Source organism: Durio zibethinus, chromosome 22 (assembly GCF_047325235.1).
Source record: "Durio zibethinus cultivar Kanyao isolate XHJ-2024 chromosome 22, ASM4732523v1, whole genome shotgun sequence".
In the NCBI taxonomy this organism is placed as follows: domain Eukaryota; kingdom Viridiplantae; phylum Streptophyta; class Magnoliopsida; order Malvales; family Malvaceae; genus Durio; species Durio zibethinus.
In genome coordinates this window covers 19,921,165-20,048,291 of record NC_143183.1, presented here as the reverse complement: position 1 = coordinate 20,048,291, position 127,127 = coordinate 19,921,165, and the positions used below count along the sequence as shown (strand labels likewise).

General features: G+C 28.1%; 7 protein-coding genes and 1 pseudogene across 9 annotated transcripts; 4 read left to right on the top strand and 4 right to left on the bottom strand.

Moving 5' to 3' along the window:
• Positions 1–217: 217 nt before the first annotated feature.
• LOC111307440 (protein DMP2 pseudogene) lies at positions 218–1,379 on the top strand (annotated as a pseudogene).
• Positions 1,380–18,551: 17,172 nt separating this feature from the next.
• LOC111307158 (uncharacterized) lies at positions 18,552–21,309 on the bottom strand. Of its 2 annotated transcripts, none has more exons than XM_089751793.1 (4): positions 19,726–21,309; positions 19,436–19,643; positions 19,075–19,222; positions 18,552–18,984 (listed from the first exon to the last, which is right to left on the bottom strand). In XM_089751793.1, exons 1-4 carry the CDS (start codon positions 20,652–20,654, stop codon positions 18,722–18,724), a joined length of 1,548 nt encoding a protein of 515 aa, XP_089607919.1. In that variant the 5' UTR covers positions 20,655–21,309; the 3' UTR covers positions 18,552–18,721. The 2 variants fall into 2 exon arrangements, with proteins under 2 accessions (XP_089607919.1, XP_022760911.2); XM_022905176.2 differs by having other exon boundaries at positions 18,554–18,984; positions 19,075–19,204.
• A 297-nt stretch (positions 21,310–21,606) lies between these two features.
• Positions 21,607–23,595, bottom strand: LOC111307439 (tRNA/rRNA methyltransferase (SpoU) family protein). Its single transcript, XM_022905457.2, has 4 exons — positions 23,334–23,595; positions 23,119–23,220; positions 22,904–23,030; positions 21,607–22,176 (listed from the first exon to the last, which is right to left on the bottom strand). Exons 1-4 carry the CDS (start codon positions 23,538–23,540, stop codon positions 21,956–21,958), a joined length of 657 nt encoding a protein of 218 aa, XP_022761192.1. The 5' UTR covers positions 23,541–23,595; the 3' UTR covers positions 21,607–21,955.
• A 745-nt stretch (positions 23,596–24,340) lies between these two features.
• On the bottom strand, positions 24,341–31,427 carry LOC111307438 (pyruvate, phosphate dikinase, chloroplastic-like). The gene is made up of 20 exons (XM_022905456.2): positions 31,155–31,427; positions 30,884–30,946; positions 29,281–29,514; positions 29,061–29,198; positions 28,699–28,861; positions 28,334–28,569; positions 28,114–28,242; positions 27,799–27,978; positions 27,515–27,652; positions 27,205–27,369; positions 26,948–27,109; positions 26,774–26,863; positions 26,289–26,427; positions 25,993–26,170; positions 25,703–25,832; positions 25,485–25,613; positions 25,145–25,282; positions 24,944–25,021; positions 24,770–24,861; positions 24,341–24,686 (listed from the first exon to the last, which is right to left on the bottom strand). The coding sequence occupies exons 1-20, from the start codon at positions 31,164–31,166 to the stop codon at positions 24,644–24,646; spliced, it is 2,637 nt and encodes an 878-aa protein (XP_022761191.2). The 5' UTR covers positions 31,167–31,427; the 3' UTR covers positions 24,341–24,643.
• A 1,138-nt stretch (positions 31,428–32,565) lies between these two features.
• Positions 32,566–41,487, bottom strand: LOC111307157 (pyruvate, phosphate dikinase, chloroplastic-like). Its single transcript, XM_089751712.1, has 21 exons — positions 41,376–41,487; positions 40,946–41,267; positions 39,167–39,223; positions 38,765–38,998; positions 38,442–38,579; positions 37,986–38,148; positions 37,594–37,829; positions 37,347–37,475; positions 36,955–37,134; positions 36,521–36,658; positions 36,118–36,282; positions 35,871–36,032; positions 35,686–35,775; positions 35,131–35,269; positions 34,760–34,937; positions 34,290–34,419; positions 33,990–34,118; positions 33,620–33,757; positions 33,430–33,507; positions 33,095–33,186; positions 32,566–32,993 (listed from the first exon to the last, which is right to left on the bottom strand). Exons 2-21 carry the CDS (start codon positions 41,258–41,260, stop codon positions 32,951–32,953), a joined length of 2,934 nt encoding a protein of 977 aa, XP_089607838.1. The 5' UTR covers positions 41,261–41,267; positions 41,376–41,487; the 3' UTR covers positions 32,566–32,950.
• A 17,378-nt stretch (positions 41,488–58,865) lies between these two features.
• Positions 58,866–61,132, top strand: LOC149512674 ((R,S)-reticuline 7-O-methyltransferase-like). The gene is made up of 2 exons (XM_089751618.1): positions 58,866–59,745; positions 60,559–61,132. The coding sequence occupies exons 1-2, from the start codon at positions 58,987–58,989 to the stop codon at positions 60,868–60,870; spliced, it is 1,071 nt and encodes a 356-aa protein (XP_089607744.1). The 5' UTR covers positions 58,866–58,986; the 3' UTR covers positions 60,871–61,132.
• Positions 61,133–98,378: 37,246 nt separating this feature from the next.
• Positions 98,379–101,806, top strand: LOC111307437 ((R,S)-reticuline 7-O-methyltransferase-like). 2 transcript variants are annotated; one of them, XM_089751384.1, is made up of 2 exons: positions 98,379–99,321; positions 101,285–101,500. In XM_089751384.1, exons 1-2 carry the CDS (start codon positions 98,563–98,565, stop codon positions 101,348–101,350), a joined length of 825 nt encoding a protein of 274 aa, XP_089607510.1. In that variant the 5' UTR covers positions 98,379–98,562; the 3' UTR covers positions 101,351–101,500. The 2 variants fall into 2 exon arrangements, with proteins under 2 accessions (XP_089607510.1, XP_022761190.1); XM_022905455.2 differs by having other exon boundaries at positions 98,380–99,321; positions 101,229–101,806.
• Positions 101,807–117,494: 15,688 nt separating this feature from the next.
• Positions 117,495–119,100, top strand: LOC111307156 ((R,S)-reticuline 7-O-methyltransferase-like). Its single transcript, XM_089751385.1, has 2 exons — positions 117,495–117,963; positions 118,762–119,100. The coding sequence occupies exons 1-2, from the start codon at positions 117,574–117,576 to the stop codon at positions 118,852–118,854; spliced, it is 483 nt and encodes a 160-aa protein (XP_089607511.1). The 5' UTR covers positions 117,495–117,573; the 3' UTR covers positions 118,855–119,100.
• The last annotated feature ends 8,027 nt before the right edge of the window (positions 119,101–127,127 follow it).

Sequence of the window (127,127 nt, the reverse complement as noted above, 5' to 3'; positions counted from 1 at the left end):
TCAATATTTATTACTATAAAAAAATTTTGAGATTGTTAACAAATAGAAAATAAATCGTTAACAAAAAATTGAGATTCTTTTCTTTTTCCCTGAGAAAATTTCAGATTTAAGCTCAACGCAAAATGTTAGGTTTCTAGCTATTATCCTCCCATCATTTGTCCCTGTACGCATCTCTTTAAATATCTCATTGAATTTTATGTGAGAGGCAATCCTTTGTGTATTCTTTATCCAATCCTTTCAGTTACTCATATTTCCCCTATAAAAACAGACAAGAGCAAGCTCATATGACATTGCAAATCCTGAAAAACTTCATAGTTCTTCAAAGCAAAACAGGCCAACATGGCATTTGATTTAATCTCAAAATTGGGCAACCTCATCAGGTTCCTTCCGACAGGAACTGTCTTTGTTTTCCAATTCCTAAACCCTGTTTTCACTGACTATGGCAACTGCAAATCACTTAACAAGTATTTGTCCAGCATTCTCATTGCCCTCTGCGGCTTCTCTTGCTGTTTCGGTTGCTTCACTGACAGTTACAAAGGCAGTGATGGCAAAACTCACTATGGGATAGCAACTTTTAAGGGTCTTTGGCCGTCTGTCGAGTCAGATTCAGTGAACTTGTCGAGATATAAGATTCGTTTTAGCGACTTCATCCATGCTTTTTTTTCATTAATTGTGTTTGCTGTCTTAGTCCTGGTTGAACCTAACACTGTGCAGTGTTTTTATCCATCTTTAGCAACAAGTTCCAAGGCTTTACTCTACCTGATTTTGCTGCCTCCGATTACGTTTATAGTTTCCTTGGCCTTCATGTTTTTCCCCAACAAGCGCCATGGCATTGGGTATCCTTCGAGTCAACAATCTTCAAATAAGACCAATCTGCTTCTTCCATAAACAAGTTTCTTGATCCTTGACCTTTTATTACGGTTCCATTCTAGTCTCTAATCTCTGAATCATTCCATTTGCGTCCTTAACTTTTGAAATTCCATTTTGATCTTTCATCAGATCGTTCCATTAAAATGAACGTATTGTTCATGTAGTGGATTACATGAAAAGACTAAAATGAAATTACTTTAAAAGATAAAAGATCCAAATGGAACAATTTCAGAGGTTAGAGACTAAAGTGAAATTAGAATAAATAATTCAAGATCACGGATGACATTTATCCGATTAGATTAAAAAAAAAGTTTGTAATGTTAATCAAGTTTTGTACTCCAGAGTTTGTGCATTTAATTTAAGAAGAAATTAATGGAAGGATGGATGTGCCTGCCAGTATCATCCTCTTGAATTAGTATGTATGTTTTACTACAATGGTGGAGTCTGAGTTAATGGTGTCTTTCTTTTTATGGTTAATAATTTATTTCAATTGCAAAATGGCAAATAAAAGGGTTTACTCTATGTAGTTATATGTTTATGATTTAGTTTGATTTTTCTTTGATTGGATCATATGATGGAACTGAATTTCAATTACTATTCCTTTACCAAAAGATAAATTTAAAATTGGTGTGGACTTTGATAACTTGTAAAAAGAAGCATTTAGTTTAAAATTTTAAAATTTCAAGTTAATATTCAAGAGTAAATTTAATCTAATTTTTAATCTAGTTACATGTTGAATATCTTATATTTAAATTTTTTTTTAATTCTTGACAACTAAAATAATCATTCATATTATAGACATCGATTTTGTTTGGGTCTACTGTCTTCATTTTCAGTTTAATATTAATAATAATTTTAATAATAATAATAATAATAATAATAATTAAAAAAAGAAGAAGAAGAGAAAGGCAAAAAAAAAAAAAAGGGCTGGAAAATGGTGGCGCCGTCAACCCTAGCAACCCCATTTAGCTACCAGACTAGTCCCATCAAACCAACCATGCTTATGACCTTCGTCACCCCTACAACCACGCTCTACAAACACCTACAGTCACACCTATAGACTCTTAGACCACCTTCCCGAACATACGTCCGATTCTATAAAGACCCTAGCTTCTTTCCTTTTCAAAGAAGGATCCATTTACAAAAAAAACCTCAGCTCATTTCGTAAAAAAAAAACCTCTCAGACACAAAGAAGCTAAAAACGCAAACAACCCAACACCAAAATAGAAAAACATAATCCCAAAAAAAAAAAAAAACCCTGGTAATGGGGATCTCAATGCCAAAAAACACAAAAGAAAATTTTTTTTTCATTTTAACCAAAATTTTAGACCTTGATCTACATTGTTTGAAGCTGTTTCTCACAAAACGAAGATTGGATTTGAGTTCACGGGGTTGAAAATAATTTTTTAGGTATTTTTTGAAATTTTTTTGACACACTTACCGGTAACTGACGATGGCACCGGTGACCGACGATGGCATCCGGTGGTAACTGGATCGTCGGAAACTGCGAAGGAGAAAGAAGAAGAATTTTGGAAGAGAGAGAAAAAAAGAAGAGAGAAGGAGAAGAAAGGAAAAATGAAGGAGAATGGGTGTTTTGGGGGATTATTTATAGTGAAATCAAAACGACGTCGTTTTGATTAAGTGGTAGCCAAGCCACCAAGCCGGGCCATATACCCAAAGCCAAGCCGATTAAGCCATTGACTATAGGTCCAAGCCGGTTGACCGAGCCGTTTAAGCAGCCTTTGAATTTTGACTGTGTTGACAAGGGGTATTTTAGGTATTTTCTTCATAACTTTTTATTTCTTTTATTTTTTTTGCTCAAAATATATATATATATCTATTATTTAATTAATGATTTTTTTGTTATTTTTATTTTATTTTTGTATAAACTTTTCATATAAAATAAAATAAATGATAGAAAATATAAAATAGTTTTAATTTAATTAATTTAAAATAATTACTAAACATAAACTTATCAAAATTTTAATGAACTAGAATAAAGAAAAATATACAATAATTGATAAAAATTAATTAATAAAAAAGTAATAAAAAATGTAAGAAAAGGAAATTTTATTCAATGATGAGATTTAAAGGTATTTCGAATAGTGATGCCTACGAAATCTCTAGGTGAGAAGATTTTTTTTTAAATACTACCAGTGTATTGGAGTATTTATAAAAAAAATTTTCAATACAATAAAATTTTCTTTTTTTTTGATAAAAAATAAAATTAATTAATTTATTAAAATAATAATATAAATAAGGAAAAATGAAATTTTATCCAATGACGGGATTACAAAAGTATTCCGAGTAGAGATGCTTTACGAAATCCCTAGGTGAGAAGTTTTTTTAAAATATTACCAGTGTATTAGAATATTTATAGAAAACTTCAATACAATAAAAAAATTTTTTTCTCTAAAATTAAAAATAAAAAAATAATAAAACAATTAATAAAATTTTTGAAAAAAGAAAATAAAATGTGTGCATCAATATGTTATTATTTGCATTGCATACATGACATAATTTTTTATGAAAAGTAAATTTGAATATCCAAAGATGAGATTCTAAAGTATTCCGAGAAATGATGCTTAAGAAAATCTCTATGTAAGAAAGAGTTCTTCTAATGTTACCAACGTACTGGAACATTTTAAGAATAATTTCAATAAAAAGGTTCTAATTTATTTTTCTCGAATAATATTTGAATATAAAAAACAATAAATAATAAACAAAAGAAATTAAAGAAAATTATTTTTCAAACACCGAAAATAAGATTTTTTTTATCAAAATCAAAGGATAACATGTAGTTAATTGGTACCGTTTTAAATGAGTGCTGTGGGGGTGCTAATCCTTCCCCATACGTAACTGACTTCCGAACTCAGACTGTTGTGCAGACCCTAAAATAATCTTTTTAATAAATTTTAATTAATTTTAAGATTTCATTAAAAGGATATGTTTTAATAGGTGGCCAATCGCACGTAGCCATAAAAAGATTGGTGGCGACTCCGTTATTTTTTTATTTCGTTTTCAAATTCGTTGGGTGGACACAAAACCGTTATGACAGCTTGGCGACTCCACTGGGGATAGCCATTTGTTTTTAAGAGTCAGGCAAAAAATAACTACGTGTTATCCTCAAATTTTGATTTAAACAGTCCTAATTGATTTCTTAGATTTTTATTTTTCATTTTCAACAAAAAAAAATCAAAAAACAAAAAAGTTCACACACATTTCTTTTACTATGCCTTTTTTTTACTTTATTTTTTTGTATATATTACCTTCAATAAATTTGGATACATTTGCACATACAATGACACGTTGCATCTCATACATAAGCTCTATACCCGGGCTCTATCCCTTGTAAGAGGAAGTAAAGTACCCATGCCCTCGTGAGGTGATAACTTCCGCAATGGCAAGTGAAATACTTCCATTCAAATTGAACCCTTTTCGTTCATAACCTGTAATGGGTGAGGATCGGGGTCCCTTACTAGTCTAGCATAGATGACAGTGAGAAATAATTTAGGAACCTTTGGACACGTGTCAATCTAAACCCAGCATGTAATAAGCCTAGAAAACCAATCTTAGGTACAACCTTGTCTACGTTCTTGTAGGAAATACCTAAGAATAAAAATTGTGTGTAATACAAAACAAAACAAAAAAATCTTAAAACAAATTATTTTCAAACCTCATCCTCACACTAACTCAATTTTATTTTTTTTGTTTTTACATAAATCATATCATTCAGTTCTGCATTGAGATATTTGCTCTAGGACATATTTCTCCTCAAGAAGTTTTCATGGATCCCGTAGAACTTCAGATTTGCTCATCCTCAGTCAGTGTCCCATGTGAGCCGTATAATGAAGTATATGTTTGGTCAAAAGAAGCCCAACAAAATAATGAAGATTGCTTGCCTATTGACTATGTGTCAAAGTTGCCCGAGAAGGTGCATTTGGATCTCACACAGAATGATTTAGAAGATTTAGCTACTATCTGAGGATAATTAAATAAAGAAAAAAAAGAAAGCTTTTGTAAGAAGTATGGGTAGATTGCATCCCTCATTTTAGTAGTGATCGATAAGCAATTGATAAGGGCAGTTATACAATTTTAAGATCCATCCTATAAATGCTTCACATTTAATCGAAAAGATTTGATGCCAACTATTGAAGAGTATTTGATTTTACTCGGGATAAAGTTACAGTGTCCAGATAAAGTATTCACTCAAAAGCTAAAATCAGGTTATCGTAAAAAGTTAGCCAAGCTTATAGGGGTTAAAGTGAAAACTATTGATTCTTTTGCGAAGCCTAAAGGTGAATATCTCGGTATTCATTGTGACTTTCTCTGAAACTTTATTTAGGAGTACTTAAATGATGACAAAGGCATGGCTATGTTTGCTTTATCATTGTATGGTATGATAATCTTTCCAAAGACTTTGGGTTACATTAAGATAACTGTGGTAGATTTTTTCGAGCAAATTGAAACCCAAATAATTAATCCCGCACCAGCAGTCTTAATAGAAATCATTCGATCATTGAATTTCTGTCGATGAAATGGAAAGGGACGGTTCATAGGATGTGCACCTCTATTATATGTGTAGGTTAGAAGTTATTTTAAATATAAAAAGAGTGCATTTTCAAAGCCATATCTACGAAACAAATCACCAATAGAAGAGTTCTGCAAGAGTCAATGGCCAACATTGAAAATTAAGAAAGAATGAGTCTTTTTCTTATGAAAGATTACCGATGATGAAATTCAATGGAGGCACCTTGGATGCCTCGAGTGCCTTTGTTGTATCATGAAGAAAATGAGCCATGGATACCGTTGTTAGGATTATGGGGTATTGTAAGTTACACTCCGTTGATAGTGCTTAGGCAATTTGGTGCAAAACAATTTGTTCTTGCCACTCATGGCTTAGCCAAAGTAGAGTTCATTTATGGAGAATTAAATTCACTAAAAAACTCAAAGCAGTTAATCCAAGCATGGAAGAAAACATGAAGAATGAGATTAGGGCCTCTCATCGATAAAGTCACTCATGATTACCAGATTTAGAAAGCAAGATGACCTAGAGACATAGTACTCTCTCCTGATGATAGCTCACACCAATCAGTTAATCTTTCAACAGTAGTTCAATTATCAAAAGTTGAGCTTGTGAATAAAAAATTAGAAACTGAAAAAAAAGAAATGAAAAGAGAAAATTTGAGACTTTGTGAGAAGGTGAGACAACTAAAGTGTGAAGCAGAGATACAAAGGAGTAGATTAGAAAAAACCATAAAAGAACTTGATGTAGCTAATAGTGATTTGAAAGATCTACACTAGGAAAATAAGAGATTACAAATCTAATTCAAAACTAAAAAAATCATTAAGTCTTACCTTAGTCAGTAACATGAAGTGGATGAGCTCCAACAAGAAATAAACCAATGAAAAGGCAAAGTTCAAGAAAAGTAAGAGGAGACCACTAGAATTTCTCAAGAATGCCAGAATTGGAAGCCGTTTTACTCTACAACCTCAGCAAGATTGGTGGAATGCCAAAAAGAAAAGGAAAGATTGAAAGCCATGCTTGCAAAAGAGAAAAGAAAGCACTTTGAAGTATTAAATAAGAAAGAATCACTTCATCGAATAATCTGAGGGTTGGAGCTACAATTACAAGATCACAAGAACCATATTTCAGTAATGATAGATGAGTGGCACAGAAGGAAAAAAGATTGGATCTTCACATGTGATTCAGAAAGAGATACTCGTATGATGTGAAAAGTAAAAAGTTTAGGGAGGCAACAGTATATAGAGCACATAATCAGTCAAGTTTGTAAGATAGTAAAAAAAGCATGAGAGATGGTTGAAAAGGTAGAAGCATTAAGACAAGAAGTCAATTCTGTAGGAGATTATGGACATCGCCTAGTAAACTTTCTAGATGAGGTAAAAGACCATTATGAGCAAGTCAAAGCTTCTATGGATATAATTCTAGGATGATAAATCTCATGTAATCAAAATTGTATGGAATCAATGAAAATTTTTAATATTGAAATATGTCCAGGAGCAAATATTTTTTCACTTGCATTCATGCATCATTTGTACCATTTTTTTTTAAATTTCAAAAAAATAAAAATTTTGACACATGACATTCTGATTTTTTTAAAAATTTTATGGTAATAGAGGTTCAAGAATCGCTTGCCCTTCAAAAATTTTGACTCAACCAACTCGCCATTCATACAACACCAGGGCTCAAACAATAATTATGGTACAAAAATAAACTAATTGATTTGGGAAAATCGAGAAAACTCAAGAAGAACTAAGAGGAAATCTTAGTACAATAATGGATATGCTCAGAAAACTTGATAAAGAAAAAGCGGTGGAAGAAAATCTCAGCTCTCAAGAGTAATCGTCAGACATGGTGGATCCTGTTTACCCTCCAGGGTTTGAGTCACAACCGACTCAACCTTCTCAAGGAACTAGAGTATAAATTCTTATTCCCGATGGATATCCCAATCCTTATCCAGGAATGACATCCACACTGCTATGGGATAATTTCAAAACTTTGTTAATCTTGTCATGATGGAAGAACCACCCGAGCCAATCCTAATTCCTGATTTGGTTAATTTCAAAGAAAGAAAAAAGCTAGAGATAAAGATATCTAAAAAAGTGAAAGATAATAGTGCCCAGAAAAAGATGAAGTTATTAGAAGAAAGGCTTAGAGCAGTGGAAGGAATGAATTTTTATGGTTTCACAGATGTAACCAAGCTTTGTTTAATCCTTGATATGGTCATTCTGCCTAAATTCAAGGTCCCTGAATTTGAAAAATACAATGACACAAAATGCATGATGACCCATATCACCATGTATTATCGAAAGATGACAGCACATGCTCGTGATGAGAAGTTGTTAATGCACATATTTTAAGATAGTCTTACGAGTTCTGCAGCTAGATGGTATGTTCAATTAGATAGGACTTTATTCGTTCTTGGTAAGAGCTTAGAAAGGCATTCCTTACATAATATCGATATGTCACGGATCTGGTTTTAGATCGTCTATCTCTTCAAAGTATGAAAATGAAAGTAACTGAAACTTGAAAGAGTATGCACAAAGATGGAGAGACGTGGCTACACAAGTTCAACCTCCTCTCACCGAGAAAGAGACAACTATTTTATTTGTGAATACTCTGAAAGCATCATACTATGAAAGATTGATAGGCAATGCAACCAAAAACTTTACAGATATAGTGATATTGGGTGAGATTATCGAAAGTGCTAAAAAGAATGGCAAGCTCGATACAGGAGAGATAAGTGAAGTAAAAAAAGGTGGAGCTCCTAAAAAGAAAGAGAATGAAGCATAAGCAGTAAACTATGTAGGGCAACAGTTCAAAGGTTTCACGCCCTACTCTGTACCAGTCTACCAAACCCATTACCTTTTCATAAATAATGTTACATCCATCCTTCATCTATGTCAACCATACCAATCACTACAACCACCAGCTTATCCATCCTATTTTCAGTCATCTTTTCAAACATTCACCTATTCCTATAACCGTCTTGTTGTACCTACAAGACCAGAATGAAGACCTAATAGTGGTCCAAAAGCCCTAAAAAATACCTAAAAAAAACTCACTTTCGATCTCATTCTCATGACATACACAGATTTATATCCCTGACTTGTTAAGAAATATTTACTTGCTTTCGTTATTGTTAAACCTTTGAAACCTCTGTTTTTCAAATGGTATGACCCCAATTCGCATTGTGATTATCATTATGAGAATCCAGGTCATTCCATTAAGAACTATACTACTTTGAAGTATAAAGTACAAGGGTTAATCAATGAAGAGGTGTTAAACTTTGATACCAACCAACAAAGAACTCTAAATGTTAATAAGAACCCTCTATCGAATCATACTAGGCCATCAATAAATGCTTTGATTGATGGGCAAACAAGCTATGTGAAAAGAAGAATAAAAGAGGTCAAAACTCCTATGGCTAAAGTATTTGAAGCCTTTGTCAAAGCTGACATGTTGAAGTCAATAGAACCTCAAAATTACTCTGAAGCGATTAACCTAACTGAAAGCTATAATTATCACAGAGGTGTTCTAGGTCATTCTATAGAGAATTGTTACCAATTTCATCAAGAAGTGCAAAAGTTAATGGATATGGGTCGAATAGAGTTTTACCAAGAGACAAAAGAGTTGACGAAAGCTGAAGTGTCTACCATTGATTCAAAGAATAAGTTTGTGCATAGACCGGTAATTATCTATTATGATGAAAAGTTGACATTAAAGCTAAAAAAGCTTGTCTCTTGACTAGTGGTGATAATTAAAGTTTTTGATCTTTTTTCATATCAGAATGATAAAGCAGTACCGTGGAAGTATAATTATAATGTCATAACCAATCTAGATATTGTAAACATAACGAGCGTAAGAGGCATGACTCAAAGTGGGAGATGTTATACTTTAGAAGATTTAGAGAAAGCCAAAAAAAAAAAAAAGCAAAGGTAAGAGAATAAGAGAAAAGTCAGAATAATCTTGTCACAGCCTCAGAAAAAGAATTTCAGAAGTTAGTCTCTGAGAGTGAAGCTTGTGAATTCTTAAAGCTAATAAAACATAGTGAGTATAGCATAGTAGAACAGTTGAACAATATGCTAGCTAGAATTTCGCTATTATCGTTATTGTTCAGCTCAAAGTCACACCGTAATGCTCTATTGAAAGTACTAAATCAGACATATGTGTCTCACAATGCTTCTATTAAATATGTGAAATAGCTTATTGGCAATCTAACAATTACAAACTATATCTCTTTTAGTGATGAAGAGATTTCTCTCGAAGGTCGTGAAAATACCAAGGCTCTTCACATTACTGTTAAATGTAAGAGTCATATAATGGCTAAAGTTTTGATTGATAATGGCTCATCCATCAATGTTATACCTATGACTGCTCTAGCAAAGCTCCATGTTGATGAATCTTATATGAAACCTAGTCATATGATAGTTTGAGCCTTCGATGAAACCCAAAGATAGGTATTGAGAGACATAAAAATACCATTATAGATTGGTCCGTGCACTTTCAATGTGAAATTCCAAGTTGTGGATATTTTTCCTTCATATAGTTACTTATTGGGTAGACCATGGATCCATATGGTAGGTGTTGTTCCATCTTCATTACATCAAAAAGTCAAATTCATTGTTGATGGGAAATTGATATGTGTAGTAAGAGAAGCAGATTTTTTGGTCACCCAACCAGTAAATACTTTTTATGTAAAAGTAACAGATGAAGCCCTAGAATGCTCATATAGATCTTTCGAGATTGCTAACGCAGCATATGTGGTTAAGAGATCTAAACTATATTCATCACACTTGTCTACGATAACTGAAATGATTGTCAAACAGCTTACCAAGATGGGATGGCGACCTGGAGTTGGACTTGGAAAGAACCTGCAAAGAATCACAAAGCCATTGGTCATACATGACAAGAAAGACAGATTTGGCTTAGGGTATAAGCCAACAAGAGAGGATAAAGTAAGAATGGTAAATGAAAAAAAAAAGAGGATGGCTAATCGTGGGGATATAAGCCAAAGTCAGAGCCTATGGTCATTCCATACCTCTATGATTTTTTTCGTTCGAGAGGATATATTTACCCAGATCTACCTACAGCCCTAAATGCAAGATTTATGGAAAAGTTTTCTGAGCTAACCATTCAAATGGTGGATGATAAAAAAAAGAAAAGTCGAGATGAAGAGTTGTTCATACACCCTTGTCCTACAAATTTCGAGCTAAATAACTGGATAGTAGTAGAGCTGTCTGTTGTCTTTAAAACTTCTAAAAAGTAATGTTAAACTTTAAATCTCTAATTGCTTTTATAAGCATTGGGTGATCTTTTGTGGTATCTTTATGTTTGTCATTTTAATAAAAGACTTAGAAGATACATCCGTATTTCTTCTATTGTTTTCATCTTTATTTTACTTTCCATTTGCTTTTTCCATCATTTTCTTGCCATTCCATTTTTGTGTGCCAATATTCTCTTCATCTTACCCTTTTGCAGGGTCTCAAATAATGAACATGAAGATAATCATGACAATAATCTTGGATTTGATTTTGAAAACTTAATTCATGTTGATGAACTTGATAATGAGAAAGATTCAGATAATTATACACTGCCTCCTGATTTGTTAAAATTAATGGAACATGAAGATAAGGTAATTGAATCCCATCAAGAAATTATCGAATCAATAAATTTAAGAGATAGTGAAAATAAAAGAGAGGTAAAAGTTGATACATCCCTTTTTACCAGCTGAAAGACAGAAGCTAGAAGAGTTATTCTGAAAATATGTGAATGTATTTGCATGATCTTACCAGGATATGCCAGGACTCAGTACTGAATTATAGAACATAAATTACCTTTGAAACCAAAATTTAAACCAGTACAGCAAAAGCTAAGGCGCATAAAACTAGAGATGCTGCTAAAAATTAAAGAGAAAGTGAAGAAACAATTTGATGCTAAATTTTTAAAGGTGGTAAAATATCTTGAATGGGTAGCCAACATAGTACCAGTTCTCAAGAATGATGAAAAAGTGAGAATGTGTGTCGATTATTGAGACCTAAATAGGGCAAGTCCCAAAGATAACTTTTCTCTACCTCATATCGATATTCTAGTAGATAATACTGTTAGGCATTCCATATTTTCCTTTATGGATGATTTTTCAGGCTATAATTAGATCAAGATGGCTCAAGATGATATGAAAAAAACCATATTTGTGACCATGTGAGGGATATTCTATTACAAAGTTATGCTTTTTAGATTAAAAAATGCTGGTGCTACTTATCAAAGAGTAATTATGACTCTCTTTCATGACATGATGCATAAAGAGATAGAAGTGTATATGGATGATATGATCGTAAAATCTCGTGAAAGAAAAAATCATGTAGGCAATCTTAAAAAATTATTTGACAGGTTGAAAAGATTTCAGTTGAAGTTAAATCCTACCAAATGTACATTTAGAGTCAAATCAAGAAAATTATTGGGCTTTGTAGTCAGTGAAAAAAGAATCGAAATTGATCCAGAGAAGATACAAGCTATCCAAAACTTATCTCATTTTCATACCTCAAAAGAAGTGCGAGGTTTCTTAGGGAGATTAAACTATATTGCTCACTTCATCTCTCAACTCACTTATAAGTGTGATCCTATTTTCAAGCTTATCAGAAAACATGATCCTGGAGAATAGAATGATGAATGCCAAGAAGCTTTTGATAAGATCAAAGAATACTTGTCAAATCTACTTGTGTTGGTGCCACCAATGCCAGGAAAACCTTTGATTTTGTACTTGACAGTGCATGAAAATTCAATGAGATGTGTGTTGGGACAATGAGATGAAACTGATAAGAAAGAACGAGCAATTTACTACTTAAGTAAAAAATTCACTGATTATGAGTCCAAATATTCACCATTAGAGAAGATATGTTGTGCATTAATCTGGACAGCTTAAAGGCTTAGACAATACATGCTTTATCACACTACTTAGCTCATAGCAAAGCTGGATCTTATTAAGTATATATTCGAAAAGCCTTCATTGACAGGAAGAATAGCACGATAGCAAGTTATGCTTTCAGAATATGATATCATTTATATGACTCAAAAGGTTATTAAATGGAGTGCAATAACTAAATTCCTTGCTAATCGTGCAGTCGAAGATTATGAGTAAATGAAATTAGATTTTCCTGATGAGGATGTGATGACCATCGAAGAAAATGAACCTGTTGAAAAATCATGGATGATGTATTTTGATGGAGCTGCTAATGTTTTGGGTCATGGTATTGGGGTAATTTTGATATCTCCTAATGGGCATTATTACCCATCACAGCTAGGTTAAATTTTAATTGCACAAACAATATGGCTGAATATGAAGCCTGTGTTATGGGTCTACAAGCAGCAATTGAAAAGAAGATCAAAGTGTTAGATGTGTTTGGAGATTCAGCTTTAGTTATTTATCAATTGCGAGGTGAATGGGAGACAAGAGACTCTAAGTTGATCCGATACCATAAATACATCTCTGAGTTGATCAAGCAATTTAAAAAAGTTCAGTTTGAACATCTACCCAAAGAGAAAAACCAAATTGCTGATGCACTGGCTACTCTAGCTATAATGATTAAAATAGATGCAAATATTGAAATCCAACCCATCAAGTTGGATGTGAAAAATGTACCAGCACATTGCTCAGGTGTCGAAAAAGAAGTTGATGGGAGGCCATGGTATTATGATATCATGCAATACATTAAAAGCCAGCAATACCCAGAACATGCAACAGAAAATGATAAAAGGACTATCAAAAGATTGGCTATAAGTTTCTTCATTGATGGAGATATCTTTTACAAAAGAGATTGAGATCAAGTGCTCTTAAGATGTGTAAATATAGCTGAAGCAAAGAAGATTATTGAAGAAATGCATGATGAAATTTGTGGGGCACATGTAAATGGTCATATGATGGTTAGACAAATTATGAGGGCTGACTATTATTGGTTGACAATAGAAGGCGATTGTATTGATTATGCTAGGAGATGTCATAAATGTCAGATTTATGCTGACAAAATTCATGCTTCACCATCAACATTACATGTTCTGGCTCCTCCGTGGCCATTCTCTATGTGGGGCATGGATGTCATTGGTCCTATCACTCCAAAAGCTTCGAATGGGCATAGATTTATTTTTGTGATGATTGATTACTTTATCAAATAGGTAAAAGCTGTATCATATGCTAGCGTGATCCGATCTGTGGTATGTAAGTTCATAAAAAAAGAGATAATATGCAGATATGAGCTTTCAAAGATAATTATTTCTGATAATACAAAAAACTTGAACAACAAAATGATGAATAAAGTATGCACTTAGTTCAAGATCTGTCATTGTAATTCAACACCGTATCGTCCGAAAATGAATAGGACAGTGGAGGCTGCGAATAAGAATATCAAAAGAATTATGAAGAAAATGACTGATACTTACAAAGATTGACATGAGAAGTTACCTTTTACTTTACATGCTTATAGAACATCGGTCTGAACATCTACTAGGGCCACCCCGTTCTCTTTGGTATATGGAATGAAAGTTGTGCTACTGGTCGAAGTGAAAATTCCCTCACTGAGAGTCCTGATGAAGGTAAAGTTAGAGGAAGCAAAATGGGTTCGAAATCGCTACGAGCAGTTAAACCTCATTGAAGAAAAAAGACTGTCAGCACTTTATCATGGTCAATTATATCAAAAGAGGATGATGAGAGCACATGACAAGAAAATTCATCCTCGTTGCTTTAAGGAATGAGACTTAGTGCTAAAAAGAATCCTTCCAAATCAACATGATAATCGAAGAAAATGGACACCAAATTGGGAAGGCCCGTATATGGTGAAAAAGGCCTTTCTGGTGAGGCATTGATTTTGACAAAAATAGACAGATGTGATTTGCCTACCCCAATAAATTCAGATGTTGTGAAGAAATATTTTGCTTTAAAAAAAAAAAAAGAGAAAAAATGATGACTTATTTAAGTTGAAAACCTGAAAAGACGGCTTGAATGTGAAGCAAAAGCATCATCAGAAGAAGATCTCATAACACAGGGGCAAGTATAGTTTGATGAACTTTGAAGAATTAAAGAAGTCATCTGATTTAGTTTTAAAAAAAAATCTGGGAATATTTTGTTCATGATTATCTTTTGATCATTATTTGGGCACCTTTGTTTCAACTCAAACACTTTGCCATGCACTTGTTATCAGCTTAATGAAATACACCTATCATTTTCTTTATCCTTATTTGATATTTTTGTTCATTGTACAAGTGAATAAGAGAAATGTGTGATTGCATTTTATTTGTCTTGAACTTAAAATGATGAAAAGAAAAAAAAACATGAAAGATCTCAGCATTACTTTTAAAGTTGACAAAGGCAAATGAAAAAGGATGAAAAAAACATGACAAGACATTGATGTTGCAGACTTTTGAAGAAGAAAAATATTGTGGTCGGATGTTAAGAACAGATTGGTCATATAAGAATTCTGATAAAAGAAGCCAAAAATGAGAGTTTCGAAAACCTTTTTACTACAATGAATAATTTTGATTGCATTACATGCATTGCATTTAGAACACTCAGTACATGCATCCATGATAAGTTGTAACAAAGATAGAAATTTTCCATTTCTTAATGAAAAACAAGATTTTGGTAAAGACAATGATCAAACAAAAGAATTTAAAAGAGAGAAATTTACTTGTTCAAAGATAAGAACTCAAATTTGAAAATAGATGAAAATTTTTTAAAGTTGTTGAGCCTCTACTGAGAGGAGCTTTTTCAAGAGAATTTTAAAGTTGTTGAGCCTCTGTTGAGAGGAGCTTTTCCAAGATGAGAATTTTAAAGTTATTAAACATCTGTTGAGAGGAGCTCTTTCAAGATGAGAATTTTAAAATTGTTGAGCCTCTATTGAGAAGAGCTTTTCAAAAATAAAAAAATAATAAAAAATAAAAATAACAAAAAAAAAGAAAGAAAAACTTTTAAGAAGTCCACGATATTATTTCTAGACAAAATCATTGTGTTTGTCTTTGCCTTATTCCTGATTCTAAAAAATAGGTAAAGAAGGGCAGCTGTAGACACTGATTTTGTCTGGGTCTACTATCTTCATTTTCAGTTTAATATTAATAATAATTTTAATAATAATATTAATAATAATAATTAAAAAAAGAAGAAAAAGAGAAAGACAAAAAAAAAGAGAGCTAGAAAATGGTGGCGTCGTCGGCCCCAATAGCCCCATTTAGCCACCAGACCAGTCCCATCAAACCAGCCACGCTTATGACTTTCGTCACCCCAACAATCACGCTCTACAGACACTTACAGCCACACCTATAGACTCCTAGACTACCTTCCCGAACATACGTCCGGTTTTATAAAGACCTTAGCTTCCTTCCTTTTCAAAGGAGGATCCATTAAAAAAAAAAACCCTAGCTCATTTCATAAAAAAAAAAACCTCTCAAACACAGAAGCTAAAAATGCAAACAGCCCAACACTAAAACAGAAAAACATAATCCAAAAAAAAAAAAAAAAACAATCTCAGCGCCAAAAACATAATTTTTTTTTTTTAACCAAAACTTTGGGCTTCGATCTACATCGTTCGAAGCCGTTTCTCACAAAAAAAAGGTTGGATTTGAGTTCACGAGGTCGAAAATAATTTTTTAGGTATTTTTTGAAAAATTTTTGACACACTTACTAGTAACCGACGACGATTACCAACGATGGCACTGGTGACCGACGATGGCATCTGGCGGTAACTGGATCGCCAAAAACTGGAAAGGAGAAAGAAGAAGAATTTTGGAAGAGAGAGAAAAAAAGAAGAGAAAAGGAGAAGAAAGGAAAAATGAAGGAGATGTGATGTTTTGGGGTTTATAGTGAAATCAAAATGACGTCGTTTTGATTAAATGGTAGCCAAGCCACCAAGCTGAGCCATATACCCAAAGCCAAGCCGATTAAGCCGTTGACTATAGGTCCAAGCTGGTTGACTGAGCCGTTTAAGCAGCCTTTGAATTTTAACCGTGTTGACCAAGGGCATTTTAGGTTTTTCATCATAACTTTTTATTTCTTTTATTTTTTTTGCTCAAAATTTTTATATATATCTATTATTTAATTTATGATGTTTTGTTATTTTTATTTAATTTTTTTATAAACTTTTCATATAAATAAAATAAATGATAGAAAATATAAAATAGTTTTAATTTAATTAATTTAAAATAATTACTAAACATAAACTTAGCGAAATTTTAATGAACTAGAATAAAAAAAAAATATACAACAACTGATAAAAATTAATTAATAAAAAAGTAATAAAAAATGTAAGAAAAGGAAATTTTATCAAATGATGAGATTTAAAGGTATTTCGAGTAGTGATGCCTACGAAATCTCTAGGTGAGAAGATTTTTTTTAAAATACTACCCGTATATTAGAGTATTTATAAAAAAAATTTTCAATACAATAAAATTTTCTTTTTTTTGATAAAAAATAAAATTAATTAATTTATTAAAATAATAATATAAATAAGAAAAAATGAAATTTTATCTAATGACGGGATTACAAAAGTATTCCGAGTAGAGATACTTTACGAAATTCCTAGGTGAGAAGTTTTTTTTAAAATATTACCAGTGTATTGGAATATTTATAAAAAACTTCAATACAATAAAAAAAATTTCTCCAAAATTAAAAATAAAAAATTTAATAAATCAATTAATAAAATTTTTGAAAAAAGAGAATAAAATGTGTGCATCAACATGTTATTATTTGCATTGCATATATGACATAATTTTTTACGAAAAGTAAATTTGGACCTCCAAAGATGAGATTCTAAGGTATTCCGAGAAGTGATGCCTAAAAAAATCTTTAGATGAGAAATAGTTCTTCTAATGTTACTAACGTACTGAAATATTTTAAGAATAATTTCAATAAAAATGTTCTAATTTATTTTTCTTAAATAATATTTGAATATAAAAGACAAAAAATAATAAACAAAAAAAATCAAAGAAAATTATTTTTCAAATACCGAAAATAGGACTGTTTTTTATCAAAATCAAAAGATAACACGTAGTTATTTGGTACCGTTTTAAACGAGCGCTGTGAAGGTGCGAATCCTTCCTCATACGTAACCGACTCCGAACCCAGACTGTTGTGCAGACCTTAAAATAATTTTTTTAATAATTTTAATTAATTTAAAGATTTTATTAAAATGGTATGTTTTAATAGGTGGTCAATCACACCTAACTAAAAAAAAATTGGTGACGATTTCGTTATTTTTTTATTTTATTTTTAAATTCGTCGGACGGATATAAAATCGTTATGACACATATGATTACCCAACATTACGGTATAGGTGTTTATGAGCCGAATTGAACTCAATTGACACTTCTAAAACTTTGTCTTTTGATATTTTAAATATATTTTGAGATTACAATTAAATTAAAATAATATTTCATTTCTAGTTAAGTTGAAATCAAATTATATTCAAAGTTCAATTCAAATTGAAAGGAGCCCGTGGGCCTAGCCGGCTACCATGCCCATGTAAAAGGTTTACACTACAAGAACGGCAAACTCAGCATCATGCTTTTATGGCAGAAATTTTTTTAATAGTCAACAAACTTGTTAGATTAGCAGCTTGCAGCTGAAATTTTCAATGGCTTAGAAAGCTGGCATGCTTTTCATAATTTCATTATTTTAATTACCCAGTTTTCTCTGAGAAAATGATCTTTCATTTTCAATAAGCAAACTTGAAATTAAAATTTATCATGTTCTGATAAAGTATTAGTCATAATAGTTACGGAAATATTTTATATCTTTAGTATTTTAATTAATTGATTTGTTGCTTGTTATTATTATTTTTTTTAAAGAAAATGACTCGTGAGGTTTGCTTAAGAATTTTTTTTTTTTTTAACAAAAGAAAGTGCAGTCGGGAGATAGAGTAAGGAATTATATATATTGAAATTTGAATAACAAATTTATTATATATCACTTTTTGATTGTATAAATTAATTAAATTAAGCTATCATTCTATTTAAGCCTTTTGAAAACTGTGCTTTCATATTCTGCATGTTTAACTCCTGCCTTTTGGCTTATGGTGGTTTACCAACCAATGACCTAGCAAACTGCTAGCAAATTTGATACTCAAATTTTACAGTTTTAGCACCAAAAAAAAAAAAAAAAGAAGAAATCCCAATAACTACCCATAGAAAGAGAATGAGTGAAATTTCATTGTAACATACAAGCTCAATCTATATATCTTACGTTGATTTCTGTGAAATTATGTGTCAAAATCAGAAACAGATATTGATATACATGCTTTTATTTGTTCAATACCCAATATTAACAATAAATTAGAAGGGAAAAAAATTTCATGCATTTATTTTCCATATGCCTCCAGAGCAGCTTGAGTTTGTGACTCGTATAATCTTTGGGGTAGATTTTCTGTGTCTTTTGATGACATTTTGCTGAGATTTTTCACTTCCTTTCACAATATCAACCTTAACAATATGGTGATCTGATGTACCTTTCGATGAAATGACAGAGTATGATCCAGGAACAAAGTTGTATGAAGAGTTTGATGATGCTAAAATGTAATCGACTCGTGTTCCATACTTGCATGTCCCTTGAACATCTGCATTATCAGAACTCATATTTATCAGAATTAGAACATCTAAAAAGGAAAAAAAAAGGGGCAAAGTGTATAATGAGATGTGTCATGTACTTTGGCCTTTGGCTATGATGACTACTGGTTCACATTCCCCGGCGAAGTCTTTTGCATCTGTGTATTCTTTTCCCCTGAGCAACTTCATTACTTCAGTTCTTGGTCTAGGCTTGCCTATGTCCTCATAGTACTGCAATATTGGTATTGCCTTAGAAGAGTTAAAATGAAAATTTAGTCTTTTATGAACCTGAGCTTAACTCGATTCATGCAACTACTCTTAAGAGGTGACATTCAATAATCTGAAGTTCAAATTTCAACATCTACAATCTTTTCTGATATCTCATGCTGCGGTTTTTTATGTATAAAAAAAATTTAGTCTTTTATACAGCTCTAGAGTGTTTGAAACTATAAGAAATATGACCTTGACTATGTCGGTCCATCTTTCTGATGAGTAATCTGGTCCATTCAGGGAGTTCAAACCACCTAGTAATAAGTGGGGAGAGTAGTTTGATTCAGTTATTGCTTTTATTTGCTTCATTCTCCAATTCTCATCTAAATGGTCAAGTTGGGTGCAATAGAAGTTCAGTTCTTCTGCCCATGGTACATCAATTGTGGCCTCAAGCACATTCCTGATAACAGTCTAACATTAAGTTAGTACGAATCATGGCTTTCCAAAAGTTGATTGTTCTTCAGAAATCTAGAAATGCTCACCTGAAATCGTCATCATCGGCTATCTTTTGTACTGTCCATCTCTTGATTGGCCATTTCGACAGGATAGCGTTTCCATACTCTGGAGCCCAACTTTCAGCAAAAACATACTTCATCCCGAGGGCTGCAGCTAATTCGGATAAAGGCTTCATGCCTTTTTCTTCCTGTGCCTTCACATCTTGCAGAGCCAAGATATCAGCATCCACCTCTCTAAGCACTTGTGCAATGCTTCTACCACTTTTCAAGCTCCCTTCATTCCAGAAGTTAATCATACTTGAAGGCAAACAAACAGGGGACCTCATAATACCATTGCCCTTATTGATTCGGCTGTTGGTCATGTCTGATGAGCCCCCTTTTACGTCTTCGACAAAGCCAAGCAGTTTACTCTGTGCCAATGAAATCTCATTGTCAGGAAGGTTGATTGAAACCTTGAGTTTCGATCTCGAGAGCTTCTTTTGCTTAGAGAGACCTTCAGGACTACTATGGGAATTATGCAAGGGAGATTGCTTTAGTATACTCTTTGGATAACAATTTGGAGACTTTGTGTGAAGGTTGAACTCGAGTGGACTTTTCAATCCCATAAAATCCTCCTCCCCATAACTAAATAGACCTGCTTCCTCAGCTTCTGAAATGGCAGGTGCAAGAGAGAACATGGCGACATTAAATGTAGCAATTCTTATTGGCCTTTTAGGATTAGAAAAACCCAAGTTTCCATATAAATGAATGTTGGAATTCTTGGTGCCAACATCTCCTTTTCGTTGACCTTTAGAGTTCAACCTCCCCAACCTCCTGATGATAACTTTCGGCCTTGGTCGCTTCCTTATCAGCCACCTTATTCTCGAGCAAAGCTGCCAGAGTTTTCTTCTAACAATACTCAACATGTAAGATGCTTGATTACTGCAAAACAACTCTTGGATCTTTCTGGTCTGCATTGGAAGTTTTAGCCCTCGATCGCCTATCAATTCGCAAGAAACTGTTGTAGTTTCATCTAGAGAGTCAAGGAAGCTCTAATTGACAGACAGATCTAGCGGGCAAGACAGGGTTATAGGAGAAAATTGGAAATGTGGTTGCAAATTACAATGACTTAAAAGTAGTTAAAAAGACAAATGATCCCCAACTGCTCCCCAAGTAGCGTGGCGGGAGTTGACAATGGTGCTAAGATTGTTGAGCTCCTTTAACAACACGCCAAAGCTACACTAACTACTACCAATGAAACCAAGGTTCTTGCTTCTATTTTTTTTTCAATAGACCTACTCTATACAGGAAATTGGAAAGTATAAATAACATCCAAAATTTTGTATACTCATTTATTTATTTCATATTTAAGACATATAAAATACAAAAATTATTACATTCACATGTTAAACTCATTTTCAGTTTTTATTAAAATTTTAAATCGTGTTATTTATATATATTTTTATATATTTTCATATCATATTATATTTAAAATTTTTGGATTCAGTATAAGTACAAAACAAAACAACTATTATTATGCCAGTGATCAAAATGTCAATGGATCGAGCTACAGCTGTAATCTAAATTTTTACTCAAAGATTTGACCAAAAAACTAATGAGGTTTACCAAGACTATTAAGATTCTAGATCTAAGAAAGAGCAAGCATTAGAGTAGACGACCCTCTGGATTCATCTAACTTTGACCTATGACAAGGAATGGATGCTTAAAAGCAAATAACAGTCGTCAATATCAGAACAAAGGCCCGCACAATGAGTCCATCAAGTTGCATGTGTTACACATGGTCATGCCTGGTTTAAATTGTATTATGTCCACTGAAAATGAACATTCCCCATAGGTTTTAGTGGAAGCTTGTTGCATCCTTTGGGGAAGCTTGTTGACATTTTATGTCAAACACAACACCCCATAAGGAGAGAGAGAAAGGTAATTATTATAAAATACAAAACAATAACGTGATCCTTGACATGAACATTACAATTACAGAAGATGCTAATCAGACAAAATTCAATTATTGTCCTCAGTCATTTGCTTGCGGCACACTGGTTCTGAAAGCAGTCCCTCGCAAGCTTTCCATCAATGGATTCCCAGACGGCAGTTTCCTATAATAATCGGGTTTTCTTCAGTCCATGGTTAGGTAGAAGCTGTTTGCCACATGTTTCAACAGTTGTCAATAAGGTGGATCATTGAACCATATTAATATCAACATTCAGTGGCAAAATTTGTATCATCCACAGAAAAATTCAATCTCTTATTCTCTCAATCACTCATCAGGAAACAGTGAATCCAATAAGTTAGCGGAAGCTACACCATTGTTTCTGTCGTCGAAGAATCCATTGGAAGCACTTTCCCTTCTTGACCTTCTCTCCTCAATTATACAATCATCTGTTTCCGTGCAGTATTTTCGGCTCACCTGTTTTAAAGGTCTCTCAGCCACAACAAACTTGTTTCCATCACGAATTCTCTCAGGAAAACCAGCCCAAACTGCATGAGGCAATGTACAAGAAAATTGACAGACAGGTTGCATAAGGAACTTGAGAGAAATAACATAAATTCTAGTATCCACTTCAAGTCAAATTAAACATGTTCACCAGCTTAAACAACATACAGTAAGGACCAGAAGTTGCACATAAGCAACAAAATATAGACACAAGTCAAGAAACACTATGGAGGGGTAAACTCTAGTTAAAGTTTCACTTAGCATGATGGATGATAGGAGCTACAAATCCACACATAAAGGGCGCTGATGACCAATTGATTACAATAAAAGAACCAAGTTCAATAGCCTAGACATATACAATGTGCATATGAATATACACCCATCAACTTATTCCAGTAACCAGATAACAAATCCAATGGGAAATAATAAACAAATACTTATAAAAACTTTAGGATTTTAATGGTTAATGATCTTGACTGGTTTTTCTCTAAAATTTAAGGCAAGCATAGCAATCCTTTTCTACCTCACAAGAAACTATGGAAAATTTTCACTTTTCTCCATTATCAAGTGGATTCCAAGAGGTAAAACTTCAATTCTAAGAAACTATCTACTCCAACGGAAAATTAACAACCACAAAAAAAGTCATGAAATGAAGCAATTCAACCACCAGGATTCTGTTATTGTTATACTTAATACACCTAGAAAAGGTCATTAAAATCGGCAAGCTAACAGTTACAGGCATTTATAAAGTAAGACAGAGATTGGCAATACCTCCAAAATGATGCAAAACAATAGAAGCAGCAACAGTGACATTCAAAGAGGCAGTGCCACCTCCATACTGAGGAATGTAAACAAAGAAATCACATATCTCACATTCCTTAGCAGAAAGCCCTGTTCCCTGTAAAACATTAAAAAAAACAGAAGCTGTTGAATAAAAAAAGCCCAAATATTAGAAAATTAAGCTAAATTTAGCAAAAGGTTTTTACCTCATTACCAAGAAGAAAAGCAGTGCTTTTCTTGAAAGGATGATCAGTCACTGAAACGGCATTTTCTGTGATCTCAATCCCACAAATATCACAATCTTTCTCCTTAAAAGAAAAATACAGTCAACAATTAACAAAAAAATGGAATCCAAATAAAAGGTTAAAAAAGAAGGGACTTTGAGACATGGGTTTGTTAGGGAGAGGAAAAGGATGTTTACTTTGAGGAAAAGGCGGGCGTCGGTGAGGGAATGGAAGTGGCGGAAACGGAGGTGGGAGGTGGAGCCGTGGCTGCCAAAGGCGTTGAAGTCACGGCGGCCAACTAGGATTAGTTCGCTGACTCCGAAGGCGGTTGCGCTTCTTGCTAGCGTTCCGACGTTGTGCCTCTTCGCTATGTTGTGGACAACCACGTAGCTCTCTATCGCCATTTTCTTCCTTCTCTTTTGATCTGCTAAAAGAAAATGCTTGGTACGGCCATAGGGTTTTTCTAGGGTTTTTTTTTTTAAAGTAAATTCTTCCTCTAAGTTTTTGGGCCCAAGGCCCACTTTCCTTTACTATAATTTTGTTTTGAGAAGGTTAAAATTTCAAAATTTTTTATAAATAAAATTATTTAATTATTTTTTTTACAAATTTTTAAAAATTTATAATTTTTCAAAAAATTATATATTTTTCCAAAATAAAATTTTAAAACTTTATAAACCTTTTCGAAAATAAATTTTAAAAAAATCATATGATTTTTCAAAAATCTATTTTTACGAAATAGAATAATGAAAATTTTATTTAAAATGTTTTTTAAATTTGCACAATTGTATCTCTTATAAATGAATTTTCAACAAAGTTTATGATTTTTTAAAAATTTATTTTTGAAAAGATTTATAATTTTTTAAAAATTCATTTTCAAAAATTTATGTGAGAGAGAAAGGATAATTAAATAATTTTACTAAAAAATTTTTGAAAAAAATTAAAGGTGCAAAGAGAAAAAGACTAGGACGCATTTAACACCACTCCTTCATTTTAATCTTCTATTTTCTAAAAAATATTTATTTTCTTGTATGTTTTAATGAATGTCAATTGTAAATATTCAATCATTGATGCAATCAAGTAATAATTTTTTAATCATAATTGTTTTAATTAAAAAAAAAAAAAAAAACTAGTGTCAAACACTTGAACTAAAATCATCATTTGAACTTTAATTCATCAACCATTCACCATGTAAATACATCAAAAATAGGTGACAAAATAAGTTATTTAGCTTTTTGTTTTTGTACAAAAAAATATTTACATGTTGAAATGAGATTCCAAATTAATGCTGTTGTACACAACTTTCACTACATGGGTATATCTCCATTAACAAAGAGTGAGTGATTTTTACATATCATTGTGGTAAAAGTTACTTACAACACAACCACAAGCATGGCAGATCTCTATTATTTTTGCAAAACTCTGGATGATTTCTTAGTACTATTATTTTTACACAATATCATCCATGGCTGATCTCTATTTACAAAGTGGAAGGAGTTGAGATTGATATTCATAGAGCCACTTGAGCTGCTGCTAGCCTTGCAATGGGGACCCTGACAAGAGAAAGTCCATTTTTTTTTTTAGGATTTCTGAAATTTTAAGGAAACCAACTTTCTAGTGAGAGAAGATCACAAACCTGAATGGAGAACATGAAACATAGTCAAATCCAGCCTTTGCAAAGAATGCTATTGAAGAAGGCTCCCCACCATGTTCCCCACATATTCCAACCTGTTCATGAACATTGCATAAATTTGGTATCAAAACAAGAGAAAAGAAGAGAAAATCATGGGAAGGAAGCTCGTGTTCTTGCCTCTAGGCCAGGCCTGGCTTGCCGGCCTTTCTCCACTGCAATCTTAATAAGATGACCTACACCTTTTTTATCAAGTACCTGTATGTGTCACGAGCTGAGACTTAAACTTTGGCTGTCACGATCTATGCACGAGTCCAAGCCCAAATGGATCGTGTGGCGGCAACAATGATAGATACAAAGGAAGAAATGATGAAAACTAACCTCAAATGGATCACTTTGTAAGATGCCTTCTGATAGGTACAAAGGAAGAAATTTACCCACATCATCTCTGCTAAACCCAAATGTCATTTGTGTCAGATCGTTGGTCCCAAAGGAGAAGAATTCTGCTTCCTTGGCAATCTATCATAATCAGATACATATATTAGTTTTCCAACATGCATTTAGGAATTGCATGAGTCTTTAAACATCTTTCCACGAATCGAAGCAGAGAGGCGATTGATTATTGTGCAACATGTTGAAGTGTGAAAGGAATGTATTTTGTTATTGATCATGGCTAGTACAATTTCAAAGAAATGATAGGTGGAGAATCTATTTAGCATACTTCATCAGCAACCAGGACAGCTCTGGGAATCTCAATCATTGTCCCAACTTTATAGCTTAAAGAGGAACCCATCTCAGAGAAGACTTCCTTTGCAACACCGCGAATTAGACTGACTTGATGTCCTAGTTCCTGCATTTCAAAGTATCAGCCATCCAAAATAACAAACTAATGGAATGCGGAAAATGAATAGAAACACACAAGGCAGAAGAGAATCATACCTCAGGTGTTCCAACTAGTGGAACCATTATCTCTGGAAATACTTTAACTCCTTGGTTGCTCACCGAGAGTGCAGCCTGAAAGATTGCCCGCACTTGCATCTGAGTAAGCTCGGGAGACGATATCCCTAACCTGTTGAGACGAAGACAAATCATCAAAACCACATAATGCATATTGGAGTTTTGAGAATTGATCTCTATTCTCTGATGTAGAGCAGAATAAAAATAGAAGCATTTGGATCTTTCTTTTGCTATAAATATTTAGTAGGCTGATATATCAGAAGTAACCTGACCTGCAGCCCCTCAAACCAAGCATGGGATTAACTTCTAATAGCTTCTGAATTTTTGAGTGAACTTCTTCTTTGCTTAAGCCAGTCTCTGAAGCTAAATCACATACTATTTTTTCTCTGTCACCCTCTGGAAGAAACTCATGAAGTGGAGGGTCCAACAATCGAATTGTTACAGGAAGGCCTAAATTGGAAAAATTAATGTCAAATAATTAAAAAAACAAATCGAAACGAAAGTGATAAACACAATTAATTCTTCAATCCTGAAAACTAAGAAAATAAATCAAGAAAGAGGGAATTACCATCCATTGCCTTGAAAATCCCCTCAAAATCATATCTTTGATAAGGAAGTAAAAGGTCTAGCTCTGCTTTCCTTTGTTCAGGTGTTACTGCCATAATCATCATTCTTACGGCCTTTATCCTCTCTTCTGAAGCAAAGAACTGAAGTTTCGAAAATCAGTCATGAGACCAAGTTTGATTCTTAAGGCTTCATTTGGGATCTCCATTGCAGGGCTCCCATCACACCCGAGGGTACATTTTATGGCGGTGTAGTCATAAAACGCATCCTCCAGTGCGGTGGGAGCCCGATTAGCGGACAGAAAATCAATAGTTTCCAGATAACAAAAGTTCCAGCATAATAATAAATAAAGAAAAGTCATTTGTCTTCCTTTTTCTCTCTTCATTTCCCACAATTCTCTCCTTTGCTAATCTTCGATGGATTATTAACAGACGACAATTCAAATAGCTGATAAATCAGAATGATAATGGTGTAAAAGAAAAAAATTACCATATGTTCTGTCCTACAAAGACCAATCCCCTGGGCACCATTCTTTCTTGCTGTCAATGCATCTTCAGGTGTGTCAACATTTGCCATAACCTATACCAGTATGTTCACCATGATTCTTTTCAATCTACTGAAGTAAAAGAAAAGAACAACATAATAGCAGGTAATTGTACAAACCTTAAGATGCCTAATTTCATCAGCCCATGACATAAATGTTTCCAAATCACGACTTAATAGCGGAGGCGAGAGTGGTTGTTTTCCCAGGATCACTTCACCTGTAGTTCCATTGAGAGAGAGCCATTCTCCTTCTTTAAGCATCATGTTCCCAATCACAAGAACCTGATATATCGAGAAGGTAACATTATAATATCCCCTTTGGTGAAACTGGCACAGGTATGACTCAAATATGAAAAGGAAAATGAATTAAGCTGTACCTTTTCAAGGTCATTTACATGTATATCAGAACAGCCAGCAACACAACACTTTCCCCATCCACGTGCTACAACAGCTGCATGAGATGTCATGCCACCTCTAGCTGTCAAGATCCCAGCAGCTGCATGCATGCCTCCAACATCCTCTGCACTTGTCTCTGTCCTTACCTTCAACCGCAAACAACAATAAAAAGATTCAGCTAGCAGAATCAATAAAACTTTGATTATATGAAACTCAAGAACGCAGACAATGACAAGTACTATTTTCCCGTTTCCCACACTATATATTTTTTAGGCTAATTCATGAGCATACCAAGATGACAGTCTTTCCTTCAGCATTCCATTGTTCAGCATCCTCAGCATTGAATACAATCTGCCCCACTGCTGCTCCAGGAGAAGCCGGCAAGCCCACAGCAACCACTTTGTCTTTGTAAGCAGATGGATCTTCGAACTAAATTCAGTAGATCCATTATTTCCAATACACACAAAAGTTAATATAACAAACAAGCAAAGCATGTGAAGAGAAGAGAGAAATTGACCGAAACGAAATATGCTTGTAATGTGTGGTTTGCTTCTACTGTTATGAGGAAATATTACCCATGGATGAAGAAGTTGGTCAAGATGGTGTGGCTCCACCATCTTAATTGCAGTTCGAGTGTCAACAAGCCCTTCATGAACCATGTCTACAGCCATCTTCACTGCACCTTTACCAGTACGCTTCCCTGATCGACATTGTAACATCCATAACCTATTTTCTTGTACTGTGAATTCAATATCCTACATTTGCAGGAGAAAGAAAAAAGCCAGTTGGTTAATATCATCCATACTTCATGTTACCGAAAGGCACTAAAATTGGGAAGCAATAACATAAGAGCCAAAGAATTGGATTCCTGTTTGAATTGGAAAATTTACCATCATATCTTTGTAATGTTCCTCAAGAATTTTGCAGTTCATAACAAGTTCTTTGTAAGGTTCTGGCATGTGACTTTTCATGGAATCCAAGTCTTCCGGCGTTCTATTTCCTGAAACCACATCCTCTCCCTACACAATAGTAATTGCTTAGCCTTAATCACAAATACAAAGAGAAGCCGGGGATTTGTAGTCAGATAGATATAATTCCAGAATGTATAACCTGTGCATTAACTAAAAATTCCCCATAAAGCTTCTTTTCACCAGTGCTTGGATTTCTAGTGAACAGAACACCAGTCCCTGAAGTGTCTCCCATGTTTCCAAACACCATACATTGGATGTTTACTGCTGTTCCTTTCAACCCAGTTATTTTATTAATGCTCCGATATTTAATGGCCCTTAGGCTATCCCAAGAATTAAAAACTGCTTCAACGGCCAAACTTAACTGCTTCCTTGGATCTGCAAATTGATGCCAATAAAAGAATGTAGTCTTAAGTTTCATATATATGCCTCTAGGAAAAATATCAACCATAACCTTCTTGGAACTCCATATTTGATAATATGTTCCTAGTAGGATCAAATATATACCTGAAGGAAACTCTTCACCCTTGACTTTGAGATAGACATTCTTGTACTGCTCCACAAGCTCCTTGAGATCAGATGCAGTTAGCTCAGTGTCAAGTTCAACGCCTCTCAATTGCTTCATCCTTGCTATCTTCTCCTCAAATGATGAGTGTGGAATGCCCATAACCTCAAATTCCAGAATAAGAGGTTTTAACATATTCAGAAATGAGGTACAAGAGTACGAGAATAAAATGATCCATCAGAAACCAACATCGCAATAGATTTCGTTCATTTTAGGGAGAGCTAGAGATTTGGCAGAGCACATTGACTAAATTAATAGGCATTGAGAGTTGAAAGTTGAGACATGTTCCAGAAGAAACACTTACAACATCCCCAAACATGTCTAGAAATCGTCGGTAAGAATCATAAGCAAAACGCTCTCCGCTTTTTGCAGCCAAACCGGTAACCACATCATCGTTTAGTCCAAGATTCAGGACAGTATCCATCATTCCAGGCATTGAAATCTAGACATATGAAGCACAACTTAGTCCACATACAAGATCCTCTTACATGCAAAGTAATGAGTAGCTTATGCCCATATCTTACCGCTGCACCAGAGCGGACAGAAAGGAGAAGTGGCTTCGAAGGGTCACCAAGAAAAGCCCCCATGTCTTCCTCTACAGTTTTCAACCCTTCCAGTACCTCCTCCCATAGTCCACTTGGTATTCTTTTTGCATTCTGCTGATACTCTTGGCATGATTCAGTTGATATCGTAAATCCAGGGGGCACTGATAGCCCAATGCTGGCCATCTCTGCCAGGTTTGCTCCCTTGCCTCCTAACTACAATTGGCAATGCATTCATTCATTAATCTATTTGATTCCAAGTAGTATAAAATGCTATCTGGAATTCATTTGAACAAAATTAAGCTGAAATATAATTTTTTTAAAATTTGAAATCGATTTCATCATCCATGCCAAATTGCAAACAATTTTATAAACTTTGAACCTTAAATATTCTTTTCTTCACAATTTAGAGTGAGATCACAAATATTAGTAAAAAAAAAATTCCTTAGGTAGGTAAAAAAGATAACGGTTAATATGTAATTTGACTTTTGAATTATATTACTTTTAATTAATTCATACTTATAGAAAAAATTTTATGATTAGGTATTTGAATTTTGTTTTGTCGAATATTTTGCATCATTGACTAATAAAATGATGATGTGATCGGTGACGGATCTAGGATTTCAAATTAAAAGAAATCATACAAAAATAAATTTTGTAGCTTGAAAATTTTTATTTAGCATATAATAGGATAATATTTTATCAAAAGTTTTGAAAACATAGATGAAATATAACATTTCATATTGTAATCATAAACTACATACATAAAAAAATTCAAATATTGAAATAAAAAATGTAACTATTAAAAATGAAGGAAACTTAAATATTTTATTTAAAATAGAACAATGATACATAACTTTTTAAAATTTTCAAAACTTACATGTAGATAGTACATTCAACAAACTCTTAATTAAATTGTAGTTTTAGTTTTGATTTTTAATCATAGTTCTCATGATTTATAAATCATTTTTTATTGCAAAGTTTACAAATTTTACTTAAAAATTTATATACCTTGTCATTTATTCAGTATTAAAGTTTTTATACTATTTAATTAATAACACTATAAATAAATTATTCTATATATTTTCATACTTTACATATGTATTCAATTATACTAATTTTTTTTATTTTAATGAAGATAGTTTAAACTTTTATTAAAATTGAAAAATAAATAATACTCTTAAAATTTTAAAAAAAATTTAATAAATTAGAAATTTACAAATAAAAATTCAAATAATGATATTATCTTAAGGGATCATTCATTTATTTTGGAAAATATATTTAAAAAATTAATTGATAACATTATATAGACTCAAAGAACTTTTAAAGGTAACTATTAATCAATAAAAATATGTCATATGTTTTGATATTATTGGTTGTTTTTTACTAAATCAATTTGCTATTAATAGAATTAATACGTTCGATAAAATATTTGATGAAAATAAAATTCGAATACCTAATTGTAAATATTTTTTCATATAAATATCAAATGGTTAAAAGCCATATAATTCCATTGCTACATGACAAATTAACGAAAAAAGGAAAGAAAAATAGTTGCATGGAGGAGTGTAGAGGAAATGCTTACCAAGGACTTCATGCCCTTGTTGCCTTCACTCCTTCCCTTGCCAAAGCTGAATACTCGCCCACGCTGCATACACAACAAGTGAGGTTTTCAACTTACAAGCTTCAAAACATTGAAAAAAGGAATAAAATCTTCTCAATAAAATGCACTCTCAGTTTTTTTTTTTCTCGGATAAACCGTCAATTTAATTGAGATTCATTTGAGAAAATTCGAACTTTGGTGCTAAAAAAAAAAAAAAAAGAAAAGAACAAAGAAGAAAGAAAAAGCACAATACCCCCATCACCATGATGGTCAAGTCCGACTCTGTTTTATCAAAAACAGAATCCTACCAACTCGAATGACTGAATCTTCAGCTGATCGTACGAGGAAAAAGAATCTAACCCAGGAATATGCTACTGAATCTGAATGTCATAGACCAAAGTCTTTGCTTTTCAAAAGGCTAAAGTTTCCTTTTATATTGACAAGTGATGTCATAGAATCAGAGTTTCCATCTATGCCATTGGTCTATTGCAGGGATGTTCATCAGCTCAGCTCTTTGTTTAATCTCGTGGGAACCTTGATACTCAGCTACTTGATTGCAGTTTTTCAGTTTTCAACCGCTGTTTTAAATTTTACTTGTGAAGTTAGTAATTCAACAACATTAGTATTAATTAAATATATACACTCTATAACAAGTAGTTGGTTCAATCAGATAAGGTTCGTTTTTATCGATGAAAAAGTTTTAAATTCGAGTTCTACAGGTGATCATTTGTTAGGCTCATCTCGAATGTACGACTTGTAATAATCTGTCTTAGACTATAGACGGTACATCTTGTTATGACTTAAAAGATTGAACAACTTATTTATTTCGAATTTTTCTTATATATATATATATATATATATATACTCATCATTTAAGTTTGATTGTCAAATTTATTTTTTTTGTATATGTATAAATATCTCAATTTGGATCTTTTATTGATATATATAAATATCTCGTCAATAAATAATTAATCTGTTGATAAAATAATAAATTTATAATTTCAATTATAACAATTTTAATTATAAAAAGTAAAGAGATAAATAATGTAAATTTACTATTATATTTATGTGGACGATTCAAATTTACCATTAATCTTTTAATTAATATAATTTTATCACCATATTTTTTAGGAGCAATTAAAGAATAACCAGTAAAAAGTTATGTTAGAACTGTGTTACAATTTTAAAATACAATTTTAAAAATAATATGGCAAGAAAAAAATAACCAGCTAAAATCCTATTTTAGTTATTTATTTCTTTTATCATGATTTTTTTTTACTAAACATATTGTCACATAATTCAAAATTTTCTATTATTTAATTTTTTATTTCATCATTATATTTTTTATTGCATATAGCACAATATCATTTTTTTTTCAATTGATCTTATCATATTTTTTGAATAATAAAATAATTTTTAATATAATTTTTTACTTAATATTTTAATTATTATAAAATTTAAAATATAATGATAAATTTATTTCAAAATAATAATATCAATAATAAATTAATAATAAATTTAAATAAATTATAGGATATCCAAAGTAAATATTGTTTTTTTTTTTTAAAGGCAAAAAGTTAGTGGTTGAGTTGTTTGTTTAGAGGGCCCATGGTATTGGGCTTAGTTGGGTTTAGGTTAAAATAATAAAGAGAAGGATCCCAATATAAAGACAGAATTGATGAGTAAGGATTAGATAAGATTTATACACTTGCAAAGACATAGAAAAGGATGGATGGCACTAGTTTTAACTTATCATTGGCTATAATCAAAGGGTTTGATTAATACTGCAACACCAAAACTATGGGCATGCAACACAGATAAGGCTTTTGAGCTTCATCTTGTTCTTATCCTTAGCCTCACAGGCAAATGCCAAATTAAGTGATTTATTTTTATTTTCCTCAAACTCCATTTTGTCAATATCAGGAGCTGACTTTTCCTATTTATGCTTATATACCACTATAATGTGGGTGTTACTTCTATAAATAATTTAGCAAGAAATTTATTTAAAGCTACTGAAGCATCTGATATGGAGTTGCTTGCTTGGTGCTATCAGATGGCAACTTGTGCTGCTGCTAGCCTGGCAATTGGAACCCTGTCAAGGCAATTTGAAAATGAATTTGATCCAGTTATATATGTAGATAAGTAGTATATAGATTACAGATTTCAAAGGATAATAAGAAGCATCTATCCAACCTAAATGGAGAGCATGAAACATAATCCAATCCAGCTTCTGCAAAGAATGCAACAGAAGAAGGCTCCCCTCCATGCTCTCCACAAATTCCAACCTGTTCATCATAATTGTATTAGATAGTGTTTGAATCAGTACCCAAAATATTATCAAATGGTGACCTGCAATCAACTTGACATCTAAATTTAATGATGGATGTTTTGTTTTTGTTTCTGACAAGGGATGGACACTGCAGGATTTCATGTCAATTGCCACCAAGTTTTTAACAGGTTCATACTTGATGCTCAAGCATAAGAAATTCCACCCATTAGCCATGAAAATGTAAAATGCAATTACTTGCCTTCAGGTTAGGCCTAGCTCCTCGACCCCTTTCTGTGGCAATTTTGATGAGTTGGCCTACACCTTTCTGATCAAGAACCTGGCAAAGCATTTGATTGCTATTATTGAGAAACAGTGAAATCTTCCTTGAATTTGAAATGGTATATTCTTTCTTCAGAAAGCTTATGAACACTCAAAAGCTGTTGACTAACCTCAAATGGATCACTTTGCAAAATGCCATTGGATAGGTATATGGGGAGAAATTTGCCAACATCATCTCGGCTATACCCAAATGTCATTTGTGTAAGATCGTTGGTCCCAAAGGAGAAGAATTCTGCTTCCTTTGCAATCTAGCATTATCCAATGTTAAAAATATTTAGGCATGGTTTTCATAATTCATGAACATTTCATGATCTTTATCTACCATTATCAAATGCATTTCTGAAATGCTTCTCCTAGGGGAAAGGGCGGGTGAAACTGCAACTTTTATGCTATGAAAGAGTATCAAGACTGGGAAAATGTACAAAGCCCATTATTTCAGAGTTTAGGGAAAACTATGAGGAGATACTTTGCTTAGAATACCTCATCGGCAACTAAGGCAGCTCTGGGGATTTCAATCATTGTCCCCATCTTGTAGCTTAAGGAAGAACCCATCTCAGAGAACACTTTCTTTGCAATACTCCGTATTAAACTAACTTGATGACCAAGTTCCTGCAACTTTAAATTGTCAATTCTCCCAAAGATCAAGGCAGCTTTGAGTGCTTAATCGATTTTGATGAGTAGAAATCAGAAACAACGGGGAAGAATGAATTAGAAGCTCATTTTGATAGTAAAAAGTGCTTTAGGAAAAACCGAGGAAAGATGAAGATAGTTTAAACAAACCTGCGGAGTTCCAACAAGGGGAACCATTATCTCAGGAAGAACTTTAACTCCTTGGTTGCTCATTGAGAGACCAGCCTGAAAGATGGCACACGCCTGCATCTCAGTTAATTCAGGGTATGATATCCCCAGCCTGTTAACAGAAGATCAAAGTCCATATAAAAGTTGATGAAGTTTCAGGTATGCTTCTATGATTATTCAAATTCAACAAATGCTTGGGAGTTTTATTGTGCTTCATTCAGTATATGCATACATTCTGATGAAAATCAGAAATCAAAATATTTCAGAAGACACTGACACGAAATGAAATTTGTTGTCACGATCAAACTATATTGAGCACAGAATCCACTTCTTCAAGGATTTTATTTCAGCATGCAATTACTAAGAAATGAAAAGAAAAACAAATATCATCAGCTTTAAAGGTTCTTAGAATCAAAACTTCGATTAGAAAGGTCATAAAATGGAATATTAACCTGCAGCCGCGAAAACCAAGCATGGGATTCACTTCTGATAACTTTTCAATTCTTGACAAAACTTCATCTTCAGTCATGCCAGTCTCTGAAGTTAATTCACTTACAATCTGTTCTAAGTCACCTTCTGGTAGAAATTCATGGAGAGGAGGGTCTAACAATCGGATTGTTACTGGAAGACCTAGAATTAAAATGGAATTCACACTCATCACCAGATATGTAAACCAAAAGAGGGCATATTAGTATATTCTATGCAAATATTAAGCACCAGTAGAGCTCCAACAAGGTTGGCATTACATGCTACTCAGCTTGCAAGTCCTCAGCTGTAGAATAACACATACTTTAAATTAAAGAACAGAAAATGAGGAAAGTACCATCCATTGCACGGAAAATTCCCTCGAAGTCAGATCTTTGATAAGGAAGTAAGAGGTCAAGAGCTGCTTTCCTCTGTTCAGGTGTTACTGCCATTATCATCTTTCTGACAGCCTTTATCCTCTCATTTGAAGCAAAGAACTGAAAAAGTATTCAAAAACATGAAGCCTTTAGAAATTATATTATCAGAAATGATGATAAGGCAGTCTGATTTTAGCGCACCAGAAAATGCATCTAGGATAGAATTTGATTTGACATCCCAAAATAGTATGTTCATTCTCATTACCGAACAATTCATGTCAAAATTGGGGCCTGATAGGGATACTCTATTGTAATCACCAAAAGAGAAGAACTATCAATTTGCATGGAAAAACTATAAATGCACTTTTCTCAACTGAATATGCAAATCATGCACACTTTTTCCTATGCATATAGCAATAAAATGAACCATCAATTTGCATGGAACTTCTATTTATGTTGTGGTTGTGGATTGTTAGAAAATCCAAATAGTCGAGGAGTTAATAAAAGACTATCACATATGATTAGAGAAAAGTTACCATGTGTTCTGTCCTACATAGGCCGATCCCTTGAGCACCATTATTTCTTGCTGTTAGTGCATCTTCGGGTGTGTCAGCATTTGCCATTACCTATCAGCAAAATATAAGGCTGAATCAGTTAAGAGACCCTTCAAATATTTAATTATATAATAGAAATCTTCGACTTGCAAAAGGACACATAGAACCTCGAGGCGCCTAACTTGATCAGCCCAAGACATAAAGGTTTCCAAATCACCACTTAATGCTGGAGGACAAAGTGGCTGTTTTCCTATAATCACTTCACCAGTAGAACCATTGAGTGAAAGCCATTCTCCTTCTTTGATCACTATGTCTCCAACTGTGAGAACCTGTATTATATATAAAGTAGCATATACAGGGAATGCCATTTCATGAAAAAGGCAATTTATAGGAGGTAGAAGAAAATAAAATTACTTTCCCAGCATCATTCACACGAATATCTGAACAGCCAGAAACACAACACTTTCCCCATCCACGTGCTACAACAGCTGCATGAGATGTCATTCCACCCCTTGCTGTCAAAATCCCAGCAGCCGCATGCATGCCTCCAACATCCTCCGGACTGGTTTCTGTCCTTACCTTGAACCATGCAAAATCACGAAGAGTGTTCAGTTCCTGATCAGATTATATCTAAAAAGGAACTTTAACTGCATAGTACACAGATTTTTCACTGATAATTTGTCAGAGAATAGAAGATTACAATAGTTTACACATCTGAATAGTGAGGCCCTCTCCACTGGCAGTATCTTTTGGCCGAAATTAAGCTTAGAGTAGCTTGAAAATAAAATGTTATTAATGGACATGAAGTTTAGCATACCAAGATGACACTCTTTCCTTGTGCGTGCCATTCTTCAGCATCATCAGCACTGAACACAATCTGCCCCACTGCTGCTCCAGGAGAAGCTGGTAAGCCCGTGGCAACCACTTTGTCTTTGTAAGCAGAAGGTTCCTCAAACTAATTGGACAGTAATAAACTAGTCAGTAGTCAGTTTATAATAGTATTTATCAAATAATTGAAACACCCGAAAAATGATATGAATAATGATCCAATTAGTTAGTATTATTAAATCCATCTGTTTTTAGTGTCCTCAGCATCAAAGATTAGTTTTTATTTCTCTACTGGTAGTTGATTAATACCAAAGTTAAGGTGGTTCTATCATTTGCAGAACATGCCTTTGGATCCTTGCGTCATTTGTTTCGTACAAAAACTAATAAACAGATTTTTCCCTCATATTTAGCTCAGGTGTATACCTGTGGATGAAGAAGCTGGTCTACGTGTTGTGGTTCCACCATCTTAATTGCAGTGTGTTTATCAACAAGCCCTTCATTTGCCATGTCTACAGCTATCTTCACTGCACCTTTACCAGTACGCTTTCCAGATCGACATTGCAGCATCCATAACCTATTATCTTGAACTGTGAACTCAATGTCCTGTTTTTAACAAAGGGGGTAAAAACCAAGAATTAATATCTTCTAGTATAGGTCTAGATTGATCAACATCATATCTGCTAAAAAATAACCTTGGCAATTATTAAAAAACAGCAATATAGATTCCATTGGTACTTTAAATTACAACTAGAATTACATTAAAATAAAACTGTTACTGCAAAAACTCGAATAAAGCCGTATAGAAAAACTTTTACCATGATATCTTTGTAGTGTCGCTCAAGAATCTCACAGTTCTGAACAAGCTCTTTGTAAGCTTCGGGCATGTAACTTTTCATTGTGTCCAATTCTTCCGGTGTTCTAATTCCAGCAACAACATCCTCTCCCTTTTCAAATCGATTCATCAATCACATTCATAAATTAGCACAAAAGAGTCTTATACTGATTTTAGCAATATGGAGAGAAATGTGGGAGTTGTGCAGAAATAGGCTATATGTTTACAACCTGAGCATTTACTAGAAATTCCCCATACAGCTTCTTTTCACCAGTGCTTGGATTTCTAGTGAACAAAACCCCTGTCCCTGAAGTATTTCCCATGTTTCCAAACACCATTGTCTGAATATTTACTGCTGTTCCCTTTAAGCCAGTTATCTGATTGATGCTTCTATATTTAATGGCCCTTGGACTGTCCCAAGAATCAAAAACGGCCTTAACAGACAACAATAACTGCTTCTTTGGATCTGCAAATAAAGATGCACCAAAAGCAATAAGTTTCAAATTCATCCATAACTCTTATGTGAAATCCACACTTTGAGGGTATTCAAAATTAGAATAAAGATTAGTACAGTGAGGAATGTGAACGAGTGCGTTTATCAGATTCGATTTTGCATTCTTACCTGAAGGAAACTTTTCACCCTTGGCTTCTAAATAAACATTCTTGTACCGTTCTACCAGCTCTTTGAGATCAGATGATGTTAGATCAGTGTCAAGTTTAGCTCCTTTTGCTTCTTTCATTTTCTCTAACTTCTCCTCAAACAATGAATGTGGAATACCCATGACCTAAAATTACCAATAAAAAGTTGACAAAAACTAAGAAAAATGAAAAGAGATAAAAGAATTATTCCATATTGCAATAAGAGGAAACTCTCACAAATAACCTTAAGATTTTAACCACTTTCCCTTGTTCAGTGCATTTGGGTGGTTTATGTGTCTCACTGGATTTTTTTCATTGAGTTGAGGCCACCCAACAAAATTGTGTAAAACACATTGAATAAGGAAATCCGTTGTCAGTGTTTTTCTTGAGATATGCTAATGTAATGAATCATATCATCTCATGAAGGAAAATCACTTACAACATCTCCAAACATATCTAGGAAACGTCGATAAGAGTCATAAGCAAAACGCTCCCCACTTTTTGCAGCCAAACCAACGACCACTTCATCATTCAGTCCAAGGTTAAGGACAGTGTCCATCATACCAGGCATCGATATCTAGACGTACGGAACAATTGTTAGTGACCGAGCTAGCTTAATTGTCTATACACAATGAGTGAGGTTATTGCCTAGAATTAGAAATAAGGCTTCCACAGTTGCTTATGATAAAAAAAAAAAATACCGGAGGCTTTGCATATAACCCATTGGATCATTGAGTAATTTAACCTTCCCAATCCCCTTACCGCAGCACCAGAACGAACAGATAGGAGGAGTGGCTTGTCAGGGTCACCAAGGATGGCACCCATGTCCTCTTCCACAGTCTTCAAGCCTTCCAATATCTCCTTCCACAGGCCTTCTTGTAGCTGCATCCCATGCTGCTGATACTCCTGGCATGCTTCCGTTGATATGGTAAGTCCAGTTGGAACTGATAACCCGATACTTGACATCTCTGCCAGGTTTGCTCCTTTCCCTCCCAGCTACATAAACAACAAAAACAAATTCATTAATCTGTCTAATAACTAACAATCTTTCATAATAACCCGGAGAAAATGTGAACTACTGCCATAGTAAAAATTAACTTTTTCAATACCCATGGCATTCCAGGAGTTTGTTGCAATAATGAGACTAAGATGAAGAATGCTTACCAGGGACTTCATGCCCTTATGGCCTTCACTCCTACCTTGGCCAAAAGTAAACACTCGCTGTACAGAGAAGTGAAAAGTCAATGCTGAATACAAGCTTGCAAGGCTAGTCCTTATAGTTGGTCTTGTACAGAGTTGGCTACGTAAATGGTGTCATTCTATCAGTAGCTTTGTATCAGATGTTATAACAAGCAAAGTTGCAGCAATCATGCTATATGCCTTAGCATTTGTATTTAAATCCTTAACATTTAAAGGCATCAGTTACAATGATGACTTCCAGAAGATATAGGCAAGCAGGCTGCAGGGAATGAAGCTACTGAAATTGTAAGATAGTCAAAAGTAAAAATCGAAAACTACCCAAGGACCAAAACGGCCACATTTGGTCCATAATGGGCCTATGGCACTCCAATCCAAATATACAACCCACAATTATGTAGTTCGTAATGACCCAAACTGACCAAAATGATTCCCCAATTGGGCTACCACTACTGGACAAACCTTCTGCATGTTATTTAACCCAATCACAACCTCTTGCGGTGTACTCTCCTCCGTCAAGTGGTCTCCATTTATTGGATATAGAGAAGGCAGTCTTAGTGGTACCTCGAGAGTTTTTTCCACATCCAATTTTTTAGGGTCATTTTTTTTTTTTTTTTTATAAATCAAGTGTTGAGTCAAATAATAGTAAGAAAAAATCAATGTCGGGTACTGGACAAACCTTAAGCTGTAGGTTATTCGACCCAATCACAACCTCATGCGGTGTACTCTCTGCTGTTAAGCGGTCTCCATTTATTGGATACAAAGAAGGCAGTCCTACTTGTACTCGACAAGTTTTAATTTGATCCAATTTTTTAAGGTTAATATATTTTTTTTAAATCAACTATCGAATTAGGTAATAATAAAAAAAAAAAATTGAGGTCAAATTAAGGTTGAGTTTTAAATAAATTTGACTCGAATCGATATATATATATATATATAAACAATTATTTTTAATTAATTAATTAATTTTATATTTATATATTTATTTAATTTTATATTTATATTAAAAAATAAATTTTATATTTTAAAAAATATTTTATTAATTTCGAGTCAAATCAAGTATGATTTATATAATATAGGGTTGGGTTAGATTTGAATATAAAAAAAAAAAATTATAAGATCGGATCAAATTCGAATTTTATATGTATAAATTAAATCAGATTCGAGACGAGCAAAAACTTATCCTATTACCATCTCTAATTGGATAAAGTCCACACCCTAAAAATTTTGTTTAAGACACTGGACACTCCATTTAACTCAAAATTGGATTATTAAGTTAACACAAAATTTCATATAAAATAAATATATATTTAAACTTTTCGATGTGAAAAGCTAGCCAAATGCAAGACTAAAAAACAAGTTCATGTTTTTTTTTTTTTTAGGGGATAGAACATTTCATTAACTCAAAACCGACGGATTTGAGTTAACATAAAATCCTATGTAAACAACACTCATACACTCAAAATTTTCGACGTGGGATGTCCTCTTTTAGTTAATTTAACTCTATTTTTTGTAGTAAAAAAATTCAATTTCACAATTATAATTAAAAGATCAAAATGTGTTATTAAATTATTATTATCATAAATTATTAAGAATTTTTAAATATATTCTAAAGAAACTTATTTTCATAACTCTAATAATTCCATTTACAAAGTTTGAAAACTTCATCCCTTACAAAACAAAGTAACACTAAGTTAAGCAGTTGGAGTAACCGAGTATTTGGTTAAGAGAAATAAAAGAGCGTGCCTTTTTCATAGTTGGTGTTGGATCAGAGACCAGGGTAAGGATGGCTTGTGCCCGTGTCTCAAGCATCTTCTGTCTCGAACTCGACATGTTCTTTCCATTGCTAAGGAAATAACAACATTCTTGGACCATGCAACGAGTACTAATTCCTCCAACACGACCACATGACCTTGGCTTCACCACGCCAAAAACTGAACGGTTCTGATCTCTAACAACGTTAAGCTGATATTGATCCAAGTATTTTCCTTTGAACAGCCTCTGCTTATTCACGTCCGGTGTAGTCCTTATAACTATTCCTTTCATTGCTGCTGATGACATTTTTTTGCTTCTCAAAATTAAGAAGAAACCATATCAAAACTTCATTCAGAATTTATAAAAAAAAAATGAATCAAGAAATTATGTAGAATTCAATACTGGGATTCATGGTTGGTACCTGGGTTTCGAAAGAGAGAGCTGATGATTGAGAAAAGAAAATGGCGGTTGGTGTTTTTATTGATTTTTTTTTGTTATTTTTGTGTGAAAGAAAAAAGGTTTGATGAATGAGCGAGTGGATGGAATTTATATGGCTGTAGCGCTACGTCATGGGGACTAAAGGAGCTTTGAATTGTTTGAATTTCCTCAAACGCCCTCGTTGGACATGGGTTCTACTTGAGATAAAATGCTCCCGCTACAGCCCATTCCTGAATGGTTCGTATCGTTTTTCAACACGTGGCTCTTGTCGTTGACGTGGCATGGAAGGATTCATTGGTGACGTAAATGTGGTGTTTGATTATTGAGTTGTTGCTTTGTGGTTGCATGAGATAGATAACGTAGTATCTCACATTTTTTGGAAGGAATCTCAATATTCGTGGCACGCAAATTAATAAAAACCCCACGTGAGGACAAAAGGATCTTAGTTCAGCTATAAATGCATTTAATTACAATTTCAGTTTATTTCAGTCCAATCGATTTTATGTTAATTAATAATTTTTTAAATTTAAGTTTTAATTAAATTAATTTATACAATTATTTATAAAATATGACATTTGATAAATATAACATCCAAATTTTAACATTTTTAACTTTTTTTTATTGTCGGATTTCAAGCTTTTTAATATAAAAAAATTAATAGTTATTCTCATTTGTTAAATGTATGTATAAGTAAAAAAAAATAAAAATTACTAAATCATGATATTAGCATAATAATGGATAAAATAAGAGGTTCGAACTCGATCTTAATCGTAGGAATTGAAGTTTTATTATAAATCATTTGGCAAACTTGAGTTAACAAAATGTCATGTTATCAAATTATATAAATACATGATGGTATTAAAAATTGTAAGAGAAAAATAATGTCTATAATAAAAAAGAATATAAAAGTGTAGTTTTGTTTGTCGTTTTATCATCATATAAATTGAAAAATAACATCCCATGCATGCGGAGATGCAAATCTCCTTTTTTTGTGGCATTGCATCAACTTTATAATTAGGATCTTTCTCCATATGTCTTTACTTTTGTTTTTTTTTTTTATTTGGACCACAATTTAAAAATTAACATCATACATATATATTGTATATAAAATAATATTTTAATATTAGTTATGAAGTTTAAAAATTTTATTGATAGAATTTTAATTATTTTTATCTATTAAAAATATAAGAATTTTGCTTTATAAGTTATTAAATGGATTTCTTCAAACATATGCATTAGCTTTGACAATAAGCAAGAGTCTGAATTTAATCTTTCGTAATTATTTGAAATTGATATATTTTCAAGAAAGTTTTTTAGTAGATAAATTTATATTTATATATATAATTTCTGATGAAATTGGTATCACGAATCAAGTGATATTAATTTAATTAATTAAAATATATAAAAATGATATTATAAAATCAATAATATAGATTAATAGGATCATATTAGTAATTTATTTTTTTGAAAAAAAATGAAAAAAAAAAAAAAACCACCTTTGTCTACTTTTTCTCCATTATTATATTTCATGATAAATATGTATTCAAAATTATTTATATATTTTCACTCGCATGGTGATTGTGCAAGGTGGCAGTATCATTAATGGGACAATTTGGTAATTATAAAAGTAAAATAAAATTATGTATTAATAATTTAAATATTGAATAATGTATAAAAGAAATAAGATGTTATTATATTTCTTTGTAATAAAAGATAATCATTATTTAGCAAAGATAATCATTATTTAGCAAAGATAATTAGGGACTGACTTATAAAAGATAACCATTATTCAACAAAGATAGTCTACTTAAAGAACTGATTATTATACCTCTTTTGTAAACTATTAATTCTTGTGCATATTTTGATATTTCTACAACACAATTTGTGGGAGCAACCTCAATTACCTAACATTAATACATAAAGTGGTGAGACTTTTGATATTTTGTCTTCTAGGAAGAGCATCTTACAATTAATTACCTGGGCTAATAGGTCATAAAATGATCTACAACGTCCAGTCATCTTTTGTTTTAGATGAATTTTCATATAAGAAGATGAAAAATAATAAAAACTTAGATACAAAATTAGTCATTTGTCAAAAGTTAGGAACATGAGCAATTTGTACTTTGAAATTATTCATCTTTTTCACTCACAGACTCACATCCATAATAGCAGCTTCTATTTTCTTTATTGTTTCATTAACTGTATGGTTGGATCCAATCCTTGCCCTCTACCTTTTGTCATTATATATAAGAAGAAAACAGTTTGTTTAATTTATGAATGAATTAAGGATGCTCTTCTTTATGTAAATTTTGGTTTTGATTTAACAAATTTGCTTGTCCTTCAAAGAGACCTGATAAACCTAGATCATGTGACATTTAAATTTTTGTAAAAGGCCTATATTTAGCTACTATCCAAAAGCAAGTTCTTTGGCTATATAGAAAATATACATGCCAATCTTAATTAGTTTAAATGACTTGTCTGTGTGCATCGATGATGACAAAGGAAAATTGGCATGTTACGCATACCTTTAAATATCTATGATAGACTTTTTTTCTATGGCAATGGTTTGAACCACTTGTGTCGCTTAATTTTCTCACTTCTTGTTGGTAGATTTCTAAGGTGTTTGCTGGCATCTTTATGTAGCAACTAAAATAGCAAAAAAACCAATTATCAATAATCAATTCCTAAAAAAAAAAAAAAACTTCTCGTTCCCACAACCTCTTCAAAAAATTGTTAGCAGGATCACCGATTCAAGTTTTGTTTTGAGTAAAGGCAATTGGGTTAATCATCAAATAAAAAAGACAATTCTAGAATGAAGTATTTACATACATTTAGATTTGATAATTTGTGTTTTCGTGTCATGTTTCGTGTCGTATTTGACATATGTAATGATACGAATTCTTAAAATATGAACATGACATAAATTATAAAATGTGTTTAAATCTTAAACTCAAACACGACACATTTAATATACATGTTATACATGACACAACACGATTAACACGAATAATAAATCCATTTAAACACTAAATGAATAAATACGAATAATATGGATATACACAAATAGACACGACTAATATGAATATACACGAATAGATATGACTAACATAAATATATACAAAGAATATGACTAAAATAATAAATAACTATAAACTATCCATCATTTATAAATTAATAAATTTGGCATATTAATAATATAAAAGAGTACATACATATTTAAAAAATAAAAAAAAGTTAATACTCATTTAATATGTATTTAATATATATATTTAAATTTAAATTTATATTATATAACTATATTAATTTTTAGTATCAAATTCAAAATGATAGACTATTTAAGATTAAAGAATAAAATAATAATATATAGGACTAATATTAATATTTATATTGTATTTATGTTATTAATATAAAAAATTAAATGTTAAAAATAATTTTTATATGATGTTAAATAACTAATTGAGTATCATAATTAAAAAATTAAAAATTAAAATAATCTTTATATGTTTATATTAAATTAAAATAAATATAAAAATATGTTAAATGTGTACTTATATGACAAGATTAAATTAAATGTGTTATTCGTATCGTGTCATATGTTTAGATGAATCAACACATATACGACACAGATTGTGTTATGTCAAAATTCGTATTGATACAAATAAACATGAAATATGTTTTTTTAAAACACATACGTTTTTTTCCATGTCGTTTTCATGTTGTATCATCGTGTGGTGTACGAAATTGCTAGGTTTACATACATTCATGATGTGAATTTAGGATGAAAATACATCCCAACATCCTGACTTACAATCATGAAATCAACTACAAAGATGCAATAATGTATATTGGACTCAAAACTCGAAAAAGGAAATGAGAAATATAAATTAAGGCTTTGGATATTTATACTTTTCAACAGAAAATATACTTCACTACAAAGGAAGGTAGGCAACTCTATCCTTCTTTTACAATCTTTTGCTAAATATTTTCCCTATTTCCACATTTAAAAGGGGACTGTAAGAATAAAAAACACTAAAAATCAATGTTTAATTCTCATAAACTACCATCACAGCAAGATAGAAACCTCACAAAATGCACCTAAAAAATTGAAATAGAAACAAAAAGAAACATTTTTTATGCTATTGGGATAAGTTCTTTTAGAGACTTGCAAGTTCATATAGTAGGCTTAAGAGGTCATACATAGATGTTACAAAGTAGTATGATATCTTTATCTTGAGCAAATCATGGCTACCCATTTTCAAAGATAAGTTATGCTTCAGTTGTTAACCAAAGATATCACTCTCTTTAGACCTTCTATCTAACCTAGTGCTTACTCTTTGTTGTATTCCTATATCATTCTTTACACTTGATATGCTTATCTACACAATCTATATTGACTTTTTTGATTTTTTAACTATTGAAATTTAAGTCAGAAGACAATTAAATTCTAATGCTAATTATATACCTCATAGGAGCACTACACTTCAAAAACTAAAAAACTAAGATAGAAAAATGATTAAAAATTTTATAATATAAATTACCTATTTTCAATCCAAACTATAATTGTAGTTGGCCTTGACTAGTCCATGTCATATGTGGATACCTGCCAATAGAAAAAAATAGTCAGTGACGTTAACATCCAAACTCAGAACTTTAGAACTTTGATCACTAAGGGCCATTTTTTAATAAAATTCAAAATTTTATTTTAGTATTGCTTCCTTTTAACTTAACAATAAAAGGTAATTATCAAGAGAACCAGTAGGAACATACTTATAGAATAAAATTTTTTGACTTTTCTTAGCACAAAATTATCATAATCTGACCAAGTTAAGATGGTGCGTAAGAGCAATAATTTGAAGATGTACTCTCACAACATAGCAGAAGCAATTCAAGATCAAGGTTGGGATTTATACCAAATTCAAAATTGAAGAAGCCACTAGTTATATCTACTACTACTGTAACTATAAAATGATTACCACATTTCCCATCCCTAGTGAAGATGAGGTATTGCAATGTGCAAAAAAAAAAAAAAAATTCAACTTTAGTAATAAAATCACAATTTATCATGACATTAACATGTAAAAAAAAAGAAAACAATCTAAATAACTAACCTTATAAGTACATCAAGGAAAGCATTAAGACCAACTAGAACATGAATAATATGACTAGTATCACTATTGTTATCGATAGTAAGAAGCACTTTTAGCTTTTTTATCTTCTATAGCAGTTTGAGAGCCTCTGTAATCAAGCAATCTCACAAATTGTGAGTACCTTGTCTTCGAAAAGATGAATTACGTTCTACCAAAAAAGTTTGTTTTAATGTAAGCACTACAATATATTTGAACAACATGGCAAATACTTTGTTTGTAAACCCTAAAACATAAAACTAGGAGAAAAAACTTGTTTGTTAGGTTTAGACCTTGTTACCACTATGTTAATAATTTCATCCATCCATACATGACCAAATGACCTAAATACCAATTATCATGTAAGGTTGTTTAGAATATAAGCTTGTAACAAAAGGCAAAACTCAATAGTAATAGTTATACAATACTTATTTGGTTACCTCCCTTTAACAAACTTCATGGTATAATCTGACATCTATTGAAATAGTTAACAAATAAAGAAAAACTTATACTAAAGTGAATTTCATAATAATAATAATAAATAAATAAATAAATAAACAAAATTATACACAACATAATTTCAATGGTTTTTAAGACTTGAGCATCACTCGGTCCATTGTTGTGTCCCACTTTACCCTATTATTTTCATTAACCACTACACTAGGTATGTCCTTCAAATTTGCACCTTAGGAAAATAAAATCTTAGCTATTGAGAAATGAAAAATATGTCGATCCTAATAACTATAAATAAGTAAAGTGCATATACCTTCTTTTTGGGAATGTGACAAACACATTCATAATCATTACCATTTAATTGCAAAGGCTAATGATCATATAACATTCTTGAGGATGATGTATATCTAGCATCAACTATTAAATTCATTACATCTATATAGAGCAAAAACATAGTAATAAGCTGTAGAGAACATGGACAACAGTTTCATTTTAATGATAACACCTATAATATATATCAAGAGCTAAATTATTATTTTTTCAATCTTTCTAATCACCTCTAAAAATTTCTTATCATGTTTGATAGGACTGTAAGTAATTATAAATGGACATGATTTTGGACATTGATAAGTTTTACTTTCAAACATAAGGCAGAAAACTACAAAAACTTTAACTAGGTAAAGTTAAGTAAAGAGGTAGGAATAGGAAATAGTTCCTACGAGTGTAAGGCAATTGCTTTTCTTTTAAGTTGATTGAACCTTGTCTTGCCAAATATTTGGCATACAACAACCATAATAAAAGCAAATAGACCTTTCCTTTCATTATGCAGCATTGCAAAACCACCCAAGAAGGGTAACCTCAAATTTTTTTATAAGGAAATAAGAGGGAATGGCAAGTTCTACAATTAGGTGCATCGCCTGAATAATGGCAATTAAGGTACTAATCTTGGGGGTAAAAAGCCAAGTCTTAGGGTAGAAAGAGTGTGAAAATTTGGTGGGTTTAGGGATGTTATTTAGATGCCTAAATTTCATAAAGAAAGAAAAGTCATCATGGTATAATCTATTCTTACAATCAAACAAAATGGTTCTAAATCTATTTGCACACTTATGGAAGGACTAAACTAATCCACACCTTCCTATCAATCTCACTGCAATTGAGGGACTTATACAAGTAGCCTTTTCATATATAAACATTGGACTATTTTTTAATGTTGGGTATTACTAATATGTTATAATTTCCAATTATTTATCCAAAGCAATCTCAGATATGCAGTATCCATATATCACTTACTTCTATTAAAAATAAAATCTTAGATATGCAATTTACAATCCAAAGCAAGAACCTCACAATAATATACTGCTTGCTTCTATTGAAAATATGCAGTACGTTATGATAATTGATGTTCTTCATATAATAGAACCTCAAACTAAAACCATGATGATTCAATATGAAATAAACCATATAAAAAAATTGAATTTGAAATAAACCATATCCAAAAAAATAAAAAAATTACAAACAGATCAAAACCAAACAAAAACTAAACAAATCTCACCAATTTCATGCGATTATATTGAAAATTCGAATCTATTTTACCATACAAAATTCAAGAAATAACTAAAATAATCAAAATTCATATTGAAAGACTGCATATTTACATTACCTACTAACCTTCAACTAAATTCATAACAACATTCAACAATACCTGTACAAAAAAAATAATCAAACAAAAAACAATCTACAAAAAAACCCAACAAATTATCACCCATACAACATGCAACAAATATTTTAGACAAATATTAAAAAAAAAAATCAACATGCAAACCTTAGAACATAATACACGTGCAACCCTTAAATCCAAATAACACCAACATGTAAACCTTACAAAAGTTTGTGTTCTATTTTCAAAATTTCTTTTGGGCTTTGTTAACACTTAAATGGAATCCATAAAAAAATATTATGTTAAAAAAATTTTGTTCAATAACAAAAAAGCTAAAACAAAAAATTAGAAAAACCTAAAACACATTCAACAATTCATCACTATCAAAAGAAATTGAAGTTTGTAACACCAAAATCCTCCCAAGAAAAGAAAATATAAACAAAACCTATATCCAATTAAAGAAAAAAAAACAACCCAAAAGATTGACCCAAAAATGCATAGAAAAATAGAAAACCTAAAACAAAAGACATAAAACAAAACATATACCAGTTAGTTTGTTTTGCGCTAGCAATCTTCTCTTTCAAACCACCATTAATCGTAAATAAAATAAAGCTTAAAAGAAACTTTGAAAGATGTGTGTATAATACATCTAGCAAATACAAAAAAAAAAATAAAAGTCACATGTTAACTTGCAAAACACAAAACAAAATAGAAGCCACCTGTGATTATACAAAGCAAAAGGTTTAAAAAAAAAAAAACTACACATGTCATCATCAGGATCCTTAAGGGATTCTTTTTATATAGGGTAGTATTGATAGTAATTCAAAAATTTATTTTAAAAGTATAGTATTTTTAATCTTGTTTCTTAATTTGTAATGTTTTTGTCATGCCATCACCTTTTTTATTGACTTTTACAAAAAAAAAAATTAACTCTTTTTTTAATCTCTCTTCTTTCCAAAGAAAAAGTTAATTCAATGCCCCTAATATTTTCATGCAAACTTTCATCATATACAATTTGATTAGCTCTTTTTTAGTAAATAATAGTTAATTATATAATCCATATATATTCGTAAGAGTTTTTGAAATTGATCTCATAGGTTTTTTACTTTTACAAGCAAAATATGGCAATTATAAAGGTAGCCAATTGACATGAATAAAGGAAGGAGATTCATGATGTTGGAAAATATATCATCTATATATAAGCATTTTTATTTATTTAATAAAGATTATTTGCCATAAAAAACATAACTTTTATTAGTTAGTTATTTAAATTTAAATGAAAAAGAGTTAAAAATGAATAACATAAAAACTCTTCTAAATTTTTTAAAATAACAAATTTACCATTCAATTTCAAGCATTTAGTTATAAATTTAATAAAGATTATTTGCCATAAAATATATATTTTTATTCATTAGTTATTTAAATTTAAATCAATTAAAAATTTACAAATAAAATTTTATCAAATTAAACTACATTAAAAATTTATCTATAAGATATGGTGGATGTATTGTCAAAAATTAAAATAAATTTACTCTTTTCTGTTTGCTTTTAGAATTCTTTTTTATTCAATTTTATAAGTAATAATTTAATCAAATTCATATAAAACATATTGCTCATCCTATAGGCTATGGCACATTATGAGTCTGTGATATTGAATAAAACATGGACAAATCTTTCCCTTGCTGCTCAATTAGTCATTATTTTAATCTAAATTATTAGATTATAACATGTATACCTAAAAAATGTTTAACTTTATCTTAAGTAAAATAGATAATTTTATTTTTCCTAAATACAATATAATTTATTCTTTATCTTCTTTAATGGTATATATCATGAGTCCTTAAATATACTTATATTTTTCATTTATTTAATTTAGATAAATTAAAATTAAAGTTCATACAAAATTATTAATTAAATTACTAAAAAATTATTGACAAAGAGTAATGCACGTATTTTGGTAAGTTTGTATGTTTTATTTATTTTTTATTTTTATGATAAATATAGATTTATATGTTTAATGATTTCAATTGTTGATTTTTTTTACTCTAATATTTCTAATCACTCTATATAATCGTGCCTTAACGTTACAATATTGCCTAAATGAATCTTTGCTTTAAAAACATAATCTCCCATACCTTTGAATTGCTAAACTTAGTTTTTATTTTGTTTTCTATAGATTGATTCTATATTATACTTAAGTTAATTTTGATCTATCCTTTTTTTTTATTATTTTTAATTTCAAATATTTAGTACTTAAGATACTTTAATGAAACCAAAGTTAATATTGTTAAGAAACATTAATCTTCAAGAAAAAAATTATTTGATATACTATTAATTGAGTTTTTTTTAAAACTCTACAAGCAGGTTAAGAAATTAATACATCACTCACTTTTTTTTTCAATTAGGTTTTTTTAATAAACTCTAAAACCTAAAGGGTAAGTGTCATGCTACTAACTTCATTTATAAAATTTAAACCTCTATTATCAATATATTTAACAATTTTTCATCAAAACATATAAATTTATTTTTTTTCAATTAAGAATGCTCTAGCATATTTTTGTATTTTGATAGTGAAAAATATTTTGTGAAATGATTAATTGTGCTTGTTTTATTGAATGATCAAAACTCTGTTAGTTCTCTAACCAATTATTGCATTCTTTGAAACAATGAGGTTATAGTTCATTTCATGTTATTTGTTTATTTTTTTTAAGTATATGATTATTGATTTGTACTCTTATCATGAAAGTGTCTTTTTAATAATTATTTGTACTTTCATGAGTGTGTTTATTATAGATAAATACATATATTATTTATGTATATTATATATAAAAGTGTGAACTCTAAATAATATTAAAAGTGATTTTTTAAATTGTTAGACTTTTATTAATAATACACTACATGCCAATCATGCATGTCAAACAAATTCTTCAATTCATAAAGTAAGGAAGACTTAGAATTGAACTCATTAGCCATATGATAAACATTTTGAAGAATAAGGATGTGGAATAAAATATATTTATTTATATAGTCTTATAATTAAGATCATAAATTAATTCAATTGATACAATTAAATTATATATAAACAAAAATAAGACAAATGAATCAATTAATATTTTATATAGATCTTAAGATTATTTATTTAGTCTTTTTATTACTTAATGGGTCACTATATCATAATATATATGAAAATGATAAAAAAAAATAGGTGTAAAATGATGAATGATAACGTGAACTTCAATTTTTTTTTCAAGTAATGTGTAAAAAAGTGCTCTATTTGGAATTTAACATACCTTACTATAAATAGTTATTTAAATTTTAGCTAAATATTTAGAATACTTACAAACATATTCAAACTTTAGATTTTATAGCTTACCTTGAATGAGAGATTTTATAATTAAAAATATGTTTAATATATATCAATATTATATATAAAATATGATAATTTATTAAATTATCTCTATTTATTTTTATATAATTTTTTTAGTAAATTAAAACATTGTCTACTATTTATTTTTTTTATTAAAATAGGTTTTTTTTATTAAGTCATTTATAACCCCACTTAACACAAACAATACGATTGAAAGGCTTAAAATAGTTTTTTTATATATGAATATTTTAGTGTTTGTAACACATTAGATCTATTAATATATTTTACATAGTTAAATTAATTATAGAAGATTTAGTGGTAAATCAATTATAATATAGTAGTAAAAGTATATTAATATAGTAGCAAATTATTGATAATTTTATTGCAAATAAGTGATAATTTTAAAAAAATCAGTAATAACTTTATACTAAATAAATAATAAATGTATAGTAAATTATGAATAACTTAATAATAAATTAATGATAACTTAATAGTAAATAAATAATAATTTAGTAGTAAATAATTTATAAGATAATTGTATGCTAATGATAATATATTAGTAAATACATAGTAACATAGTAGTAAATAACAAATAACTTAATAGTAAATCATTTATACATAATTATAAATGCATAACAATATAATAGTAAATTAAGGATAACTTAATAAAAAATAAGTGATAACTTAGTAATAAATCAATAATAACTTAATAGTAAATTAATGATAACTTAATAATAAATAAAATTCAATTTAATATTCCTTCCATCCCAATAAAATTTTCACATTTTGATTTTTGTTGGTCAATTTTTTCAACTTTAATCACCTATTATTTTATATTTATTATTGATAAAAATATGAAATATATATATTTCAAAAACTTTAAATGAAGTGGTTTCTAAATATATGTTTTGTAAATTTTAATTTATTAAAATATTTAAAATAATAGGTGTCAAAGTTAAAAAAAAAAAACCAAAAAAAAGTCATCTGTAACAATTTAACTAGGACAGATAGAGGGAGTAGTAATTAATTAGTGATAACTTAATAGTATATTAATAATAGTTTAGTTGTAAATAATTGATAACTTAATAGTAAATCAGTAATAATATAATATTGAATGCATATTAATTTAATAGTAAATCAATTATAACATTATTGTAAATGCATAATAATATAGTAGTAAATAAATGATAATTTAATAAAAAAATGATAACTTAATAGTTAATTATTAATAATTTAGTAATAAATCAATGAAAACTTAGTAGTAAATTAGTGATAACTTAATAGTAAATCTGTTTTAGTTTAATAGTAATTGAATTATAAACTTTATTGATAATATAGTCGCAAATACATAACAGTATAATAGTAAATCATTGATAATTTAGTAGTAAATTATCGATAACTTAATAGTAAATCGCTAATAATGTAATAGTAAATTATTGATAAATTTACTATAAATCAGTAATAATTTAATTATAAATCAATGATAATTTAGTTATAAATTAATTAATTATTAATAATTTTATAGTAAATCATTAATAACTTCATAGTAAATTAGTAATATCTTTATAATAAATCATCAATAAATTAATAATAAATTATCAATAATTTAGTAGTAAACCATTTATAACTTAATAGTAAATTTTTCATAACTTAATAATAAATCGATGATAATTTAACAGTAAATCAGTGATAAGACAATAGTAAGTAAGTGATAATTTATTTGTTAATTAGTGATAACATTTTTTTATTCTTGAAGTTACAAGTGATTGATCCCTAGTTATTAGAAAGAGCAAAGCTAGAACTTTCATATTTGGGGACTAGGATAAACATACTATGAGCCTATTCATTAAAAAAATTTAGTAAAAAAATTCTAAATTTGGATGAAACAATAATGTTATTATATAAAAAGAAAATTATCTCATATATTGTAATTAATTGATAAAATTAATAGTAAATCATAAATAACTTAGTAGTAATTTAATGATAACTAAGTAGTAAATAATTAATAACTTAATAACTAATTATTGAAAACTTAGTAATAAATCAATGGTAATTCGTAAATGCATAATAAAATATTAGTAAATCATTGAATTTAGTAGTAAATCACTAATAATGTACTAATAAATCACTTATAATTTACTATTAAATTATCATTGATAATTTAATAGTAAATTAGTTAATATTGATAATTTTGTAGTAAATCATCGATAACTTCATAGTAAATTAGTTATAACTTTATAATAAATTATCAATAACTTAGAGCTAAATCATTAATAACTTAGTAGTAAATCATTCATAACTTAATAGTAAATTGTTGACAATTTAATAGTAAATCACTGATAACATAATAATAAATCAGTGATTATTTAGTTATCAATCGGTGATAAGTTTTTTTTATACTTGATGTTTTTAGAGATTGAACTATGGTTACTAGCAAAAGTGAAGTCAAAACTTAGTAATAAATCAGTATTAACTTAGTCATAATTTATTGATGAGTTAATGTTAAATTATTTAGTTATAAATCAGTAATAACAATAAATCAATGATAACTTCTTAGTAAATGTATTTTAGCTTAATAATAAAGTTTGGATAATTTAATAGTAAATTATTCATATTTTAATTGTAAATTAGTGATATAACTTAGTCACATATCATCGATAACGTATAGTGATAAATCATTGCAAACTTAGTAGCATTTTTTTTGTTTTGGTTGAATATTGATATTAAGCTATATTTTTTAATATGTCTAACATATTTAATTCATTTAAAAAATTATATTGATTGCCATTTAATATTAAGGTATTGAATTACAATATTTGTGTGTATTGTACACATATATAAATAATTAAAACAATATTCATGTACCAATTATTATAACAACATATTTTATTGAAAAAAAATCAATTTTTGAAGTGAAAATTTGGAATGACTTTATCTAAATTTGCATGTCATTTATTGTCTACTTGATAATGTATTAATAGTAACTAGATTAGTATTATATCTTTACTAGAAATAAATTGTTGTGTTCTGTGGTATCCTTTATAACATTAATAGTAACTATACAAAAAATTATTGTCTTTAAAGATATTTTCAAAGTGAAAGAGAGAACTGATGAATTTAAATTTATTGGAAAACACCATTGAAAAATTACCTATCAGTTATTTTCTCATATACATAATATTTTAAATTAAAATACATGATCTAATAATACTAATAATAGTATGAATTTTATAAATTATAGTTTTATAACTATATTGATCAAATGATGAATTTTTTTATGACTTATATATACAAAGTTATCAATGATTAACTAATTTACTACTAAATTATCATTTATTTACAATTAAATTATTAGTGATTTACTATTAAATTATCAATATTTTACATTTAAATTACCAATAATTTGCTATTACGTTATTATGCATTTACTATTATGTTATCATTTATTTACTACTTAGTTTTCAATTATTTACTACAAAATCATCACATATTTATTACAAATTAACTATAATTCATTATTAAGTTATCATTGATTTGTATTAAATTATCCATGATTTACTATTAAATTATCATTAATTAGCTATTAAGTTATTGATAATTAACCACTATTGAGTTATATTTATTTACTTTTAAGTTTATGATGATTAACTACTAAATTATCATTAATTTACTATTAAATTTTTTATGATTTACTACTAAATTTATCAATTAATTACTATTAAATTGAAACTGATTTACTATTAAGTTATCATTGATTTATTAGTAAGTTACTAATTATTAACTACTAAGTTATCATTTATTTTTTATTAACCTATCATTTATTTATTAATTTCTTGTTATATATTTATAACTATGAAATATGAAATTTAAAAGTCCATTAATAATATATGAGATAATTTTCTTTCTATATAGTAACATTGTTGTTTTATTTAAGTTTATAATTTTTTTTACTAATTTTTCATTGAATATGTTCATGATAGATTTATCTTAATCTCTAAAATGAAAGTTTCAACTTTGTTTCTACCGATAACTAGGATTCACTCCGTAGTAATTTAAAGTATAATAAAAGTTATCAATAATTGATAATTAAGTTATCAATTATTTACTACTAACTATCAATGATATATTATTAATTTATAAATGATTTGCTACTAATTTATTAATGATTTGTGATTCAATTATGAATGGTTTATCAATCATTGTTGGTGATTTATCATTAAATTATTAATAATTTATTATAAAATTATAACTGATTTACTATTAATTTATTAAAAAATTATTAATAATTAATAATTTATTATTAAATTATCACTGATTTATAATTAAATTATTAATAATTTATTAAATTGCCCCCCTTTCTCTATCTGTTGGGTTTTAATTTATTAAATTGATCCAGGGGATTCGAATCTCTAATTTTTTGGAGTTGGTGGTGTTCTTCTTCAAAGCCACTTAGAGCTCCAAAAACTATAAAATTAGATATGAGTTGAAATTTGGGTCTTAGAAGTAATTTATCAAACTTCAAAACCAACCAAATCCCTTAAATTTGGTTAGGTGTGACCAAGAAAAATGGGGTGGAGCTTCGACTTTTGCTCCCACCGTTTCTTAACTCCTATAATAATATCTAACACTTTTTTGACTTTTTTCTTTTTTTTGTTTGTTTGTTACTTTATAATAATAATAATAATAATAATAATAATAATAATAATAATTGTATCCAATATACAATAAATATGATCAATATGTCCAAATAAGTTTAAATTGGACACATAAAAATCGTGAATGCCATTCGTATCTATTTCGATCAATCCGAATAAAATTATGTGTCTACATAATTGATTTGATATTAGTTTATAAATGATTTATCATTAAATTATGAATGATTTATCAATCATTGTTGGTAATTTACTACAAAATTATTGATGATTCATTATAAAATTATAATTAATTTACTACTAATTTACTAAAAAGTTATTAAGGATTAACTAATTTACTATTAAATTATCAATGATTTATAACTAAATTATTAGTAATTTTTTATTATGTTATTAGTGATTTGCTACTAAGTTATCAGTTTACTACTAAATTATTAATGATATACTATTATATTTTTATATATTTATTATTATGTTATCCTTAATTTATTATTTAATTTTTAATTATTTATCACAAAATTATCACTGATTTATCATTAAATTATCTATGATTCAATATCAACTATTACTATTTTATATTAAATTATATATGATTTATTATTAAGTTATCAATGATTAATTATTATATTATTGACGATTTATTATTAAGTTATACTGATTTAATTTTAAGTTCTCAATGAATAACTATTAAGTTATCAATTATTTACTACTAATTTATAATTGATTTACTGCTAAGTTATTTATTATTTATTACTATCAATTAATTACTATTAAACTAAAATTGATTTACTATTAAATTATCATTTATTTACTATTATGTTATCATTGATTTATTACTAAGTTATTAATAATTAACTACTAAATTATCATTTATTTTTTGTTAAGTTATCTTTAATTTAGTATTATGCATAATATATCATAAGTTATCAAAATTATATGAAATGTTATAAAAATTATATCAAGAGGTTACCATAATTTTATCAAAAAAATCTTAAAATTATATCAATGATTACAAAACTTATATCAGAATTAGCTACCAAACTAACATAAAATGTCACGAAAATTATATTAAAAGTTATTAAAATTTTATCAAGTTTTTAATAAAGATTATCAAAATCAAAATTAAATAAAAAATTATTAAATTTTACTTACATTATATTAAAATTAAAATTAAAATATTATTATTTATCATTATTATTATTATAGTATCCAAGTTATTTATTAAATTGAATTTTAAAGATAAGATGCACGTGTTAAAAACTAATTTATTTATATATTCAGGAAATTTTATTTAATTTTTATAAATATATTTATTTAAATTTATTTAACTTAAACGAATCAATCATAAATTATATTTTAACGTTTTAATATCTAAACAAAATAAACTCAAAAATAATGTAAATAATTTTTTACTGAATATAAACACTTTAAAAATAAACAAATTAACCGCAAACATAATACTATTCTTTCATAGATTCCGTACGATTCCATCCACTAAAAAACTATTCTTGAGTTAAAATTAACAAAGAAGTTTGTAAAAGATTTTTCTTTTAATTTTTTTATTCTACTAAATCAATAATGATATATATGCAAATATTATAATAATTAAAATCGACTTGATAAATATTTAATTTTGATTTTTTTAAAACAGTTTTTTTATTATATGCTTGCTCATTTTATTTGAAAAATATTATCTTTTAAAATAATTAATATGATTAGTTTAAATACGTTTTCGTTTTTTATAATGTAAAAATATCATGTAAAAAATTAAAAGATTCTAATTTATCGTATCAAAGTTTTTTATTTTATTGTTTTAAAATTTATTTTTATTTAAAAAATATATTTTTATGATTTTATCACTTTAATACTTTAAATATTAAATATGATAAAATAATATATTAATATTGGAAAAAATATATAATAATTTTATTTTTATAAAAAATGGTATTAATGATTTATAGTTAAAAATCACGAGATCAATTATTTAATATATTCATTTTGTTATATATATATATATATATTTGCATGTCAACGTATATAATTATAAATTTTGTTAATTTATTATTATACATTTGCATCTATTTTTTTATTAATAAATTTAATATATTATAAAAAATTATTATAAAATATTACTTTGACCCCTTCAAAATTGAACCTCATAGTCTCCACTGAACAAAGTAGTTATCTGGGGCAGCTTAGGTCTCTTGGTCTTCTTATTTAATTTCTACTAGACTTCCCAGCCACCTTCCATCATTATGCAACTTCTCCTGGTTCTCTTTCTCTTCGCCAACTTCGCATTAGAATTAAGAATCAGACTCTTGGAAAAGGATATCTCGAATTAAATGGAATCCAAAGAAGCTGAGGCGATGCTACAAAGCCAAGCCACAATATGGCAATTCACGTACAGCTATGCAGATTCTATGGCACTTAAGTCTGTTGTGGAACTCCGCATAGCTGATATAATACACTCTCACGATGGGCCAGTCACTTTGGCACAAATAGTTTCATGTATTGATGGCGCTACTTCTCCGGATGTTACCTGCCTGGCTCGCATCATGAGATTCCTCGTCCGGAGAAAGCTTTTCACTGTCCATCATCCTTCCGACGGCGGAGAACCCCTCTATGGCCTGACTCACTCATCAAGATGGCTTCTACATGACTCGGAGCTCAGCCTGGCACCCCTGATACTTGCGGAGAACCATCCGTGGCTAATGGCTCCCTGGCACTACTTTAGCCAATGTGTCAAAGAAGGTGGCACTGCTTTCAAGAAGGCTCATGGATGTGAGATGTTTGAGTTTGCATCAGGAAATCCTGAATTCAACGATCTTTTTAACGATGCCATGAAATGCACATCCAAAGCGGTGATCAGGGAAATTCTATCAGGCTATAAAGAAGGTTTCAGCTCCATAGGATCATTGGTTGACGTCGGAGGTGGGACAGGAGGCTTGATGTCTGAGATTGTGAAAGCATATCCGCACATCAAAGGGACTAACTTCGATTTGCCACACGTCATCGAGAAAGCACCGACATACCCTGGGGTCTGCCACATTGCAGGTGATATGTTTGAGTCCATTCCTAAAGCTGATGCAGTTACCATGAAGGTAAGACCTGTTAAACGAGTTTCTAATATTTTATTGGAATCAAATTGACCTTTCTTCTTTGTTACGTAAAAACTGTTGTTGACATGATTGAACTGGAATCGTCTTTAATTGTTGTATTGATCAAGTCAAAAACTAACGACAACATAACACTCTTTTCTTTGAATTCTGTCTAATAACAATTAAATTGAATAGAAAGCTTTTCTTTTTGAAGCATATATTTATTCTTGTCTACTAGTTAGGTGGAGAGCAGTTGGATATATTAATTATACTATGCTCTCATTTTTTTGGGTGAAAATAAAAAAAAATTTTAAATCTCACTGGATAAATTTTTATAATTTTATTACATTTAAATAAGTTTTTAATTTTTAATTTTTAATTTTTAATTTATAATAAAATAAACTTTTAATTTTTAATTTATATCTAAATAAGCTTTTAACATAAATTAATTTTTTGTTTAAAATAATAATTTATTTAGATTTGAATCAAATAATAAAAATTTATTTAAATATAATAAAAATATAAAAATTTATTTTAAAAAATAAAATAATTCAAGAGATTTTTTTAATATTTTATTTTTTGTCCATTAATTATGCTATCTTTTCTTTATTGAATACAATAAATTTAAATATTTTCTTAAATTTGGAGAAAATTAAATAGGAACAAATGAGACTGAACATTGTAATTGCAAATCCTTTTGGCACTTTAGATGAAAATAGATTTTTAATAAAAAAAAATGAAGTTCACAGGGAAGCAAGAATATGATCTTAGTTAAGCAAACTTAATGAATTCCCTTTTATATATGTTTGTGTGTAGTATATATTGCATAACTGGAGCGACGAAGATTGCATCAAAATTTTAAGAAACTGCAGAGATGCAATTCCAGCAGAAACAGGGAAAGTCATTTTAGTGGAATGCGTTTTGCAACCAGATGGTAGTGGCCTCTTTGACGACGTGAGGCTGATATTCGATCTCCTGATGCTTGCACATTGCTCTGGTGGAAAACAAAGGACTGAACTTGAATGGAAGAAAATATTGACGGAAGGGGGCTTCCCTCGTTACAAAATCATCAACATTCCTGCTTTGCCGTCCATCATCGAGGCCTACCCAATTAGGGAAAATAATTAAGGTAGCTATATATATGTGTGTGTGTGTATGTATGTATATATATATATATGTTGATGTCGTACCAGAATACGCATACAAGTATTCCTCGACGAACCGTATTCCTGTAGATATTTGGACGTCATATGGACCGAAATGAGGAGATTACAAAGGACCTTCAGTATTATGCAAATGGTATCCATCTTGTATCGTGACTTCCTCTGTTATTAGGGATGATAATGAATAATAAATAAATGGGTATCTGTCATTATCTGATTTATTTATATTAAATTTAAATAATTATAAACGGATAAATAAGAAATTTATTATCTTTATTAGATTCGGTGCAAATACGAATAATATTATTTGAATATTCAATATTCAATATTTGAATTGTTTAAATTTTAATAAATAGTAATAAATATTTAAATTAATATTTAAATTTATTATTTATTTACATATGTAAAATATATAAAATTTTATGATTATAAAATGTTTCGGATCTTAAAAAATAATATTTATTTATTATTAATTAAGAGTGAATTTAAATTTAAAATTAAATTTTATTTATTTTATATTTTAACAAAAAATTTAAATAAATAAATATTTTAATGGATTTGAAATATTTAAATCAATTCGGATTTGAATAATAATATTAAAATTAAAAAAATATATTATAAATATTAAATAAATTTAGATATGAATATCTAAAAGATAACGTATATTTGCTCTTTTATCAATCCTATCTGTCTTCACTTTTTCTTTCTTTGAATTATTCCAAGAATGTTGTTATATAATGTCAGTTGCCTTTTCTCCTTTTCTCTGCCTTTTTGCATCTTTCTGTCTTAATAGCTTTTTTTATCCTAACTTGGTTTCAAGTGTTATATTAATTAGGAATGAGCTCTTGTGATGTCACGGGTTCAAATTTTTTATTGTTTAAATTAAATATTTTTAAATTATTTAAAATAATTTATAATTTATTTTAATTTTTATTATTTTGATACAAGTTTTAAAAAATTAAATTAAAAATAATTTTTATGTCATCATTTTTTTGTAAAATTTACCTAATTAAAAAAAGAAAAAAGGTAAAGGAATCAAATGGAGTTAACACGTGAATATTTCAAATTGGTCCTTTTTTCACACAAAATTTATCTAATAAAAATATAAAAACTAAAGATAAAAAAATAAAAAAGTAAAAATACTAAAAATAAAATAAAAAATAGCTCACTGGGGATTTTAGATTAAAATATTAAATAATAATATCATTAATATAATAATATTTAAATATAAAATTAAATTAATAATAAAATATATACTTTTATTTATACCAAAGGTGGCTTAGAGCAAAACACGTTAAATCCGTTTCTAACTCGTCCCCATGTTCTTAAAATAACAGACCTGACATAATTCGATTCGGATTTTTTACAAAAAATGCACACATCTAATTGAAAGGATCAAAACTTTTCGGATACTGATTATTTTGTTATCCCTATCGATTGTCTTATTTTGTTGTTAAATTTATTTAATTAAAAAAATAAAAACAAAAAAGTGAAAGAGAAAACAATTGGGATGCTACACAGATACCTCAATTGACATTATTTTTTCACAAAATTTATCTAATTAAAAAAAATAAAAAGCAAAAACTAAAAAAAAATGATGAAGAAAAAATATTTTTAGTTAATAATGTCAAATGGGTCTACCTATAAATCTTTAAAAAATATTATTTATTAAATATGAAGAGTAGAAAAATGAAAAGAATATAAAAAAATTAAAGAAAGAGAAAAAATGAAAAAAGAAAACAAAAGAAAAAAAGTGAGTTAAAGGCAAATTATGTAAATTTTACATTATGGATAATATAAACTTTTATATACCTTGAGGTGGATAGGGACAAATCATCATTAATCCATTACCAAAGTGACCTTGTTTTTTTAAAAAAGCTCAATTTTTTTAACATGATCATGATAAAAAAATTGCACCCCTATCAAATTAGTCGGATCGAAATTCATTGACAACGATAACCAAGCTCACAGTTATGTGTGGGAAAAAATTTGTATATGGGGTGAATGTGGGAAACACGCATACTATAAGGGGTATCTATGAAATTTACTCTTAAAATAACAAAGGTAGTGATGAAAAAAAAAACCAAACGAGGATGTCACGTAAATTTATTAAATTAAAGTATTAATTTTATATATACTTGGACGAGAGAAATACCTTAAACTTTGAATCGACATGCGTTAGATTTTTGTGAATCGAATCGAAACTCATTAGACATAGGTTATTTTGTTATCCATACCTCCATTGACTCTATATTAAAAAATTTATTTACCAATTTTTTGTTGTAACGTTTATCTTATTAAAAAACAAAAAAAAAAATGAAAGGAAAAAATTGAAATAAGATGGCATGTGGATATATCTGTTGGCTTTTTTCATTTTCAAAAAATTGATCTAATAAAAAAAAAAGAAAAAAATTTATTAAAAGAAAAAGAAAAATGGAAAGCAAAAAGAAAAAAGAAAAAAATTGAGTTAGAATGCGAAATTAGTAATTATGAGTTATTCTTGCAAAATTTATCTTATGGACTTTTTTTAAAAAATAAGCACTAAAAATCAAAAGGAAAGAAAAAGCAAAAAGTATTAAATCTCGATACCACGTAAAAATCTCCATTAATATTCTTTTGTTACAAAATTATCTAATTTAAAAAAAAAAGAAAAGTATGTAAAAAATATATTTTTAATCCATAATATCAAATGAATACCATAAAAAATTAATAAAATATTTATTAGATATGAAAGAAAGAGAAAGAGAAAAAAAAAAGTACATAGAAAATATGTAAGAAAGAGAATATAAAAGAAAAACAAAAAAACAAAAAGCATGATACTCAATATAAAAGGGACCCCAAAAATTTTTTTTAAATATAAAAAATATTAAATATACAAATAGAAAAAGGAAAAAGGAAAAAGGAAAAAAAAAAAAAAAAAGAAGGCTTGACATATGGCATTCCAAAACACACAAAAAAAATTCAAATATAAAAAATATTTATCAAGTATAAAAAAGTCAAAACAAAAACAAAACATTAACAAATGTAAAGTAAAAATTTGTAAGATTTATATAGGGTGGCGAGCAAATTATTATTTTAAAATGAGCTATTCTTAAATTTTTATTACTACAACTAAGACACCATGTTATTACGTGTTTATGAAAAAAATTATAAAATTATCTCAATTTTTTTGAGATTTTTTTATTTTTTTTAAATATTTGCCTTTATTTTTAAGATTTGATGATTTTAAAACCATCCCATCATTCCTACCATATTTTAAAATCAAATAAAATTTTTGTATAAAATGAATACGTGAATGAATATGTTGTAAAGCATTTATTACAAAATGATTTCAAGCCAAAATTTTCAATTTGGAAAATTTGCCTTTACCAAAATTGTTTTATGACAAATTCTTCTTATATGGTGGTGTAAATGCACGTAAAGTAGCAAACAACAGAATAAGCAAATTAGGACAATATTATGTGTTAAGGTGTTAAACAAAATGACAATAAATTTTTTTTAATTTTTTATGTATTTATTTATCTGAATTCACCAAATTTAATAAAAAAGAAAGGAAAATATATAAAAAAAAAAGTTTCTTCATGTGTCCAAATTTATAGGATTTTTTTACATAATTGGTTGGCATAGCTCTATAAAGGTTAACTTCTTAAATTTTTTTACATACCGAGTTTTGATATCTTTATAAGCTAAAAAGTTCTCAAGTTGCTCTCATAATCATTCATCAAGATACCCTAATTTTCCCTTATGATAGGCTTCAAATGAAAAAGATTCAATTTGAATGTGAATATTTTGCTAACATTTACTAAAGGTATTACCTTACGAGATTATATGTACTCGCTCTCTCCTAAAAAGACAAAACTCCAATACAAAGCTCATGTATGAATATATACAAGTGTAGTGTATGAATTAATAAACAAGTCTCTCAACATTTCATTCAAAAATCCTAATACACTTTATTAAATAAACATTAACAAAGAATCAAAAGAATAGTAATATTAATAAAAAAATGAATTAAGAGTTTATATTAATAAAACAAATATAAACCCATGAATTAATGGACATGAAAATAGATCAAATTAAAAATAAATTAAAATCATTAAATTAAGACTTACGATAACATATGATTAATGTTAGTTTTATTGAAAATATTCTGTTGGCATATTCACTATATATTTTATGGATAAGAATTAGATCTATTCAAAGGCCGGGGTTATTTGCCCAAACTCGAAGGCCAACCTAAGTTTTGGGAAGGCTTAAAGAAAAAATTAAAACCCGTTAAACAGGTTCAGACACAATTTTTAGATCAATTTAAGTTTCGGGCTGAACTTTAGATAAAAGATTTAAAACCTTAACTTGATCAAACCCAAATATGCACACACACACACATATATAAATTTTTTATTTATATATATATATGAATTATATATAAATTAATTCATATATATAAATTATATATACTTTCTTAAACTTAATTTTTATTTTTATATAACTTTTATTCTTAATTTTTATATATAATTTTATTTTTAATTTATATATATGTGAATCGAATATAAACCCATTAAACTTAATTTAATCACATTTTTTAAAAAAATTTTATTATATAAATTAAATTTAATGGATAAGTTGTGATTTATTATTTTAATTTGAGCCAAGCTTGAAAAAATTTTGAGGTTCGAAATTTCAGGTGGGGTCGAGTCTAACTAAGCATATAAATTATTAATACAAATATCAGCTTGGTCGAACTAGGCCTGGCCCACCACATGAACATCTTTAATAAGAATTAATTTCTAATTTTTTTATCAATTTTTAAAAATTATCTTTGAACATTTTTATCATTTTAATTTTGTATTCCTTTTGATAAATGACAATCTTTGACATTAAATTTATTTTTTAAAATTTTTCAAACACTTCGATAGAATTTAGAAAAGTTTTCTCACGTAAAAATTCTCACATAAAAAAAATTTTCTAAAGTTTCTTTATCATTCCATCATTAGTTAATTTTTCGCTTATTCCAAAATTTTTTAAAATTACATGATAAAAAAATAACTACACAAACAAAATATATTTACAATTATCTAATATTATGAAATTACATTTTTAACTTATATTTTTTATCTATTAAAAATAATAAAAATATGTATTTCATCTAAAAATTAAAATTTCAATATGCATAAAAATAAAAATAAAATAAATAAACAAACATATAAATAAATATAAGAAAATAAATAAAATACAAAAAAAAAACTTAATTTATCAACAACTAAATTGAGTCATGATTGGGTTGAGTTATTCATGGATCAATGCGTAAATCTTCATGTAGATCTGTTTCTTCAAAATGATGTAGTTTGAAATTTTTATAAAACTAAAAATCAATTTTTTCCTTCATTTTCTCATTTGGTTTCTCTCTCTTTCTTATTATCTCTTCCCTTTCTCTAAAACATTTTGAATTCCAACAAAAAAAAAAAACTTCAAAGTTTCAAATTTTAGCATAAAAAAACCTAATCAACTTGAATTTGAACAAAAAACCTATATTTTGATGATCAAAAAATTAAACGATCCTTGGTAAATTAAAATCAAAATAAAAAAATCATTAAACCCAAAATTCAACATTGAAAAATTCAACTATGCTTCTGTCCATCATCATTCATCGATGAAGAAAACTAAAAAAATCTTTTTTAATCCTCACAACCTTTTTTTTTTTTTTTACTTTTTTAACTTGGATTTCTCAAAAACCTTCTAAAATTTAATATATCTAAATCTAAAAATAGGTTCTAACAACCCCAAAAATGACTCCAACCACCATTTAAATAACCTAATACTACCAAAATAACTCCTTCTCTTACCCTGGAACATCAAGAATAGTTAAAATCTTTAAATTCAAAATCCAAAGAAAAACTCTTTGCTCATAAATTTTTTCATTGAATGCTTGCTTGTTTTTTTTTTATTGATTATAGTGTAATTCTTATTTTTAAAAATTTATTTCACTAAATAAATTTTTTATACTATGATAATAATGATAAATACTAATAATTTAATTTTGATTTTGGTATAATATAAATAAAATTTATATAACTTTTGATATAATTTTGATTTTGATAACTTTTGATAATATTTTGGTAATCTTCAATACAATTTTAGTAAGTTTCAATTTCACAAAAAAAAAAAAAAACCTTCGATACAATTTTGGTTACCTTCGATATTAATTTGGTAACTTCTAATATTATTTTTGTAACTATTGATAAAATTCTGGTAACCTCTTGATGTTATTTTAGTAATTAACCTTCTAATAACTTATGATGTATTTTTAATAATCATTACTAAAATTTGTGTCATCATATATTTAACAATGGATTTCTATAAGAAAGTGTGGTTTTAGTTATACTATAAGATAATTTTTTTTATATAATAATAGTATTATTTTATTCAAATTTAGAATTTTCATTAAATTTTTATTAAATAAGTTAGTAGTAGGTTTAGCCTAGTCTCTCAAAATGAAATTTGTAGCTACATTTTTTCTAGTAACCAATGTTCAATTCTTGACAACATTAAGTATAAAAAATTTATAAATGATTGACAGTTAAGCTATCATTAATTTATTATTATGTTATTCGTAATTTACTGCTAAGCTATGAAGAATATATTGCTAAATTATTAATGATTTACTACTAAATTAATATTGATTTATTACTAAGTTATAAATGATTTTTTACTAAATTATGAATAATGTACTACTAAATTGTTGATGATTTACTAGTAAGTTATTTGTTATAAAGTTCTAACTAATTTATTAATAATTTATTGATGATTTATTATAAAGTTATCAACAATTAATTAATTTACTACAAAATTATCACTAATTTACAACTAAGTTATTAGTGATTCACTACTAAGTTATTAATAATTTACATCTAAACTATCAATGATTTACTAATATATTATTATGCATTTACTGTTATATTATTATTGATTTATTACTTAGTTTTTGATTATTTATTACAAAATCATTAGATTTATTATTAAATTAACCATGATTCATTATCAAGTTATCACTAATTTATGTTAAATTATTTATAATTTACTATTAAGTTATTGATGATTAATTACTATTAAGTTACATTGATTTACTTTTAAATTTCTAATGATTGACTACTAAATTATCATTGATTAACTATTAAGTTATTTATGATTTATTACTAGGTTTAGCAATTAATTATTACAAACTAAAACTGGTTTACTATCAAATTATCATTAATTTGTGATTAAGTCATAATTGATTTATTATTAAGATATCAATGATTAACAACTAATATATCACTTAATTTTTTATTAACCTATAATTGATTTGCTAATATATTGTTATGCATTTACAACCATGAAACACGAACAATATATGAGATAATTTTTATATAATAAGATTATTATTTTATTTAAGTTTAGAAATTTGCACTAATTTTTTTAATAAATAAGTTCATGATAGGTTTATCCTAACTTTCAAAATGAAAGTTTCGACTTCATTTATGCTAGTTGCTAAGGTTCAGTTCTTGACAACTTAAAGTCTAAAAAAATGCTCAAGGATTGACAATTAAATTATAAGCTATTTACTACTAAGTTATGAATTATTTATGACTAAATTATCAATAATTTTCTTCTAATTTATGAATGATTTACTATTAAATTATGAATAATTTATCATTAAATAATGAATGATTTCTATTACATTGTTGGTAATTTACCACTAAGTTATTGATGATTTATTACAAGGTTATAACTTATTTACTACTAATTTACCAATGAGTCTCTAAAAATTTATCAATGATTATTTAATTTACTATTAAATTGTCACTGATTCACATCTAAATTATTAGTAATTTACTATTGCATTATTAGTGATTTACTGTTAAGTTATTAATTTACTATTAAATTATCAATGATTTACTATTATATTTTTATATATTTACTATTATATTATTAATGATTTACTACATAATTTTTGATTATTTATTATAAAATTATCACCGATTTATCACTAAATTATCTATGATTCACTATTAAGTTGTTAATTATTTATATTAACTTATGCATGATTTATTATTAAGTTATCATTGATTAACTAATATGTTATCATTGATTTACTACTAAGTTATATTAATTTACTTTTAAGTTTTTAAAGATTAATTGCTAAATTGTCAATTATTTACTACCAATTTATCATTGATTTACTATTAAATTATTTATGATTTATTACTATCAATTAGTTATTATTAAATTGAAACTAATTTACTGTTAACTTTTTATTGATTTATTATTAAGCAATCAATAATTAACTATTAAGTTATCACTTATTTTTTGTTAAGTTATCATTGATTTAGGACTATGTTATTATGCATTTACAACTATATTATAATTGATTTACCATCAAAGTATTATGCATATATTATCACATTACTATTGATTTACTAAAAAATTATTAATTATTTACTACTAAATTATTATTCATTTATTATTAAATTATCACGAATTGACTGTAAAGTTATCCATAACTTACTATATAGTTATCTTTGATTTAGAATAAAGTTATTATTGATCTTGTCTAAATTATCACTAATTTATAACAAAATTATCAATAATTTACTACTATATTATTATACATTTGCTACTATGTTACAATTGATTTGTCATTAAATCTTCTATAATTGGTTTAATTGTGTAACATATATAATTAAAATCTTAATTGTCAGACTATAGAAATAAATATATTTTATTTATTGTCCTCATACTTCAAATTTTTTATCATGTGGCTAATTTGTTCAATTGTGAGTCTTCTTTTCTTTATTTGAAGAATTGGTTGGACATGCATGATTGGCATGTAGTATATTATTAATAGGAGTCTAACAAATTAAAAAATTAATTTTAATATTATTTGGAGTTCACACTTTTATACCTATACATTGTAAATGATATATGTATTTAAACACACTTATGATAAAATCTATAACAATAAATAAAAGCAGTTTTCATTTTACAACAACAGCACAGATCATTAATGTATTAAAAAAATTGCATGAGTAATTTTGGAATAAAGCAGTTCTAAAATGCTTATTTATTTATATATAATTAAGAGTTTATATTTGATACACTATTAGTGTATAAAATTTATATATCATTAGTAAATCAAATAATACCATCTCATTAATGAATAAATATCAATCCTTAAAATAAATATATAAAAAATTAATATTTTTTTTAAAAGTTACATATTAATGAGCTGATATCATCTGATTTACTTCATTAATGAGATAGTATTATTTGATTCACTGACATAGATTCGGTATATCAAATATAAATCGTATCATTAATTCACTTATAATTAGTACAAAATAAAAGTACGACTCTATATATATATGAACTAACTAATGTGAAATGCCTCTAGTTGAAGAGCCAATTTCCTAGTGCGCAAAGAATGGGTCAAATAGAACGACCCTTGGTTGATTTCCAGTAAATAATATAGAAATTCACAGTGATATATTTTGAACCTGCCTTGCATCTTGCTTAGTATATTGACCTGATCAACACTTATGCGACCACTTAAAATAAGGGGAAAATGAAATGAAGCCTCATCTTGCACTTTAATGCAACTTAAATGTTTCTCAAGAACTCAAATGCATTAATATTCAATTCAAAGGAGTCCCAGAAACAATATTTAAAACACTCAACTCACTGCATTATATATCATAAGTTATCAAAATTATATGAAATAGTACAAAAATTATATAAAGAAGTTCCTACAATTTTATCAAAGATTCTTAAAATTATATTAATGATTACAAATTTTATATCATAATTCGCTACCAAACTACCATAAAAGATTACTAAAATTATAATGAAAATTATTAAAATTTTAGCAAAATTTATCAAAATTTTAACAAAGATTATCAAAATTAAAATTATAGAAAAATTATCAAAATTTACTTATATTATATCAAAATTAAAATTAAATTATTAATATTTATCATTATTATTATTATAGTATCTAAATTATTAATTAAATTAAAAATTTAAAGATAAGAAGCACGTGTTGAGAATTTTTTATTTATATTTTAATAAAAATATTCATAAAATATATTCATTTAAATTTATTTAACTTATACGAATCAATCTCAAACTATATTTTATATTTTAATATCTAAATAAACTAAACTCAAAAATAATGTAAATGTTTTTTACCGAATATAAACTACTTGAAAAATAAACAAACTAATGGCGATCGTAATAATATTCGTTCATAGATTCCGTGCGATTCCACCTCCTCTTAAAAACTATTCTTGAGTTAAAATTAACAAAGAAGTTTGTAAAAGATTTTTCCTTTAATTTTTTGTTCTACTAAATCAATAATGATTACGTAAACAAAATTTGCAATTGACATGATAGAATTGCCAAATCCAGCACTCATGTTGTTCTTTTTTTTTCAACAACACGAGGAAAATAATAGTTTAAATTTAAACTTGATTTTCTAGGATAGAGACCTAAACATTATTTTTAAAAAATAATAATAAACTAGGTAACGTAAACAAAGTCAATGGCGGATCCTTTAAGGTCCTTGGGGGCCATTTTGAATATATATATATATATATATATATATATGATATTCATAATAATTTTAAATTTTTTAATTAAAGAATTAGTTTGACTTATATTATTCTTTACTTTATCTATCTATATTGAATATATAATTACAAAAATTATTTATATTTAAATATTACAACTCTTAATTTTAAAAAAAAATTATAATTCTTTAATTTCTGTGTATTTATTATAAATAACTTTTAATTTAAAATGAACAAATTTGTTAACAATATATTTTCACAAACATGTAAATTTAAATTTAATATATAAGTATTATAATAACTAAAATAGACTTGACAAATATTCAATTATGATTTTTTTCAAGTATTTTTTTTTTTACTATATGCTTGCTCATTTTATTTAAAAATTGTTACATGCCAAAATAATTAATATAATTAGTCTAAATATTTGTTAATTTTTCATAATGCAAAAATACCATGTAAAAAATTAAAAAGTTTCAATTTATCATATTAAATTTTTTTACTTTATTATTTTAAAATTTTATTTTATTTAAAAAATATATTTGTGTGATTTTTTCACTTTAATACCTTAAATATTAAATATACTAAAATAATGTATTAATATTGTAAAAAATATATAATAATTTTATTTTTATAAAAAATATTATTAGTGGTTTATAATTAAAAATCATGAGATCAATTATTTAATATATTTATTTTATTATATATATATATTTACATATTAACATACTTGTAACTATAAGTATATACTTACATATTTATCTATATATTTTTTTTAGTAGAAAAAATTTGAGGGTAGATAAGTTATTCAGTCTCTCGAATTAAGGTAAGATATGTCGTACTTAATAACCTAAAACAGGTGGCTGCAAGTCGTGTATTCGAAATGACCTCAAATATGACCAATGATAAAACTCGAACACAAAATTTTTTCATAAAAAAATCGATTTTAATCGATTAAATTATCACTTATTAATTATATTTATCTATATTTACATATTAACGCTCTTATAATTATAAACAACTTTAAAAATAAACAAATTAACCGCAAAGATAGTACCATTCATTCGTAGATTCCGTGCGTTTCCATCCGCTAAAAAGCCATTCTTGAGTTAAAATTAACAAAGAAGTTTGTAAACGATTTTTCCGTTAATTTTTTATTTTACTAAATCAATAATGATTACGTAAAAAAAATTGACAATTGACATGATAGAATTGCCAAATCCACCACTCATGTTTTTCTTTTTTTCAACAACACGAGGAAAATAATAATATAAATTTAAACATGATTTTCTAGGAAAGAGACCCAAACATTGTTAAAAAAAAAAAAAAAAAATCAAACTAGGCAACCCAAACAAAGTCAATGGTGGATCCATTAGGGAGATACGGGGATCATTTTGAAAATTTTATATATATATATATATATATGTGATTTTTATAATAATTTTAAATTTTTTTAATAAAAAATTAATTTAACTTTTCTAAACTTAAATTTATTGTGATGATATATATTATTTATTTATTTATTTATTAAGATCAATCTAATTAAATTGGTATTGAATTGCTAGAAATTCAATGTGAACCATCGAATTGTCAAACCAATCAAATCAGCTCAGATCGATATTGAGCGGATCATTGACTGATCTAGTTCATTTTTTTAAAATTTTGTTTTTGAATTTTTTGAATTTTTTATATTATTATTTTTGTTATTTTGAGTTTTATTATTAATATTTATGTATGATAAAATTTTAAATTTGCTAGAATAAATATTTGATTGTTTTTAATAATAAAAAAAATAAAAATAATAAAAAATAGTAAAAATAAAAATAAATAATGAGTATATAGCTAAAATTTTTTATAATTTTGCTAATTTTAAAATAAAACCTTATAGAATAATAATAATAATAATAATAATAATACTAATAATAATAATAATAATAATAAATATAAATATATATAATGATTATAAAATAGAGTAATAAAATTTTTTTTCCTACTTAGATATTGGAAGGAATATAATCATGTTTTAAATAATAATAATTCTACCTAGATGTTGAGAAATTATTAAAAAAAACTAATAAATAAATTAATAATGTTATTAACAATAAATTTTCATAAAAAAAAGAAATATATGAAAATTTTTAATTAATTTTAGAAAATTATAAAAAAATTAAACTTGCTTTGAAAATTCGTCTAAATGTTAAAGATGTTAGATATGTTCGCATTTTCTTTAAACCCTAAAACGAGATCCTCAAATCCCTAAAATCGAAACCCTAAACCCTTTAAATCCTAAATTAAAACCCTAAACTCCAAACCCTAAAATTGAAGCCCTAAACTCCAAACCCCAAAATCAAAACCCTAAACTCTCCAAACCTTAAAACTAAAACCTTAAACCCTTTAACCTTAAAATCGAAACCTTAAAACCTTTTAAACCCTAAAATCAAAATCTTAAACCTTTCAAACCATAAAACTAAACTCTCCAAACCTTAAAATATTTAAAACCCTAAGATTTCTAAACCCTAAACCTCCAAATCCTAAACTTTAGAAACTTTAAAATCTTCCAAGCTTTAAAATCCAAACCTTAAAACCCTCTAAACCCTAAGACCAAACCCTAAAATTCAAAACTCCAAAACCTCAAAACCCTAACCTTTAAAACTTAAAACCATTTCGAAACTCTAAGGATATGTCTGAAAATCTCAAGTGGAGTAATTTGTTCCCGAATGCCGCCTAGATGATGGGATATTTAAGAAACTTTATTCCATTAAAATTTTCATGTGAATCCTTAATTCGTTTTAACAATGAGATTAAAACTAATAAATATAATATGTATAATGAGATCTTAAATACAAATAGTCGCACTTAAGTTTTGCCTAGATATTGAAAAGTCAAGGTGATCTCATTATATTTAAGAATCAAATTTCAAAATTGCATTTCATCATTACGCATAATATCTATTAATGCATTTATTTATTATTGATTATACTCAATTCGCATGTTAATCCCTCTAATTATCATTTGTTATTTAATAATACTATTGTTGTCATTCTCGTATAAAAACGTGTTTAATTTAAAAACATGAAAAAAAAATAAAAATAACACTCTGAAAGAAATAATCCTTGGTACTCTACCTAGATGTGGGAGAGCCACTAATAATTATTTTTTCGAAGAACATTATTTTCATTTTCAAGGAATATCGTGGTGAATATCAGTCAAAAGAATTATCTTTAAAGTTCTGCCTAGATGTTGGAGAATTTAGAAGAATTTTTTAACTTAGAGATTTCTTCGATATTCCTAAATAAATAGCTTTAATAAAATTACTTTTTTTCAAAAAAATAAAAAAATAAAATGAAGGGGATTAGTAATAAATTACAAATCAAAACCATTTCATCCAATACCGAAAATAACACATAATTAATTGGTACCAATTTATGGGCGTTAATCTTTTCTCACACATAACTAACTCTCGCATCCAACCTGATTTTTGTAGACCGAAATTTATCTTTTTGATAAACTTTAAACCTGTTTTTGTAGTTTTATTAAAAAGATAAATTTTTAGGTGACTAATCACACCTTATAAAAGATTGGTGGGAACTTCTCTCATTTTTTTATTTTAAAATTCTTTTCATCTAGCAGTCCCAAAACCATTACGATAATTGTGAAGCATTTATTACAAAATGATTTCAAGCCAAATTTTTCAAAATTTCAAATTACCAAAACTATTATATTACAAATTCTTCTTATGTGGTGATGTAAATGCATGCAATGTAGCAAACAACAGAATAAGCAAATTAGGACAATATTATGGGCTAAGGTGTTAAACAAAATGACAATCAACTTTTTTTATTTTTTTTGTGTATTTATTTATCTGAATTCATGAAATTTAATAAAAAAAAGAAAAGATAAAAAAAAAAGTTTCTTCATGTGTCCAAATTTATAGGATTTTTTTACATAATTGGTTGGCATAGCTTTATAAAGGTTAACTTAAATTTTTTTACATACCAAGTTTTGATATCTTTATAAGCTAAAAGATTCTCAACTTGCTCCTCATTATCATTCATCAAGGTATCCCAATACTCACTCATGATAGGTTCCAAACAAAAAAATTCAATTTGAATGAAAATATTTTGTTAACGCTTGCTAAAAGTATTACCGTATGAGATTATATATACTCGCTCCATCTTAAAAGGAGAAAACTTCAATATAAAGCTGATGTATGAATATATACAAGTGTAGTGTGTGAATTAATAAACAAACCTCTCAACATTTCATTCAAAAATCCTAATACACTTTATTAAATAAACATTAACAAAGAATCAAAAGAATAGTAATATTAATAAAACAAATCAATTAAGAGTTTATATTAATAAAACAAATATAAACCCATGAACTAATGGACGTGAAAAGAGATCAAATTAAAAATAAATTAAAATCATTAAACTAAAACTTAAGATAACATAAGATTAATGCCAGTTTTATTAAAAATATTCTGTTGGCATATTCACTAAATATTTTATGGATAAGAATTAGACCCATTTAAGGGCCAGGTTACCTACCCATGCTCGAAGGCTAACCCAAGTTTTGGGAAGACTTGGAGAAAAAATTAAAACCAATTAAACGGGTTTAGACATAATTTTTAGATCCGTTTAAATTTCAGGCTAGGTCTTGGATAAAAGATTTAAAACCTGAACACAGCTTGACTCAAATGCACACACACACACATATATATAAATTTTTTTATTTTTATATATATATGTGAATTAAATATAAATTAAGTCATATATATATAAATTATATATACTTTCTTAAACTTAATTTTTGTTTTTATATAAAATTTATTTTTAATTTTTATATATATGTGAATTGAATATAATCTCATTAAACTTAATTTAATCATATTTTTAAAAAAAATTATGATATAAATTAAGTTTAATGAGTAGGTTAGGATTTATTTTTTTAATTTGAGTCGAGCTTGGAAAAATTTTGAGGCTCGAAATTTTGGGTCGAACTGGGTTTGAGTATGCATATAAGCTATTAATACTAAGTATGAGCTTGGTTGAATTCGACTGGCCTAACACATGAATATCTCTAATAAGAATTAATTTCCATTTTTTTATTAAAATTTGAAATTTATCTTTTAACATTTTGTCGTTTTAATTTTTTAATCTTTTTAATAAATAAAAATCTTTGATATTAAAGTTATTTTTTCTAAATTCTCCAACATTTCGATAAAATTTGTAAAATTTTCTCGCCTAAAATTTTTTAAGAAAATTACACACCTGCAAATTTCCTTATCATTCCATCATTAGTTAACTTTTCACTTATTCCAAAAATTTTTAAAATTACATGATAAAAAAATAACTATACAAACAAACTATATTTTCAATTATCTAATATTATGAAATAACATTTTTAACTTATATTTTTTATCTATTAAAAATAATTAAAATATGTATTTCATCTAAACATTAAAATTTCAATATGCATAAAAATAAAAAATAAAATAAATAAACAAACAAATAAATAAATATAAGAAAATAAATAAAATACAAAAAAAAAAAAACTTAATTTATCAACAACTGAAGCGAGTCATGATTGGGTTAGGTTATTCATGGATCAACACGTAAATCTTCAAGTAGATCTGCTTCTTCAAAATAATGTAGTTTGAAATTTTTATAAAACTAAAAATCAATTTTTCTCCTTTATTTTCTTATTTGACTTCTCTCTCTTCTTAATTATCTCTCCCCTTTCTTTAAAACATCTTGAATTACAACAAAAAAATCTTCCAAGTTTCAAATTTCGGTATTGAAAAACCCAATCAACCTGAATTCGAACAAAAACCTAAATTTTAATGATAAAAAAATTAAATGATCCTATGCTATTGTCTATTGTCATTTATTGATGAAAATATAAAAATCATTAAACCCAAAATTCGACATTGAAAAATTCAACTATGCTATTGTCTATTGTCATTTATTGATGAAGAAAACTAAAAAAAATATTTTTTTAATCCTTACAACTTTTTTTTTTTACTTTTTTAGCTTGGATTTCTCAAAAACCTTCTAAAATTTAATAAATCTAAATCCGAAAATAGATTTTACCACTCCTAAAATAACTCCAGTCACCATTTAAATAACCCGATACTACCAAAATCACTCCCTCTTCTCCTAATCTAGAACAACAAGAATAGTTAAAATCTTTAAACTTAAAATCTAAAAGAACTCTCCGCCCAAAAATTTTTTCATTGAATGCTTGCTTGCTTTTTTTTTTTATTGATTGTTGTGTAATTCTTATTTTTAAAAGTTTATTTCAATAAATAAATTTTTTTATACTATGATAATAATGATAAATACTAATAATTTAATTTTGATTTTGGTATAATATAAATAAAATTTTGATAACTTTTGATATAATTTTGATTTTGATAACTTTTGATAAAATTTTGATAGTCTTCGATACAATTTTATTAACTTTCAATTTCACCAAAAAAAAAAAACTTTCGATACAATTTTGGTTACCTTCGATATTAATTTGGTAATTTATAATATTACTTTTGTAACTATTGATAAAATTTTGGTAACCTCTTGATGTTATTTTAGTAATTAACCTTCTAATAACTTATGATATATTTTTAGTAATCATTGATAAAATTTGTGTCGTCATATATTTAACAATGGATTCCTATAAGAAAGTGTGGTTTCAATTATATTATAAGAAAATTTTTTATATAATTACAATATTATTTTATTCAAATTTAGAATTTTCACTAAATTTATATTAAAAAGGTTTGTAGTAGGTTTATCTTAGTCTCTCAAAATAAAATGTCTATCGACATTTCTACTAGTAACCAGTGTTCAATTCTTGACAACATGAAGTATAAAAAATTTATAAATGATTGACAATGAAGTTATCATTAATTTATTATTATGTTATCAGTAATTTACTACTACACTATGAATAATATATTACTAAATTATTAATAATTTACTACTAAATTAGCATTGATTTATTACTAAGTTATGAATGATTTTTTACTAAATTATTGATGATTTACTAGTAAGTTATTGATGATCTGTTATAAAGTTATAACTGATTCATTATTAATTTACTGATGATTTATTATAAAGTTATCAGTAATTAATTAATTTACTATTAAATTATCACTGATTTATAACTAAGTTATTAATACTTTATATCTAAATTATCAATGATTTACTATTATATTATTATGCACTATCTATTATATTATTATTGATTTACTACTTAGTTTTTGATTATTTACTACAAAATCATTATAGATTTTTTATTAAATTAACCATGACTCATTATCATGTTATAACTAATTTATATTAAATTATCCAAAATTTAGTATTAAGTTATTGATGACTAATTACTATTAAGTTACATTGATTTACTTTTAAATTTCTAATGATTCACTACTAAATTATCATTGATTAACTATTAAGTTATTTATGATTTACTATTAAGTTATTTATGATTTACTACTAAGATTAGCAATTAATTACTACAAACTAAAACAAGTTTACTATTAAATTATTATTAATTTATTATCAAGTCATCATTGATTTATTATTAAGATATATCAACTATTAACGACTAAGATATCACTTATTTTTTTATTAACCTATCATTGATTTACTAATATATTGTTTTGCATTTACAACCATAAAACATGAATAACATATGAGATAATTTTTTATATAATAAAATTATTATTTTATTTAAGTTTAGAAATTTTCATAAATTTTTTTTAATAAATAAGTTCATGTTAAGTTTATTCTAATTCTCAAAATGAAAGCTTTCACTTCATTTCTGCTAGTTGTTAAGGTTCAGTTATTGACAACTTAAAGTCTAAAAAAATTATCAATGATTGACAATTAAATTAGAAGCTGTTTACTATTAAGTTATAAATGATTTATTATTAAATTATCAATAAATTTCTTCTAATTTATGAATGATTTATCATTAAACTATGAATAATTTATCATTAAATAATGAGTTATTTCTATTAAATTGTTGGTAATTTTCCACTAAGTTATTGGTGATTTATTGTAAGGTTATAACCTATTTATTACTAATTTACCGATGATTCTCTAAAAAGTTATTAATTTACGACATGTGTGTTTGACTAGCCTCGATCGCAGGTTTTTTTTTTTTTTTTTTTTTTTTGGATTTTTTTTGAAGTTTTTTTCTTTTTTCTTTTTATGTCATTTTTATTTTATTTTATTAATTTTAAATGGAGTAATTTATTACTTTTAAAATATTTTTTGTAAAATTCCTTTTATTTAGAGAATTTTTCATGAATTTAAATTTTATGGAATCTACCGAACTATTAAAAAATTTCACAAATTAATTTTCAAAAGAAAAATAATTTTTTAAATAAAAATTTTGTATTTTATTATGCTAAACTATTGCAAGATTGTATTTTAAGTTAAATCTTACCAAACTATTTGAAGATTTAATGAGTTTTCTCAAAAATAAAATTTTATAAATATTTTACAATAAAATCTCATCAAACTATTAAGAGATGTGCATCAAAGTAAACCCTATCAAACTATTAAAAGATTTAACTAATTATTTTTCTATATAAAATATATTAATAAATATGACAATAAAGTCTCTTCAGGGTGGGATACTAATCTTCATTAATACTCCTGAGCTGAGAAAATTATCTTAAATTACTATCATACTATTAGAATAATTTTAAGATTAATTTTTAATATTAAATATTTTGATAAATCATAAATATGGTCAAAGTTAGGATAATTTAAAATTAAATTGGTACCATCTGTAGACACCCAATTGGGTCCGGGCCCAGATCAATTGGGCCTGGCCCAAATGGGTAAGGCCCATTTCAATCCTGTATTTTTTTTTTTCCTCTCCTTTTGTATTCTATGTATTTTATTATTATTATTATTATTATTATTATGTATATCTTTATTTATTTATTTATTTTTATTCAGATTAGATTTATATGTATTTTATTTATATAGTTATATATTTATTATTATATTATTATTATTTTATTTTTATTTATTTATTTATTTTTTCTTTTCTTTTTTTCTCTCTAAATTATCTGTTCTGATTTTCTTCAGGTTATCAGATTTTATTGTTTTATATCTGTTCTAATTATCTATTATTTTTATTTGATTTTTTTTTTTTTGGAAGGTTGAGATTGAAGCTGAAGAATCCTACTGGGAGTGGGGATTCAATCTAAAGAGTCCAATTGGATTCAAAGACTGAATTCCCGTCCAAGGAGGAGTTGGGATTGATCAGAAACTCCTGATCAATCCCTATATAAAGCACCCCCTGGAACAGTCAAGAACACACAGAAAACAGTAAGCAAAGCTACTGATTTGAAAGAAAAGGAGGCGTATAGGAAGCTAAAAAAGGTTTAGGAGTGCTCTGGGAGTGAGAAAAAATTTCTAGAAATTTCTGGCGAAAAAATTTTCTGGAAATTTCTGGGAAATTTCCAGATTCCGGCGAAAATTCCGGCAAAGTTTGAATATTCCGGCCAGAATTTCGGTCAACCTTGAAGTTTCCGGCGACCAGCCCAGTTTCCGGCGAAGAATCCCAGAAACCGGTGATCTTTCGGCAACTTCCGGCGAACTTCCGGCGAGATTTTCCAGATTCCGGCGAGAATTTCCAGAATCCGGCGAAATCCCACCGGTGTTCTTCAGTCTTTAGAGAGAAGGCAGAGAAAAGAAGGAAGAAGAGAGAGAGAGGAGAGGGGCGGTCTGCCGAAAAACAGAGGTTAGTGCCTTTTATACCCTCCCAAAACGACGTCGTTTTGGCTTTAAGTTAATAAGAGGATCCGCGCGTTTTGCCGAACCCGACCCGACCCGAAGCGTCGACCCGATTCTGACCCGCGCGTGCCAGCCCCCCTCCGAGCCGAGCCGAGCCGAGCCGTTCTTCCCGAGCCGCTTCTCCGAGCCGTTTTCTCTTCCTTGAGCCGAGCCGAGCCGAGCCGCGATCCGAGCCGCTCCAGGTTTTTTTTTTTTTTTTTATTTTTTTATTTGACTTTGATTTTGATCTTGATTTTTTTTTTCTTTTTTTTTTTTTTCCTTTAATTAATCCGACGACGGAGCCTCTGCAAGTGAAACAGTAGTTTTTCTTGTATACTCTTGAGGTGAGGGAATTTTCTCAATTTTCTGCTAAAAGTATTAGAGTCAATTGAGAATAATTTCCAATAATTAATTGGATGATTTTGTATTTTTTTTAATAAATCCGACGACGGAGCCTCTGCAAGTGAAACAGTAGTTTTTCTTGCATACTCTTGAGGTGAGGGAATTTTCTCAATTTTCTGCTAAAAGTATTAGAGTTAATTGAGAATAATTTCCAATAATTAATTGGATGATTTTGTTTTTTCTTTAATAAATCCGACGACGGAGCCCCTGCAAGTGAAACAGTAGTTTTTCTTGCATACTCCTGAGGTGAGGGAATTTTCTCAATTTTCTGCTAAAAGTATTAGAGTCAATTGAGAATAATTTCCAACAACTAATTACTTGGTAAAATTTTAAGGCTTTTGGATAACACAAATTTAAGCTGGTACCATCTTTTGATGGGCGTTGTGAGGGTGCTACAACCTTCCTCACACGTAACCGAACTCCCGAACTTTGTTCTGGTTAGCAGACCTGAACCTATTCTTTTAGGGACCCTCAAGCTTAGGTGTTCCCTGAAAGGACAGATTCTTTAGGTGGCCAATCGCACCTAGATAAAAAAGATTGGTGGCGACTCCCTGAAAGTCAATGTCTGGCGATAGATCCCCGGATCTAGACGTTATGACAGCTTGGCGACTCCACTGGGGACCTTGAGAGTCAGGCCAGCAAATAATTTGTGTGATCCAAAAGCCTAATAAAATTGAACCTTGTTGTATATATGTGTTGTTATTCATTCATATTTTATTTACTTTGTTAATTATGTCATTCATGTGCATGTGCATAACATGAGCTCTACACCCGAGCTCCGTCCCTCTAGGAGGGAGTAAAGTACCTATTGCTTTCGTGAGGTCTAATGCCTCCGTAGTGGCTAGCGAAATACTCCCACTCAAATTGAACCTTTTTCGCTTGTAGCCTGTAATGGGTGAGGATTAGGGTGCCTTACTAGTCTGTGATGGACAAGGATGTAAGGAACAATTTGAGGACCTTTAGACTCTGACTTTAAAACCACATGTAGTGAACCTTAAGAGTGCCTAAACCTAGGATAGAACCCTTTCTACCCAATGATAGATATACCCTGAAATTAGGACACAAAAAGAGTGTTTGTCTAATCATTTTGATTGTTTAACTTTGTGTATCATTTTCATTATCATATGTAACATTATGCATCAGCATCACTTTCATGTCATCCATGAAACTAACTACGTTGTTTGTCTGATTGTATACATCTGCATTATTTTCATGACCATGTTCTAACACAATCAGTTGCATCCATTTCACACTAGATTTTATTCAAAAAAATGTGCATTTCATTTGAGCATCATACATAAAGCATAGCATAACATTTCTGATCATGAGTATGGTACTCAAGGTTCCAGGATAGCTCCATCTAGCGAAAACCCTGCTCATCCATACAACACAAGATCCAGAGCCAGGCAAATGGAGGAGGAAAGTTCCCATAGATTTGAAAAGTTAGAAAAAGCTCAAGAGAAGATTGAAAGTGAACTAAGCAAGATTCTGGAGGCTCTTAATAACATGAATAAAGGAAAAAGAGTTGAAGAAAGTACAAGCCAGCAAATTCCCTCATTACAAGAAATGGCTGACCCTCTGTACCCTCCGGGTTTTGGCCCACCTCAAGCCCAGTCTACTCAAGAGGCCCCGCCACAACATTTCACATATCCTGGAATGCCATCAGCTTTCAACACAGGACAGTATAACAGCTATGTAAATCCTGTCTTCACTGAAAAGGCAGCAGATCCAATTCCTGATCTAGATGACTTAAAAGAGAAGGAGAAGGAAAAAATGAAGGTGGAAGCAAAAGAAAGTTCTAAGATTAGCATGCTAGAGCAAAGGCTAAGGGCTGTGGAAGGATTTAGCTTTTATGGGTCAGTAGATGCTGCTGGGCTCTGCCTAGTCCCTGATGTGGTTATTCCCTATAAGTTCAAAGTACCGAAATTTGAAAAATATGATGGTACAAAATGCCCCAAAATTCACATCACAATGTATTGTCGAAAAATGGCAGCTCATGCACATGATGAAAAACTCTTGATGCATGTTTTCCAGGACAGTCTTACTGGCTCTGCCGCCAGATGGTATGTTCAGTTGGATAGGACTCGTATTCGCTCTTGGAGTGATATGGCACATGACTTCATCAGTCAATATCGACACATTATCGATTTGGCTCCTGATCGTTTGTCTTTGCAGAATCTGGAGAAAAAGTCAAACGAGTCTTTTAAAGAGTACGCCCAGAGATGGAGAGATATAGCTTCACAGGTACAACCTCCTCTGACAGAAAAAGAGACCACAGTGCTGTTTGTTAGCACTTTGAAACCTCCCTATTATGAAAAGATGATAGGGAATGCAACTAAGAATTTTGCTGACATGGTGATCTCTGGAGAAATTATTGAAAGTGCCATAAAAAATGGCAAGTTAAAAGGAGGAGAAACCAAGAAGGCATCAGAAAAGAAAGAAGCTGAAGCTCAAGCTGTGAGCTTTGATAGACAACAATTCAGGGGTTATCAACCCTATCCATCCCAAGGCTACTCTCCATACTATCCCGCTGTGAATAATGCCTCATCCTACCCATACCAGCTAGCTCCTCAACCATCTTATTCATCCACTTATCGCCTTAACATTCAAGCTCCTGTAAGAACCCAAATCCGCCCTACTAACCCAGCCAGTGGCTCACGAGAACAACGGACTAATCGAGAAAAACCTGTATTTGATCCAATCCCTATGACTTATACAGAGTTATATCGAGAGCTTTATAATAGCCATTTGATTGCCCCCAGCCATGTGGAGCCACTTAAACCACCCTACCCAAAGTGGTATGATCCTACAGCCCACTGCGACTATCACTATGGAATTACTGGCCATTCTACTGAAAATTGCACTGCTTTAAAGTATAAGGTGCAACGGTTGATCAATGATGGAATGGTAAGTTTTGATCAAGGAAAAGCAACAACATCCAATGTTAGTGTTTTGAGTGAAAGTCAAGAACAGAAAGGATCTGGAGAGTCACAATGAATTGAGGGGCAAGATGTCAATGGGGATTTCTTCACCTGATCATATAGGGGGCTAATTTTTAATGAAGATAAGGCGGGTTGAAGTTTTTTTTGTCATTTTAAGATTTCTTTGCAAGTAATGTTAGATTTCTTTTTTGCAATATGACTTCATTTGTTATCATTTTAATAAAGGCAAGTCAATGCATTTCATTACATTTTTCTCTTTCACTTGACCATTATTCCATACCCCGGTACCTTTCATTCCCATTCTTAAATTTCAGATGATGAATGTTTAGACAATGATAATAATAATTCTGGGATTTAGTTTTGAGAACTCATTCACATTAATATGAAGAGATGATTTGGGCAAGAAGTAAGCTGTTGCTGGAAGTGAAATAGATATGTTTTGAAGATGTGCAATCTTTCATACAGGATCATGAGCTTTGTTCAATAGATGATATTCAAGAAAAGTATTCACAATTGAGATGAAGAATGGCCATCTTTCTTTTACCATTGGAAAAACCATTTATTGTTACTCTTTTGAGCCTATCATTTTTTTTCTGAAGAACCCCAACCAAGGATCACCCTCTACACTGGGGGGTAATTTTTGAAAAAAAATCACAAAGATCTCAAAAAAAAAAAAAAAAAAAAAAAAAAAAAAGGGAAAAAACACCACAAAAGGTCTCAAAGATGGAAAGAGAAAGAAAAGATACGTGCCACACATGACTTGGGGCAAAGTAATGAGAATCCTTTGTGTGAGGAAAGAAAAAAGTGGTGAAATGATGTGGGGGCAAAATGCCAAGCTACATCAAATGATCCTTCGGTTTTGAACCTTTTCAATACATGTTTTGAGCCTATTATATCCATTTTTTTATGACCCTTCACCTTGGCCTACATTACAACCTTGAAAAGTCCATTTAGATCAAGTGTGAATACTCAATTTGAATGATCATATGTTGGACGAAGGCATGCTCATGAGGAAGCAATGAAACAGTGCTCTAAAGTTGGATGTATGAAAGATATCAACAATAGATGAAAAATGAGAAAAAAGAAGATGAAAAAAAAAAAAAAAAAAAAAAAGAAAAAAAAAATGAGAAAATGAAAAAAAGATATTCAAATTGAAAACCCGAAAGGGTGATTTTGATAAAAAAAAAAAAAAAAAAAAAAAAAAAACAAAAAAAAGAGATCCAGGTCAAATGGCCCACGTAAATAGAAGAAATCTGAGGATCCTTCAAAGACTGGGGCAAAGTTTGCCAAGCTCAAGTTGACTTCAACAGTAAATGGAATGAGTTTTTGAAAAAGAATCTTAGATTAATGTTGAGAATTGTCTGAATTTTCATCATTTGGACATACCGTCCATTCCAATGACATGTATCCAATTTGTTTCCTTTTTCATTTGCTTTGTACCAAAACAGATCTTCATTGATTATCTTGACCATAATTCACCTTGTGTTCCTCTTATTGTTACACCCCCAGAATGAATTGAGAAAATGTTTGATTACATTATATTTGTCAAGATTTGAAATGATAATGAATGAATGAATATGTGCTTAAAAGAGTCTTGTATTCATTTGAAAAGAAATCTAAGATGATGAAGAAATGGTAGAAACCTAAAGGAGCTGATGATTTGAAAAGATATACGATGTGACCAAATGGAAAATATGATGGGGCAAATTTTGAAAAGTGGTGAGTACAAGGATGAATTGAATCGATATGACTTGCAAGTTATGATTGAATGATGAGAACAATTAGTGGACAGAGTTTATTTTGGAATGGTTAAGGTTGAGACAATGACCCAGTGATGTTGAATGAAACTTGTTTTGAAATTTGTTAGTGCTGAGAAATTCATTGAATGATGGTCAAGTGATGATCGATTGATGAAGCTTATTCCAAAGTATTGAGAAACTGAACAAAGAAGAATGTGATAATTGAGAGCTACACTGGTTCGATCTTAGAAGAGCAGTGTGATTGGATCTCTGAAGAATCAAAGGGCTTGACACCCAAGAAAAAAAAGAGCTAGAGAAACTTGAGTACCATACATTGAATAGGAATTAATTGGTCAACATTTGCATAGCATGCATTGAAATCCATATGCATTTGCACAGCATACACTACTTTCAGGAGAATATAGTGTATAAATTCAAGAAGCAGGGGTGTTCCAACATCCCACATGGAGAAGACAAATATGAAGATATTTTGCAAAACTGAAAAAGAGAAAGCTTGTCAGGTAAGTTTCCTAATCCTTGAAATAGGATGTCTTTAGGTATCAGGGTTGATTTATAAGACCTTTGGGCATAATCTCCTAAAATCCCTTCAAACACAACTTTCAACTCCTTTGGACATGATTGTCAAGGAGCAATTTAATTTTCAAGTTCGTTGCCTCTGTTTAGAGGAGCAATTTACATTTCAAGTTCGTTGCCTCTGTTTAGAGGAGCAATTTACTATTTCAAAGTCCGTTGCCTCTGTTTAGAGGAGCAATTTACTTTTCAAAGTCGTGGTACCTCTGTTGAGAGGAGCAATTTACTTTTCAAAGTCGTGGTACCTCTGTTGAGAGGAGCAATTTACTTTTCCAAAGTCGTGGTGCCTCTGTTTAGAGGAGCAATTTACTTTTCAAAGTTCGTTGCCTCTGTTTAGAGGAGCAATTTACTTTTCAAAAGTCGTGGTGCCTCTGTTTAGAGGAGCAATTTACTTTTCCAAAGTCGTGGTGCCTCTGTTTAGAGGAGCAATTTACTTTTCAAAGTTCGTTGCCTCTGTTTAGAGGAGCAATTTACTTTTCAAAGTTCGTTGCCTCTGTTTAGAGGAGCAATTTACTTTTCAAAGTCGTGGTGCCTCTGTTGAGAGGAGCAATTTATTTTTCCAAAGTCGAGGTGCCTCTGTTTAGAGGAGCAATTTACTTTTCAAAGTCGTGGTGCCTCTGTTGAGAGGAGCAATTTATTTTTCCAAAGTCGTGGTGCCTCTGTTGAGAGGAGCAATTTACTTTCCAAAGTCCGTTGCCTCTGTTTAGAGGAGCAATTTACTTTCAAAAGTCGTTGAGTCTCTGTTTAGAGGAGCTTCGGCCAAAAAAAAAAATAAAAAAAAAAAACAAAAACAAAAAAACAAAAAAATCAAAAAAATCAAAAAAATAAAAAAAAATAAAAACAAAAATAAAAAAAATCAAAAAATGTTGAGTTGAGTCTTGATTGGGTGTCTACGTCTTTGCGCAATTTCTGTTTCACAGAAAATGTGCAAAGAGGGGCAGCTGTAGACACCCAATTGGGTCCGGGCCCAGATCAATTGGGCCTGGCCCAAATGGGTAAGGCCCATTTCAATCCTGTATTTTTTTTTTCCTCTCCTTTTGTATTCTATGTATTTTATTATTATTATTATTATTATTATTATGTATATCTTTATTTATTTATTTATTTTTATTCAGATTAGATTTATATGTATTTTATTTATATAGTTATATATTTATTATTATATTATTATTATTTTATTTTTATTTATTTATTTATTTTTTCTTTTCTTTTTTTCTCTCTAAATTATCTGTTCTGATTTTCTTCAGGTTATCAGATTTTATTGTTTTATATCTGTTCTAATTATCTATTATTTTTATTTGATTTTTTTTTTTTTGGAAGGTTGAGATTGAAGCTGAAGAATCCTACTGGGAGTGGGGATTCAATCTAAAGAGTCCAATTGGATTCAAAGACTGAATTCCCGTCCAAGGAGGAGTTGGGATTGATCAGAAACTCCTGATCAATCCCTATATAAAGCACCCCCCTGGAACAGTCAAGAACACACAGAAAACAGTAAGCAAAGCTACTGATTTGAAAGAAAAGGAGGCGTATAGGAAGCTAAAAAAGGTTTAGGAGTGCTCTGGGAGTGAGAAAAAATTTCTAGAAATTTCTGGCGAAAAAATTTTCTGGAAATTTCTGGGAAATTTCCAGATTCCGGCGAAAATTCCGGCAAAGTTTGAATATTCCGGCCAGAATTTCGGTCAACCTTGAAGTTTCCGGCGACCAGCCCAGTTTCCGGCGAAGAATCCCAGAAACCGGTGATCTTTCGGCAACTTCCGGCGAACTTCCGGCGAGATTTTCCAGATTCCGGCGAGAATTTCCAGAATCCGGCGAAATCCCACCGGTGTTCTTCAGTCTTTAGAGAGAAGGCAGAGAAAAGAAGGAAGAAGAGAGAGAGAGGAGAGGGGCGGTCTGCCGAAAAACAGAGGTTAGTGCCTTTTATACCCTCCCAAAACGACGTCGTTTTGGCTTTAAGTTAATAAGAGGATCCGCGCGTTTTGCCGAACCCGACCCGACCCGAAGCGTCGACCCGATTCTGACCCGCGCGTGCCAGCCCCCCTCCGAGCCGAGCCGAGCCGAGCCGTTCTTCCCGAGCCGCTTCTCCGAGCCGTTTTCTCTTCCTTGAGCCGAGCCGAGCCGAGCCGCGATCCGAGCCGCTCCAGGTTTTTTTTTTTTTTTTTATTTTTTTATTTGACTTTGATTTTGATCTTGATTTTTTTTTTCTTTTTTTTTTTTTTCCTTTAATTAATCCGACGACGGAGCCTCTGCAAGTGAAACAGTAGTTTTTCTTGTATACTCTTGAGGTGAGGGAATTTTCTCAATTTTCTGCTAAAAGTATTAGAGTCAATTGAGAATAATTTCCAATAATTAATTGGATGATTTTGTATTTTTTTTAATAAATCCGACGACGGAGCCTCTGCAAGTGAAACAGTAGTTTTTCTTGCATACTCTTGAGGTGAGGGAATTTTCTCAATTTTCTGCTAAAAGTATTAGAGTTAATTGAGAATAATTTCCAATAATTAATTGGATGATTTTGTTTTTTCTTTAATAAATCCGACGACGGAGCCCCTGCAAGTGAAACAGTAGTTTTTCTTGCATACTCCTGAGGTGAGGGAATTTTCTCAATTTTCTGCTAAAAGTATTAGAGTCAATTGAGAATAATTTCCAACAACTAATTACTTGGTAAAATTTTAAGGCTTTTGGATAACACAAATTTAAGCTGGTACCATCTTTTGATGGGCGTTGTGAGGGTGCTACAACCTTCCTCACACGTAACCGAACTCCCGAACTTTGTTCTGGTTAGCAGACCTGAACCTATTCTTTTAGGGACCCTCAAGCTTAGGTGTTCCCTGAAAGGACAGATTCTTTAGGTGGCCAATCGCACCTAGATAAAAAAGATTGGTGGCGACTCCCTGAAAGTCAATGTCTGGCGATAGATCCCCGGATCTAGACGTTATGACACCATCTTTTCAATTGGCACTGTGAAGGTGTTATAACATTTTTCATGCGTAACCGTACTTTTAAATCTGAAATCTAATTTTATGAATTAAAATCTATTATTTAAATATACCTAAGTCAATCTTAAAATTCCTCTTTAAATATGATAAATTTTGTTAGGTAACCAATTACACCTAAATAAAAAATTAGTAATAATTTCTTTAATTTATATCTAGCAATAAATATACGAATTGATACGTTGTAACAATTACAACTTATATTATAACTAACTGTCAAACTAACATAAAAGGTTATTAAAATATATTGAAAGTTATTAAAATTTTATCAAAATTTTAATAAAAATTATCAAAATCAAAATTACATAAAAAATTATGAAATTTTACTTATATTATATCAAAATTAAAATTAAATTATTAATATTTTCATTATTATTATTATAGTATCCAAGTTATTTATTAAATTAAAATTTTAAAGATAAGATGCACATGTTGAAAATTAATTTATTTATATATTCATGAAATTATTTATTTAATATTTATAAATATATTTATTTAAATTTATTTAACTTAAACAATCAATCTCAAATTATATTTTAACATTTTAATATCTAAATGAACTAAACTAAAAAATAATGTAAATATTTTTTATCGAATATAAACAAATTAATCGCAATCATAATAATATTCATTCATTGATTCCGTGCGATTCCATCCAACAAAACACTATTCTTGAGTTAAAATTAACAAAGAAGTTTGTAAAAGATTTTTCCTTTAATTTTTTATTCCACTAAATCAATAATGATTATGTACACGAATTGACGATTGACATGATAAGATTCCAAATCCACCACTCATTTTTTTTTCAACAGCGCGAGAGGAAAATAATAATTTAAATTTAAATATGATTTTCTAGGAAAGAGACCCAAACCTTATTTTATTTTTTTAAAAATCAAACTGGGTAATGTAAACAAAGTCAATAGTGGATCTGTCAAGGAGCATAGGGACCATTTTGAAATTATTTTATACATAAGTGATTTTTGTAATAATTTTAAATTTTTTTAATAAAAAAATTAATTTGACTCTTTCAAACTTAATTTATTGTATTGATATAAATTATTTTTTATTTTATGTATTTATATTACACATATAATTACAAAAATTATTAATATTTAAATATTACAACTCTTAAATTAAAAAAATTATAATTTTTAAATCCGCATTTATTTATTACAAATGATTTTTAATATAAAATCAATAAAATTGTCAATATTATATTTTTACAAATATATAAATTTAAAATTAATATATATGCAAGTATTATAATAACTAAAATTGACTTGACAAATATTCAATTATGATTTTTTTTCAAGTAATTTTTTACTATATGCTTGCTCATTTTATTTAAAAATTATTACATGTCACAATAATTAAAATGATTAATTTGAATATCTTTTTATTTTTATAATGTAAAAATACCAAGTAAAAAAATTAAAAAGTTTCAATTTATTGCATCAAAGTTTTTTATTTTATTGTTTTAAAATTTAATTCTTATTTAGAAATATATTTTTGTGATTTTTTTACCTTAATATCTTAAATATTAAATATGATAAAATAATATATTAATATTGTAAAAAATATATAATAATTTTATTTTTATAAAAAATATTATTAATGATTTATAATTAAAAATCATGAGATCAACTATTTAATATATTCATTTTGTTATATATATTTACATATTAACATACTTATAATTATAAATTTTGTTATTTTATTATTATATGTCTGCATCTATTTTTTATTATTAATAGATTTAATATATTTTTAAAAATTATTATAAAATATTACTTTAACTCATTGAAAATTAAACGTCTAACCTGTAACTGAACAAAGTGGTTATTTGGGGTAGCTTAGGTCTCTTGGTCTTCCTCTTTAATTGAATCAAAGGAAGGGAAATTGAATCAAAAGTTTTAATTCAGAACTGAATAAAAAAGATTTTAATTCACGGTTAAGTCAAATCGGACAAATTGGCAAAAACTTAGGCCTAATATCATCGTAAATAGAATCCAATCTTAAGATTTAAGCTTGGATTGGTTCTGTTTGAACCCTAAAATTTTTACTAAGGCTGGCTATAAATTGGACACATGATCAGAAAGAAAGACAGAGTGGATTTTTGGGGGAAATCTCTGGGATTTGAATTTTTGGGTTTAAAGTTTTTGGATTTGATGTTTCTAGGATTCTAGATTTGAATTTCTAGGTTAATATTGAAGTTCTGGGTTTCTGAGTTTGAATTTTTGGGTTTAGGTTGAATTTTTGGAAAAATCTAAAAAATTTGAAAAAAATTTAGGTTTGGGTCGAATGTTTGAACTTTTCAGTTGAATTTTTTGGTGGAGTTTAAATTTTTCGACCAAATTTCAGCCAATTTTTTCAAAACCGATGATCAAACCTAGTTTTTAACTATTGGTTCTAGGTTTTTCTCGAGAGAAAGTAGAGAAAACTTTTCTATAGAGAGAGGGGTTCAAAGGTTTTTGAAGAAAAACTGAGGGACATGGCTCTTATACCTACACCAAAAGATGCCGTTTCCAAAATTTGAGCGTTAACTCGTTGACCTATGCAAGACATGTGTGTTTGACTAGACCTGATCGTATGTTTTTTTTTTTTTTTTTTCGTTTTAGATTTTTTTTGAAGTTTTTTTTCTTTTTATGTCATTTTTATTTTATTTTATTAATTTTAAATAGAGTAATTTATTACTTTTAAAATATTTTCTGTAAAATTCCTTTTATTTAGAGAATTTTTCATGAATTTAAATTTTATGGAATTTACAAAACTATTAACAAATTTCATAAATTAATTTTCAAAAGAAAAATAATTTTTTAAATAAAAATTTTGTATTTTATTATGCTAAACTATTGCAAGATTGCATTTTAATTTAAACTTATCAAAGTATTAAAAGATTTAATGAGCCTTTTCAAAAATAAAATTTTATAAATATTTTACAATAAAATCTCACCAAACTATTGGGAGATGTGTATCAAAGTAAACCCCATTAAACTATTGAAGGATTTAACTAATTATTTTTCTAGATAAAATATATTAATAAATCTAATGATAAAGCCTCTCTAGGGCGGGACACTAATCTTTTATAAATACTCCTGAGTTGAAAAAATTACCTTAAATTGCTATCATACTATTAGAATAATTTTAAAATTAAATTTTAATATTAAATATTTTGATAAATCATAAATATGGTCAAAGTTAAGATAATTTGAAATCAAACTGGTACCATATTTTGGATGGGTATTGCGAAAGGGCTATAATATTTCTAATGTGTAACCGCACTTTCGAATCTGAAATCTAATTTTGTGAACTAAAATCAATTATTTAAATATACCTAAGTCAATCTTAGAACTCCTCTTTAAACATGATAGATTTTATTAGGTGATCAATTATACCTAAATAAAAAATTAATAATAACTCTTTTAATTTATATCTAACAGTAAATCTACGAATCTATATGTTTTAACAATTACAACTTATATCATAATTAACTATCAAACTAACATAAAAGGTTATTAAAAATATATTGAAAGTTATTAAAATTTTATCCAAATTTTAATAAAAGTTATCAAAATAAAAATTACATAAAAAATTATGAAATTTTACATATATTATATCAAAATTAAAATTAAATTATTAATATTTTCATTATTATTATTATAGCATCCAAGTTATTTATTAAATTAAATTTTTAAAGATAAAATGCACATGTTGAAAATTAATTTATTTATATATTCATGAAATTATTTATTTAATATTTATAAATATATTTATTTAAATTTATTTAACTTAAACGAATCAATCTCAAATTATATTTTAACATTTTAATATCTAAATGAACTAAACTAAAAAATAATGTAAATATTTTTTATCGAATATAAACAAATTAATCGCAATCATAATAATATTCATTCATTGATTCCGTTCGATTCCATCCAACAAAACACTATTCTTGAGTTAAAATTAACAAAGAAGTTTGTAAAAGATTTTTCCTTTAATTTTTTATTCCACTAAATCAATAATGATTATGTACACGAAATTGACAATTGACATGATAGGATTCCAAATCCACCACTCATTTTTTTTCAACAACGCGAGAGGAAAATAATAATTTAAATTTAAACATGATTTTCTAGGAAAGAGACCCAAACATTATTTAAAAAAAAAAAAATCAAACTGGGTAATGTAAACAAAGTCAATAGTGGATCTTTCAAGGAGCTTAGGAACCATTTTGAAATTATTTTATACATAACTGATTTTTGTAATAATTTTAAATATTTAAAAAAAAAAATTAATTTGACTCTTTCAAACTTAATTTATTGTATTGATATAAATTATTTTTTATTTTATGTATTTAATTAGACATATAATTACAAAAATGATTAATATTTAAATATTACAACTTTTAATTTAAAAAAATTATAATTTTTAAACTTGTGTTTATTTATTACAAATGATTTTTAATTTAAAATTAATAAAATTGTTAATATTATTTTTTTACAAATATGTAAATTTAAAATTAATATATATGAAAGTATTATAATAACTAAAATTGACTTGACAAATATTTAATTATGATTTTTTTTCAAGTAATTTTTTACTATATGCTTGCTCATTTTATTTAAAAATTATTACATGTCAAAATAATCAATATGATTAATTTAAATATCTTTTTATTTTTATAATGTAAAAATACCAAGTAAAAAATTAAAAAGTTTCAATTTATTGCATCAAAGTTTTTTATTTTATTTTTTTAAAATTTAATTTTTATTTAAAAATATATCTTTGTGATTTTTTTACCTTAATATCTTAAATATTAAATATGATAAAATAATATATTAATATTGTAAAAAATATATAATAATTTTATTTTTATAAAAAATATTATTAATGATTTATAATTAAAAATCATGAGATCAACTATTTAATATATTCATTTTGTTATATATATTTACATATTAACATACTTATAATTATAAATTTTGTTATTTTGTTATTATACGTTTGCATCTATTTTTTATTATTAATAGATTTAATATATTTTTAAAAATTATTATAAAATATTACTTTAACCCCTTCAAAATTAAACGTTTAACCTGTAACTGAACAAAGTGGTTATCCAGGGTAGCTTAGGTTTGTTGGTCTTCTTCTTTAATTGAATCAAAAAAAGGGAAATTGAATCAAAGGTTTTAATCCAAAACAGAATAAAAGGATTTTAATTCAATGTTGAGTCATATCGAACAAATTGGCAAAAACTTAGGTATCGGACAAGTTGGCAAAAACTTAGGCCTAATATCATGGTAGATAGAATCCAATCTTAGGATTTAAGCTTGGATTGGTTCTGTTTAATCCCTAAAATTTCTACTAAGGCTAGTTATAAATTGGGCACATGATCAAAAGAAAATACATAGTGGATTTTTGGGGGAAATCTCTGGGATTTGAATTTCTGGGTTTAAAGTTTTTGGATCTGATGTTTCTAGGATTCTATATTTGAATTTCTAGGTTAGGATTGAAGTTTTGAGTTTCTGAGTTTTAATTTTTTTGGTTTAGGTTGAATTTCTGGAAAAATCTAAAAAATTTGAAAAAAATATAGGTTCGAGTTGAATGTTTGAACTTTTCAGTTGAATTTTTGGTGGATTTTAATTTTTCAGCCAGATTCCAGCCAGTTTTTCAGAAATTGATGATCAAACCTAGTTTTCAACTATTGGTTCTAGGATTTTCTTGAGAGAAGGTAGAGGAAAATTTTCTATAGAGAGAGAGGATCGAAGGTTTTTGAAGAAAAGCTGAGGAGTTGGCTCTTATACCTACACTAAAGGATGCAGTTTCCAAGATTCGAGCGTCAACTTGTTGACCCATGCACGACATGTGTGTTTGACTATACCCGATCATAGGTTTGTTTTTTTATTTTCTTTTTTGGATTTTTTTTGAAGTTTTTTTCTTTTTTCTTTTTATGTCATTTTTATTTTATTTTATTAATTTTAAATTGAGTAATTTATTACTTTTAAAATATTTTTTCTAAAATTCCTTTTATTTAGAGAATTTTTCATGAATTTAAATTTTATGGAATCTACCAAAACTATTAAAAAATTTTATAAATTAATTTTCAAAAGAAAAATAATTTTTTAAATAAAAATTTTGTATTTTATTATGCTAAACTATTGCAGTATTGCATTTTAAGTTAAATCTTACTAAACTATTGAAAGATTTAATGAGTTTTCTCAAAAATAAAATTTTATAAATATTTTACAATAAAATCTCACCAAACTATTGGGAGATGTGCATCAAAGTAAACCTTATTAAACTATTGAAGGATTTAACTAATTATTTTTACTAGATAAAATATATTAATAAATCTGACGATAAAACTTCTTCAGAGTGAGACACTAGTCTTCATGAATACTCTTGAGTTAAAAAAATTACCTTAAATTACTATCATACTATTAGAATAATTTGAAGATTAATTTTTAATTTTAAGTATTTTGGTAAATAATAAATATGGCCAAAGTTAGGATAATTTAAAATTAAACTGATACCATCTTTTGGATGGGCACTGTGAAAGTGCTATGACATTTTTAATGCGTAACTGCACTTTCAAATCTGAAATCTAATTTTGTGAATTAAAATCTATTATTTAAATATACCTAAGTCAATCTTAGAACTTCTCTTTAAATACGAAAGATTTTGTTAAGTGACAAATTACACTTAAATAAAAAATTAATAACAATTCATTTAATTTATATCTAGCAGTAAATTTACGAATCTATACGTTGTAACAATTACAACTTATATCATAATTAACTGTCAAACTAACATAAAAGGTTATTAAAAACATATTAAAAGTTATTAAAATTTTATCAAATTTTTAATAAAAGTTATCAAAATCAAAATTACATAAAAAATTATGAAATTTTACATATATTATATCAAAATTAAAATTAAATTATTAATATTTTCATTATTATTATTGTAGTATCCAAGTTATTTATTAAATTAAAATTTTAAAGATAAAATGCACATGTTGAAAATTAATTTATTTATATATTCATGAAATTATTTATTTAATATTTATAAATATATTTATTTAAATTTATTTAACTTAAACGAATCAATCTCAAATTATATTTTAACATTTTAATATCTAAATGAACTAAACTAAAAAATAATGTAAATATTTTTTTATCGAATATAAACAAATTAATCGCAATCATAATAATATTCATTCATTGATTCCGTTCGATTCCATCCAACAAAACACTATTCTTGAGTTAAAATTAACAAAGAAGTTTGTAAAAGATTTTTCCTTTAATTTTTTATTCCACTAAATCAATAATGATTATGTACACGAAATTGACAATTGACATGATAGGATTCCAAATCCACCACTCATTTTTTTTTCAACAACGCGAGAGGAAAATAATAATTTAAATTTAAACTTGATTTTCTAGGAAAGAGACCCAAACATTATTTAAAAAAAAAAAATCAAACTGGGTAATGTAAACAAAGTCAATAGTGGATCTTTCAAGGAGCTTAGGGGACCATGTTGAAATTATTTTATACATAACTGATTTTTGTAATAATTTTAAATCTTTTTAATAAAAAAATTAATTTGACTCTTTCAAACTTAATTTATTGTATTGATATAAATTATTTTTTATTTTATGTATTTATATTAGACATATAATTACAAAAATTATTAATATTTAAATATTAAAACTCTTAATTTAAAAAAATTATAATTTTTAAACTTGTGTTTATTTATTACAAATGATTTTTAATTTAAAATGAATAAAATTGTTAATATTATATTTTTAGAAATATGTAAATTTAAAATTAATATATATGCAAGTATTATAATAACTAAAATTGACTTGACAAATATTCAATTATGATTTTTTTTCAAGTAATTTTTTATTATATGCTTGCTCATTTTATTTAAAAATTATTACATGTCAAAATAGTTAATATGATTAATTTAAATATCTTTTTATTTTTATAATGTAAAAATATCAAGTAAAAAATTAAAAAGTTTCAATTTATTGCATCAAAGTTTTTTATTTTATTGTTTTAAAATTTAATTTTTGTTTAAAAATATATTTTTGAGATTTTTTTACCTTAATATCTTAAATATTAAATATGATAAAATAATATATTAATATTGTAAAAAAATGCAATAATTTTATTTTTATAAAAAATATTATTAATGATTTATAATTAAAAATCATGAGATCACTTATTTAATATATTTATTTTGTTATATATATTTACATATTAACATACTTATAATTATAAATTTTGTTATTTTATTATTATATGTCTGTATCTATTTTTTATTATTAATAGATTTAATATATTTTTAAAATTTATTATAAAATATTACTTTAACCCCTTCAAAATTAAACGTCTAACCCGTAACCGAACAAAGTGGTTATCCGGGCCAGCTTAGGTCTCTTGGTCTTCTTCTTTAATTTCTACTAGACTTCCCAGCTATCTTCCATCGTTCTGCAACTTCTCCTAGTTCTCTTTCTCTACACCAACTTCGCATTAGAATTAAGAATCAGACTCTTGGAAAAGGATATCTCGAATTAAATGGAATCGAAAGAAGCTGAGGCGATGCTACAAAGCCAAGCCACAATATGGCAATTCATGTACAGCTTCGCAGATTCTATGGCACTTAAGTCTGTTGTGGAACTCCGCATAGCTGATATAATACACTCTCACGATGGGCCAGTCACTTTGGCACAAATAGCTTCACGTATTGATGGCGCTACTTCTCCGGATATTACCTGCCTCGCTCGCATCATGAGATTGCTCGTCCGGAGAAAGCTTTTCACTGTCCATCATCCTTCCGACGGTGGAGAGCCCCTCTATGGCCTGACTCACTCATCAAGATGGCTCCTACATGACTCGGAGCTAAGCCTGGCACCCATGATACTTATGGAGAACCATCCGTGGCAAATGGCTCCCTGGCACTACTTTAGCCAATGTGTTAGAGAAGGTGGCACTGCTTTCAAGATGGCTCATGGATGTGAGATGTTTGAGTTTGCATCAGGAAATCCTCAATTCAACGATCTTTTTAACGATGCCATGACCAGTACATCCAAAGTGATGACCAGAGAAATTCTATCAGGCTGTAAAGAAGGTTTCAGCTCCATAGGATCATTGGTTGACGTCGGAGGTGGGACAGGAGGCTTGGTGTTTGAGATTGTGAAAGCATATCCGCACATCAAAGGGACTAACTTCGATTTGCCACACGTCATCGAGAAAGCACCAACATACCCTGGGGTCTGCCACATTGGAGGTGATATGTTTGAGTCCATTCCTAAAGCTGATGCAGTTATCATGAAGGTAAGACCTGTTAAACGAGTTTCTAATCTTTTTTTTGACACAAACGAGTTTCTAATATTTTATTAGAATTACATTGACATTTCTTCTTTGTTAGGTATAAACTGTTGTTGACATGATTTATCTAGAAATCGTCTTTAATTGTTGAATGGGAAATACTCACGCCGAGTTTGTAGGTGAATTTTTGTGAAATTTTTTATTAAAATCAAATAAATAAAAATTAAAATAAAAAATCAAAAGTGATAAACTAAAAAAATCTTGTTACATAGATTAAGTGTGTAAAATTTAAAAATATTTTAATAAATTTTGATATATATTTTTAGATAGATATTTTTAATAAAAATATTGATAAAATTTTTATCGTTAAGTAAGTATCAATCAAATTTAAATTATAAACAATATTTTTAGTAATTTTTTTTACATATTATTGATTTTCACATTAAACTATATCAATCTATTGGTTTGAATTTTTTATTAAAACTTCTGTTAATTTTTAAAAAAATAAAACTCCATAAATTTCACATAAAGACTTCGTATAATATTAGTCAAGTCAAAAACTAATGACAACATTACTGAGAATAGTGACTAAAATCTTATAAGAGATTTATTTGGGATTTGTTAGATATTACTTGATGGATAAAAAAATTTACAAAAAAAAAAAAAAATTAAGAGAAAAAATATTATTGATAGCAAATTTGTTTACTTATAAATAGATAAAGTTTTTATAGGGTTAAGTATGAGAAAAAGATATAAAAAAATTATAGGATTTTATAAGATAGACACCCTATAAGAGTATTACGTCTTATGGGCATATATATTTAAATATTTATAAGTGGACTATAGGAGATTAAGATGATCTAGAGGAGACTAAGATGGTCTATATAAGTATGATGCATGGGTGTATATTATATGTATTTGTTTTGTGTTAAAAAGATGCACATGAGTATATCTTTATTTGGGTTGAAAATACTTCATAAGATTAGAGAAGATTGAGATAATATATGGATATTAGTTATAAGTGTTTGATTTGATTATATGTTTATAATAATTTACAACTAATGAATCTTATTTTTCATTCATAAATGTAGGTCAGTTGGTTCGAATCATGTTAAATTATTGTCTCTTATGTGATTGATTAATTGTTTGATTTCGCTTTCATTCGTTTGATTGGATTGAGATCATTTGGCCTAACAATGATATCAAAGTTGTAGTGATCCCTAACAAACATAACACTATTTTCTTTGAATTCTATCTAATAATAATTAAATTGAATAAAATGCTTTTCTTTCTTAAGCATAATTTATCCTTGTCTAATAGCTATGTGGAGGAAAGTTGGCTAAATGTTAATTATACTATCCTTTCTTTTTTTTTTTTGGGTGAAAATAAAAAAAAACTTTTAAATTTCACCATTTTACTTAGATAAATTTTTATAATTTTATTACATTTAAATAAGCTTTTAACTTTTAATTTTTACTCAAATAAATATTTAATTTTAATTTACAGTCAAATAAATCCTTATCTTTTAATTTATATCTAAATAAGCTTTTAACATGAATTGAATTTTTGTTTAAAATAATTTATTTAGATTTGAATCAAACAACAAAATTTTATTTAAGTATAATAAAAATATAAAAATTTATTTTAAAAAATAAAATAATTCAAGAGATTTTTTTATCCATTAATTATGGTATTTTTTCTTTTTTGAATATATACAATAAAATTAAATTTTTCTTAAATTCGGCGAAAATTAAATAGGAACAAATGAAACTGAACTTTCTGATTGCAAATCCTTTTGGCACTTCAGATAAAAATAGTTATTTTAATAAAAAAATGAAGTTCACAGGGAAGCAAGAATATGATCATAATTAAGCAAACTTAATTAATTCCTTTTTATATATGTATGTGTGTAGTTTATATTGCATGATTGGAGCGACGAAGATTGCATCAAAATTTTAAAAAACTGCAGAAATGCAATTCCAGCAGAAACAGGGAAAGTCATTTTAGTGGAATGCGTTTTGCAACCAGATGGTAGTGGCCTCTTTGACGATGTGAGGCTGATATTCGATCTTCTGATGCTTGCACATTGCTCTGGTGGAAAAGAAAGGACTGAACTTGAATGGAAGAAAATATTGAAGGAAGGAGGCTTCCCTCGTTACAAAATCATCAACATTCCTGCTTTGCCCTCCATTATCGAGGCCTACCCAATTGGGGAAAATAATTAAGGTAGCTATATATATATATATATGTTGATGTCATACCAGAATACATATACAAATATTCCTCGACGAACTGATTCCTGGAGATATTTGGACGTCATATGGATCGAAATAAATAGATTACAAAGGATCTTCAGTATTATGCAAATGGTATCCATCTTGTATAGTGACTTTCTCTATTGATAGGGATGATAATAAATAGTAAATAAATGGATATATGTCATTATCTGATTTATTTATGTCAAATTTATATAGTTATAAAAGGATAATTAATTGATTCGGATAAAAGATTTATTATCCGTGATAGATTCGGTGCAAATATGAATAGTATTATTTGGATATTTAATATTTGAATCTATATAAATTTTAATGAATAATAATAGGTATCCGAATCAGTATCTGAATCTATTACCTATTTACATATGTAAAATATATAAAATTTTATACCTGTAGAATGTTTCAAACCTTAAAAAATAACATTTACTTATTGTTAATTAAGAGTGAATTTGAATTTTAAATTATATTCTTATTTATTTTATATTTTTTCAAAAATTTTAAATAAACGAATATTTCAACAAATTTGAATATTTAAATCGATTCGGATTTGGATAATAATATTAAACTTAATCGGATATCTAAACGGATTTGGATATTATAAATATTAAATAAATTTAGATATAAATATCTAAAAAATAACGAATATTCACTCCTTTGCCATTCCTATCTGTCATCACGTTTTCTTTCTTCAAATTGTTCCAAGAACGTTGTTATATAATGTCAGTTACCTTTTCATCTTTTCTCAGGCTTTCTCCATTGTCTCTGCCTTAAAGCTTTTTTTTTTTTTTTTTTCTTTTATCATAACTCGGGAACAACTGTTATATGAACTAGGAATAAGCTCCTGCAATATCACGAGTTCCACTTTTTTATTATTTAAATTAAATATTTTTAAATTATTTAAAATAATTATAATTTATTTTAATAGTTATTATCTTGCTATAAGTTTTTAAAAATTAAATTAAAAATGATTTTTATGCCATCGTTTTTTTGTAAAATTTACCTAATTAAAAAAAGACAAAAGGTAAAAAAATCAAATGGAATTAACACGTGGATACTTCAAATTGACCTTTTTTTCTCACAAAATTTATCTAATAAAAATATAAAAACTAAAGATAAAAAATTAAAAAAAAAATGATAAAAAAACAAAAAATAAAAATGAAAAAAAATAGCTCATTGGAGATATTATAGATAATATATACTTTTATATATACATTAAGGTGGATCTAGATAAAGCATCATTAATCCATCATCAAACCAACTTTGTTTTTTTTATAAAAAAAAACTCAATTTCCTTAACTTTACCCGGACAAAAAATTTGCTCCCCTATTGAATCAGTCATATCAAAATTCATTGATAACAGTAACTAAGCTCACATTTATGTGCGAGAAAAAATTTGCATAAGGGATGAGTGTAGAAAAATTTGTGTTATCCAATGAGCCTTAAAATTTTATCAAGTAATTAATTATTGAAAATTATTCTCAATTGACTCTAATACTTTAAGCAGAAAATTGAAAAAATTCCCTCACCTCAAGAGTATGCAAGAGAAACTACTGTTTCACTTGCAGAGGCTCCGTCGTCGGATTAATTAAAGAAAAATCAAAATCAAAATCAAAATAGAAAGGAAGGAAACGATGATTGTTCTTGTGTAGGAAAAATTGATACTTTCAACTTTTCCCCAAAAATTATTTTTTTGAAATTTATTTTTTAAGGAAAATTGATACTTTCAACTTTTCCCCAAAAATATATTTTTTTAAATTTATTTCTAAGGAAAATTGATACTTTCAACTTTTTCTCAAAAATATATTTTTTTGAAACTTTGATTTCCAAAGAAAATTGATACTTTCAACTTTTCCTCAAAATCTTTTTTTTTGAAAATTTATTTTTAAGAAAAATTGATACTTTCAACTTTTCTCCAAAAATATTTTTTGGAAATTTATTTCTAAGGAAAATCGATACTTTCAACTTTTCCTCAAAAATCCCTTTTTTGAAAATTTATTTTTAAGGAAAATTGATACTTTCAACTTTTCTCCAAAAATACTTTTTGAAAATTTATTTCTAAGGAAAATTGATACTTTCAACTTTTCCTCAAAAATATTTTTTTGATTTTTATTTAAAGAATATAAAACAAAATAAAAGTAAAAGTAAATAAAGAAGAAAAAAAATAAAGAAAAGTAAAACAAAAATAAAAATAAGATAAAGATAAAAATATTAAATAAATCTAATCTAATAAATAAAAAAATAGAAAAACAAATAAACAAATAAACAAAAAAAAAAAAAAAAAACCTGGAGCGGCTCGGATCGCGGCTCGGCTCGGCTCAAGGAATAGAAAACGGCTCGAGGGACGGCTTGGGAAGCTCGGCTCGGCTCGGCTTGGCTCGGAGGGGGGCAGGCACGCGCGGGTCAGAAACGGGTTGACGCTCGGGTCGGGTCGGGTTTCGACAAAACGCGCGGATCCTCTGGTTACTTAAGGCCAAAATGACGTCGTTTTAAACGGGTATAAAAGGCACTTCCCTCTGTTTTTCGGTAGAACCCCTCTCCTCTCTCTCTCTCTTCTTCCTTTTTCCTCTTCCTTCTCTCTAAAAATTGAAGAACATCGATGGAATTTTCACTGGATTCTGGAAAAAGTCACCGAAATCTGGAAATTTTTACCGGAAGTTGGTCGAAAGATCACCGGTTTCTGGGATTCTTCATCGAAAACTGGGTTGGTCACCGAAAACTTCAAGGTTGGCAGGAATTTTCGTCGAAAAATTCAAACTTCGCCGAAATTTTCGTCGAAATTTTTTCGCCAAAAATTTCTAAAAAATTATTTTCGATCCTTACAGCTATCCTAACTCTTCTCAACCTTCTTTAGCCTTCGAAAACTCTTCTATACACCTCTTTTCTCTCAAATTCAGTAGTTTTGCTCACTATTTTCTTTGTGTTCTCCTCATCTGTTCTAGGAGGGTGGCTTTTATAGGGGTTGATCAGGAGTTTCTGATCAATCCCAATTCCTCCTTGGACGGGGATTCAATTTTTGAATCCAATTGGACTCTTTTGATTGAATCCCCACTCCTAGTAGGATTCTTCAACATTTAATCTTAGCCATCAAAAAAGAAGAAAAAAAAGAAAAATAATAATACTATCAGATAATCAAACAAAATCAGATGGATGAATAAAATAAAATTAACAGATAATTAAAATATAAAATAAGATAAATCCAAAAATATTTACCAAAAAAAAAATGATAATGATAATAATAATATAATAATAATGATAACATAATAATAACAAATATAACTATATAAATAAAATACATATAAATATTAACAGAAAAAAAAATATATATATATTAATACACAATAATAATAATAATAAATAATAAAATACATAAAATACAAAAGAAAGAAAAAAAAATAATAAAAATAATACCAGATAGAAATTGAATTGGGCTTACCCTTTTGGGCCAGGCCTAATTGATCTGGGTCTGGACCCAATTGGGTGTCTACAGCTGCCCCTCTTTGCACATTTTCTGTGAAACAAAAATTGCGCAAAGACGTAGACACCCAATCAAGACTCAACTCAACATTGTCATTTTTTTTTATTTTTTTGTGTTTTTTTATTTTTTTTTGTTTTTTTGTTTTTTTTTTTTTTTTACCAAAGCTCCTCTAAACAGAGGCTCAACGACTTTGAGAAACATAAATTGCTCCTCTAAACAGAGGCATCACGACTTTTGAAAAGTAAATTGCTCTTCTAAACAGAGGCACCACGACTTTGAAAAAGTAAATTGCTCCTCTAAACAGAGGCACCACGACTTTTGAAAAGTAAATTGCTCCTCTAAACAGAGGCATCATGACTTTTGAAAAGTAAATTGCTCCTCTAAACAAAGGCACCACGACTTTGGAAAAGTAAATTGCTCCTCTAAACAGAGGTACCACGACTTTGGAAAAGTAAATTACTCCTCTAAACAGAGGCACCATGACTTTTGAAAAGTAAATTGCTCCTCTAAACAGAGGCACCATGACTTTGAAAAATAAATTGCTCCTCTAAATAGAGGCACCACGACTTTTAAAAAGTAAATTGCTCCTCTAAACAGAGGCACCACGACTTTTGAAAAGTAAATTACTCCTTGACAATCATGTCCAAAGGAGTTGAAAGTTGTGTTTGAAGGAATTTCAGGGGATTATGCCCAAAGGTCTTATAAATCAACCCTGATACCAGAAGACATCCTATTTCAAGGATTAGGAACTTACCTGACAAGCTTTTTTTTTTAATTTTGCAAAATATCTTCATATCTGTCTTCTCCATGTGGGATCTTGGAACACCCCTGCTTCTTGGATTTATACACTATACTTTTCTGAAAGTAGTGTATGCTATGCAAATGCATATGAATTTCAATGCATGCTATGCAAATGTTGGCCAATTAATTCCTGTTCAATGTATGGTACTCAAGTTTCTCAAGTTTTCCTTGGGCATCAAGCCCTTTGATTCTTCGGAGATCCGGTTACACTGTTCTTCTAAGACCGAACCAGTGTAGCTCTCAATTGTCTTTTTCACTCATATTCTTCCTTGTCCAGTTCCTCAATACTTTGGAATAAGCTTTATCAATCGATCATCACTTGACCATCATTTAATGAATTTCTCAACACTAGCAAATTTCAAAACAAATTTCATCCACCATCACTGGGCTATTACTGATGGGTGTCTCAGCATTAACCATTCCAAAACAAACTCTATCCACTGATTGTTCAATCATAACTTGCAAGTCATATCGACCAATTCATCTTTGTACTCATCACTTTTCAAGATTTGCCTCATTATATTCTTCATTTGATCACATCATATATCCTTCCAAATCATCTCTTTTAGGTCTCTACCATTTTGTCACCATCATCATCTTAGATTTCTTTTCAAATGAATACAAGACTCTTTTAAGCACATATTCATTCATTCATTATCATTTCAAATCTTGACAAGTACAATGCAATCAAGCATTTTCTCAATTCATTCTAAGGGTGTAACAATAAGGGAACAGAAGATGAACTATGGTAAAGATAATCAATGAAGATCTATTTTGGTACAGAATAAATGGGAAAAAAAATGTCATTGGGATGGATGGTATGTCCAAATGATGAATATTCAGACAATTTTTAACATTAATCTGGGATTCTTTTTTAAAAACTCATTCCATTTACTGTTGAAGTCAACTTGAGCTTGGCGAACTTTACCCCAGTCTTTGAGGGATCTTCAGATGTCTTTGATCTTCCATTCATGTGAGCCATTTGACCTGAATCTTTTTCTATCAACCTTTTGAATCTCTTTTTTCATTTTTTTTTAATTTTTTCTTCTTTTTTTCTTTTTTTTTTCTTTTTTTTTTCATCATCTTTTTTTTTTCTCATTCTTCACCTATTATTGACATCCTTCATACATCAAACTTTTAGAGTAATGTAGCATGATTCCATTGCTTCATCATAAGCATACCTTCGCTCAACATATGATCATTCAAGTTGAGTATTCACATTTGATCCAAATGGACTTTTCAAGGTTGTAATGTAGGCCAAAGTGAAGGGTCATAAAAAAATGGATATAATAGGCTTAAAACATGTATTAAAAAGGGTCAAAACCAAAGGATCATTTGATACAACTTGGCATTTTACCCCCATCATTTCACTGCTTTTTCTTTCCTCACACAAAGGATTTTCATTACTTTGCCCCAAGTCATGTGTGGCATTTATTTTTTCTTTTTTCTTTTTTTTTTCTTTCTTTCCATTTTTGAGACCTTTTGTAAAATTTTTTCAAAAATTACCCCCCAGTGTAGAGGGTGATCCTTGGTTAGGGTTCTTCAGAAAAAAAATCATAACAAGCTCAAAGGGGTAGCAATAAATGGTTTTTCAAATGGTAAAAGAAAGATGGCCATTTTTCATCTCAATTATGAATACCTTTCTTGAACATCATCTATTGAACAAAGCTTATGAACTTGTATAAAAGATTGTACATCTTCAAGATATATCTATTTCACCTCCGATAACAGCTTACTTTTTGCTCAAATCATTTTCTCATATTAATATGGATGAGTTCTCAAAATTAAATCCCAGAATTATTGTTATCATTGTCTAAATATTCATCATCTGAAATTTAAGAATGAGAATGTAAAGTTATGAAAGGTAACAGAGCATGGAGTAATGGTCAAGTGAAAGAGAAAAATATAATGAAATGCATTGACTTGCCTTTATTAAAATGATAACAAGTGAAGTCACATTGCAAAAAGAAATTCAACAATCACTCGAAAAGAAATCCTAACATGACAAAAGAAACCTTCAACCAGCCTGATCTCTATTTTTTAAAATTGTCCCCTCAATTCATTGTGACTCTTCGGACCCTTTCTGTTCTTGACTTTCACTCAGAGCGCTAACATTAGATGTTGTTGCTTTTTCTTGATCAAAACTTACCATTCCATCATTGATCAACCGTTGCACCTTATACTTTAAAGCAGTGCAATTTTTAGTAGAATGGCCAGTAATTCCATAGTGATAGTCGCAGTGGGCTGTAGGATCATACCACTTTGGGTAGGGTGGTTTAAGCGGCTCCACATAGCTGGGGGCAATCAAATGGCTATTATAGAGTTCTCGATATAACTCTGTATAAGTCATAGGGATTGGATCAAATACAGGTTTTTCTCGAGTAGTTCGTTGTTCTCGTGAACCACTTGCTGGGTTAATAGGGCGAATTTGGGTTCTTACAGGAGCTTGAATGTTAAAGCTATATGTAAGATCTTGAGGGCTAAAATAAGATGGTTGTGGAGTTAGTTGATATGGGTAGGATGAGGTATTATTCACAGCAGGATAATATGGAGAGTAACCTTAGGATGGATAGGGTTGATAACCCCTGAATTGTTGTCTATCAAAGCTCACAGCTTGAGCTTGAGCTTCTTTCTTTTCTGATGTCTTCTTGGTTTCTCCTCCTCTCAACTTGCCATTTTTTATGGCACTTTCAATAATTTCTCCAGAGATTACCATGTCAGCAAAATTTTTTGTTGCATTCCCTATCATCTTTTCATAATAGAGAGGTTTTAAAGTGCTAACAAACAATACAGTAGTCTCTTTTTCTGTCAATGGAGGTTGTACCTGTGAAGCTATATCTCTCCATCTCTGGGCGTATTCTTTAAAAGACTCGTTTGCCTTTTTCTCCAGATTCTGCAAAGACAAACGATCTGGGGCCAAATCAATAATGTGTCGATATTGACTGATAAAGTCATGAGCCATATCGCTCCAAGAGCGAATGTGGGTCCTATCCAATTGAACACACCACCTGGCAGCAGAACCAGTAAGGCTATCCTAGAAGACATGTATCAAGAGTTTTTCATCATGTGCATATGCTGCCATCTTTTTGCAATACATGGTGATGTGGGTTTTGGGGCACTTTGTACCGTCGTATTTTCTAAATTTTGGTACTTTGAACTTATAGGGGATAACCACATCAGAAACTAGACAGAGCCTAGCAGCATCAACTGACCCATAAAAGTTAAATCCTTCCACAGCCCGTAGCCTCTGTTCTAGCATGCTAATCTTAGAATTTTCTTCAGCTTCCACCCTCATCTTTTCTTTTTCCTTCTCTTTTAAATCATCTGGATCAGGAATTGGTTCTGCTGCCTTTTCAGTGAAGACAGGATTTATATAACTATTATATTGCCCTGGTTAAAAGCTGATGACATTTCAGGATATGTTGGATATGCGAATTGTTGTGGAGGGACCTCTTGAGCAGACTGGGCTTGAGGTGGGCCAAAACTTGGAGGGTACAATGGGTTAACCACTTCTTGCTGGCTTGTACTTCCTTCAACTCTTTTTCCTTTATTCATATTATTGAGAGCCTCCAGAATCTTGCTAAGTTCATTTTCAATCTTCTCCTAAGCTTTTTCTAGCTTTTCAAATCTATGAGAACTTTCTTCTTCCATTTACCTTGCTCTGGATCTTGTGTTGTATGGATGAGCAGGGTTTTCGCTAGATGGAGCTATCCTCGGACCTTGAGTACCATACTTATGATTAGAAATATTATGCTGTACCTTATGTATGATGTTTTGATACACAAATGAAATGTACATTTTTTTAAAGAAATCTAGTATGAAATGAATGCAAATGATTGTGTTAAAACATGATCATGAAAATAATGCAGATGCATACAATCAGACAAACAACATAGTTAGTTCCATGGATGAGAAGAAAGTGATGCTAGTGCATAATGTTACATATGATAAAAATAATACACAAAGTTAAACAATCGAAATGATTAGACAAACACTTTTTTTATGTCCTAATTTCAAGGTATATCTATCATTGGGTAGAAAGGGCTCTATCTTAGGTGTAGACACTCTTAAGGTTCACTACATGCGATTTTAAGGTCAGAGTCTAAAGGTCCTCAAATTGCTCCTTACATCCCTGTCCATCACAGACTAGTAAGGCACTCTAATCCTCACCCATTATAGGCTACAAGCGAAAAATGTTCAATTTGAGTGGGAGTATTTCGCTAGCCACTGCAGAGGTATTAGACCTCACGAAAGCAATAGGTACTTTACTCCCTCCTAGAGGGACGAAGCTCGGGTGTAGAGCTCATGTTATGCACATGCATATGAATGACATAACTAACAAGATACATAAACATGAATGAATAATAACACATATATACAAAAAGGTTCAATTTTATTAGGCTTTTTGGATAACATAAATTATTTGCTGGCCTGACTCTCAAAGTCCCTAGTGGAGTCACCAAGCTATCATAACGTCTAGATCCAGGGATCTATCGCTAGACATTGACTTTTAGGGAGTTGCCACCATCTTTTTATCTAGGTGCGATTGGCCACCTAAAGAATCTGTCCTTTCAGGGAACACCTAAGCTTAAGGGTCCCTAAAAGAATAGGTTCAGGTCTGCTAACCAGAACAAAGTTCGGGAGTTCGGTTACGTGTGAGAAAGGTTATAGCACCCTCACAACGCCCATCAAAAGATGGTACCAGCTGAAATTTGTGTTATCCAATGAGCCTTAAAATTTTACCAAGTAATTAATTATTGAAAATTATTCTCAATTGACTCTAATACTTTTAGCAAAAAATTGAGAAAATTCCCTCACCTCAAGAGTATACAAGAAAAACTACTGTTTCACTTGCAGATGCTCCGTCGTTGGATTAATTAAAGAAAAATCAAAATTAAAATCAAAATAGAAAGGAAGGAAACGATGATTGTTCTTGTGTAGGGAAAATTGATACTTTCAACTTTTCCCCAAAAATTATTTTTTTGAAATTTATTTTTTAAGGAAAATTGATACTTTCAACTTTTCCCCAAAAATATTTTTTTTGAAATTTATTTCTAAGGAAAATTGATACTTTCAACTTTTTCTCAAAAATATTTTTTTGAAATTTATTTCTAAGGAAAATTGATACTTTCAACTTTTCCTCAAAATTTTTTTTTTTGAAACTTTGATTTCCAAAGAAAATTGATACTTTCAACTTTTCCTCAAAAATCTTTTTTTCTGAAAATTTATTTTTAAGAAAAATTGATACTTTCAACTTTTCCTCAAAAATATTTTTTGGAAATTTATTTCTAAGGAAAATTGATACTTTCAACTTTTCCTCAAAAATATTTTTTTTTGAAACTTTGATTTCCAAGGAAAATTGATACTTTCAACTTTTCCTCAAAAATCCCCTTTTTGAAAATTTATTTTTAAGGAAAATTGATACTTTCAACTTGTCCCCAAAAATATTTTTTGGAAATTTATTTCTAAAGAAAATTGATACTTTCAACTTTTCCTCAAAAATATTTTTTTGATTTTTATTTAAAGAATATAAAACAAAATAAAAGTAAAAGTAAATAAAGAAGAAAAAAATAAAAAAAAGTAAAACAAAAATAAAAATAAGATAAAGATAAAAAAAATATTAAATAAATCTAATCTAATAAATAAAAAAATAGAAAAACAAATAAACAAATAAATGAAAATAAAAAATAAAAAAAATCTGGAGCGGCTCGGATCGCGGCTCGGCTCAGCTTGGCTCAAGGAAGAGAAAACGGCTCGAGGGGAGGCTTGGGAAGCTCGGCTCGGCTTGGCTCGGAGGGGGGCAGGCACGCACGGGTCAGAAGCGGGTCGACGCTCGGGTCGGGTCGGGTTTCGGCAAAACGCGCGGATCCTCTGGTTACTTAAGGCTAAAACGACGTCGTTTTAAGCGGGTATAAAAGACACTTCCTTCTGTTTTTCGACAGAACCCCTCTCCTCTCTCTCTCTCTTCTTCCTTTTTCCTCTCCCTTCTCTCTAAAAACTGAAGAACACCGATGGAATTTTCGTCGGATTCTGGAAAAAGTCACCGGAATCTGGAAATTTTTATCGGAAGTTGGTCGGAAGATCACCGGTTTCTGGGATTCTTCACCGGAAACTGGGTTGGTCACCGGAAACTTCAAGGTTGGCCAAAATTTTTGCCGAAAGATTCAAACTTCGCCGACATTTTCGTCGGAATCTGGAAATTTCCCAAAAATTTCTAAAAAAATTTTTCGCCAAAAATTTCTAAAAAATTATTTTCGATCCCTATAGCTATCCTAACTCTTCTCAACCTTCTTTAGCCTTCGAAAACTCTTATATACACCTCTTTTCTCTCAAATTCAGTAGCTTTGCTCACTGTTTTCTTTGTGTTCTCCTCATCTGTTCCAGGAGGGTGGCTTTTATAGGGGTTGATCAGGAGTTCCTGATCAATCCCAATTCCTCCTTGGACGGGGATTCAATCTTTGAATCCAATTGGACTCTTTTGATTGAATCCCCACTTCTAGTAGGATTCTTCAACATTTAATCTTAGCCATCAAAAAAGAAGAAAAAAAAGAAAAATAATAATACTATCAGATAATCAAACAAAATCAGATGGATGAATAAAATAAAATTAACAGATAATTAAAATATAAAATAAGATAAATCCAAAAATATTTACCAGAAAAAAAATGATAATGATAATAATAATATAATAATAATGATAACATAATAATAACAAATATAACTATATAAATAAAATACATATAAATATTAACAGAAAAAAAATAAAAAAATATATTAATACACAATAATAATAATAATAAATAATAAAATACATAAAATACAAAAGAAAGAAAAAAAATAATAAAAATAATACCAGATAGAAATTGAATTGGACTTACCCTTTTGGGCTAGGCCCAATTGATCTGGGCCTAGACCCAATTAGGTGTCTACATTAGTAATCTCTTGATGTAATTTTAATAATTAATCTTTTGATATTTATGATATATTTTTAGTAATCATTGATAAATTTTGCATCATCGTATATTTAACAATCGATTCTTGTAAGAAAGTGTGGTTTTAATTATTCTATAAGATAATTTTTTATATAATAATAGTATTAATTTATTCGAATTTAGAATTTTGACTAAATTTCATTAAATAAGTTTGTAGTAGGTTTATCCTTGTCTCTCAAAATAAAATTTCTAACTACTAGTAACCAAAGTTCAATTCTTGACAAGATTAAGTACAAAAAATTTATATAGGATTGACAATTAAGCTATCATTAATTTATTATTATGTTATTAGCAATTTATTGCTAAACTATGAATAATATATTGCTAAATTATCAATGATTTACTATTAAATTAGCATTAATTTATTACTAAGTTGTGAATGATTTTTTACTAAATTATGAATAATTTACTACTAAATTTTTGATGATTTATTACTAAGTTACTGATGATCTATTATAAAATTATAACTAATTTATTATTAATTTATCAATAATTTATTATAAAGTTATCAACAATTAACTAATTTATTGCTAAATTTTTACTAATTTATAATTAAGTTATTAGTGATTTACTACAAAGTTATTAATAATTTATATCTAAATTATCAATGATTTACTATTATGTTATTATGCTTTTACTATTATATTATTATTGATTTACTACTTAATTTTTGATTATTACTACAAAATCATAATAGTTTTATTATTAAATTAACCATGACTCATTATCAAGTTAGCACTAATTTATATTAAATAATCTATAATTTACTGTTAAGTTATTAATGATTAATTACTATTAAGTTACATTGATTTACTTTTAAATTTCTAATTAATTAACTGCTAAATTATCATTGATTAACTATTAAGTTAATTATGATTTACTATTAAGTTATTCATAGTTTACTACTAAGTGTAGCAATTAATTACTATAAACTAAAACCGGTTTCCTATTAAATTATCATTAATTTATTATTAAGCTATCATTGATTTGTTACTAAGATATCAATAATTAGCAACTAAGTTATCACTTGTTTTTTAATTAACTTATCATTGACTTACTAATATATTGTTATGCACTGACAACCATGAAACATGAATAATATATGAGATAATTTTTTTATATAATAACATTATTATTTTATTTATGTTTCTCACTAATTTTTTTAATAAATAAGTTCATGATAGGTTTATCCTAACTCTCAAAATGAAAGTTTTTACTTCATTTTTGCTAGTTACTAATGTTCAATTCTTTGACAACTTCAAGTATAAAAAAAATTATCAATGATTCATAATTAAATTATAAGCTATTTACTATTAAATTATGAATGATTTATTATTAAATTATTAATAATTTTCTTCTCATTTATAAATGACTTACTATTAAATTATGAATGAGTTATCATTAATAATGAATGATTTCTATTAAATTGTTGGTAATTTACCACTAAGTTATTGATGATTTATTATAAAGTTATAACTTATTTACTACTAATTTACAAATAATTCTCTAAAAAGTTATCAATAATTAATTAATTTACTATTAAATTGTCACTGATTTACAACTAAATTATTAGTAATTTACTATTATATTATTAGTGATTTACTGCTAAGTTATTAATTTACTATTAAATTATCAATGATTTACTATTATATTTTTATATATTTATTATATTATTATTATTAATTTACTACTTAATTTTTTATTATTTATTATAAAATTATCACTGATTTATCACTAAATTATTTACCATTCACTATTAAGTTATTAATTATTTATACTAAATTATAAATGATTTATTATTACATTATCACTAATTAACTATTATGCTATCACTAATTTACTACTAAGTTATATTAATTTACGTTTAAGTTTTCAATGATTAATTATTAAATTATCAATTATTTACTACTAATTTATAATTGATTTACTATTAAATTATTTATTATTTGCTACTATCAATTAATTACTGTTAAATTGAAACTGATTTACTATTAATTTATTACTAATTTACTATTAACTTATCATTGATTTATTACTAAGCTATCAATAATTAAATACTAAGTTATCACTTATTTTTTGTTAAGTTATAATTGATTTGTACTATATTATTATGTATTTATAACTATATTATAATTGATTTACCATTAAATTATTATACATATATTATTATATTACTACTGATTTACTAAGAAGTTGTTAATTATTTACTACTAAATTATCATTTATTTATTATTAAATTATCACTAATTTACTATTAAATTATCCATAACTTACTATGCAATTATCTTTGATTTAGAATAAAGTTATTATTATTTTGTCTAAATTATCACTAATTTATAACAAAATTATCAATAATCTACTACTATATTATTATATATTTACTACTATATTATAATTGATTTATTACTAAATCTTCTATAATTAGTGTAATTGTGTAAAATATATAATTAAAATCTTAATTGTAAGACTATATAAATAAATATATTTTATTTTTTGTCTTCATACTTTAAAGTTTTTATCATGCGGCTAATTAGTTTAATTGTAAGTCTTCTTTTCCTTATTTGAAGAATTGGTTGGACATGCATGATTGGCATGTAGAATATTATTAAGGGGAGTCTAACAAATTAAAAATTACTTTTAATATTATTTAGAGTTCACACTTTTATACGTATATAAAGTAAATGATATATGTATTTAAACACACTTATGATCAAATTTATAACAATCCCATTTTACAACAATAGCATAGATCATTAATGTCTTAAAAAAATTACATGAATAATTTTGGAATAAATCAGTTCTCAGATGCATATTTATTTACATATAATTAAGAGTTTAGATTTGATACATTATTAATATATAAACTTTATATTTTATCAGTAAGTTGAAAAATATCAAGTCATGAATAAATAAATATCAGTCTTTAAAATAAATATATAAAAAATTAATATTTTTTAAAAAATTTACTCATTAATGAGTTGACATCATCTTATTCACCTTTTTAATGAAATAATATCTTTTGATTCACTGACAATATATAAATTTAATGTATCAAATATAAATCTTATCATAAATTTACTTATAACTAATACAAAACAAAAGTACCACTCTCTATATGTGAACTAATGTGAAATGCCTCTAGTTGAAGAGCCAATTTCCTAGTGCGCAAAGAATGGGTCAAATAGAACGACCCTTGGTTGATTTCCAGTAAATAATATAGAAATTCACAGTGATATATTTTGAACCTGCCTTGCATCTTGCTTAGTATATTGACCTGATCAACACTTATGCGACCACTTAAAATAAGGGGAAAATGAAATGAAGCCTCATCTTGCACTTTAATGCAACTTAAATGTTTCTCAAGAACTCAAATGCATTAATATTCAATTCAAAGGAGTCCCAGAAACAATATTTAAAACACTCAACTCACTGCAAGATTAAAATTAAGGGGGAGCACAACGTACAGGAATACGCCGCTAGATGGGACTCCTACAAGAAGGACAATCCTTCTTCCCCTGTTTCTCATGGAGTTCATTGCATGTAGTGTAAACAACCTGATGAGCACAGGGGATAAAAACTAAAGACATCTCCTCTGACAAGCACATCACACATTCACGTTCGCGTTTCACGCCTTTTCCTGACAAGTCCTGGAAATCTGTCACCAATTCTGAGATAAAAGGGGCTTGAGACTCCTTTTGAACCGTTTCATGTCTGCTATCAGCATATCTACCCACATAGCTTCCATCAATGCGTTTTCGAAGTGCAGCAATTTTTGAAGAATCTATCTTCAGCCTCAATTGAGAGATTTCCTTTCCAAGTTTCTGAATATCCTCTTTGTACTTCTGCAAGCTGGTTTCTGCTTTTGACTTAATTTAACACTATGCATAATACATCATAAGTTATCAATATATGAAATAGTACAAAAATTATATAAAGAGGTTCCGACAATTTTATCAAAGATTCTTAAAATTATATTAATGATTACAAAATTTATATCATAATTAGTTACCAAACTATCATAAAAGATTACTAAAATTATATTGAAAATTATTAAAATTTTATCAAATTTTATCAAAATTTTAACAAAGATTATCAAAATTTTAACAAAGATTATCAAAATTAAAATTATATAAAAAAAATCAAAATTTACTATTAAAATTAAATTATTAGTATTTATCATTATTATTATTATTATAGTATCTAAATTATTTATTAAATTAAACTTTTAAAAATAAGATGCACATGTTAAAAATTAATTTATTTATATATTCATTAAAATATTTATTCAATATTCATAAATATATTCATTTAAACTTACTTAATTTAAATGAATCAATCTTAAACTATATTTTATATTTTAATAACTAAATAAAATAAACTCAAAAATAAAATAAATATTTTTTACCGAATATAAACCACTCTAAAAATAAACAAATTAATCGCTATCATAATGATATTCGTTCATAGATTCCGTGCGATTCCACCTCCTCTTAAAAACTATTCTTGAGTTAAAATTAACAAAGAAGTTTGTAAAAGATTTTTCCTTTAATTTTTTATTCTACTAAATCAATAATGATTACATAAACAAAATTGACAATGACATGATTGAATTGCCAAATCCAGCACTCATGTTTTTCTTTTTTTCAACAACACGAGGAAAATAATAATTTAAATTTAAACTTGATTTTCTAAGAAAGAGAACCATCCGTGGCAAATGGCTCCCTGGCGCTACTTTAGCCAATGTGTCAAAGAAGGTGGCACTGCTTTCAAGAAGGCTCATGGATGTGAGATTTTTGAGTTTGCATCAGGAAATCCTGAATTCAACGATCTTTTTAACGATGCCATGATATGCACATCCAAAGTGGTGATCAGGGAAATTCTATCAGGCTATAAAGAAGGTTTCAGCTCCATAGGATCATTGGTTGACGTCGGAGGTGGGACAGGAGGCTTGATGTCTGAGATTGTGAAAGCATATCCGCACATCATAGGGACTAACTTCGATTTGCCACACGTCATCGAGAAAGCACCGACATACCCTGGGGTCTGCCACATTGCAGGTGATATGTTTGAGTCCATTCCTAAAGCTGATGCAGTTACCATGAAGGTAAGACCTGTTAAACGAGTTTCTAATATTTTATTGGAATCACATTGACCTTTCTTCTTTGTTACGTAAAAACTGTTGTTGACATGATTGAACTGGAATCGTCTTTAATTGTTGTATTGATCAAGTCAAAAACTAACGACAACATAACACTCTTTTCTTTGAATTCTGTCTAATAATAATTAAATTGAATAGAATGCTTTTCTTTTTGAAGCATATATGTATCCTTGTCTACCAGTTTGGTGGAGAGCAGTTGGATATATTAATTATACTATCCTCTCAGTTTTTGGGTGAAAATAAAAAAAAATTTTAAATCTCACTGGATAAATTTTTATAATTTTATTACATTTAAATAAATTTTTAATTTTTAATTTATAATAAAGTAAACTTTTAATTTTTAATTTATATCTAAATAAGCTTTTAACATAAATTAATTTTTTATTTAAAATAATAATTTATTTAGATTTGAATCAAATAATAAAAATTTATTTAAGTATAATAAAAAGATAAAATTTTATTTTAAAAAATAAAATAATTCAAGAGATTTTTTTAATATTTTATTTTTTGTCCATTAATTATGATATCTTTTCTTTATTGAATACAATAAATTTAAATATTTTCTTAAATTTGGCGAAAATTAAATAGGAACAAATGAGACTGAACATTGTAATAGCAAATCCTTTTGGCACTTTAGATGAAAATAGATTTTTAATAAAAAAAAAAATGAAGTTCACAGGGAAGCAAGAATATGATCTTAGTTAAGCAAACTTAATGAATTCCTTTTTATATATGTGTCTGTAGTATACATTGCATAACTGGAGCGACGAAGATTGCATCAAAATTTTAAGAATCTGCAGAGATGCAATTCCAGCAGAAACAGGGAAAGTCATTTAAGTGGAATGCATTTTGCAACCAGATGGTAGTGGCCTCTTTGACGACGTGAGGCTGATATTCGATCTCCTGATGCTTGCACATTGCTCCGGTGGAAAACAAAGGACTGAACTTGAATGGAAGAAAATATTGAAGGAAGGAGGCTTCCCTCGTTACAAAATCATCAACATTGCTGCTTTGCCCTCCATTATCGAGGCCTACCCAATCGGGGAAAATAATTAAGGTAGCTATATATATATATATGTATGTGTGTGTATGTATGTATGTATATATATATATATGTTGATGTCATACCAGAATACGCATACGAGTTTTCCTCGACGAACCCTATTCCTGGAGATATTTGGACGTCATATGGACCGAAATGGGGAGATTACAAAGGACCTTCAGTATTATGCAAATGGTATCCATCTTGTATAGTGACTTCATCTATTGTTAGGGATAATAATGAATAATAAATAAATGGATATTTGTCATTATCTGATTTATTTATGTTAAATTTAAATAATTATAAATGATAATTAATGGATTCGGATAAGAAATTGATTATCCTTGTATTTGGTGCGAATACAAATAGTATTATTTGGATATTCAATATTCAAATCCCTTTGAGTTTTAATAAATAGTAATGGATATTCGAATTAATATCTAAATCTTTACTTATTTATATATGTAAAATATATAAAATTTTATGGTTGTAGAATGTTTCGGACCTTAAAAAATATTATTTATTTATTATTAATTAAGAGTGAATTAAATTTTAAATTAAATTTTTATTTATTTTATATTATAATAAAAATTTTAAATAAACGAATATTTTAATGAATTCGAATATTCAAATCAATTCAAATTTAGATAATAATATTAAAATTAAACGGATATATTATAAATATTAAATAAATTTAGATATCGACATCTAAAAGATAACATATATTCGCTCTTTTGTCTTTCCTATCTGTCAATCACTTTTTCTTTCTTCAAATTATTCCAAGAATGTTGTTATGTAATGTCAGTTACCTTTTCATCTTTTCTCGGGCTTTTTGCATCGTTTCTATCTTAATAGCCTTTTTTTTTTTTTATCCTAACTTGGGAACAAGTGTTATATGAATTAGGAATGAGTTCTTGCCATGTCACGGGTTCGATTTTTTTATTATTTAAATTAATTATTTTTAAATTATTTAAAATAATTTGTAATTTATTTTAATTTTTATTATTTTGATACAAGTTTTAAAAAATTAAATTAAAAATGATTTTTATGTCATTGTTTTTTTGTAAATTTTACCTAATTAAAAAAAGACAAAAGGTAAAAAAAAAATCAAATGGAGTTAACACATGGATACTTCAAATTGGTCTCTTTTTCTCGCAAAATTTATCTAATAAAAATATAAAAACTAAAGATAAAAAAACAAAAAATAAAAACAAAAAATGAAAAAATAAAAAAATAAAAAAAATGAAAAAAAAACTCATTGGGGATTTTATATTAAAATATCAAACAATAACTTTATTAATATAATATGTATTTAAATATAAAATTAAATTAATAATAAAATATAAATTTATATATACTAAAGGTGGCTTAGAGCAAAACAAGCTAAATTCATTTCTAACTCATCCCCATGTGCCTAAAAGAATGGACCTGACTTAATTCGATATCGATTTTTTACAAAAAATGCACACATCTAATTGAGACGGATCAAAACTTTTCGGATACTAATTATTTTGCTATCTCTATCGGTTGTCTTATTTTGTTGTTAAATTTATCTAATTAAAAAAATAAAAACAAAATAAAATGAAAGAGAAAACAATTGGGGTGCTACATGGCCACCTACGTTGACATTATTTTTTCACAAAATTTATTTAATTAAAAAACAAAAAGCAAAAAGCAAAAACTAAAACAAAATGACGAAGAAAAAATATTTTTAGTTAATAATATCAAATGGGTCTAACTATAAATCTTTAAAAATATATTATTTATTAAATATGGAGAGCAGAAAAATGAAAAGAATATAAAAAATTAAAGAAAATGAAAAAAAAAGAAAAAAAGAAAACAAAAGAAAAAAAGTGAGTTAAAGGCAAATTATGTAAATTTTATATTATGGATAATATATATTTAATATATACCTTGAGGTGGATCGGGACAAATCATCATTAATCCATCACCAAATCGACCTTGTTTTTTTAAAAAAACTCAATTTTTTTAACTTGATCCTTATAAAAAAAATTACACCCTTATCAAATTAGTTGAATCTAAATTAATTGACAACAGTAACTAAGCTCAAAGTTATGTGTAAGAAAAAATTTGCCTAGTGGGTGAATGTGGGAATCACGCATACTATAAAGGGTGTATATGAAATTTAATCTTAAAATAACAAAGTGATGGAAAAAAAAAAAGCCAAATGAAGATGTCAAGTAAATTTATTAAATTAAAGTATTAATTTTATATGTACTTGGATGAGAGAAATAGCTTAAACTCGCAATCAACCTGACTTAGATTTTTGTGAATCGAATCAAAACTCATTGGATATGAGTTGTTTTGTTATCCATACCTTCATTGACTTTATATTAAAAAATTTATTTATCAATTTTTTATTGTAACATTTATCTTATTAAAAAACAAAAAATAATAAAAAAATGAAAGGAAAAAATTGAAATAAGATGCCATGTGGATATATCTGTTGGCTTTTTTCTCTTTCAAAAAATTGATCTAATTAAAAAAAGAAAGGAAAAAAATTTTTTAAAAAGAAAAAGAAAAATGGAAAGCAAAAAGAAAAAAGAAAAAAATTGAGTTACAATGCGAAATTAGTAATTATGAGTTAGTCTTGCAAAATTTATCTTATGTATCTTTTTAAAAAATAAAACTAAAAAACAAAAAGAAAAGAAAAGAAAAAGCAAAAAGTACTAAATCTTAGTACCACGTAAAAATCTCCGTTAATATTATTTTGTTACAAAATTATCTAATTTAAACAAAAAGAAAGGTATGTAAAAATATATTTTTAATCCATAATATCAAATGAATACCATAAAAATTAATATAATATTTATTATATATGAAAGAAAGAGAAAGAGAAAGAGAAAAAGAAAAAAGAAAAAAGTACATAGAAAATAAGTAAGAAAAAGAAAAAAAATAAAGAGCATGATACTTAATATTAAAGGGACCTCGTAAAAAATTTTTTTAAATATAAAAAATATTAAATATACAAATAGAAAAAAGAAAAAGGAAGAAAAGAAAAAAGGTAAAAAAAAAAAAAAGAAGGCTTGACATACGGCATTCCAAAACACACAAAAAAATTAAAATAAAAAAAATATTTATTAAGTATAAAAAAATAAAAACAAAAACAAAAGATTAACAAATGTAAAGTAAAAATTTGTAAGATTTATATAGGATGGCGAATGAATTATTATTTTAAAATGAGCTATTCTTAAATTTTTATTACTACAACTAAGACACTAGTTATTATGTGTTTATGAAAAAAATTATAAAATTATCTAAACTTTTTTGAGATTTTTTTATTATTTTTAAACGTTTGCCTTTATTTTAAAGATTTGATGATTTTAAAACCATCCCATCATTCTGACTATATTTTAAAATCAAACAAATTTTTGTATAAAATGAATACATATGCATGCATGAATGAATATGTTGTGAAGCATTTATTACAAAATGATTTCAAGCCAATATTTTCAATTTTGAAAATTTATCTTTACCAAACTTGTTATATGACAAATTCTTCTAATATGGTGATGTAAATGCACACAAAGTAGCAAACAACAGAATAAGCAAATTAGGACAATATTATGTGTTAAGCTATTAAACAAAATGACAATAAATTTTTTTTGGATTTTTTTGTGTATTTATTTATCTGAATTCATCAAATTTAATAAAAAAGAAAGGAAATGATAAAAAAAAAATGTTTCTTCATGTGTCTAAATTTATAGGATTTTTTATATAATTGGTTGGCATAGCTTTATAAAGGTTAACTTTTTAAATTTTTTTACATACTAAGTTTTGATATCTTTATAAACTAAAAAGTCCTCAAGTTGCTCCTCATTATCATTCATCAAGGTACCCTAATTCTCACTTATGATAGGCTTCAAACGAAAAAAATTCAATTTGAATGTGAATATTTTTCTAACACTTGCTAAAGGTATTACCTTACGAGATTATATATTCTCACTCTCTCTTAAAAGGATAAAACTCCAATAGAAAGCTCATGTATGAATATATACAAGTGTAGTGTGTGAATTAATAAACAATTCCCTTAACACTTCATTCAAAAATCCTAATACAATTGATTAAATAAGCATTAACAAAGAATCAAAAGAATAGTAATATTAATAAAACAAATGAATTAAGAGTTTATATTAATAAAACAAATATAGACCCATGAATTAATGGACATGAAAAGAGATCAAATTAAAAATAAATTAAAATCATTAAACTAAGACTTAAAATAACATATGATTAATGCCGGTTTTATTGAAAATATTCTATTGGCATATTCACAATATATTTTATGGATAAGAATTAGACCTATTCAAAGGCTGGATTATTTGCCCAAACCCGAAGGCCAACCCAAGTTTTATGAAGGCTTGAAAAAAAAATTAAAACCCGTTAAATAGGTTTGGACACAATTTTTAAGTCTGTTCAAGTTTCGGGCCAAGCCTTAGATAAAATATTTAAAACTTTAAATTGGCCCAACCCAAATGCACACACACACACACATATATTTTATTTATATATATATATGAATTATATATAAATTAAATATATTTTCTTAAACTTAATTTTTATTTTTAATTTTTATATATATGTGAATTGAATATAATCCCATTAAACTTAATTTAATCATATTTTTTTAAAAAAAAATTATTATATAAATTAAGTTTAATGGGTAAGTTGTAATTTATTTTTTTTAAATTTGAGCCAAGCTTGAGAAAATTTTGAAGTTTGAAATTTCAGTGGGGTTAAGTCTAACTAAGCATATAAGTTATTAATATCAAGTATGAGCTTGGTTAAATTCGGAATGGCCCACCATATGAACATCTCTAATAAGAATTAATTTCTAATTTTTTTTATCAATTTTCAAAATTTGTCTTTCAACATTTTTATCATTTTAATTTCGTAATCCCTTTAATAAATGAAAATATTTAACATTATAATTATTTTTCTAAATTCTCCACTTCTTCGATAGAATTTAGAAATGTTTTCTCATCTAAAAATTATTTTTTCTAAAGTTTCCTTATCATTCATCATTAGTTAGCTTTTCACTTATTCCAAAATTTTTTAAAATTACGTGATAAAGAAATAACTACACAAACAAAATATATTAACAATTATCTAATATTATGAAATTACATTTTTAACTTATATTTTTTATCTATTAAAAATAATTAAAATATCTATTTCATCTGAATATTAAAATTTCAATATGCATAACAATAAAAATAAAATAAATAAACAAATAAATAATTAAATATAAGAAAATAAATAAAATACAAAAAAAACCTTAATTTATCAACAACTGAAATAAATCATGATTGGGTAGGGTTATTCATGGATCAATGCGTAAATCTTTATGTAGATTTGTTTCTTCCAAATGATATGGTTTGAGATTTTTATAAAACTGAAAATCAATTTTTTCCTTCATTTTCTCATTCGGCTTCTCTCTCTTCTCGATTATCTCTCCCTTCTCTCTAAAACATTTTGAATTCCAACAAAAAAAAAAAGACTTCAAAGTTTCAAATTCCAGCATCGAAAAACCCAATCAACCCGAATTTGAACAAAAAACTTAAATTTTGATGATCAAAAAATTAAACGATCCTTGGTAAATTAAAATAAAAACAAAAAGATCATTAAACCCAAAATTCGACATTGAAAAATTCAACTATGCTACTGTCCATTGTTATTCATCGATGAAGAAAACAAAAAGAATCTATTTTTAATCCTCACAACCTCTTTTTTCTTTACTTTTTTAACTTGGATTTCTCAAAAACCTTCTAAAATATAATAGATCTAAATCCAAAAATAGGTTCTGCCACCCCCAAAAATAACTTCAGCCACCATTTAAATAACCCAATACTAGCAAAATAACTCCCTCTTCTCCTAACCTAGAATAACAAGAATAGTTAAAATCTTTAAACTCAAAATCTAAAAAAACTCTCCGCCCATAAATTTTTTCATTAAATGCTTGTTTTTTTATTGATTATTGTGTAATTCTTATATTCAAAAATTTATTTCAATAAATAATTTTTTTATACTATGATAATAATGATAAATACTAATAATTTAATTTTGATTTTGGTACAATATAAATAAAATTTATATAACTTTTGATATAATTTTGATTTTGATAACTTTTGATAAAATTTTGATAATATTCGATACAATTTTAATAACTTTCAAATTCACAAAAAAAAAAAAAAAACGTTCAAAACAATTTCGGTTACCTTAGATATTAATTTGGTAACTTATAATATTATTTTTGTAACTATTGATAAAATTTTGTTAACCTCTAATGTTATTTTAGTAATTAACCTTCTAATAACTTATGATATATTTTTAATAATCATTAATAAAATTTGTGTCGTCATATATTTAACAATGGATTTTTGTAAAGAAAGTGTGGTTTCAATTATACTATAAGATAATTTTTTTATATAATAATAGTATTATTTTATTCAAATTTAGAATTTTCACTAAATTTTTATTAAATAAGTTGGTAATAGGTTAAGCTTTGTCTTTCAAAATGAAATTTATAGCTACATTTTTGCTACTAACCAATGTTCAATTCTTGACAACATTAAGTATAAAAAATTTATAAATGATTAACAACTAAGCTATCAATAATTTATTATTATGTTATCATTAATTTACTGCTAAATTAACATTGATTTATTACTAAGTTATAAATGATTTTTTACTAAATTATAAATAATGTACTACTAAATTGTTGATGATTTACTAGTAAGTTACTTGTTATAAAGTTATAATTGATTTATTAATAATTTATTGATGATTTATGTAGACACCGATTTTGTCCGGGTCTACCGTTTTATTCTTAATAATAATATTTTTAATAAAAAAATTATTATTAATAAACAAGAAAAGAATAAAAAAAGAAAACAATTAAAAAAGGCAAATAAGACAGAAGTCAAGGGGTTGGTACGGCACTGAATTGGTCCGACCAACCCCTGACCAGCCTCCCGACCAGCCACCCTCCAGCCACCCTACAGCCACCAACTAACCACCCTACAGCCACCAACTAACCACCTTACAGCCAATCAAATCCCACTAATTGAAGCTCTATAAAATTAACACATAAACTCAAAGGAAAGGGGAGGGAGAAAAAAAAATTTTTTAGGAGGGTTTCGGAGCGAAAAAATTTCCAGTTAAAGTTTTGATTCTGAAATGAAAAATTCGATCTACCCACAAACCCAAACACCCAAAAAATACCCAAACAAAAAAATCAACAAAAAAAAAAAATAGAACTGCACAAAAAAAATACAAAAAAATATCAACACAGTCCTCCCCGTAGGGAGGAACCTAGCGCCAAGCTTCTTGCACGAAGAAGAGAAAGAAAGGTCAGCTTCAAAAAAAAAAAAAAAAGAACGCAGAAAAAAAAATTTTTTTTAGCCGAAACTTTGAAAGCAGATCTAGGAATTTTGAGACTCCTTTTGGTGAAAAGGAGGTCAGATCTGCGCTCAGGGGATCGAGAAGAGCTTGTGAGAGAATTTTGGAATTTTTCAACCACCGGAGACAGCGGTCGGTGACCGACGATCGACGGCGGTGACGACGGACGGCGGCGGCACCAACGGTCGACCGATGCTCTGAAGAAGAAGAAGAAAAAAAAAGTTTTTTTTTTTTGAAAAATGAAAAACTGACCAAAAAAAAATTTGAACCTTTTATATAAACTGCCAAAATTAAAACGACGTCGTTTCATTAAAGTCCCAAAACGACGTCATTTTAAGCCCGAAGATCCGCGCGTTAGCCCGCGATCCGACCCGGGGTCCGCGCGCCAGACCCGCGACCCGCTTCGTTCATCGGCTCTGCCCAGTCTGACTGGACCGGACCGAACCGCCCAGATCGAATCGAACCGCCAGATCGAACCACCGAATCGAATCGAGAGTTGAACAAACCGTTGACCGGTCCGGTTCAGGTAAAAAAAAAATTTTTTTTTGAATTTTTTTATATATTATTTTATTAATATTTATGCATATTAAAATATCTATATTTGTTGGACTAATTGATGAAATTATGGTTAAATAATTTTTTATAT

Excerpts from the sequence above, each read along its gene's own strand:
- LOC111307157 (XM_089751712.1), bottom strand. The coding sequence starts at position 41,260 with ATGTCATCAGCAGCAATGAAAGGAATAGTTATAAGGACTACACCGGAC. Across the intron at positions 39,224-40,945 it reads CAACACCAACTATGAAAAAG|CGAGTGTTTACTTTTGGCCA; the intron begins GCACGCTCTTTT and ends TTCTCTGTACAG. Across the intron at positions 38,999-39,166 it reads ATAAGGGCATGAAGTCCCTG|CTGGGAGGGAAAGGAGCAAA; the intron begins GTAAGCATTCTT and ends TTGTTTATGTAG.
- LOC149512674 (XM_089751618.1), top strand. The coding sequence starts at position 58,987 with ATGGAATCCAAAGAAGCTGAGGCGATGCTACAAAGCCAAGCCACAATA. Across the intron at positions 59,746-60,558 it reads CTGATGCAGTTACCATGAAG|TATATATTGCATAACTGGAG; the intron begins GTAAGACCTGTT and ends GTTTGTGTGTAG.
- LOC111307158 (XM_089751793.1), bottom strand. The coding sequence starts at position 20,654 with ATGCAGACCAGAAAGATCCAAGAGTTGTTTTGCAGTAATCAAGCATCT. Across the intron at positions 19,644-19,725 it reads GCCGATGATGACGATTTCAG|GAATGTGCTTGAGGCCACAA; the intron begins GTGAGCATTTCT and ends GACTGTTATCAG. Across the intron at positions 18,985-19,074 it reads CATCATAGCCAAAGGCCAAA|ATGTTCAAGGGACATGCAAG; the intron begins GTACATGACACA and ends CTGATAATGCAG.
- LOC111307437 (XM_022905455.2), top strand. The coding sequence starts at position 98,563 with ATGGAATCGAAAGAAGCTGAGGCGATGCTACAAAGCCAAGCCACAATA. Across the intron at positions 99,322-101,228 it reads CTGATGCAGTTATCATGAAG|TTTATATTGCATGATTGGAG; the intron begins GTAAGACCTGTT and ends GTATGTGTGTAG.
- LOC111307439 (XM_022905457.2), bottom strand. The coding sequence starts at position 23,540 with ATGGCGATAGAGAGCTACGTGGTTGTCCACAACATAGCGAAGAGGCAC. Across the intron at positions 23,031-23,118 it reads CTTTTCTTCTTGGTAATGAG|GGAACAGGGCTTTCTGCTAA; the intron begins GTAAAAACCTTT and ends AATGTTTTACAG. Across the intron at positions 22,177-22,903 it reads TGTTTTGCATCATTTTGGAG|TTTGGGCTGGTTTTCCTGAG; the intron begins GTATTGCCAATC and ends TGCCTCATGCAG.
- LOC111307438 (XM_022905456.2), bottom strand. Across the intron at positions 28,862-29,060 it reads TAGACATGTTTGGGGATGTT|GTTATGGGCATTCCACACTC; the intron begins GTAAGTGTTTCT and ends CTGGAATTTGAG. Across the intron at positions 28,570-28,698 it reads GGGTGAAGAGTTTCCTTCAG|ATCCAAGGAAGCAGTTAAGT; the intron begins GTATATATTTGA and ends ATCAATTTGCAG.
- LOC111307156 (XM_089751385.1), top strand. The coding sequence starts at position 117,574 with ATGGCTCCCTGGCGCTACTTTAGCCAATGTGTCAAAGAAGGTGGCACT. Across the intron at positions 117,964-118,761 it reads CTGATGCAGTTACCATGAAG|TATACATTGCATAACTGGAG; the intron begins GTAAGACCTGTT and ends ATGTGTCTGTAG.